Here is a 143,279-nt window from a genome sequence, read left to right on the forward strand (position 1 = left end):
CTCACTGGGTCCTCAGATCTCTTCCCTTCTCTAGCTGTACTTGCTCCCTTGGCAGTGTCACCTGGTCCCGTTGCTTGAGATATCATCTGAACACTGACAACCATCACATATAGAGAAGTCGGGCTGACTTCTGTATTGAATTCCAGACTCAATCATATTACTGCCAAGCTGGCATGCCCACGTGGGTATTTAATGGGCATCTCAAACTGGATGTGTATGGTGCATGCTCTCTCCACACTCATCCCCATCTCAATAAAGGGCAACTCTTTTCTTGCAGTTGCTCAGGGAAAGCTACTGGAACCATCATTCCCTTCTGCCTTTCTCTCACTCTTTATCTGCTCCATCAGCATATCCTTGTAGCTCTACCTTACAGTATACCCAAATTCCAGCCTCTTCTCATTACTGTCACTAAAGCCATCCTCCTTAAAGCTTCCAGTATTGCCCACTTGGCAAATCACAGGAGTCTCTAAGGGTTCTCCGCTTCTGCCTTTCCCTTGTCCCTGCCTGTTCCTGACTGCCATAGCAGATGGGGTTATCCTTCAGTGCTTCTCAGCTCTGTTCACTCCTTTGCTAAAACCCTTCCCTACTTCCCATCTCCGCTGAAATAAAAACATAATTCCTTTCTAAGTCTTCATGTGTCTGGTCTCCTCTCAGCCCTCACACTACTCTCTGTGATACTCACTGTGTCCAGATATACTGACCTCCATGCTGTTCTTCAAACATGCCAGGCATGCTCCCATTTCAAGGCCTTTTCACTTAGAGTTCCCTCCCCCTGGTTTGCTCGTCCTCCTGATACCCACAGAGCTTCTTCCCTCACTTTCTGCATGTCTCTCCTCCAGCATCACCTTATCAGACAGGACTTCTCTGACCATTGGCCTAAAATAGCACTCTACGCTAATAGCATCACTCTTGTTCCCTTTGCATGACTTCATGGCATTCCATCACACATATCACAGCCTGGCACATTGTGTAGTTTTCTGTTTATTTGTGTCAGTTTTGTAAGTTTTAAAATTTTCAAAAAAGAATAAATAATAAAATTAAAATTTCATGGGATCAGAGACTTTATCTTATTGACTACCATTTCCACAGTAATAGAACAGTTCATAGATGAAGACTCAGTAGCAGCCGAATGAATGACTGAATGAATGTGTGATTAGAGGCGGCAGCAACAAGTCTCATTTTCTGATTAAAATTAGACGTCTGTAGAAAGCATCAAGCTTGGCCAGTAAGCTGTCCTGGGCCATTTACATGCTAAAGATTGAGGTTAGTCAGAAGAGGGAGGAAGCTGGAATCCTTGACTTAGAATCCAATAAGCATGATTACTTTGAATGCCACCATGATCTTGAGGAAAACAATAAAGTCCCCATCACTATTACCCATAACTACGCCCAAGGCAGTGACTGCCACACTAGCCAGACCTTGTGCCTTAGCCCCAGAGATGTATGATTGAGTAGGGGAAATAGAATACGTTTGCAGATGGTGATATGGTAGGTCAGAATGCAATCCATGTAAAGGAAATTCAGTACGATGACTTGATACTGGCTAAATCGTATCATTGCTGAATAGCTTAGAATTAACAATACTGTCTTACATCCATCATCACATTTGATTTTAGATCATCTCAGCATTTATTTGAGCACCTGCTGTATGCCAGGTACTGCACTAGATACCATCACTTATGTGATCTAACTGAATCTCCCAGTCACGCTGTGTGGTTGAGAACCTTTGTGTGGTTATCCAGCTGATGAGGAAACCCAGGCCTGAAGTTAGTGAAGTTCCACGTCTCAGACCGATCAGCCAAAAAGTAACACTTGGGACTTGGGAACGTGGAATATGAAAGCCCCCTCAATCAGAAGAAAGGCAATAATATCCTTTATGAAAAGGCTGTTTTTCACTCTCAGAAATTTTTTCCTGGCTGGATTTGTTAGGCTTGAAGAACACAAGACCTCAAGCTTACACAGCACTCATGCTCTTAGCTCCAAGGAGAAGGGAGTTCTGACAGTGCTTAGGAAAGCTATCCTACTCTTTTCTCTTATGCTTGAGTTGTTTTGGAAAACATTTTTAGAGGTTTACATGGGTTATAAAGACAGCTAATGGGACAATAAAGTTGATTAAAAACAGTATCTGTTCTTGGAAAAACTCCAGAATAAGACTAATAGATACTTCTTCTTTAGGTGTGTTATTATATAAAATGTAAATTCTTCAATGCAGACTCTCAGTAGTTGGGGGAATTTAACATATATATATATATATATATATAATTTTATTGCAGCAGTTTTAGTTTTCCAATAGAGATTTCTGTCTGTGAGCTTTCCTTAGATTATGAAGGTCAGTTACCTCAAAGTTGAAATGCATTCTCATTTTTAAAAAGCAAAGAATTAGTCGGTACCTTTTGCTTTATTTGGCATATTTATTTTCATTTCTGTATTTTTATAGTGACCTAATTTATCCGTGGAATGGTAAAGGATGGCTTTAGGCAGACAAAGATGGCTTTGGGCAGTGGAAGACATGAGGGAGAGCAGCTTTGTCTCCTGTTCCCTGGCACTGACATTATGCCTTTTTCGTTTCTACTTTTCATGTGAAATCATCTGCAGCCAGCTTATGATTGTTAGATGACTGAAAATGCATTACTGGGAGAAATTGTAGTTTTGGAGTTTATTCCTTTTGTATGCTACATGGTTTTCTTTCCATTTCCCTGCCAACGCAAGAGTATGTCCAGAATTTGAGATTCTGAGAACATGCTCTATGAATAAAAACACATTTCTCACTCTCCAGGTACCTTGGAAACTTCACTTGACCATAAGGATGCATATATGCTCCTTGTTCTACAGAAAACAACCACTTGATGATCTTTTTCAGGCTGACTTCCTTATAGGCTCTTCACAAGAGTATCCTCAAAGGGAACCCATGTTTTCATTTTTAAAAAATGGAGGTATGCAGGAGTAGTTTCAAGAGCCTCACTGGAGATGTGACAGTTACGAACTTATTAGGGGAAGGGAAGAGTAAGGTCATTCAGTGGAAACAAGGCTATGTTCAAAAGTCCAGAGTGGAAAGTAACCACGGTATGTAGTGAGGACAGAGGTTCTTCCTGTTAGACATATCAATATGAGGAAATACTTGTTTTCAGAAGTCATGGGAGACAGTGGTTGGAAATGGACAGGAGGTTGCAATTGTCACCGTCCTTTAATGTTCCATCAAGTTTATATTTTCTGCCCTAGATAATGGGGGTAGGGTCCAGGGAGCCCTGGGGGTGAGAGGGGCAATGCGAGTTCCTGAACTCCAGGCTGGCAATAAAATCAGTCTGTGGAATCAGAGGCCTGTTGTTAGATTGGCCAGGAAGATAGATTACAGCAATGATATAGACATGAGTTTGCAAACACTTGGTCAGTCATGATTCCACCTCTGATGTTTTCTTTTTAAATATTTTAAAAAATATTTTCTACCTGAGAGGAGAGTCACCATGGCTGTGTTCTTCACAGAGTGATTCGTTACCCTCATGTATTTCATTCTGGCATAACCTCCTTACATAACCTCCTATGTAAGACTTTCATAATTTTATTGAATAACAAAAGTGGTATTGGATCTGTCTTTCCTATTCTTCCCTCCTGCACAGAATTTTAAAACTGAATGTCCAGAAGCATGGGGAATTTTATTTTTAAAGAGGCAGCCATTTGTAATCATCCTTGAAGGAAACCTGCTCTGGGTTTTGAGAAAACGTTTTGATGAGCGCATTTGCCCAAAGGAAACACCAAAATTGTACTCTGAACTTAAGTTTTTCCATAGTCCAGCGGATGTTGGCAATTTGATCTCTGGTTCCTCTGCCTTTTCTAAAACCAGCTTGAACATCAGGAAGTTCATGGTTCACATATTGCTAAAGCCTGGCTTGGAGAATTTTGAACATTACGTTACTAGCATGTGAGATGAGTGCAATTGTGCAGTAGTTTGAACATTCTTTGGCATTGCCTTTCTTAGGGATTGGAATGAAAACTGACCTTTTCCAGTCCTGTGGCCACTGCTGAATTTTCCAAATTTGCTGGCATATTGAGTGCAGCACTTCCACAGCATCATCTTTCAGGATTTGAAATAGCTCCACTAGAATGCCATCACCTCCACTAGCTTTGTTCGTAGGATGCTTTCTAAGGCCCACTTGACTTCACATTCCAGGATGTCTGGCTCTAGATGAGTGATCACACCATCGTGATAATCCGGGTGGTGAAGATCTTTTTTGTACAGTTCTTCTGTGTATTCTTGCCACCTCTTCTTAAAGACGCTTACTCCTTGGAAGAAAAGTTATCACCAACCTAGATAACATATTCAAAAGCAGAGACATTACTTTGCCGACTAAGATCCATCTAGTCAAGGCTATGGTTTTTCCAGTAGTCATGTATGGATGTGAGAGTTGGACTGTGAAGAAGGCTGAGCGCCAGAGAATTGATGCTTTTGAACTGTGGTGTTGGAGAAGACTCTTGAGAGTCCCTTGGACTGCAAGGAGATCCAACCAGTCCATTCTGAAGATCAGTCCTGGGATTTCTTTGGAAGGACTGATGCTAAAGCTGAAACTCCAGTACTTTGGCCACCTCATGCAAAGAGTTGACTCATTGGAAAATACTTTAATGCTGGGAGGGATTGGGGGCAGGAGGAGAAGAGGACGACAGAGGATGAGATGGCTGGATGGCATCACTGACTCGATGGATGTGAATCTGAGTGAACTCTGGGAGTTGGTGATGGACAGGGAGGCCTGGCATGCTGCGATTCATGGGGTCGCAAAGAGTCAGACACAACTGAATGACTGAACTGAACTGAACTGAACTTATGTTAGTAAACACAAGGTTTTTTTTTTTAATTTTTAATAGATTTTCAAAAAGTTTTGCAATCTAATATAAAACTTTATTTTGTGCAGAACTGCATCCCTATGAGGTTGATGATATCACCTGTGTCTATAAATCTTTTTTTTTCCTTCAGCTGGGCCCAGAGAAGAGAGTGGAATTTGACTTTAGGTTATGAGGACATTCCCAAAGCACTCTTACATGGACAAGAAGAGAGGTCAAGTTAGGGATATCCAAAGAGAGAATCTATCCAAGTCTCCCTGTGAGTGTTAATACTGGCTACATCAAAATTTCACTGCAATTTCCCTCCTCCTCCCTCCCTGCCAGCCCAGAGCCTGAACGCGGCTATGCTTTGCAAAGCTAAAGGAAGGGCTTCTGTCCCCACTGGCCACAGGGAGCACAGGGAGGACAACAGCCACCGAGATAAGGCAGATAAAGGATAGCAAGAAGTCACTGTCAGAATTTGCTGGGGCAGTGACTGGCTGGATCATGAGTTGCTGCCAACACAGATTATTGGAGAGTATAAGCAGGCATTTCTCAGAGTCCCCCAAACCAAATGGGCCAGAGTGCACTTAGCAGAGGCAGTCACATAAAATATAGAACACTGCACCTTGAACCTGGAGATTTCCAAAGCAAGTTACCCTATCTTCTCTTTCCTGCCCACATTAAAACTGGTCACTTCCCCCCTATAGTCTACCCTAAAGAGCTTCGGCCTTCAATGCCCAGACTGTGGAGTTTCCACGCATTTTTAAGATTCACCTGACAACTTATAAATCTGTTCATTTTTTTATCATTCTTTCAGAAGTTTATTTAAAGAGCTGTCCTAACCTTTGTTTCCTCCCTTTAACGTGGTCTTGTAAACATGAGGGTTGATTGTAAAGACAGCAACTAAAAATTTTAAAATAATCTATACAGCTTCTGTATTTGCTAAATTTTGTTGTCAAATATTGTGAAATCCTAAATAGGTTTTATTGATTGATTCTCAAGTATCTACCTGACTTTTGGTTTTTAAAGGACACCTTTAGGTTAGCTAAGCATAATTATCCTAAATCAGGATTCCCTTCTATTTCTTCAGTTTTTTAAAAAAGACTGATGCTTACTAAGTTGTATTATAGTCATCAGCATGTGCACTTAGGAAGGTTACCACTTCTGTTCTGCACTGGAGTGCCTCAGCAGAAATCCTCCACGTCTTTTTCAGAAGTCTCTAATGACAGGTTTACCTTTGGAGGTCTTCAGTTACCCAGTTTCACTCTTGTTCTCAAAGCCACTACCAACTAATAGTGTCCTTTCACAGGAATCTTGACCTTCTGGCATACAACGTCTAGAGTTTGATTACCAGCAAATCTTGTGGCCTGGAAATTTACATAACTGAAGGCTTGAATTTGGATTTTGCTCTGAAGTTTGGTTTTGTTCCACCAAAAGTAATTAGCATCAGCTTCTTGAAAGCCTAAGCCAGGTCTTACCCTTCTTTTGTTTGCTTTTTTCCCTGCTCACATAGGAGTGGGCAGTTAGAAGAGGGATTCAGCAAATGTACCATCAAAAACTGATGCTCAGAAACTTTCCCAAGGCTGAGAATACTTAACCTGTAGCAACACAGTACCTGAGAAAGGTTTCAGTTGTGCTCTGTCTAGGAACTAGCAAGGGTATCCAGTTACATTACCATCTTATTTTAGGGTTGGCTCTGGTGAAGTCATTTACTTGGTCAACATTTCTTGAGCACCTAAGGTGATCTGGGCCCTCAGAGCTGAAAAAGACATAAACCTATCACTCCATGATGGCAGAATGTAATAAGGGAAGGGATTCTTTCATCAATAATAACTACACAGTGTGGCAAGTTCATGATAGAGATCAACATTGATTTGTAAGGCTTCTGTTTCATTGGAGTCGCTGAGAAGGAAGTCACATCCTGGGCAATTAAGGATACATCAGTTGTCTTCCCTCTCACTTGTTTTTTTTTTTTTTACTAAGGGAAAAGGCTCATGAAGCAGTAGAGAATGTAGACTCTGTCATCCTTGGGCAGAATGCAGTCCAGTTCGAGGGCAAAACTCTCTGATCTCTGGTTCTTCATGGACAAGATGGAGGTCTGATAGGGTAGATGGGATGATTAAGAATTAATGTAAAATATATAGCACGGTGTCTTGCACAGAATGGGTAATGTTATGTAATACATGCTTGGTGTTGTCTTTATACACAATTGACTCCCCTCCAAAGCTCTGTTTGTTTGGACTGTCAGTCGACAATATGTTAACTTAAAAATGAAATGAGAAATGAATATAATAAGTGAAGTAGAAAAACAGATAGAAAAAAGAATAATCAATACTTCCAACTGAACTCCACTCTGAACAAGATTGCCTAGGTTGCTTCCTTTCCCCCATGCACCCAGACACAGGGTGATCAGACCTCTCTGGATCAAATGTAGCTTCCTCTAAAGCAAACTGGAAGAAACAGGTAATAGGCTCCATAAAGTCCATAAAACCTGTAGTGGTACTTTATCTGAAAACAAACATTTATTTACTTTTCATTTAAACATTTTTATTTAATGAATAAGGACGTCCCTGGTGGCTCAGATGATAAGTGTCTGTGTACAATGCGGGAGACCCGGGTTCAATCCCTGGGTTGGGAAGAACCCCTGGAGAAGGAAATGGCAACCCACTCCAGTACCCTTGCCTGGAAAATCCCATGGACAGAAGAACCTGGTAGGCTATACAGTACATGGGGTCACAAAGAGACAGACAGTATATTAATGAATATACTTCTAAAAGCAAATTAGAGGAACAAATCATATAAATAACTTTCTTAACGTAATTGTGAATGAGGTGAAAAAACAAAGATAGCAGTGTGTATACACACACATGTGCGCACACACACAGATAAGATCTTAGGTCAAGCAAAGTAGACAGAATACGGTATTCCCTGGAAAACAGAGGAAGTCAAATTTGCTGTACTAAGAAGAGATATTGATAAGAATAATCCATGAGAGAAGTGTAATTTAAATGAGTTTCATGAAATATGAAAATGGGAAAAACTAGTAAAACATTGTCTTTTCAGTAACTTTACACATGTACATATAATCAATTACTAAAATAATTTATTTCTAAACAAGAAAATCCCTCCTCCCACATTTGGACATTTGTGCAGACCGTAGAGTCCCAAACAGAGCCTGAGCAACTGTCAGCGCACACAGCGCGTTGCTCAGCTGACCTCCTTCCTGCCCAATGTATCAGGAGTTTGCTATGTTAGGACTTCTTCCTAGCAGTACTCATTTTCTGCCCCTGGTTCTTCCACTTATCTGACTGCCTCCTCTATTTGAACAGCTTCTTCTTCGGGTTCTTCGAGGTCCTCTTGTGAGCACTGTGACATATCCTTTCTAGCCCCAAAACTGGCAGCAATAACTAGAGCTAAAAATATTGCTAAGAGAAAAAGGGGGACTATGTACAGTATCTTGTCAAGGCTCTGGCTTTCATCTTTATTTTCACTGTTTCGGCCAAAATTCCCAAACTCTGTTTCGCTTTCTTCTTTACTTCGATTATTGTCGATACTGTCCCTTGGTTTACCAGAGGAGCCACTGTCTACACTACCACCGTCTCCTGGATCTTTGCAGTCAGGGGGCGCATAGCCATCCTCACAATGGCAGTGCCTAAAATTGTTGCAAACTCCTTTCCCGTTACACAATTCTGTTGTCTCACAGCTGTACCCAAGTGAGGTGTGATCAGTACACAGGTGATTCATGCAGACTTTGTGTGGGGCACAGAGAGTGCCAGTGTGTGCATCTCCATCATCAGGGATATCAGCAGTGTCATAGGCATCCATGCTCCAGCACCAGTCATCGTTGTGAGCGACCTGGATCAGTGTATGATTGGGTTTGATTTGTGGCACCTCTCTAACATTTGTACATATAAGTTTCCCACAAAATATGTTATCATCTGCACACTTCAGATATGTTAACCTCGGTGAGCTGGTGGTACCACAGTTTCCAAACCGGTCCCCTCTTGTGTTCATTGAAACGTAACACTTTTCTGGGGCGGACCTTGCAGGGGACCCGTAGATATCCATGCATTGATTGTCAGGGTTCTTACACCGACCTCCAGCACAGTAGTGAATTCTATCACACATTGTACCATCTAGCTTATAGCTGTCTCTGGGACATTCTCCCGAGGAACCATTACAATACTCTGGGAGGTCACACTCTCCCAAAGCAGCACGGCACATGAATCCCTTGTATCTCAGGCGACATTTATCACAGCAGAGTCCATCACTACATTCTGCATGCTCTCTCAGCATACATCTGGTGTCACAGCATGGGTGCATTTCACACTTAGACCCACAGTCACACTGCTCAGGTCCTTCTACAATGCCGTCGCCACAGCGGGAAGCCCTCCGTAAGCGGCCTTTGTGCCCAGGCTTGTTAAACAGGCAGGCCCCCTTGTGTTCCCAGAGGAACTGGTGGAAGAAGTCAGAGCTGCAGTTGCTGAAGCCACTTTCTTTAGTGATGTTTTCATGCATGAGGCAGAAGGGCCTGTCTTTACAAATGCAGGCCGAATGGTCGTGCCGAATACCCAAGTTGTGTCCAAGCTCGTGGACCATGAGTGCTGCAAACAGGAGGACATCCTCGTGGTGGAAAGATTCCACGGCTGCTGCAAAATCACTGGAGCAGGCACCACTGAGAAATGCCTGCCCCGTATCCTCTTTAGGATGCTGTCCCACGATCATGTGGGCAACATCATGCTTGACACGATGGAAGAGGTTCTCTTGTCTCCAGCTGTTGAAATTCCTGAGTGCAACTTGCAGGTCCACGGGGACCTCTGTGAGGTCCCCCTCAGTCCAGATCTCCATTCCGGCCAGCACCACCTCTGTGTTTATTCCCCTTGTGAAGCTGTTGGCCAGAGCGATGATGTCCATTACTCTCTGGACTGTCTGCTTGACGTCACTGCCCCACATTTGGAACCGCTGGTTGTTGACCACGACAAACATCTCCACGTACTTGATATGTGACCACAAGTCGGACGGCACCTGCCAGCTGTGAGGCTTGCCGCTCTCCGGTCGCCGGCTGGTGGACGCCACTTGGCTGTCTTTGGACGTGACGCCACAGGAGACGCGAGCTTCGTGGGCCATGGCGTACAACACGTGTTCAAACCGTTTGGAAGAGTGCACGGGCTCAACGCCATAGGACTTTTCCTCCTTAATCAGGAGGCCCCTGAGGCCTGAACAGGTGTTGACAGAAACGAAAGAACCTGGGACTCCTTCTATGTAGCCTTCATAGTGACAGTCCTGCGAGACGGGAGGCATTTCTTGCCCCAGGATGCCATTGTGGTAGCTGAAGACCGGGAAGTTATCCACAAAATAGTCTCTCTTCACCGTCAGGTGAATCAGCTGCCTCTGGCCCTGCATAAATAGCACGTAGGAGAGCTTTTCCACTTGGTCTTCCCTTCCTTCCACTGTCAGACTCTTGGGAATGACTATTTCATAGGAAGAGTGATGTAGTGAGCCCAGGTCACCGTACAGGCTTGGCAGAGAAATCAGTACCAAGAACAACAGGATCCCCAACCCGGCACATGAAAGTCCTGGCACCGGGGCCAGCCTCAAGCCCTTCGTGTGAGGAGCCCAGGTTTGAAGCGCTCTCATAGCCTCAGACATAGCCACTTGCCTTTTCCACAGAGAAGGCAGTATAGAGGCAGAGTCTCTCACAGACGCTGCCACTGACACGGCCCTAGTGAATCAGTTGATGATGCAGGGCTTGTGTCCAGCAGCAGCAGCAGCTCTCCCTGACACACAGACCCTCTGTCACAGGTACTCACTTCAGATCTATGCTGGCTGCACGAAGGATGGCTCTTGCCTGCCTCTCTGAGGTCAGCCTCTGGCTGTGTCCTTTCTAGTCTTTTGGATCTCTCTGTTATGCTTCAAATATGCTTTCTCTGTGACTTCCCTCCACAGCCTCAACTCCAGTGCTCCTTGGTTAAGGTCTTCCTGACATTAGGAAGAGCTGTAATCATGAAGAGGGACTTCAGACTCTAACATGCAAGACGGTACCTTGAGAAAGGAAACAAAACCTCCATGTCTTCTTGAGTTGGACCGCATGGAACACCCCTCCCCCACTCCTCCCATCGTCAGTTGCTCAGCTGACTCCTAATGTTCTAGACCAGCAGGCTTGGACGTCTTCAGTGGGCACACTCCATTGCCCATGTCCTCTCTCCTAAAGCTCTTGTTCTGTATCACATGAACATTGTAACTGGATATAACATGGCATTATAGATGCAGTGCACAACAGACCAGTCTGTTAGATAAAGCCCGTGTGGTGCCTGCCTTGTGCCCCCAGATGTATACACCCCAGTGTGGTGGTCACCCATAGGACAAATGACATTCCCTACTTTTAAAAAACATCATCAGAATTCAGCTTCTCAGTTCTGTTTATAACACAGTGTGTATTTATGACACTAAAAGTGTGTATGGGAGATGCCAACAGAGCATTCTCCCCTTTGTGCAGTTATCATGGGAATCTTGGTTGGTAAGTATCTCCAGACCTATTACCGTTCTTGGGCTGGACCTGGCATAGCAGTATGTTAAGACCATGCCTGTCAAAGACTGGGAGTCCTCAAGTCTCCCCTGTGTTCATACATGACTTCCATGTGTTCAGGGGCCACTTTGGTGTGTTCCTCCTTATACACTCTCCCAGGTCTAGAGAGTGCTTGTCCAAGAGGAGACGAGCAGAATCATTGAATGAATAGATAACTCCCAGGTATGGTTGCTGTGGTGTCTCATTTGCTGTATCTTCTGTGTTTCTGACTTCCCTGGTGGCTCAGACAGTAAAGCGTCTGCCTACAATGCGGGAGACTGGGTTCAGTCCCTGGGTCGGGAAGACCTCCTGGAGAAGGAAATGGCAACCCACTCCAGTATTCTTGCCTGGAAAATCCCATGGATGGAGGAGCCTGGTAGGCTACAGTTCATGGGGTCGCAAAGAGTCGGACACGACTGAGTGACTTAACTTTCTGTGTTTTACTTGGCTTTGTGCCTGCCCTGAATACCTGTAATGTCTTCAGAAAAACCCACGAAAACCATGCTGGCACAGACATGATCTCAAAATGTACTTCTTTCTACATTTTGCTGTTCAGATCACTCTCCTAATTTCTTCTGGCCTCATAATTTCACTGAGAAAAATGTTAATGGAAGCAATCAAAAGAATACCTCCACATATAAACACTGAGTCCAGCTGAGTCCACCACCTGTATCTAAATGTTCCCCCCACTATCGTGAATAAATTGTCCTTGCTCCAGTCTAAGACCAATCCTTTTACTTGTGTGTGGGGTGTCCTTCCCTTTTAATTTCTCATGGACTTCACTGTTACATTTCTCCCTTCTCTCTTTTACATCTTCGGCATCTGTTTGTCCGCTGGATCCAGTCTATCTATTTGCTGTAATTTCTCACTTTTATAGAACCATCCCTCTCAGCCCACATCACCTTCCAGTCACCATCTAGTTTCTCCTTTTCTCTGTTTTACAGAGAAATTCTTTGGAAGAGTGTAGAGACATTCTCTTCCAATTTGTATCACTCCTTTCTTTTCTCAAATTTTTAAATTTTGACTCCTAACACAGTCACAAAATATGCATAAAGCATAAATGTGCTTTTCACTGAATTAGTATTAAATAAAATGGAAAAGGCAATATCTTATGATCTCACCTATCTGAGGTTCCACAAATAGCCAAGTTCATGGAGACAGAAGGTAGAATACAGGCTACCCTGGGTAGGGAAATAGAGGAATGGGGTGTTCTTGCAGACTTTGAGTTTAGGATGATGAAAAATTCTGGAAATGGATATTGATGATGGTTGCACAACAATATGAATGAACTCAATGCCAGTGAACTATGCACTTAAAAATGGTTAAGATGGTTAATATAATATTGTGTGTATTTTACTGAAAAAGAGAGAAATAGCAAGGAAGGGAGGGAGGGTGAGAGAGAGAAACAGCTGTGTTAAGTCCATCCTGATGAGGTAATGAATACTTTTAGCTTCATAGAAGTCACCTGCGTGCCATTGCCAATCTCATGGCCTCCTCCTTCAGAGAGACCATGATCTTGTCTTTCATGATAACTGCTTCCTCATCTTCTTTATTGTTTTTGCTTCCTAAATGTGTGCATCCCCCAATTATATCATTTTACTTTAGTTGTCTTTTAATAACAGCTTTATTGAGATATAAAGTCACATACCAGCATGCTCATCCTTTAAAGTGTACAGTTCAGTGGTTTGTAGTATGATTGAGAAGTTATGCAGTCATCACCACAAGCAATTTTGGAGCATTTTCCTCATGCCAAAGTAAAACTCCCATGTCCATTAGCAGTCGCTCTCCATTCCCCGCTCGCTGCAGCCCCTGGTCACACTACTCTCCTTTCTGTCTCTATGATTTTATCTATTCTTGACAGTCCATCGCAGTGGATTCCTGTATTATAGTTGTAGTCCTCTGTGATTGGCTTATGTCACCTCACATAAAGTTTTCAAAACCGTATCATAGCAGATACCAATACTTTCTTTCCTTTTGGCAAAATAACATTTTTTTAATCTGGATATATCATAGTTTTGGATTCATCAATCAATGAACATCATCTGAATGCAGAGTTCCAAAGAATAGCAAGAAGAGATAAGAAAGGCTTCCTCAGCAATCAATGCAAAGAAATAGAAGAAAACAACAGAATGGAAAAGACTAGAAATCTCTTCAAGAAGATTAGAGATACCAAGGGAACATTTCCAGAGAAGGCGATGGCATCCCACTCCAGTACTCTTGCCTGGGAAATCCTATGGACGGAGGAGCCTGGTGGCTGTAGTCCATGGGGTCGCTAAGAGTCGGACACAACTGTGCGACTTCACTTTCACTTTTCACTTTTATGAATTGGAGAAGGAAATGGCAACCCAATCCAGTGCTCTTGCCTGAAGAATCCCAGGGGCGCGTGAGCCTGGTGGGCTGCTGTCTCTGGGGTCGCACAGAGTCGGACACGACTGAAGCGACTTAGCAGCAGCAGCAGCAAGAGAACATTTCATGCAAATATGGGCTCCATAAAGGACAGAAATGGTATAGACCTAACAGAACCAGAAGATATTAAGAAGAGGTGGCAAGAATACACGGAGGAACTGTACAAAAAAGATCTTCACGACCAAGATAATCACGATGGTGTGATCACTCACCTAGAGCCAGACATCCTGGAATGTGAAGTCCGGTGGGCCTTAGAAAGCATCACTACAAACAAAGCTACTGGAGGTGATGGAATTCCAGTTGAGCTATTTCAAATCCTAAAAGATAATGCTGTGAAAGTGCTGTGCTCAATATGCTAGCATATTTGGAAAACTCAGCAATGGCCACAGGACTGGCCAGTCGTCAGTTTTCATTCCAATCCTTAAGAAAGGCAATGGCAATGAATGCTCCAACTACCGCACAATTGCACTCATCTCACACACTAGTAAAGTAATGCTCAATATTCTCCAAGCCAGGCTTCAGCGATACGTGAATGGTGAAATTCCAGATGTTCAAGCTGGTTTCAGAAAAGGCAGAGGAACCAGAGATCAAATTGCCAACATCTGCTGGATCATGGAAAAAGCAAGAGAGTTCCAGAAAAACATCTATTTCTGCTTTACTGACTATTCCAAAGCCTTTGACTGTGTGGATCCAATAAACTGTGGAAAATTCTTCAAGAGATGGGAATACCAGACCACCTGACCTGCCCCTTGAGAAATCTGTATGCAGGTCAGGAAGCAACAGTTAGAACTGGACATGGAACAACAGACCGGTTCCAAACAGGAAAAGGAGTATGTCAAGGCTGTATATTGTCACCCTGCTTATTTAACTTACATGCAGAGTACATCATGAGAAACACTGGGCTGGAAGAAGCACAAGCTGGAATCAAGATTGCCGGGAGAAATATCAGTAACCTCAGATATGCAGGTGACACCACCATTATGGCAGAAAGTGAAGAGGAACTAAAAAAAGCCTCTTGATGAAAGTGAAAGAGGAGAGTGAAAAAGTTGGCTTAAAGCTCAACATTCAGAAAACGAAGATCATGGCATCCGGTCCCATCACTTCATGGGAAATAGATGGGGAAACAGTGGAAACAGTGTCAGACTTTATTTTGGGGGGCTCCAAAATCACTGCAGATGGTGACTGCAGCCATGAAATTAAAAGACGCTTACTCCTTGGAAGGAAAGTTATGACCAACCTAGACAGCATATTGAAAAGTGGAGACATTACTTTGCCGACTAAGGTCCGTCTCGTCAAGGCTATGGTTCTTCCAGTGGTCATGTATGGATGTGAGAGTTGGACTGTGAAGAAAACTGAGCACTGAAGAATTGATGCTTTGACTGTGGTGTTGGAGAAGGCTCTTGAGAGTCCCTTGGACTGTAAGGAGATCCAACCAGTCCGTCCTAAAGGAGATCAGTCCTGGGTGTTCTTTGGAAGGAATGATGCTAAAGCTGAAACTCCAGTACTTTGGCCACCTTATGCGAAGAGTTGACTCATTAGGAAAGGCTCTGATGCTGGGAGGGATTGGGGGCAGGAGGGGAAGGGGACGACCGAGGATGAGATGGCTGGATGGCATCACCGACTCAATGGAAGTGAGTTTGAGTGAACTCCGAGAGTTGGTGATGGACAGGGAGGCCTGGCGTGCTGCGATTCGTGGGGTCGCAAAGAGTCGGACACGACTGAGCCTCTGAACTGAACTGAACTGAACTGGTTCTTTCTACTGTTTGACTATTATGAATAGTAGTGCTACAGACATTTCAGTACAAGTTTTGCATGAAGTATGTTTTCATATCCCTTGAATGAATACTTTGGAGTGGAAATGTTTGGTTACGTGATAACAATGTTTAGCCTTTGAGGAATTGCTGAACTGTTTTGCAAAGCTGCTGGACAATTTTACACTCCTGCCAGAAATGAATGGGGATTCCAGTTTTTCCACATCATCATTGGCATTTGTTATTGCCTTTTTGATTGTAGCAATCCTAGTGGATATTAAGAGGTATCTCATTGCAGTTTTGATTTGCACTTCCCTGATAATTAGTGATGTTGCACAGCTTTTCATATGCTTGCTTGCATGCTCAGTCACTTCAGTCAGGTTCAACTCCTTATGACCGTGTGGATTGTAACCCGCCAGGCTCCTTGATCATTGGGATTCTCTAGGCAAAAATACTGAAGTGGGTTGCCATGCCCTCCTCCAGGAAATCTTCCCAACCCAGGGACTGAACACCATGTCTTCTCATCTCCTGCGTCGCAGGTGCATTCTTTACCCACTGAGCCACTGGGAAGCCCAGGTGATATTTTTATTGCTCACTTATTTCTTCTTCAGATGTATGTCTGTTCACATCCCCCTACGTGGATCACAGCCTTATCGTAGCAGAAGGGCTTGCGTAACACAATAAAGCTGTGAGCCATGCTGTGGACTACTCAAGACAGATGGGTCATAGTGAAGAGTTCTGAGAAAGTGTGGTCCACTGGAGGAGGAAATGGCAAGCCACTGCAGTATTCTTGCTAGGAGAACTCCATGAACAGTATGAAAAAGGCAAAAAGAGATAACACCAGAATATGTGCCCTCCAGGTTGGAGGTGTCCGGTATGCTACTGAGGAGGAGCAGAGGGCAATTACTAATAGCTCCAGAAAGAATGAAGAGGCTGGACCAAAGCAGAAATGACACTCAGTTGTGGATGTGTCTGGTGGTGAAAGTAAAGTCCAATGCTGTAAAGTACAATATTGCATAGGAACCTGGAATTTTAGGTCGATGAATCAAGGTAAATTGAATGTGGCCACACAGAAGATGGCAATATTGAACATCCACATCTTAGGACTCAGTGAAGTAGAATGTATGGAAATGGGTGAATGTAATTCAGATGACCATTATATCTACTACGGTGGGCAAGAATCCCTCAAAAGAAATGAAGCAGCTCATAGTCAACGAAAGAGTCCGAAATGCAGTGCTTGGGTGCAGTCTCAAAAACGACAGAATGATCTTGGTTTGTTTCCAAAGCAAACCATTCAGTATCATAGTAATCCAAGTCCGTGCCCTAACTGTTGTTGTCAAAGAAGCTGAAGTTGCCTGGTTCTGTGAAGACCTAGAAAACCTTCTAGAACTAACACCAGGAAAAGATGTCCTTTTCATCCTTGGGGACTGGAACGCAAAAGTAGGAAGTCAAGAGATACCCAGAAAAACAGGCAAGTTTTGCCTTGGAATGCAACATGAAGCAGGACAAAGGCTAACAGAGTTTTGTCAAAATTCAGGCTTAAACTGAAGAAAATAAGGAAAACCACTAGTCCATTCAGGTATAACCTAAATCAAACCCGTTAAGCTTATACAGTTGAAGTGATGAACAGATTCAAGGGCTTAAATATGGTAGACAGAGTGCCTGGATAACTGTGGACAGAGGCTTGTAACATTGTGCAGGAGGCAGTGATTAAAATCATCCCCAAGAGAAAGAAATGCAGGAAGGCAAAGTCGTCATCTGAGGAGGCTTTACAAATAGCTGAGGAAAGAAGAAAAACGAAAGGCACGTGAGAAAGGGAGCGATATACCCAACTAAATGCAGGATTGCAGAGAACAGCAGGGAGAGACAGGAAAGCCTTCTTCAGTGAACAGTGCAAAGAAATAGAGGGAAACAACAGAACAGGGAAGACTAGAGATCTCTTCAAGAAAATTGGTGATATCAAGGGAACATCTCATGCAAAGACGGGCATGATAAAGGACAGAAACGATAAAGACCTAACAGAAGCAGAAGAGGTTCAGGAGAGGTGGCAAGAATACACAGAAGAACTATATTGAAAAGGTCTTAATGACCTGGATAACCACAATGGTGTGATCACTCACCTAGAGCCAGACATGTGGAGTGCGAAATCAAGTGGGCGTTAGGAAGCATTGCTATGATTAAAGTCAATGGATATGGTTGAGTTCCAGCCGAGCTATTTAAAATCGTAAAAGATGATGCAGTTAAAGTGCTACACTCAATTTGGAAAACTCAGCCATGGACACAGGACTGGAAAAGGTCAGTTTTCATTCCAGGCCCAAAAGAAGGGCAATGCCAAAGAATGTTCAAAGTACCGTAGAGTTGCACTCATTTCACATGCAAGCAAAGTTATACTCAAAATCCTTTAAGGTAGGATTCATTCAGCAGTACATGAACTGAGAACTTCCAGGAAAAGCTTTCTGGGAAAAATATCAGCAACCTCATATATGCAGATGATACCACTGTAATCGGAGAAAGTGAAGAGCAACTAAACAGCCTCTTGATGGGGGTGAAAGAGGAGAGAAAAAGCTGGCTTGAAACTCAACATCAAATAAATTAAGATCACGGCATCCAGTCCCATGACATCATGGCAAATAGAAGGGGAAAAAGTAGGAGCAGTGACAGATTTTGTTTTCTTGGGCTCCAAACTCACTGTGGATGGTGACCGCCGCCATGAAATTAAAAGACACGTGCTCCTTGGAAGAAAAGCTATGACCAACTAGACTGCGTCCTAAATAGCAGAGACATCACTTTGTCGACAAAGGTGCATCTAGTCAAAGCTATGGTTTTTCCAGTAGTCATGTATGGATGTGAATGTGGGATCATAAAGAAAGCTGAGTGCCAAAGAATTGATGCTTTCATATTGTAGTGCTAGAGAACACTCTTTGAGAGTCTTTTGAACTGCAGAGAGATCAAACAAGTCAATCCAGAGGAAAGCAGTCCTAAATACTCATTGGAAGGACTGATGCTGTTGCTGAAGCTCCAATACTTTGGCCACCTGACGCGAAGAACCGACTCGTTGGAAAAGACCCTGATGCTGGGGAAGATTGAAGGCGGGAGAAGGGGACGACAGAGGATGAGATGGTTGGATGGCATCGTCAGCTCATTGGACATGAGTTTGAGCAAGCTCCGGGAGGTGGCTGATTGACAAGGAAGCCTGGCGTGCTGCAGTCCATGAGGTCGCAACTTAGCGACTGAGTAACAACAACTGCTCACATAATTTGCCTTTTAAAACAGGGTGTCTTGTTGAGTTGTAAGAGTTCTTAATGTGTCATGGGTACTAGCTAACCTCCGTCGGTATATAATTACAAATATTTTCTCCGATTCTGTGGGCTTTTGCACTTTTTCAGTGGTTATCTCTTAAAGTGGAAAATTATCTCATTTTTCTCTTTGGATTTTTTCATTCTGTTCAAACAAGCAGAATATAAAATTTTCCATTTTAACCAATTTTAAGTGTACACGTTAGTGGTACTAAGTAATGTCCCTGCTGTGCTACATTCAGTTCAGTTCAGTCGCTCAGTTACGTCCAACTCTGCGGCCCGATGAACCGCAGCACGCCAGGCCTCCCTGTCCATCACCAACTCCCGGAGTCCACCCAAACCTGTGTCCACTGAGTCGGTGATGCCATCCAACCGTTTCATCCTCTGTCGTCCCCTTCGCCTCCTGCCTTCAGTCTTTCCCAGCATCAGGGTCTTTTCAAATGAGTCAGCTCTTCACATCAGGTGGCCAAAGTATTGCAGTTTCAGCTTCAACATCAGTCCTACCAATGAACACCCAGGACTGACCTCCTTTAGGATGGACTGGTTGGATCTCCTTGCAGTCCAAGGGACTCTCAAGAGTCTTCTCCAACACCACAGTTCCAAAGCATCAATTCTTATCACAAATTGCGGTTATCAATCAATTGCGGTTATCAATCCATCCCCAGGACTCTTTTCTTGTGTAAACTATTCTCATTAAAGTATAAATCCCCATTATCTTCTTTCCCTTAGCCCCTAGCAGCCTCTATCCTACTTTCTGTCTGTATGATTTTACTACACACGTACATCATTCAAGTGGAATCTTCCAGTATTTGTCATCTTGCGACAAGCTTATTTCACTTAGCATAGTGCCCTCAAGATCCATCCATGTTGTGGCAGTTTGCAGACTTTCTTCTGTTTTATGGGTGAACAATATTCCATTGTATGTATAGCCCACCTTTTGCTTCTCCATTCACCCTCTGTGGGCACTCAGGTTGCTTCCACATTTTAGCTGTTGTGAATAATGCTGCTCTGAACATTACATGTATGGACATAGAAACGTCTCTTTGGGATCCTGCTTTCCATTCTTCTGGGCTTATATGTAGAAGTGCACTTGCCGGACCACATGGTCATTCTATTTTTAATATCTTTCAGGAGCTACCATGCCATTCCAGAGCAGCTATAGCATTTTACCTTCCCACCAGTAGGGAACAAGTGATCCAGTTTTCTCCACCTTCTCTCCAACACTTGTTCTTTTCTGTTTTCTTTGTAGTGGTCATGCTAGTGGATATGAGGTGGTATCTCATTGTAATTTAGATTGACGTTTCCCTAAGGATGAGTGACATTGAGCATCTTTTCATATGCGAACGGTCATTTGTGTATCTTCTTTGGAGAAATTTCCATTTGAGTCCTTTGCCTATGTTTTGAATCAGGCTGTTTGGTTTCTCGTTGTTGAGTTTTAGGAGTTTTCGCTATGTATTTTGGATAGTAGTTCCTTATCAGATAATATGATTCGCAACTGTTTTCTCTCATTCTGTGGGTGGCCTTTTCACTCTGTGAATATATAGTAATTTTGGATGCACAAAATTTAAATATTTTCCTAAAGTCCATTTTGTCTGTTTATCTTCTGTTGCCTGTGCTTTTGGTGTCATAGCTGAGAAACCTTTGCCAAATCCAACGCTGTGAAACTTTTGCCTTACACTTTCTCCTGTGAGGGTTATAGGAATACAGGTTTCCTGAATGGGGATTCTCCAGGAACCTGCCAGACACGCAAGTTAGTAGTAATGCTATGGGTAGGCTTTTGAGGGAGCTCCGGACTGTTCTGTGCATTCTGCCAGGCTGCCTGTTTTCACGGCTGTTGCGGTTGAGATGATGCACTTGAGTTGTATTTGAGCTGACTCGTGGGGACCTGAGGAGAAGGCTGTGGGAGTAGGGTAGTTTAAAAGTTCACACACCTCACTGCTGTCACCAAGATTCAGCTGTTTTGTTGTTCTATGACTTAGACAGTTTCCGCACTTGCAAAAAAGTTGATTGTGACTGTTTTTTGCCAGTGTTGCCACTGCTTTTATGGAGGAGGGGGCTTCTGTAGACCCTTATTTTGACCTTTTGGAAGTGCTTCCCATTTTCCCTCTTCACATCATATGAAGCCAGATGAATGCAGTGTGAATGTAAAGCGTCTTTAGTTCCACAGCAATATTTAAGCTTACTTATTACTTTTGTGTGCCACTGTGGTTCATTCCTTTCCGTTGCTCTACTCCTGTATTTCTCTGTGTGGATCTGCCACAATTTAACGTCCATTGTATTATCTGTGAATACAACGTGGAGTTCTTTTGGAATACTGTGAAGTGTGCTTCTGTGTCCATTATTATCTAGTAAGAGGATGCAGATGTCAGGGTAGAAAGGTCAGGGGTATTCAGTATATGCTATTTCAAGGTGGCATGCCAGTTACATTTCTAAAGCAATTGATGAGAGTTTCCACTGTTCCATAGTAATACTTGGAATTTTGCTTCTTCTGTAATCAGTCTTGTGAGTGTATAGTAATATCTCTGCAGCTAGATAACCTGCATTTCTCTGAATACTAAAGAGGTTGAACAGCTTCACAAATGGTTTTGGTACCATCTTTTGCATTTTGACTCCGCTGGAATAAGCTTTCACCCCCTTGCATCCATCCAAACTGCCAACTCCAGGATGTCAGTGGATAAACAACACTCCATTGTCAAATGAAAAGATCAACATGGGGCCCTTAGGCTATGGACCTGCCAGCGACATTTAAAGCATAATGGGTATGTTCTGACTTGTTTTTTAAAAGAATCACTCTGTCTGCTGGGTGGAAAATAGGCTATTGTGGGAGCAGAGAGATCAAGTAAATACTTCTGCAGTTGTCTAGGAGGGAGTGATGGTGGTGCAGGTTCCGCTCCTTACCAACTCTAGAGCAGAACTCTGCAGCCTCTGTTTCTTCGTATACACGATGGAGATCCCCTGTTGTGTGTGGGAGGATTAAATTGAGGATGAATGTATAGTGTTTAGCACAGGGTCATGATGTTCCATGTGCCTGGGGGTATTGCTCAGGTGTAGCGCATTTGACTGCACACAGCGTCTTGCATAGAGTTGGTGATGTTACATGTGTTTTGTGCTCTCTTTACACACACTTGACCCCCCTCCAAAGCTCTGTTTCTTTAGACGGTCAGGCAGCAATATATTAATTTAAAAATCAGGAATAAACATAAGTAGAAAAACAGAAAACAAAGGAATAATTATTAATACCAGCTGAACTCCACACTAGACAAGGTTATCTCTTGCCTCAGTGCTCTCCTTCCCTCATGCACCACCCCCCTGCATCCAAGGTGATCAGAGCACCCTGGATCAGATGTAGTCCCTTCCAAGAGAGCCACCAAATAAAGAAGCCCCAAGGACTAGGCACTATGGAGTCTGAAGTGATGCTCCTTAAAATAGCTTTTTATTTAAAATCATTTTCTATTCATGAATAGTAATTGTTGAGGCAAATTAGATTACTGAACAGATAACCTTCTTTAAATAATATGTATGAGTGGGATGAATAATCCTGTAGGTGCAAATAATAGTGTTTATCAAACAATGCACAGGGAGGATAGTATGCCGTGAAAAGTAATTTCAGATCAGAAATTGGCCCGACTAAACGATGACATTGATAAGTATGATTCATGAGAAGAACTTACATAAAGTTGTTTTGTGAAATGGGAAAAAAGCAGAAGTGTAGAATAGTTTACATACGAGTTCACATATGAATATATAACCAAATTAATAAAACGAATACTGAAAGCATTGTCATCCTGTTCCTATGTTGGTATGTTTCTGTAGACCATCCCTGTCAGAGTTAAAGGGTCCATCAATTCTCACTTCATCTTTGCTTCTGTGAGTGCCTCATTCCCACTCAGTGCTTGAGATATTTGATATTTTTGAACTCTTCCTCCAGTACACGTCTGCCTTTGGTTATCCTTGTCCTTCACCTGCTGCCTCTTATGATGCTGGCTGTCCTGGTGGTGGGGCCTCCGGTGGGGGCGCCGCCGGTGGGGGCGCCGCCGGTGGGGGCGCCTCCGGTGGGGGCGCCGCCGGTGGGGGCGCCTCCGGTGGGGGCGCCGCCGGTGGGGGCGCCTCCGGTGGGGGCGCCGCCGCTGGGGGTGCCTCCGGTGGGGGCGCTGCCGCTGGGGGTGCTTCCGGTGGGGGTGCCTCCTGTGTTGGTTCCCCTGGTAGAGGTCCTGTTGGTAGGGGGGCCTCCTCCGGAGGGGCATCCGGAGGAGGTCCCCCAGGCGGCGGTGCCTCTGGTGAGAGGCCCTGCTCTGGTAGGGGGCCCTGCCCTGATGGGGGGCCCTCTCCTGCCTCCTCTTCTATCACGACTGGGAGGAACTCCATTATGAATACCTCACTACTGCTTTCCTCTGAATTCTCCTCTGAGGAAACCCCTGGGGTCTCTACTGACTCAATTCCAGTCCTGAGGCTAATAAATAACATAACAATTATCAAAAGTAGTAAAAGTAGGGAAGGGAGTATGAAAAAAATGTTGCCAAGACCTGGAATGTCATCACTACGTTTCTTAGGAGTTTCACTTTGACCTTCACTTGAAAGTTGAATTGATGTGCTAGGAGGACCACTGTCTACACTACCACCGTCTCCTGGATCTTTGCAGTCAGGGGGCGCATAGCCTTCCTCACAATGGCAGTGCCTAAAATTGTTGCAAACTCCTTTCCCGTTACACAATTCTGTTGTCTCACAGCTGTACCCAAGTGAGGTGTGATCAGTACACAGGTGATTCATGCAGACTTTGTGTGGGGCACAGAGAGTGCCAGTGTGTGCATCTCCATCATCAGGGATATCAGCAGTGTCATAGGCATCCATGCTCCAGCACCAGTCATCGTTGTGAGCGACCTGGATCAGTGTATGATTGGGTTTGATTTGTGGCACCTCTCTAACATTTGTACATATAAGTTTCCCACAAAATATGTTATCATCTGCACACTTCAGATATGTTAACCTCGGTGAGCTGGTGGTACCACAGTTTCCAAACCGGTCCCCTCTTGTGTTCATTGAAACGTAACACTTTTCTGGGGCGGACCTTGCAGGGGACCCGTAGATATCCATGCATTGATTGTCAGGGTTCTTACACCGACCTCCAGCACAGTAGTGAATTCTATCACACATTGTACCATCTAGCTTATAGCTGTCTCTGGGACATTCTCCCGAGGAACCATTACAATACTCTGGGAGGTCACACTCTCCCAAAGCAGCACGGCACATGAATCCCTTGTATCTCAGGCGACATTTATCACAGCAGAGTCCATCACTACATTCTGCATGCTCTCTCAGCATACATCTGGTGTCACAGCATGGGTGCATTTCACACTTAGACCCACAGTCACACTGCTCAGGTCCTTCTACAATGCCGTCGCCACAGCGGGAAGCCCTCCGTAAGCGGCCTTTGTGCCCAGGCTTGTTAAACAGGCAGGCCCCCTTGTGTTCCCAGAGGAACTGGTGGAAGAAGTCAGAGCTGCAGTTGCTGAAGCCACTTTCTTTAGTGATGTTTTCATGCATGAGGCAGAAGGGCCTGTCTTTACAAATGCAGGCCGAATGGTCGTGCCGAATACCCAAGTTGTGTCCAAGCTCGTGGACCATGAGTGCTGCAAACAGGAGGACATCCTCGTGGTGGAAAGATTCCACGGCTGCTGCAAAATCACTGGAGCAGGCACCACTGAGAAATGCCTGCCCCGTATCCTCTTTAGGATGCTGTCCCACGATCATGTGGGCAACATCATGCTTGACACGATGGAAGAGGTTCTCTTGTCTCCAGCTGTTGAAATTCCTGAGTGCAACTTGCAGGTCCACGGGGACCTCTGTGAGGTCCCCCTCAGTCCAGATCTCCATTCCGGCCAGCACCACCTCTGTGTTTATTCCCCTTGTGAAGCTGTTGGCCAGAGCGATGATGTCCATTACTCTCTGGACTGTCTGCTTGACGTCACTGCCCCACATTTGGAACCGCTGGTTGTTGACCACGACAAACATCTCCACGTACTTGATATGTGACCACAAGTCGGACGGCACCTGCCAGCTGTGAGGCTTGCCGCTCTCCGGTCGCCGGCTGGTGGACGCCACTTGGCTGTCTTTGGACGTGACGCCACAGGAGACGCGAGCTTCGTGGGCCATGGCGTACAACACGTGTTCAAACCGTTTGGAAGAGTGCACGGGCTCAACGCCATAGGACTTTTCCTCCTTAATCAGGAGGCCCCTGAGGCCTGAACAGGTGTTGACAGAAACGAAAGAACCTGGGACTCCTTCTATGTAGCCTTCATAGTGACAGTCCTGCGAGACGGGAGGCATTTCTTGCCCCAGGATGCCATTGTGGTAGCTGAAGACCGGGAAGTTATCCACAAAATAGTCTCTCTTCACCGTCAGGTGAATCAGCTGCCTCTGGCCCTGCATAAATAGCACGTAGGAGAGCTTTTCCACTTGGTCTTCCCTTCCTTCCACTGTCAGACTCTTGGGAATGACTATTTCATAGGAAGAGTGATGTAGTGAGCCCAGGTCACCGTACAGGCTTGGCAGAGAAATCAGTACCAAGAACAACAGGATCCCCAACCCGGCACATGAAAGTCCTGGCACCGGGGCCAGCCTCAAGCCCTTCGTGTGAGGAGCCCAGGTTTGAAGCGCTCTCATAGCCTCAGACATAGCCACTTGCCTTTTCCACAGAGAAGGCAGTATAGAGGCAGAGTCTCTCACAGACGCTGCCACTGACACGGCCCTAGTGAATCAGTTGATGATGCAGGGCTTGTGTCCAGCAGCAGCAGCAGCTCTCCCTGACACACAGACCCTCTGTCACAGGTACTCACTTCAGATCTATGCTGGCTGCACGAAGGATGGCTCTTGCCTGCCTCTCTGAGGTCAGCCTCTGGCTGTGTCCTTTCTAGTCTTTTGGATCTCTCTGTTACGCTTCAGATAGTCTTTTCTGTGTGACTTCCCTCCACAGCCTCAACTCCCATGGTTAAGGTCTTCCTGACATTAGGAAGAGCTGTAATCATGAAGAGGGACTTCAGACTCTAACATGCAAGACGGTACCTTGAGAAAGGAAACAAAACCTCCATGTCTTCTTGAGTTGGACCGCATGGAACACCCCTCCCCCACTCCTCCCATCGTCCGTTGCTCAGCTGACTCCTAATGTTCTAGACCAGGAGGCTTGGACGTCTTCAGTTGGGGCACACTCCATTGCCCATGTCCTCTCTCCTGAAGCTCTTGTTCTGTATCACATGAACATTGTAACTGGATGTAACATGGCATTATAGATGCATTGCACATCAGACCAGTCTGTTAGATAAAGCCCGTGTGGTGCCTGCCTTGTGCCCCCAGATATGTAAGCCCCAGTGTGCTGGTCACCCGTAGGACAAATGACATTCCCTATTTTAAAAAACATCATCAGATTTCAGTTTCTCAAGTTCTGTTTATAACACAGTGTGTATTTATGACACTAAAAATGTGTATGGGAGATGCCAACAGAGCATTCTACCCTTTGTGCAGTTATCATGGGAACCTTGGTTGGTAAGTATCTCCAGACCTGTTACCGTTCTTGGGCTGGTCCTGGCATAGCAGTATGTTAAGACCATGCCTCTTGAAGACTAGGAGTCCTCAAGTCTCCCCTGTGTTCATACATGACTTCCATGTGTTCAGGGGCCACTTCGGTGTGTTCCTCCTAATACACTCTCCTAGGTCTAGAGAGTGCTTGTCCAAGAGGAAACAAACAAGAATCATTGAGTGAATAGATAACTCCCAGGTATGGTTGCTGTGGTGTCTCATTTGCTGTATCCTCTGTGTTTCTACTTGGCTTTGTGCCTGCCCTGAATGTCTATAAATATCTTCAGAAAAACCCACAAAAACCATGCTGGCACAGACATGATCTCAAAATGTACTTCTTTCTACATTTTGCTGTTCAGTTCACTCTCCTAATTTCTTCTGGCCTCATATTTCACTGAGAAAAATGTTTATGGAAGCAATCAAAACAATACCTCCACATATAAACACTAGCTGAGTCCACCACCTGTATCTAAATGGTCCCCCCACTATCGTGAATAAATTGTCCTTGCTCGAATCTAAGACCAGTCCCTTTACTTGTGTGTGGGGGTCCTTCCCTTTTAATTTCTCATGGACTTCACTGTTACATTTCTCCCTTCTCTCTTTTACATCTTCGGCATCTGTTTGTCCACTGGATCCAGTCTATCTATTTGCTGTAATTTCTCACTTTTATAGAACCATCCCTCTCAGCCCACATCACCTTCCAGTCACCATCTAGTTTCTCCTTTTCTCTGTTTTACAGAGAAATTCTTTGGAAGAGTGTAGAGACATTCTCTTCCAATTTGTATCACTCCTTTCTTTTCTCAATTTTTAAATTTTGACTACTTACACATTCACAAAATATGCATAAAGCATAAATGTGCTTTTCACTGAATTAGTATTAAATGAAAAAGGCAATACCTTATGATCTCACCTATCTGAGGTTCCACAAATAGCCAAGTTCATGGAGACAGAAGGTAGAACACAGGCTACCCTGGGTAGGGAAATAGAGGAATGGGGAGTTCTTGTAGACTTTGAGTTTAGGATGATGAAAGATTCTGGAAGTGGATATTGATGATGGTTGCACAACAATGTGAATGAACTCAATGCCAGTGAACTGTGCACTTAAAAATGGCTAAGATGGTTAATTTAATATTGTGTGTATTTTACTGAAAAAGAGAGAAATAGCAAGGAAGGGAGGGAGAGTGAGAGAGAAACAGCTGTGTTAAGTCCACCCTGATGAGGTAATGAATACTTTTAGCTTCATAGAAGTCACCTGCGTGCCATTGCCAATCTCATGGCCTCCTGCTTCAGAGACCATGATCTTGTCTTTTATGATAACTGCTTCCTCATCTTCTTTATTGTTTTTGCTTCCTAAATGTGTGCATCCCCCAATTATATCATTTTACTTTAGTTGTCTTTTAATAACAGCTTTATTGAGATATAAAGTCACATACCAGCATGCTCATCCTTTAAAGTGTACAGTTCAGTGGTTTGTAGTATGATTGAGAAGTTATGCAGTCATCACCACAAGCAATTTTGGAGCATTTTCCTCATGCCAAAGTAAAACTCCCATGTCCATTAGCAGTCGCTCTCCATTCCCCGCTCGCTGCAGCCCCTGGTCACATTACTCTCCTTTCTGTCTCTATGATTTTATCTATTCTTGACAGTCCATTGCAATGGATTCCTATATTATAGGAATTGTAGTCCTCTGTGATTGGCTTATGTCACCTCACATAAAGTTTTCAAAACCGTATCATAGCAGATACCAATACTTTCTTTCCTTTTGGCAAAATAACATTTTTTTAATCTGGATATATCATAGTTTTGGATTCATCAATCAATGAACATCATCTGAATGCAGCGTTTCAAAGAATAGCAAGAAGAGATAAGAAAGGCTTCCTCAGCAATCAATGCAAAGAAATAGAGGAAAACAACAGAATGGGAAAGACTAGAGATCTCTTCAAGAAAATTAGAGATACCAAGGGAACGTTTCATGCAAAGATGGGCTCCAAAAAGGACAGAAATGGTATGGACCTAACAGAAGCAGAAGACATTAAGAAGAGGTGGCAAGAATACACAGAAGAACTGTACAAATAAGTTCTTCACGACCAAGATAATCATGATGGTGTGATCACTCACCTAGAGCCAGACATCCTGGAATGTGAAGTCAAGTGGGCCTTAGAAAGCGTCACTACGCACAAAGCTAGTGGAGGTGATGGAATTCCAGTTGAGCTATTTCAAATCCTAAAAGATGATGCTGTGAAAGTGTTGTGCTCAGTATGCCAGCATATTTGGAAAACTCAGCAATGGCCACAGGACTGACCTGTCGTCAGTTTTCATTCCAATCCTTAAGAAAGGCAATGGCAACGAATGCTCAAACTACCGCACAATTGCGCTCATCTCACACACTAGTAAAGTAATGCTCAAAATTCTCCAAGCCAGGCTTCAGCGATATGTGAACCGGGAACTTCCAGACGTTCAAGCTGGTTTCAGAAAAGGCAGAGGAACCAGAGATCAAATTGCCAACATCTGCTGGATCATGCAAAAAGCAAGAGTTCCAGGAAAACGTGTATTTCTGCTTTATTGACTATGTTAAAGCCTTTGACTGTGTGGATCACAATAAACTCTGGAAAATTCTTCAAGAGATGGGAATACCAGACCACCTGACCTGCCTCTTGAGGAACCTATATGCAGGTCAGGAAGCAACAGTTAGAACTGGACATGGAACAACAGACAGGTTCCAAATAGGAAAAGGAGTACGTCAAGGCCGTATATTGTCACCCTGCTTTTTTAACTTACATGCAGAGTACACCATGAGAAACACTGGGCTGGAAGAAGCACAAGCTGGAATCAAGATGGCCGGGAGAAATATCAATAACCTCAGATATGCAGGTGACCCCATCCTTATGGCAGAAAGTGAAGAGGAACTAAAAAGCCTCTTGATGAAAGTGAAAGAGGAGAGTGAAAAAGTTGGCTTAAAGCTCAACATTCAGAAAACGAAGATCATGGCATCCGGTCCCATCACTTCATGGGAAATAGATGGGGAAACAGTGGAAACAGTGTCAGACTTTATTTTGGGGGGCTCCAAAATCACTGCAGATGGTGACTGCAGCCATGAAATTAAAAGACGCTTACTCCTTGGAAGGAAAGTTATGACCAACCTAGACAGCATATTGAAAAGTGGAGACATTACTTTGCCGACTAAGGTCCGTCTCGTCAAGGCTATGGTTCTTCCAGTGGTCATGTATGGATGTGAGAGTTGGACTGTGAAGAAAACTGAGCACTGAAGAATTGATGCTTTGACTGTGGTGTTGGAGAAGGCTCTTGAGAGTCCCTTGGACTGTAAGGAGATCCAACCAGTCCGTCCTAAAGGAGATCAGTCCTGGGTGTTCTTTGGAAGGAATGATGCTAAAGCTGAAACTCCAGTACTTTGGCCACCTTATGCGAAGAGTTGACTCATTAGGAAAGGCTCTGATGCTGGGAGGGATTGGGGGCAGGAGGGGAAGGGGACGACCGAGGATGAGATGGCTGGATGGCATCACCGACTCAATGGAAGTGAGTTTGAGTGAACTCCGAGAGTTGGTGATGGACAGGGAGGCCTGGCGTGCTGCGATTCGTGGGGTCGCAAAGAGTCGGACACGACTGAGCCTCTGAACTGAACTGAACTGAACTGGTTCTTTCTACTGTTTGACTATTATGAATAGTAGTGCTACAGACATTTCAGTACAAGTTTTGCATGAAGTATGTTTTCATATCCCTTGAATGAATACTTTGGAGTGGAAATGTTTGGTTACGTGATAACAATGTTTAGCCTTTGAGGAATTGCTGAACTGTTTTGCAAAGCTGCTGGACAATTTTACACTCCTGCCAGAAATGAATGGGGATTCCAGTTTTTCCACATCATCATTGGCATTTGTTATTGCCTTTTTGATTGTAGCAATCCTAGTGGATATTAAGAGGTATCTCATTGCAGTTTTGATTTGCACTTCCCTGATAATTAGTGATGTTGCACAGCTTTTCATATGCTTGCTTGCATGCTCAGTCACTTCAGTCAGGTTCAACTCCTTATGACCGTGTGGATTGTAACCCGCCAGGCTCCTTGATCATTGGGATTCTCTAGGCAAAAATACTGAAGTGGGTTGCCATGCCCTCCTCCAGGAAATCTTCCCAACCCAGGGACTGAACACCATGTCTTCTCATCTCCTGCGTCGCAGGTGCATTCTTTACCCACTGAGCCACTGGGAAGCCCAGGTGATATTTTTATTGCTCACTTATTTCTTCTTCAGATGTATGTCTGTTCACATCCCCCTACGTGGATCACAGCCTTATCGTAGCAGAAGGGCTTGCGTAACACAATAAAGCTGTGAGCCATGCTGTGGACTACTCAAGACAGATGGGTCATAGTGAAGAGTTCTGAGAAAGTGTGGTCCACTGGAGGAGGAAATGGCAAGCCACTGCAGTATTCTTGCTAGGAGAACTCCATGAACAGTATGAAAAAGGCAAAAAGAGATAACACCAGAATATGTGCCCTCCAGGTTGGAGGTGTCCGGTATGCTACTGAGGAGGAGCAGAGGGCAATTACTAATAGCTCCAGAAAGAATGAAGAGGCTGGACCAAAGCAGAAATGACACTCAGTTGTGGATGTGTCTGGTGGTGAAAGTAAAGTCCAATGCTGTAAAGTACAATATTGCATAGGAACCTGGAATTTTAGGTCGATGAATCAAGGTAAATTGAATGTGGCCACACAGAAGATGGCAATATTGAACATCCACATCTTAGGACTCAGTGAAGTAGAATGTATGGAAATGGGTGAATGTAATTCAGATGACCATTATATCTACTACGGTGGGCAAGAATCCCTCAAAAGAAATGAAGCAGCTCATAGTCAACGAAAGAGTCCGAAATGCAGTGCTTGGGTGCAGTCTCAAAAACGACAGAATGATCTTGGTTTGTTTCCAAAGCAAACCATTCAGTATCATAGTAATCCAAGTCCGTGCCCTAACTGTTGTTGTCAAAGAAGCTGAAGTTGCCTGGTTCTGTGAAGACCTAGAAAACCTTCTAGAACTAACACCAGGAAAAGATGTCCTTTTCATCCTTGGGGACTGGAACGCAAAAGTAGGAAGTCAAGAGATACCCAGAAAAACAGGCAAGTTTTGCCTTGGAATGCAACATGAAGCAGGACAAAGGCTAACAGAGTTTTGTCAAAATTCAGGCTTAAACTGAAGAAAATAAGGAAAACCACTAGTCCATTCAGGTATAACCTAAATCAAACCCGTTAAGCTTATACAGTTGAAGTGATGAACAGATTCAAGGGCTTAAATATGGTAGACAGAGTGCCTGGATAACTGTGGACAGAGGCTTGTAACATTGTGCAGGAGGCAGTGATTAAAATCATCCCCAAGAGAAAGAAATGCAGGAAGGCAAAGTCGTCATCTGAGGAGGCTTTACAAATAGCTGAGGAAAGAAGAAAAACGAAAGGCACGTGAGAAAGGGAGCGATATACCCAACTAAATGCAGGATTGCAGAGAACAGCAGGGAGAGACAGGAAAGCCTTCTTCAGTGAACAGTGCAAAGAAATAGAGGGAAACAACAGAACAGGGAAGACTAGAGATCTCTTCAAGAAAATTGGTGATATCAAGGGAACATCTCATGCAAAGACGGGCATGATAAAGGACAGAAACGATAAAGACCTAACAGAAGCAGAAGAGGTTCAGGAGAGGTGGCAAGAATACACAGAAGAACTATATTGAAAAGGTCTTAATGACCTGGATAACCACAATGGTGTGATCACTCACCTAGAGCCAGACATGTGGAGTGCGAAATCAAGTGGGCGTTAGGAAGCATTGCTATGATTAAAGTCAATGGATATGGTTGAGTTCCAGCCGAGCTATTTAAAATCGTAAAAGATGATGCAGTTAAAGTGCTACACTCAATTTGGAAAACTCAGCCATGGACACAGGACTGGAAAAGGTCAGTTTTCATTCCAGGCCCAAAAGAAGGGCAATGCCAAAGAATGTTCAAAGTACCGTAGAGTTGCACTCATTTCACATGCAAGCAAAGTTATACTCAAAATCCTTTAAGGTAGGATTCATTCAGCAGTACATGAACTGAGAACTTCCAGGAAAAGCTTTCTGGGAAAAATATCAGCAACCTCATATATGCAGATGATACCACTGTAATCGGAGAAAGTGAAGAGCAACTAAACAGCCTCTTGATGGGGGTGAAAGAGGAGAGAAAAAGCTGGCTTGAAACTCAACATCAAATAAATTAAGATCACGGCATCCAGTCCCATGACATCATGGCAAATAGAAGGGGAAAAAGTAGGAGCAGTGACAGATTTTGTTTTCTTGGGCTCCAAACTCACTGTGGATGGTGACCGCCGCCATGAAATTAAAAGACACGTGCTCCTTGGAAGAAAAGCTATGACCAACTAGACTGCGTCCTAAATAGCAGAGACATCACTTTGTCGACAAAGGTGCATCTAGTCAAAGCTATGGTTTTTCCAGTAGTCATGTATGGATGTGAATGTGGGATCATAAAGAAAGCTGAGTGCCAAAGAATTGATGCTTTCATATTGTAGTGCTAGAGAACACTCTTTGAGAGTCTTTTGAACTGCAGAGAGATCAAACAAGTCAATCCAGAGGAAAGCAGTCCTAAATACTCATTGGAAGGACTGATGCTGTTGCTGAAGCTCCAATACTTTGGCCACCTGACGCGAAGAACCGACTCGTTGGAAAAGACCCTGATGCTGGGGAAGATTGAAGGCGGGAGAAGGGGACGACAGAGGATGAGATGGTTGGATGGCATCGTCAGCTCATTGGACATGAGTTTGAGCAAGCTCCGGGAGGTGGCTGATTGACAAGGAAGCCTGGCGTGCTGCAGTCCATGAGGTCGCAACTTAGCGACTGAGTAACAACAACAACTGCTCACATAATTTGCCTTTTAAAACAGGGTGTCTTGTTGAGTTGTAAGAGTTCTTAATGTGTCATGGGTACTAGCTAACCTCTGTCAGTATATAATTTACAAATATTTTCTCCGATTCTGTGGGCTTTTGCACTTTTTCAGTGGTTATCTCTTAAAGTGGAAAATTATCTCATTTTTCTCTTTGGATTTTTTTCATTCTGTTCAAACAAGCAGAATATAAAATTTTCCATTTTAACCAATTTTAAGTGTACACGTTAGTGGTACTAAGTAATGTCCCTGCTGTGCTACATTTAGTTCAGTTCAGTTGCTCAGTCACGTCCAACTCTGCGGCCCGATGAACCGCAGCACGCCAGGCCTCCCTGTCCATCACCAACTCCCGGAGTCCACCCAAACCTGTGTCCACTGAGTCGGTGATGCCATCCAACCGTTTCATCCTCTGTCGTCCCCTTCGCCTCCTGCCTTCAGTCTTTCCCAGCATCAGGGTCTTTTCAAATGAGTCAGCTCTTCACATCAGGTGGCCAAAGTATTGCAGTTTCAGCTTCAACATCAGTCCCACCAATGAACACCCAGGACTGATCTCCTTTAGGATGGACTGGTTGGATCTCCTTGCAGTCCAGGGGACTCTCAAGAGTCTTCTCCAACACCACAGTTCCAAAGCATCAATTCTTATCACTGTCCATCCCCAGGACTCTTTTCTTGTGTAAACTATTCTCATTAAAGTATAAATCCCCATTATCTTCTTTCCCTTAGCCCCTAGCAGCCTCTATCCTACTTTCTGTCTGTATGATTTTATTACACAGGTACATCATTCAAGTGGAATCTTACAGTATTTGTCGTCTTGCGACAAGCTTATAAGCTTATATCACTTGGCATAATGCCCTCAAGATCCATCCATGTTTTGGCAGTTTGCAGACTTTCCTCTGCTTTATGGGTGAATAATATTCCATTGTATGTATAGCCCACCTTTTGCTTCTCCATTCACCCTCTGTGGGCACTCAGGTTGCTTCCACATTTTAGCTGTTGTGAATAATGCTGCTCTGAACATTACATGTATGGACATAGAAATGTCTCTTTGGGATCCTGCTTTCCATTCTTCTGGGCTTATACATAGAAGTGCACTTGCCGGACCACATGGTCATTCTATTTTTAATATCTTTCAGGAGCTACCATGCCATTCCAGAGCAGCTATAGCATTTTACCTTCCCACCAGTAGGGAACAAGTGATCCAGTTTTCTCCACCTTCTCTCCAACACTTGTTCTTTTCTGTTTTCTTTGTAGTGGTCATGCTAGTGGATATGAGGTGGTATCTGATTGTAGTTTAAATTGACATTTCCCTAAGGATGAGTGACATTGAGCATCTTTTCATATGCGAACGGTCATTTGTGTATCTTCTTTGGAGAAATTTCCATTTGAGTCCTTTGCCTATGTTTTGAATCAGGCTGTTTGGTTTTTCGTTGTTGAGTTTTAGGAGTTTTCGCTATGTATTTTGGATAGTAGTTCCTTATCAGATAATATGATTCGCTACTGTTTTCTCTCATTCTGTGGGTGGCCTTTTCACTCTGTGAATATATAGTAATTTTGGATGCACAAAATTTAAATATTTTCCTAAAGTCCATTTTGTCTGTTTATCTTCTGTTGCCTGTGCTTTTGGTGTCATAGCTGAGAAACCTTTGCCAAATCCAACGCTGTGAAACTTTTGCCTTACACTTTCTCCTGTGAGGGTTATAGGAATACAGGTTTCCTGAATGGGGATTCTCCAGGAACCTGCCAGACACGCAAGTTAGTAGTAATGCTATGGGTAGGCTTTTGAGGGAGCTCCGGACTGTTCTGTGCATTCTGCCAGGCTGCCTGTTTTCACGGCTGTTGCGGTTGAGATGATGCACTTGAGTTGTATTTGAGCTGACTCGTGGGGACCTGAGGAGAAGGCTGTGGGAGTAGGGTACTTTAAAAGTTCACACACCTCACTGCTGTCACCAAGATTCAGCTGTTTTGTTGTTCTATGACTTAGACAGTTTCCGCACTTGCAAAAAAGGTGATCGTGACTGTTTTTGCCAGTGTTGCCACTGCTTTTATGGAGGAGGGGGCTTCTGTAGACCCTTATTTTGACCTTTTGGAAGTGGTTATTTTGACCTTTGGAAGTCCCATTTTCCCTCTTCACGTCATATGAAGCCAGATGAATGCAGTGTGAATGTAAAGCGTCTTTAGTTCCACAGCAGTATTTAAGCTTACTTAGTACTTTTGTGTGCCCCTGTGGTTCATTCCTTTCCGTTGCTCTACTCCTGTATTTCTCTGTGTGGATCTGCCACAATTTAACGTCCATTGTATTATCTGTGAATACAACGTGGAGTTCTTTTGGAATACTGTGAAGTGTGCTTCTGTGTCCATTATTATCTAGTAAGAGGATGCAGATGTCAGGGTAGAAAGGTCAGGGGTATTCAGTATATGCTATTTCAAGGTGGCATGCCAGTTACATTTCTAAAGCAATTGATGAGAGTTTCCACTGTTCCATAGTAATACTTGGAATTTTGCTTCTTCTGTAATCAGTCTTGTGAGTGTATAGTAATATCTCTGCAGCTAGATAACCTGCATTTCTCTGAATACTAAAGAGGTTGAACAGCTTCACAAATGGTTTTGGTACCATCTTTTGCATTTTGACTCCGCTGGAATAAGCTTTCACCCCCTTGCATCCATCCAAACTGCCAACTCCAGGATGTCAGTGGATGAACCACTCTCCATTGTCAAATGAAAAGATCAACATGGGGCCCTCAGGCTATGGACCTGCCAGCAACATTTAAAAGATAATGGGTATGTTCTGACTTGCTTTTTAAAAGAATCACTCTGTCTGCTGGGTGGAAAATAGGCTATTGTGGGAGCAGAGAGACCAGGTAAATACTTCTGCAGTTGTCTAGGAGGGAGTGATGGTGGTGCAGGTTCCGCTCCTTACCAACTCTAGAGCAGAACTCTGCAGCCTCTGTTTCTTCGTATACATGATGGAGATCCCCTGTTGTGTGTGGGAGGATTAAATTGAGGATGAATGTATAGTGTTTAGCACAGGGTCATGATGTTCCATGTGCCTGGGGGTATTGCTCAGGTGTAGCGCATTTGACTGCACACAGCTTCTTGCATAGAGTTGGTGATGTTACATGTGTTTTGTGCTCTCTTTACACACACTTGACCCCCCTCCAAAGCTCTGTTTCTTTAGACGGTCAGGCAGCAATATATTAATTTAAAAATCAGGAATAAACATAAGTAGAAAAACAGAAAACAAAGGAATAATTATTAATACCAGCTGAACTCCACACTAGACAAGGTTGTCTCTTGCCTAAGTGCTCTCCTTCCCTCATGCACCACCCCCATGCATCCAACGTGATCAGAGCACCCTGGATCAGATGTAGTCCCTTCCAAGAGAGCCACCAAATAAAGAAGCCGCAAAGACTAGGCATTATGGAGTCTGAAGTGATGCTCCTTAAAATAGCTTTTTATTTAAAATCATTTTCTATTCATGAATAGTAATTGTTGAGGCAAATTAGATTACTGAACAGATAACCTTCTTTAAATGGTATGTATGAGTGGGATGGAAGATCCTGTAGGTGCAAATAATAGTGTTTATCAAACAATGCACAGGGAGGATAGTATGCCGTGAAAAGTGTAATTTCAGATCAGAAATTGGCCCGACTAAAAGATGACATTGATAAGTATGATCCATGAGAAGAACTTACATAAAGTTGTTTTGTGAAATGGGAAAAAAGCAGAAGTGTAGAATAGTTTACATACGAGTTCACATATGAATATATAACCAAATTAATAAAACGAATACTGAAAGCATTGTCATCCTGTTCCTATGTTGGTATGTTTCTGTAGACCATCCCTGTCAGAGTTAAAGGGTCCATCAATTCTCACTTCACCTTTGCTTCTGTGAGTGCCTCATTCCCACTCAGTGCTTGAGATATTTGATATTTTTGAACTCTTCCTCCAGTACACGTCTGCCTTTGGTTATCCTTGTCCTTCACCTGCTGCCTCTTATGATGCTGGCTGTCCTGGTGGTGGGGCCTGTGGTGGGGGTGCCGCCGGTGGGGGCGCCTCCGGTGGAGGTCCTGCTGGTGGAGGTGCCTCTGGTGTGGGTACCCCTGGGGGGGGTACCTCTGGTGGGGGTCCCTGCTCTGGTGGGGGACCCTCCTCTGCCTCCTCTATTATCCCCACTGGGAGGAGCTCCATTATGAATACCTCACTACTGCTTTCCTCTGAATCCACCTCTGAGGTATGCGGTGGGGACTCTATTGTCTCAACTCCAGTCTTGATGCTAACAAGTAATACAATTACCAAAAATATTAAAAGTAACGAAGGTAATATGAAAACAATGTTGCCCAAGTATTCAGTCTGAAAGCTACGAGTCTTAGGAGTTTCACTTTGACCTTCACTTGAAAGTTGAATTGATGTGCTAGGAGGACCACTGTCCACACTACCACCGTCTCCTGGATCTTTGCAGTCAGGGGGCGCATAGCCTTCCTCACAATGGCAGTGCCTAAAATTGTTGCAAACTCCTTTCCCGTTACACAATTCTGTTGTCTCACAGCTGTACCCAAGTGAGGTGTGATCAGTACACAGGTGATTCATGCAGACTTTGTGTGGGGCACAGAGTGCCAGTGTGTGCATCTCCATCATCAGGGATATCAGCAGTGTCATAGGCATCCATGCTCCAGCACCAGTCATCGTTGTGAGCGACCTGGATCAGTGTATGATTGGGTTTGATTTGTGGCACCTCTCTAACATTTGTACATATAAGTTTCCCACAAAATATGTTATCATCTGCACACTTCAGATATGTTAACCTCGGTGAGCTGGTGGTACCACAGTTTCCAAACCGGTCCCCTCTTGTGTTCATTGAAACGTAACACTTTTCTGGGGCGGACCTTGCAGGGGACCCGTAGATATCCATGCATTGATTGTCAGGGTTCTTACACCGACCTCCAGCACAGTAGTGAATTCTATCACACATTGTACCATCTAGCTTATAGCTGTCTCTGGGACATTCTCCCGAGGAACCATTACAATACTCTGGGAGGTCACACTCTCCCAAAGCAGCACGGCACATGAATCCCTTGTATCTCAGGCGACATTTATCACAGCAGAGTCCATCACTACATTCTGCATGCTCTCTCAGCATACATCTGGTGTCACAGCATGGGTGCATTTCACACTTAGACCCACAGTCACACTGCTCAGGTCCTTCTACAATGCCGTCGCCACAGCGGGAAGCCCTCCGTAAGCGGCCTTTGTGCCCAGGCTTGTTAAACAGGCAGGCCCCCTTGTGTTCCCAGAGGAACTGGTGGAAGAAGTCAGAGCTGCAGTTGCTGAAGCCACTTTCTTTAGTGATGTTTTCATGCATGAGGCAGAAGGGCCTGTCTTTACAAATGCAGGCCGAATGGTCGTGCCGAATACCCAAGTTGTGTCCAAGCTCGTGGACCATGAGTGCTGCAAACAGGAGGACATCCTCGTGGTGGAAAGATTCCACGGCTGCTGCAAAATCACTGGAGCAGGCACCACTGAGAAATGCCTGCCCCGTATCCTCTTTAGGATGCTGTCCCACGATCATGTGGGCAACATCATGCTTGACACGATGGAAGAGGTTCTCTTGTCTCCAGCTGTTGAAATTCCTGAGTGCAACTTGCAGGTCCACGGGGACCTCTGTGAGGTCCCCCTCAGTCCAGATCTCCATTCCGGCCAGCACCACCTCTGTGTTTATTCCCCTTGTGAAGCTGTTGGCCAGAGCGATGATGTCCATTACTCTCTGGACTGTCTGCTTGACGTCACTGCCCCACATTTGGAACCGCTGGTTGTTGACCACGACAAACATCTCCACGTACTTGATATGTGACCACAAGTCGGACGGCACCTGCCAGCTGTGAGGCTTGCCGCTCTCCGGTCGCCGGCTGGTGGACGCCACTTGGCTGTCTTTGGACGTGACGCCACAGGAGACGCGAGCTTCGTGGGCCATGGCGTACAACACGTGTTCAAACCGTTTGGAAGAGTGCACGGGCTCAACGCCATAGGACTTTTCCTCCTTAATCAGGAGGCCCCTGAGGCCTGAACAGGTGTTGACAGAAACGAAAGAACCTGGGACTCCTTCTATGTAGCCTTCATAGTGACAGTCCTGCGAGACGGGAGGCATTTCTTGCCCCAGGATGCCATTGTGGTAGCTGAAGACCGGGAAGTTATCCACAAAATAGTCTCTCTTCACCGTCAGGTGAATCAGCTGCCTCTGGCCCTGCATAAATAGCACGTAGGAGAGCTTTTCCACTTGGTCTTCCCTTCCTTCCACTGTCAGACTCTTGGGAATGACTATTTCATAGGAAGAGTGATGTAGTGAGCCCAGGTCACCGTACAGGCTTGGCAGAGAAATCAGTACCAAGAACAACAGGATCCCCAACCCGGCACATGAAAGTCCTGGCACCGGGGCCAGCCTCAAGCCCTTCGTGTGAGGAGCCCAGGTTTGAAGCGCTCTCATAGCCTCAGACATAGCCACTTGCCTTTTCCACAGAGAAGGCAGTATAGAGGCAGAGTCTCTCACAGACGCTGCCACTGACACGGCCCTAGTGAATCAGTTGATGATGCAGGGCTTGTGTCCAGCAGCAGCAGCAGCTCTCCCTGACACACAGACCCTCTGTCACAGGTACTCACTTCAGATCTATGCTGGCTCCCTTCTGGGTGGATGCTGCCCAGCTCTTGTGTCTTACAGACCTTGGGGCTGTGTTTCTGTTTTTTTTCTCTCTTGTACTTCAGTAGTTTCCTGACTATATGACCCCCTTCCCACAGCAACGGTTTTAATGGTCCATGGCTGTTTCCTCTACCCAAGTAGACGGCCTCCAATAGTTTCAAGTCAGTAATTTTACTCAAGCAAATTATCCTTGTCCTTAGCCCAGTCCATACTATTCCTGATATCCGTTAATCTGCTCATTCTCTGAAACCCAACATTCTGGCAGGAGGTCAGGGGGGAGGGGATGGGGATTCTTTGGGGATCCCAGAGCAGGATGATGTTCTTTGTTGCCCACTGTCTCTTTTCCTGGTATCTGTAGTATTGAGGATATTGTTTCTCAGTCCAATCCTCCTTTGTCAGGGTCTGCTTTTTTTGTTTAATTCAAGCAAACTTCTACATAGGTGCAGAAACTCTCCCTCATTCACTTTTGTTTATGACAGATGAGTTTTGAGATTTTATATCTACATGTAAACATAATTTTCCTCCAATAAGAATAATTCTGAATGTATAGATATACTGTTGAATGAAAGAAGTTCAGTTTCACTATGGAGACTAACAAGTGACTAGGATCAAAGTTGTTTCTCCCAACATAAAAACAAACTCTGGAGTAAGACTAAATTCTGAATAACCAGCTTATCTAGTTACCATTTCATCAAGAAAATAAAAATGCACTGTATGAGAATTTTTTTTAATATTTATTTTTTATTTATTTGGCTGCATAGAGTCTTAGTTGTGGCATGTGGGAACTAGTTCCCTGACCAGGGATCGAACCCAGCCCCCTTGTATAGGGAGCACAGAGTCTTAGCCACTGGACCACCAAGGAATTCCCTGTATAAGAATTTTTTAAAGACCTCTTTGCTTTTGTAACTAAAACTAAACCATAATGTCTATGAATGTCTTTTAACTTGATTTTCATGTTGATGTTATATTTAGTAGTATAGATTTAAAAGAAAAAAAGGGAAAAAAAGCTTCATCTATCCACATTCTTTGCCCAGTTATTCTTTTCTGCATCCTAATATCAACTAAGTAAGACTCTACATGTTTTATCTTGCATTAAAATAATTTTATATTAAGTCAAATACTTACAATATAAAACCTTCAAAATAAGGGTTAGGAATATAAGTACCGCACAAAAATGGAGAGATGTACTATATAATTTGAAAAAGAATGGTATACCAGATCTCAGGTATAAGCATGAGCACATGAAGTCATTAACCCTTTCCAGTTAATAATGTTTAATTCCTAACAGACAAGGAAATTTATGCATATCTAGCAAGAAAATTAATACCATCATATCACCCATTAAAAATTTACAGCAAAAAATGGTGAAATGATTTCTAGGTGTATTTCCTTTCTCCTTGTATTTTATATAAGAGAAAAGCCTCTTAAAATTATATAACTTGGAAACTATCACAGATTTTAGATGTTCCCCTGTTCTTGAGCAAACAGACAGGACAAATTTGATCAAGTCATTTTGTGGGACAAAAGAATCAAATCAATAATGAAAGACCACTTCTACTTTTTAAATAAATAAAAATATAATTAAAATTAAATATCCAGTTTTCCAAGTCTCAAATTGAAACACATTTTCATCAATACACACGTATGCAAGTATTCACACACAGGATCTGATTTAAATCATTTGACTTCAATAATTCCTTCAACTTGTTCTATCTCAAATGAATACAAAAACAAAATTCTTTTTAAAAAAGCATTTCCTCCTATCTGCATGTTTCAGACAGTTAACTTCTGACAAGTGTTTCCTAGCTTATAAAATACATTAGCCAGAAAAATACAAATGTTGTTCCACATCAAATAGATTAATAATTGTGGTAAAATCTAAAAGTATTTGAGTGATAAGTAATGGTTATATAGTAAGCAGAGGGTTGGCAAATCATGTAGGAAAACTGAAGACTCCTCCTGCCTATGAGAACTGTTCTTAGAATGTGAACTTTCTGCAGATACAGGCATTAGAGGGACAGGTCAAAAGAGACAAGGATGATTTTGTTTCACTTCCAGTACATGTTAGTTTTCTTTTATTAGCAAAACTGACTGGTAAAGTTAAAGCAGAATTTGCTACTGGCCTACAAACTCCCCATAAACAAAACCTCACTTTAAAGACCAAACAGTGCTGAGTCTTTTGGAAGCTCCAGTTTTGTCATGGAGCTCTGTGTCAGTTAGGACCCACTTTTAAACACCCTCTAGCGTATTCTATGGACTTCCCGAGTGGCTCAGTCGGTAAAACCGTCTGCCTATAATGCAGGAGACCTGGGTTTGATCCCTGGGTCGGGAAGATCCCCCTGGAGAAGGAAACGGCAACCCACTCCAGTACTCTTGCCTGGAAAATCCCATGGACCAACGGAGGAGCCTGGTAGGCTACAGGCCATGGAGTCGCAAAGAGTCAGACACAACTGAGCCACTTCACTTTCAGGGTATTCTAAAACTCTGAGCATGAACCTGTCTGGACACTCTACTCATTTGGGAGGCCAGTTTAATTCAGCCTAAAGAAACATGAGCAACCTCTGCTTAGAGTAAAAGGAAGCATCTTTTGGACACACTTTTAGATCATACCTAAAATTCACCGCACAGGGAAATCATCCTGAGCCTTTAGAAGACACCCAAATAACAAATTTGAGAAGTTAATGGTAGACTAGTTCCTCTGCTAGAAGGTTCTTCTGAAGAAAAAGAAGAGTAACAAAGTTAGTTACTGCCTTCCTCACCCTAGGGAATACTGAAGTGAAAGTCACTTAGTTCTGTCCAACGCTTTGCAACCCCATGGACTATACAGTCCATGGAATTCTCCAGGCCAGAATACTGGAATGGGTAGCCTTTCCCTTCTCCAGGGGCTTTTCCTAACCCAGGGATCAAACCTAAGTCTCCCACATTGCAGGCAGATTCTTTACAAGCTGAGCCATAAGAAAAGCCCACAAATACTGAACCTCTGCAATAAACTAAGAAACATAACAGGGATTCAGTTGTTCCAGAAACAAGTGCAGTTTTTCCTGACTGCAGAAAGTGATTTATAAGACTGCATTTCACTGAAAAACAGAATTCAACTTTTAATTCAACTCTCAGCTAAGTTTTTTGGTTTTTCTCTGCTGCCTGTTAGATTTTGCCATGTTTAAAAGTATTGAATTCTCCTTACAGGGTATCCATTTATAAGTTATCAGTCCCCTGAGATTAGTGAGTCTTACCTCAAAAAATGCCTTGAATTAAAAATTCTCCAAAATATGAGGGAACTGATGTATAAGGTAATTGCTAAGAGATATTATTTTTATCATGTATTACTGCACTCATTCACATACATATGGGGTATACTAACCAAATGTCATCCTGAAGACATATTAGCAAAGTGGAAGAGTTAGAAAGTAAGTGAGCTCTGTGGGGTTGATTTCAATTGAAGAGAATGTGATGGGATGAAACTGAGTAACCGATCCTACCGAGCCTTTCCTTCTCTGTGAATTGGAGTTTGCCTATTAGCTCTCCCATTTACCAACACCGAACGAACAACCAAAACTAGTAAAACAAATAAATAAAAATGGTTTGTTATGGAAGCCCATTGCACAATAGCACAGTAGAAAAGCACTGAGCCATGTATCCAAGTATCTGACCTCTGGGCCAAAACCATGCTTCCTGAAAATGAAGAGTGCTAAATAAAATACATGCAGTCCAGGGGATGCCAACATGAAACCCAGGCAGAAACGTTAGAGAAAAAAGGTAGCCTTAAGACAGAAACCTGGACCATCTTAGATGCTAACCCAGTTGTTGTTGTTCAGTCACTAAGTCATGTCCAACTCTTTGTGACCCCCATGGACTACAGCACACCAGACCTCCTTGTCCCTCACTATCCTTCAGAGTTTACCAAGTTCATGTCCATTGAGCCGGTGATACTATCCAAGCATCTCATCCTCTGCCACCTTCTTCTCCTTTTGCCTTCAGTCTTTCCCAGTATCAGGGTCTCTTCCAGTGAGTAAGCTCTTCACATCAGGTGGCCAAAGTATTAGAGCTTCAGCTTCAGCATCAGTCCTTCCAATGAATATCCATTAGTCCAGTTTTTATGACATGTAACTTTCTCAGAAAAATCATTCCATAAAAGGAGTCAGAAGAACAGGAAAAGGAGGTAAGAAGCAATGGAGCTGGTGAGGGCTTCAGGAAATGGGGAGTACAAGGTAGGACCTCGAAGGAAGTGACAGGGCTGAAGCTCTGGTTAAACATGAAAGAATGAACTCAATAGAGAATCCTATTAAAGAAACACACCAATACCTTTTAACAAATACGACAATAAAGAAATGGGACCACTTTTCCCTAGGGAAGTAGGGAGAAGAGAAACGAGGACTCAGCTCCCTGCCTCTTCCATCACAGGAGTTGGCACCCTCTGAGTTCCATGTGGCAGTTTGCAACGGATCCACAAAAAATTCTTGGCACCAGAGCTAATCCACCAACAGTGCAGAGAGGAAATACACAGGGCAACTGAAACCAGATTCCACAGTACTTGATTCAACTGTTTACTAAGCAGAGAGGTCAAAATAGTCAGTCCTTTGCCTACCACTGGCAAATGGTTTTTGTATGCTTTATTACAAATAAAACAATCTTGCTTGACAATACCGTCAGCTTTACAACAGATGACTAAACAATCCTAAAGTAATAGTATATCTCTAGGAACTGAGCTTTTCTTAAAACAAATGAACTATATATACTATTAGTAAATCCTGTATCTAAATTTATATAGCATCTTTAAGCAGTGTGGAAATGAAATTATGATTTATTAATTTACATAAAAATTATACATTAATGAATAAATCTTCAAATTTTTTAAAAAACAAAGTCTGAAGCTGTCATTATTGGGATTCGTGGGAAGTGGTTTGCTCTTCTATCACTTGCTTCACAATTTCAGCCAGTTTTAATCGATCTACTTTATCAGTGAATCCACGACCTGAAACTCAAAAAAGGAAAAGGTGAGTCTCCAAACTATTGGGTAGGTGGTTAAGATTCTTGACAGGGACCCAATAAGGTACACCTCACTAGTGTCAAATTCACCTTCACCAATGGAAGAACCATCACCAACACTGATCACAAGCAGTTCAAGTCCCCCATTTTTCAGGTAGAGTTGAGCAGCTTATTAACCTGGTCATAAAAATCCAGTGTTCAGTACAACAGCACAGAAGGAAACCACAAAGAGGGAGAAGTTCTTTGTAAGAACTCATATCCAAACTATATAAAGAACTCGTGCACGTTTATAAGAGAGGTACAAGTCAACAGAAAACTGGGCGACAGAATAGGCACTTCACAAAATCTAAGTGGCCAGTAAACATTAAAAAGTGCTTACGCTTGTAAGTCATCAGGGAAAGGCAAAGTAAAATGACACTGCAATACCAATAGTACTTACTAATTAGAATGACTAAAATGAAAAAGACAATAGCAAGTGTTGGTGTGGATACAGAATAATTAGAACCCTCAAACCCTGCCAGTGGAGGTATACATTGGTATGACAACTTTGGGAAACTGGTGGCAGTACCTTCTAAAGCCAAACAGATGAATATCCCCATGAACCAGCAACTCTAATTCTAGATACGTAAGAGAAATGAGTTCCCTGATGATCCAGTGGTTGGGTGTCTGCCTGCCAATGCAGGGGACATGGGTCTGATCCCTGGTCCAGGAAAATCCCACATGCCACCAGGCAACTAAGCCCATGAGCCATAGCTACTGAAGCTCACACACTCTGAGCCAATGCTCTGCAATAAGAGAAGTGAAGCCACCGCAATGAGAAGCCGGTGCACCTCAACTGGAGAGTAGCCCTCGGTCACTGCAACTAGAGAAAGCCTGCGTGAAGCAATGAAGACCCAGTGCAGCTAAAAATAAATAAACGGAAATAAATAAATCTTAAAAAGAAGATATATGCTAGAGTGTTCAGAGCAGTGCTTTCCTTAATTACCAAAACCTGGAAACAACCCACATATCCATTCAACAGTAGAATGGATAAATACAAAAACTATTTATATGGTATATATATATGGAGAAAAAAAACATGAATATATAGAGAGAACATATGTACATTTACATATATATATAAAAATGAGAAATGAATTGCTACTACACATAACAATATGGTTGAATCTCACAAACATTGACAAAAAGAAGCCAGATACAAAAAAACATAGACTTGTCTGATTCCATATACATAAAATATAAAATCAGGCAAAACTGATATATAGCGCTAGAAATTGGGCTCATAATTACCCTGTGGGGAAGGAGGTAGTAGAGGAGGGCACATATTCAAGTGCTGGTTATGTGAGAATGTTCACTTTGTGAAAATTTATTGGAAGTGTGCACCTCAAATGTGGTCACTTTTCTGTATAGATTATTTCAAAATCTTTAAAAAAAGAGAAAATCCTATAGAAGCTAATTTCCAAGTACAGAAACGGCTGGGCTAGCTTTTGGACTTCTCATGTCCAAAAACCAGGCTCCCTGCCTTGAGCATCTTAGACCTGAAGTCTAGCCTACTACGCTAGGAAGACAATACAAAAGCAGCTCAAAAAATACACCTCTGCCTTTGCCTGTGGGGAAAAAAATTCAACGAACAGCAGATTTGGGACACTCTGCTCTTTAGTGTAACAGGTCTTCTCTAAGCTGAGCAGATCTGCAGGGTGGACTCTGCAGTACTTTGCCCTCTTTCTCCCCTTAAGACTGAACTGCTCTTTAATGACGCGGTTAAAAGCTCAGGTATCTGGAAGGAGTTCTGAGATCTGATGCTTTGTTTTTGCCGAAGTGGTATGTGATGGGGGCTCTGGACAGCAATGAATCTGCAACACACAATTCATTTGAACTCTGGAAAACAAGCAAAAAGGCCGGATGTCCAGATATGCCTGGGTAGTTACTGCAGGATTAACTCCCTCTCCCACAATACTCCACTCACTCTCCAGCCCTACTTCACCTGAACACAGCCCCAGCTCAGCCCCCAGAGATCCTACATAATCTAAACACAAATAATTCTCTGCATTCCTGGGGAAAGGCATAATTAAGGCTCCTACCATTCCAGCTGAAGCTTTGCAGAGTATCTCTGAGGAGTTTGCATTCCCGATTATACTTCCAAGCTTCCTGCACTACTTCATTCAGCTTTTCATCTTCATTCTCTCCTATTAATAAAGGTGAAAAAGAAGTTGCATTCCTCTGCAGCATCATGGGGTTTTATTGTCAAAGATGGAAGGACAGGATGTCCACTTTATTGAGAAAGTGATCATAAAAGGTGCGAGCTTTTCCAGATTATCATTACTGCTAGTTCCTACATTACATGTAGACTACTTCTGGTTTCTGAATTCTTCCTACCCTGACCACCTGACAGACATCCCCTGAGGCCCCCAGAGTCTTAGCCCTGGGGGATGGGAAGTAGGCAGTGTTGGGCTATTGCTGATCAAAAACACCTGGTTAACCTACAAGATCATGAGAAGGAAGAACGAGGCTGAGTGGGCTACCTTCTTTCTCCTAAGCTCATTTCCTACTCTGGAAGGCTACCTGAGGTACACTATGTGAGCTCTCTTAAAACCCAAGGAATCTAGGAAGACTGGTCAGCTCAGTAGTTTTCAGGCCTACAACATGAAGTATCTCATTCATCTGCGGAGAAAAGCCCGTCCTATCCCATTAAGTGGAAAGAGAACATATTCAAAGAGAGCTCTCACTCAAAAGACATGTATATAAGTCCCAGTCTGCCTGGAATACCAGTAGCAGCCAGGGCCACTTCTGAACTTGGAAGGTCTTCTCTTTATATTCACAAGTTAATGACAGCCTTGTACTCTAGATATGGTGTTTCTCAACCTTCCTGACCTTCCCAACCTAATCCTGACCCTGTTCACATTTTCCATCCTCTATCCTGTTATCTCATTAACAAACTAAGAAAATAGAAAATTACATGTTATGTCTGAAACTGCCAATTAAACGCAAACTAGAAATTTCATAGGAAGCCAAAGGTGGGGCAGAACCTGCGCATTTCTGAGTGCCCACCGTCCCCTCTTCAGTGGGCTGAGTGTGTAAGGCACTTAGAGGCGAGACAGACACTTCAGATTGACCCACTCCCCCAGCCAGGCGCACACGCACACACAGCCACGCACAAAGCAGAAACGGTGTGACCTTTACCAGCCTGGGGGAGGATACACTGAGCAATCACGTCGCGGAGCTTCTCCAAGGCAACATTGGAATCCTCGGCTCCGTTCTCACGGTCATGGATGTAAACACCATCCTTTGGTTTGGTGCTTTAGAAGTTTGGGAAAGAGGTAAGAACAAAGTGAGACCCCAAAACCCAGCTCTTTATGGATGTTAATTCTAAACACTAAACATAAGGCAAGATTTTTCAGATAAAATTTTAAAGTATCTCCAACTTCTGATGCTATTTAAAGAACTTATCCTTTCCACCCTCTTAAGAGGCAAAAAAGGGCAAGACCCTTGGCTGACCTTTCAGAACCCTGTCCTTGGCCACACCAGCCATGAAGGGAGAATCGAAGAAGTAAGTTCAGTTACCCAAGTAATTTCCTCTTCCTTAGAATGGGGTTATTCACAGAGTGCAGGGGTTTGAGGCTGACTTTTAGTTCCTGGATCCGCATGTTGGCCAACTGTTCCGCATGGGCCTGCTGGATCCCTGCAACCACCGCCTGAATGCAAACACTGGTGTCAGTTTTTCATATTCATTTCTGGGCACCTAAAAAACCAATCTAACAGAGAAGGAGAATCTCTAAAAGAACTAAGCAGGTAATTTCAGTCTTATACTTGGAAGTATACAAATGCTGAAAAGGCAGAGGACTCTTCCCCATGGGTCAGCAGGGCCCAGGAAATACTAGGCCAGCCAAGGGCCACACAACAGCAAGCCCTTCTTCCCTGCAGGGGGACAGAAAGGCAAGTAAGAAAAACAAACAAGGCTCATGCTCATAGTCATTGGCAAGGGCAAGTGTAAAGAGAGTCATACATGTACATCAAGGGAAAGGCTGGCCGGCTGCTGCCTGAGAAGACTCCCTGACTGGCATTTATTCGCTTCCCTCAAGGTGGAAACAGTCACCTCAGCCCCAATGACTCAGAACCCCAAGTATTTCACCTGGTGAGCATGGAAGACCCTCACAGACTCTTCTGTAAAGCCAGTCAATTAATTTACAATGAAAAATAACTCATAAAGTCTAGCACTCTTCAAGTCTGTCTTTATGACCAGTGTGTTCTCTCACTATGGGCAGACCAACAAGGGAAAGCAAATAATCAGCAAAAAGCTTCGTAAGAATGAGATGATCCCACTTTTGTATTAAAAAAAAAAAAAAAAAAGGACAAACTGTGTGAATGTGTGTGTGTCTCCCCAGAAAAAGATCAGGAAGGATACATCAAGTCACAGATCACCTCACCTCTCAGGGCTGAGACTGGGACAGGGTAATTGAAAGGAACTTTTGCTTTTTATTTTATATACCTCTGTGTTATTTGAAAGAAAAAATATACTTCCTTGGTAAGCACACAATTAGATCCGGAAGAGTTCAAACTCTTTGAAGTAAACTACAGTAATTGACCCTGGCTACCCATCTCCAGACCCGTGCATCTATTTCCTTCTTATCAGAGATAGCCCAACCAAAGAGACGGGAACCCTGCAAGGTCACGAGCTCAGACTCCATCTCCTAGCCACAGCCGAGATGGACACTATTCAGCTTCTGCATGTGGCCATTTTTTCTTCACTTCCAAAGGTGACCAGCCTGCATCTTGACCACATCATTTCTTTCAAAATGGGAATACACTGTCACACTCCAGTTCCACCTTAAAGGCCTTTTTCTTCATTAAGATTATGCATATTCAAACTTGGCTTAGTTAGATACTAATCTTAAAGTAACTCCAGAAGACAATCTTCTTCATTTCCAACATCCTGAGGGAAACCACACTGTAACACTCAAGAGCTGACAATCAGAGGATATAAGTAATCCTGTATTTGGGACTGACCAAACAAACTATTTCTGGGTTATCGGATACTTTTAAACCAGGAAAACAACTGCACACAGATCAGGGATAGCAGGAAACTGTTCCTTCTAGTTCTCCTTTCTCTTCTCGTACTCCAGCTAAACGAAGGGAGGTCCTAGCATTCCTTTCTCCCATTCACTTATTCTGTCACACCTCAGCTCCATCCCTTCTAAGTGAGTAACTCGTCTGCGACACTGCCTTTACCTTTCAGCCACACTCTGAATCCACACCACACAATCTCATTCATTTGAATGTCCATCTACCGTCAAATAATAATGAAAATCTAAACCCGGCTCATTCCTGATTTCCCTGTCAGTGGTATCACCAGATATGCCACTCACTGTCCCCTTATCTCTAGTCAGTCACCAAAAATTGTTGAAATTTGTCTTCAAAAATATTGAGCCTATTCATTCATCTCTACCTCTCTGCTCCTAGTGCAGCTTTCCAGCTTCTAGATTACTGTAGTAGTATTAGGTTGGTGAGTCTGCAAGTCTGACTAACCATCCCTACCCTAAATATCTTCCCTGTAGCAGAACTCTTCTCAGAAATCTGTACGAGCCTCTCAATTAGGTCCTACTAAGACTTACACCCCTCTGTCTACTTTCAAAGCCAGGCCCTTCCCTATCACACCCATTTCACCAACTTCCCATTAATGAAATCAGGCTGTTTTTCCCACTGATGGATTTCAGCCTCTAATTTTTTGCTCATGTTGTCCATGATATGTGGGCACACGTGCTCTCTACTCCAGTTCTTCCAAGGCCAGCTCACAGCTAAACATGTAAAGGGGTTTAAAAGTGCCACACAATAGTTAATAACTATGATGGGTTTTGCCTTCTCTTTGGGAACCCTTCCCTAATTACAGCCCTTCAAAGATGTCTTCTGAATTCCCATAAGAATTCACAGAAAATTTAGCATGCAAAAGCTCTGATGTCTGAGAGTATTCCCTCTTTGTTTTGTATTTATTGGTGTTTCTAACCGGTCTTGTTTAAACCCCTTGGGCAAAAGGATGGTTGATGTCTGATACTGCTCTCTGCCTCAACCCACAGCACAAATGTGGAAGAGGATACTTTGAATGTTCCCTTAGTGTATGTCCCAGGCTTTGATCCGGTCTTTATGGAAGGAAGCTCCTTGTTTCCAATCCTGATCTTCAGGAGACCAGAGATGTTTCTCTGGGAAAGACTGTGTGCTCTGCATTGTTTTGCCTTTAACCCCCTCACTGAGTCAAGCCCCAGCATTCCTTCCCAACACCACCACTTTGGCCAACAACATAAGCATCATTCAGAACCTTATCCATCATCAGCTGAGCAGAGGGTAGCACATTATCCAGGGCCTCAGTTGAGTTGAGCCAGGGGTGGTCCAGCACTCCCTCGATGCTAAGTCTTTCCTCCGGTTTGACCTTCAAGAGCCTGTGGAGAAAAGGCCAAAAGGGCTGCCATGCACAGTTGCTTCCAGAAGGCCATAAAGTTCCCGAGCCTGGCTCTAGTCAGCTCCAGCTTCTGACTTTCTACTTTCTGCCAACTCTTACAGCCTAGGCTTCCTGCAGGACAGAGGTGAGATTCTCTTCCCTAACTGTTAGTGGTGAGGGCGCTGTGTCCTTAAGGCAGTCCTTTCTATACTAAATAAATTGAGATTAAAAATGGTAGGAAAAGGCTTAATCCAGTGATACCTCAGACTGAGTTCTAGGTTCAGTAAGGTAATCAATCTTACATATGGCTCACAGTTCCTGAGACACTGAATCCCCAGACTAATGTTTCTAGGACAGTGGGCTATAATTTCCAGAAGGGACTCAAAGTACTCTTTTGGCCAACAGTGGCTGTAAAATTAGTTAAGCGATCATACAGTTCTGAAAATCCAGATTGCTACTTGTGATAAAACTTTTAGATAGCACCATATGGCAGGACACGAACCCTGAGCCATTTCTCCAAAGACATTCTACGCTAAAAATCTAATATCTGAGAAGGGAACAGCATTTCTTTCTAAGCCTAATGTATTGTCTATACCATCAGCTTTTGACCACAGTTCTTTCCATCTTGTACATTCATACCGATGCAATTCCTAGCTTACCCCAGCATATTCCCTGGGCCTCTTACAGCACTCCTTCCAAATACATAGCCTCCCATTCCAAACATCAGTCAGGACAACGTGCCTACTTGCTCTTTCATGTTCTCTGTAACTTTCTGGATCATTGTGAACAGCTTCAGATTCTAAAGAAAGGATTATTTAGAAGAGACCCTCAATGCTGAGAGAAGATAATCAGTGTTACTCTAGTGACAGGGGAAATACACTCTATAGAACTGCAGAGAACCACGTCGAGGATATTGATGTTTTGGTTAAGGAGCTGAGAATACAGCATGGAAAGGACATGGGAAGACAGATTTCAAATTGCCTCCACCCTCCTGAACACCTTCACTTGGATACTTTAGAAATGAGTCCCTTTTTACGTACATAAATACCTAACCAACAGGACAAGTTCACTTCTGAGAGAGTAATCTGCATAGGGAAATAGCTGTACTATTAGGAGACAGTTCCCAGGTACTGCCCCTTTAATGCTTATCTTTATCACATTACAGATGAAGAAACTGAAACCAAGAGGAGCAATTACTCAGTGAAGGGCAAAGTAGTAATGTCAGAAGAGCGCATAAGTCCCAGGCAGCAGATCCCCTGGCACAGGTGGGCAGAAAAACCGAGCACACCTCCTATGTAGGCCTGACTTCTTAGTAACTCCAGCTAAGGAGCTGGAGCACGTGCCCATGTATGAGGTCATTCTTGGGGAAGATATTTTGAAAGGCACTACCATGTCTGTAGGTTTCAGGTGATTTCATGGCCTGTAGTCACAGCATGCTTATTAATAACGGACTCCTATTTTAATTAAACGCAGTTCCACCTGCCTCAGAAACTGGGTCCACAGAGGCCTCAACCCAAGCCCCTCCTGAACGGCAGGACAGAACAGTGTCCTCCTGAGGAAGGCGGCCCAGGCAGCCTGCCGCTGTGGCCACTCGCGCCTCACATCACAGCTGTGCGCTGCTCTGTAAGAAACAAAGGACTCTGAATGTCATGTGTCCCTCATCCACTCACTTAGCCCTAGTCCTTTTGAACCTTTCTATCTCTATATGTCAGAGCAACCAACTAGCAGCAGGGAGGCCAGGGTGGGATTGAGGTCCTGGACAACCAGTCACACTCCCACAGTAGCTAAGGGAGGAAAGGACAAAAGCATCGTGGCCATTCTGGCACCCTAGTTCAGCTTCCGGCATCATGTCAGTGCCAAATGACTGGCCTCCGTGCAGGAAGGATGCACCGGGGGTTACCATTTAAAGTCTGAATTAATGCTAACGGATACAGTGGCTACCAAGGGACCTGGATTCAACCCTAGGGACAAATTCTAGGAATGCAACAGGAGGGAGTACAGCTCCAATTTCACCGAGATGTGGATACTGAGAGCTCTCATTTCAGACTCCAGGACAGATTTTCTGTGATGATAAAAATGAGAAGGTACATGCCTGCAAAACAAAGAATTTTCTCTACCCAACATTGCTTTGCATTCCACCACTTTTAAGGGCCCCACCCAGTGGCTCAGAGACTCACTTTCTCACAACATCTTTGGCCATCTCTGAGATCTGGCTCCACTCTTCCTCCGGGAACTCAAAACTGCCTGTCATGATTTTTCTCCGCATATCCTTTGGGATAGTCCGGCTATGGTGTTTGGAGTAAAAAGGAGGGTATCCGCACAACATCACATAGATAATCACCCCTAGGGACCACAAGTCACAGCTCTGAAAGCAAAAAGAAAATGGTCACTCATACCAGAGGCACAGCTCTAAAATAAAGCCCCCAGAACTGACCCAAAAACAGCCCTTGATACCCACAGGCTGATATCACCAAGAATCACTTATCAGAGACTGGAAAAGTTTCAGGAAGTCTTAAGAGAATTAACCTTTCTATCATTTGTTATCTGCTATCAATGCTACATATATGCACATCATATACACAAAGCCAATCTGGGGTAAAAAGTCACTTTTATTCTCACTGACGAGGCCCAAGCTGCTATCTGACCGTTGGGTACAGATAAGACACTTTGATCCCAGCCAGAAAAGTAATTGATGTAAGCCAGCTGTTGTGAAACATGTCCTCTGGCCACCTGGGCGGGTTGAGGGTGCAGGAACAAATAGCTAGGATGCAGATGGGCTGATCCCATAAAACAGCACCAGTCATTTTATAAAGGCTCACAGCAGTTTGACACAGATGAGGGACAAGCACGGTAGGGAAGAATGGGAGGTGGAAAGCAATCCTTTGGCCAAGGACTCACTGTGCCCATGTGCAAAGCCACTCTTGGGGAAGATATTTTGAAAGGCACTACCATGTCTGTAGGTTTCAGGTGATTTAGTCACAGCATGCTTATTAATAACGGACTCCTATTTTAATTAAACGCAGTTCCACCTGCCTCAGAAACTGGGTCCACAGAGGCTTCAACCCAAGCCCCTCCTGAACGGCAGGACAGAACAGTGTCCGCCTAAGGAAGGCGGCCCAGGGAGCCTGCCGCTGTGGCCACTCGCACCTCACATCACAGCTGTGCGCTGCTCTGTAAGAAGCCTGGAAAAGGAGGTACCTCAGGTCCTCTCAGCCATGTCTTGGCATCATCCTACTAGTAGAGATTCATAAACGACATGGCCCATGATGTAAAACAATTATAAAATCATAGAGGTGAAAAGAAATCTTAAAAATTCAAATGCGGAAAATAGTTCCCATGAGAAACTGGTGCTACAGAGATCTTGTCACACCTAGGGTCATCTGTCAAGAGTGGAACTAAGCACACCGACCAACAACATGCAGCAGACGGGGGGAGTCACTGCAAGCATCCTGCCTCTTTTTTTTTTTCTTAATTAAGATTGATGTAATTAGTTTTTTAAAATTTAACTACCTCTTATTACATTATTTTTCTTTAAATTACTTGCAAATGTAGCATTCAGTGTTCACTCAGTTGCCAATGTAAAGATTATAACTAGATGAATATATATACACATTCAAAAATTATTACAAGCTTATCATTTTAATATATTACTCATCTGTGGAGTGTAAATTTTATGGATGCCAAGCAAATTCACAAACACCACTAGATTCACAAAACAAGAGTAGGAAGAGGAGAAAAAAACAGTACTGGGAAATAATGTATCACACAAGAGTCCATTGTATTCATGCTGAGAATATTGTATCAAGTAAATTCTGATCTCTGTTAGCTAAGTGTTTCTACCACTCAATTCCTGCCCACTGTGGGAAGCAGGAAGCAGTTTCTGACTGATAACTATCATCAGCCTAGCCCTCACTTCCAGCCTTCACTACATAAGGACATAGCAGCCTATAGTTTGTAGAGCAAGAAGGTGTGGAACAGTAAGTACTTACTTGGGGACTGAACAGTGTTAATCATGAAAGCAGAGTGTAGAATTCCAGTCACGTTGGGCCAGTGCCGAGTGGAGGGTGCTGAGAGCCACAGGAGCCTGTGTGCCCTCTGATACATGTGTCTGCGTGTGTCTGTGCATGTGCGTGTGGTAGGAATGTGGGGGCCCTCTAGGGTGTGTGACCAGGAGGAGCTAGCCTGCCCTTTTGCCATCCTCAGCTCCCTCCCTGTCATCTGTATCTCTCTGAGTCCCCAAGCAGCATCATTCTTTTTTGATCCACTCTGTGACTCCAGGATCTCTAGGACTTGTTTCAAGAGGCCTTAAGCCTCTTATACTTTAGAACAGAGAGGCCTGATGTGTAGGCTACAGATAACAACTGTGATAGGAACAGGTACCACTCAGGACACTTGCCTTGTGTATTAGACACTGTTCTAAGTTGGGTATTTTATGGGGTTAGAAAGAATGGCACCATAAATGGCCAAGGAATATTCTGTGAAATGGCCTCCACCTCAAAAAAGCAGGACAAACATATCTTTTAAATGTGATCAGTGGACTGTACAGCTAGTCAAATAAATAACCTCCAGGTGACCACAGCCTTTGGTTCCTGCTGCAAAACCTAAACTGGTATGAATCTTACTTCATCAGACAGAAACTTGAATTTCAAATACTCTTCTGCATAGGTAGCTTCTTTCAGCTTCTCAGGCGGCAATATAATATCAAGGAATAAAAAGAGAATCTGCCACCTTCCCAAAAGACCACAAACACCACACAGGAGAATACAGGCTTCACCCAAGGGGTAGAGATTAGTTTTTCTTCTCCTACCTTGTTATAAGTGTAGGGTGTTGGCGAGGTAGGTATGATGCCAGATTTCTCCTTCTGATGCCTTCTCTGGGCTTCCAGTACCTGTCAGAGTCACACCAAAGGGGACAATTTACTGAACCTCACATCAGTGACCTGCAGCTTGAGACAGACTGCTATGTTAGAAGGCTAAAGAGGGTAGCCACTGGCAGTTAACAATCAACAATTTTTTAAAATTCTAAATACTTTCAAAAGCCTTTTTTTCTCTCTTACTATCAGCAACTTATCAGTATTTGCCTAGGTCAAGGACGTGAAGATTCAGTCCCTGAAGGAGATTTACTTCTTCTTCCTGAGATTACTTTTCCCTAGGGGCGTCTCTTAAGGCCTTGGCAAGCAGTGAACAAGCAGACTTGCTGGTCGGTGGCTCAGGCTCAAGGTATCTGCTGCCATGAAGCACTGTGATCGTCACACAGGTCTGGGTGCTAAGTGCTGCACGGAGGTAACCGCTGCCATCCTCGGGGCCACCACCGCGGCCCAGCTCTCCACTGCCATGGGGATTAGGGCTCCTGGGGACACAAGACTAAAGAACCCCACAGAGTTCCGTGACGAAGACACGATCCTGCAGCTCCCTGCCAGTAGGTGTCATCCTTGTACCCAGACACACTGCTGCTGCCTGGGCCTTCATGGCCACAGGACCACGCTGCTGACAGCAGGCACTGAAAACTGTCACACCTTGGCCAGGGGCCACACTGCCACCTTGGGCAACCTTGCCTAGGCCACCTCTGATGCCACCTCTAAGGCCTACGGCTATCTTACACCTGACCTCTTGAAGGTGACTGTGCTCACTGAAGCTCCCTATCAGGAATTCACTGACCCACACTACTGTCTCTGTGGAGAAAGGACCCAGGCTCATGTTCTCACACAAGAATAATAAAGTGAATTAATTAAACCTAAAAAAGAAAATACCACTTATTACAGCATTAAAAATATTAAGGATAAATCTAAAAAGAGATGTGAAAGATTACACTGAAAACCAGACAGATATTGCTGAGCAAAACCAAAGACAAAAATAAATGGAATATAGCCTGCTTATGGGTCAGAAGGCTTGATGCTGTTAAATTGTCAGTACTCCCATACTGAACTATATGTTTCAAACAACACTAGTCAAAATTCCGGCACACTTTCTTGTAAAAATCAACAGCCAAGTCTAAAGTTCATATGGAAATGCAAAGAAATTTGAATAGCCAAAATAACTATGAAAAAGAACAAAGTCAGAGGGCTAAAACTACCTCATGTCAAAAGTTATTAAAAAGTGTCAATAATCAAAACAGTATATGATATTGGTATAAAGACCAATCAATGGAACAGAGTAGAACAATCCAAAAATAAACCCACACATATACATTCAACTGGTTTTTGACAAAGGCTGAGAAGCAATGCAGTGGAGAAAAGATAGCTTTTCAGCAAATATATAGGAACAACTAGATATCCAAATGCTTTTAAAAAATGAACTTGGATCTATACCTCACATCTTATACAAAAATTAAGTCAAAATGGATCACAGACCTAAATGTAAAACTTAAAATTATAAAACTTATAGTAGAAAATCTTTGTGATCTTGGGTTAGACAAAGATCTCTTAGATAGAAAACCAAAAGCAGAACCCATAAAATTTTTTAAAAAGTTAACAAATTGGTCTTCACACCAAAATGAAAGACGCTGTTATCACCTCACACCAGTCGGAACGGCCATCATCAAAAAGTTTACAAATAATAAATGCTGGGGAGGGTATGGAGAAAAGGGAACCCTCTGACACTGTTGGTGGAACATAAATTGATGCGGCCACTATGGAAAATAGTATGGAGGCTCCTTAAAAAACTAGAAGTAGACCTATCATATGACCCAGTGACCCCACTCCTGGGCATATGTCCAGAAAGGATGATATGTGTGTATGTGTATAACTGAATCACTTTGCTATATGCCTCAAACATTGTAAATCAACTATACTTCAATTTAAAGAAAAAAGAAAAAGCCACAGACTGGAAGAAAATCTTTCCAAAGCATGTATCTGATAAAGGACTTATAGCCAAAACATATTTTGTAAAAAGCTCTCAAATTCAGCAAGAAAACAAAAAATCCAATTTAAAATATGGGGAAAACATCTGAATATATACTTCAAAGAAAATACACCGACAGCAAAGAAGCACAATAGATGCTCAACATCAGTAGCTATTGGGGAAAAGCAAGTTGAAACCACAGTGAAATACCTCTACAAAGTCAGTTAAATGGCTAAAATTAAAGACTAGCCATGCCAAATGCCAGTAAGAATGTGGAGAGCCCTGAAGCTTTCTGATTCGGAATGTAAAATTGAACGACTACTTTGGAAAACAAAGTGGCAATTTCTAAATAAGTTAAACACATCTAACATATGATAGAGCTATTGCACTCTAGATATTTACCAAAGAGAAAAGTAAATAAAGTGTCCATACAGAAACTTGTGCACAAATGTTTATAAGCAAGCAGGCTTATTTTTAACAGCCAAAATTTGAAAACAACCCATCAATAGATGAGTAGATAAACAAACCATGGTATATCCACATCATGGAATACATTCCAGCAGTAAAATTAAAGAACTATTGACATATGAATAACATAGGTAAATAAACATAATTTTGCTGAGTAAAAGAAACTGCGCCCCCCCCCACCCCCCACAAAAAAAACACCATACGATGTGCTGACTGACCGACTGACTGAAGTCGCTCAGTCGTGTCTGACTCTTTGCAACCCCATAGACTGTAGCCTACCAGGCTCCTTGCCCATGGGATTCTCCAGGCAATAGTACTGGAGTGGATTGCCATTTCCTTCTCCAGGGGATCTTCCTAACCCAGGGCTCGAACCCGGGTCTCCCACATTGTAGACAGACGCTTTACCGTCTGAGCCACCAGGGAAGTCACTTCTATATATAAATCTAGAGGAAATAAAAACTAATCACAAAAGGTCAAAAGATTTGTACCATACTTCAAAACAGAATGTCGTACCCATATTTCACAACAGAATAGCCAATAGACACATGAAAAAATATTCCTCAACAGTAGCCATGAGAAAAATGCTGTAATTAAATCCATAACGAAATAACACTAAATACCTACTAGAATGACTAAGATTATAAATACTAACAAACTTGAGTTAGAGATAAGAAAGGCACAACTATTTTGAAAAAAGATTTTACCTAAAGGGGAAGGGCATGTCTCCCCAAACCTGTAAATGAACATTCCCAGGACCATCACCCTAATACCAAAACTTGACAAAGACGCCACAAAAAAAGAAAACTACAGGCCAATATCACTGATGAACATAGATGCAAAAATCCTTAACAAAATTCTAGCAATCAGAATCCAACAACACATTAAAAAGATCATACACCATGACCAAGTGGGCTTTATCCCAGGGATGCAAGGATTCTTCAATATCTGCAAATCAATCAATGTAATTCACCACATTAACAAATTGAAAAATAAAAGCCATATGATTATCTCAATAGATGCAGGGAAAGCCTTTGACAAAATTCAACATCCATTTATGATAAAAACTCTTCAGAAAGCAGGAATAGAAGGAACATACCGCAACATAATAAAAGCTATATAACACAAACCCACAGCAAACATTATCCTCAATGGTGAAAAATTGAAAGCATTTCCCCTAAAGTCAGGAACAAGACAAGGGTGCCCACTTTCACCGCTACTATTCAACATAGTTCTGGAAGTTTTGGCCACAGCAATCAGAGCAGAAAAAGAAATAAAAGGAATCCAAGTTGGAAAAGAAGAAGTAAAACTCTCACTGTTTGCAGATGACATGATCCTCTACATAGAAAACCCTAAAGACTCCACCAGAAAATTACTAGAGCTAATCAATGAATATAGTAAAGTTGCAGGATATAAAATCAACACACAGAAATCCCTTGCATTCCTATACACTAATAATGAGAAAATAGAAAGTGAAATTAAGGAAACAATTCCATTCACCATTTCAACGAAAAGAATAAAATACTTAGGAATATATCTACCTAAAGAAACAAAAGACCTATATATAGAAAACTATGAAACACTGGCAAAAGAAATCAAAGAGGGCACTAATAGATGGAGAAATATACCGTGTTCATGGATCGGAAGAATCAATATAGTGAAAATGAGTATACTACCCAAAGCAATTATAGAGTCAATGCAATCCCTATCAAGCTACCAACGGTATTTTTCACAGAGCTAGAACAAATAATTTCACAATTTGTATGAAAATACAAAAAACCTCGAATAGCCAAAGCAATCTTGAGAAAGAAGAAGGGAACTGGAGGAATCAACCTGCCTGACCTCAGGCTCTACTACAAAACCACAGTCATTAAGACAGTATGGTAGTGGCACAAAGATAGAAATATAGATCAATGGAACAAAATAGAAAGCCCAGAGATAAATCCACACACCTATGGACACCTTATCTTTGACAAAGGAGGCAAGAATATACAATGGATTAAAGACAATCTATTTAACAAGTGGTGCTGGGAAAACTGGTCAACCACTGGTCAACCACTTGTAAAAGAATGAAACTAGATCACTTTCTAACACCATACACAAAAATAAACTCAAAATGGATTAAAGATCTAAATGTAAGACCAGAAACTATAAAACTCTTAGAGGAGAACATAGGTAAAACACTCTCCGACATAAATCACAGCAGGATCCTCTATGACCTACCTCCCAGAATACTGGAAATAAAAGCAAAAATAAACAAATGGGACCGAATTAAAATTAAAAGCTTCTGCACAACAAAGGAAACTATAAGCAAGGTGAAAAAAGCCTTCGGAATGGGAGAAAATAATAGCAAATGAAGCAACTGACAAACAACTAATCTCAAAAATATACAAGCAACTCCTGCAGCTCAATTCCAGAAAAACAAACGACCCAATCAAAAAATGGGCCAAAGAACTAAATAGACATTTCTCCAAAGAAGACATACAGATGGCTAACAAACACATGAAAAGATGCTCAACATCACTCATTATCAGAGAAATGCAAATCAAAACCACAATGAGGTACCATTTCATGCCAGTCAGAATGGCTGCGATCCAAAAGTCTACAAGCAATAAATGCTAGAGAGGGCATGGAGAAAAGGGAACCCTCTTACACTGTTGGTGGGAATGCAAACTAGTACAGCCACTATGGAGAACAGTGTGGAGATTCCTTAAAAAACTGGAAACAGAACTGCCTTATGACCCAGCAATCCCACTGCTGGGCATACACACCAAGGAAACCAGAATTGAAAGAGACACATGTATCCCAATGTTCATCGCAGCACTGTTTATAACAGCCAGGACATGGAAACAACCTAGATGTCCATCAGCAGATGAATGGATAAGAAAGCTGTGGTACATATACACAATGGAGTATTACTCAGCCATTAAAAAGAATACATTTGAATCAGTTCTAATGAGGTGGATGAAACTGGAGCCGATTATACAGAGTGAAGTAAGCCAGAAAGAAAAACACCAATACAGTATACTAACGCATATATATGGAATTTAGAAAGATGGTAACGATAACCCTGTATGCGAGACAGCAAAAGAGACACAGATGTATAGAACAGTCTTTTGGACTCTGTGGGAGAGGGCGAGGGTGGGATGATTTGGGAGAATGGCATTGAAACATGTATAATATCATATAAGAAACGAATTGCCAGTCTAGGTTCGATGCAGGGTGCAGGATGCTTGGGGCTGGTGCACTGGGATGACCCAGAGGGATGGTGTTGGGGGGGAGGTGGGAGGGGGGTTCGGGATTGGGAACACGTGTACACCCGTGGTGGATTCATGATGATATGTGACAAAACCAATACAATATTGTAAAGTAAAAAAATAAGAAGAAGAAAGAAAGAAAGAAAGAAAAAAAAAAAAAACAGGAGACAACCCTAAATGGCCACCACTCAGTGAACAGATAAAACAAATGTGGCTTAGTCATATGATGGAATACTGCTCAGCCATAGAAAGGAACTAATTACTGATACACACAGCAACATGGATGAATCTCAAAAACATGCTGAGTTAGGAAACAGGCATAACTGTGAGTGGGCAGAAATCTCTCATCTGTGTTTTACTAAGAATAGCTCCTCAGTATGGATCTTTATGTCCAGACATGAGGACATGCTACTCATAGGTTCCAGTCCCAACCAGAAACTCATGAAAGCTCAAGGCGAAGAAGTGAAGAAGGTCCCAAGGTCGAAGAAGTGAAACACGAAAGGTACAGGATTTCCATTCTAATGAAATTCTGCAACAGGCAAAACTAACCAATAATGACAGAAAGTAGATCCGTGGTTTTAATTAAGGGGATTAAGTTGAGAGCAGAATGACTGCAAAGGCACACAAGACGGTTTTTGAAGTAATAGAACTGTTTTACATCTTGATTTTGGCAAGGTCCATGCAGAAGTATCCATCAGCACTCATCAAATTACACTTAGAAAATGTAGTTGCTCAGTCGTGTCCAACTCTTTGCTACCCCGTGGAGTATAGCCCACCAGGCTCCTTTGTCCATGGGATTTTCCAGGCAAGAATACTGGAGTGGGTTGCCATTTCCTTCTCCAGGGGATCTTCCCAACCCAGGGATCAAACCCAGGTCTCCCACATTGCAGGCAGATGCTTTAACCTCTGAGCCACCAGCGAAGCCCAGGGTAGAAGTATTTTTACAGTATACTAATCATACCTCAATAAGGTTGTTGTTAAAAGAATAAAATGCCTATACCAAATTAAGCAGCCTATGGGTTTCTGAAGCTGAGTTCTCCCCTTTCCATTTGTAATATATGCCCACTCATGCTGTAGAATGGAAGAAATATGAGTCTACAGGTAGCCTGGTGATACATCCTATGGAAGAAACAGCACATGCTTACCTGAGGTGCTACATAATATGGGGTAAACTGAGGCGTCATCAAGTCACCTTGGTCAATTTTGGCAAATCCAAAGTCACACAACTTCACTGGGGCATCCTGAAATCAAACAAATGGGAATCACTGCCCCAGAGTTCTCAGAAAATGTTAAAGGAAAATCCAGGTGTAAGACATGTTGCCTTGAGCTTTCATGAGTTTCTGGTTGGGACTGGAACCTATGAGTAGCATGTCCTCATGTCTGGACATAAAGATCCATATTGAGGAGCTATTCTTAGTAAAACACAGATGAGAGATTTCTGCCCACTCACAGTTATACCTGTTTCCTAACTTGTAAAGGCAGCACTCAAACCAAGATATTAGTCACAGGTACCCTGATTCTGTCTATTGTGCATCATCTCTCATCAGTCTAGAGCGCTGCTTCACCCTTAACGTCAGCTTCATGACAGCCAGTCAGTAATCTGTAATCTGGTAGGTCATAGTGCATGGGGCATGGGTTGGGGCTGGAGAGGAAAACACCTTATCGGGATTAACTGTAAACACAACCATTAAGTTTCAAGGTAACATATAACAGCATAAAGATTCCTGCCCCTTCCCAAAGTCCTTCCAAATGATATCCCAAATCTTAAGTCTATACAAACATGTATCAGTATCATCCAAAATGACTGATATCAGGAGTATGGTAAAATTTCTCTTGAGCCTCTCGCAAGGGAACAGATGGGGAAAGTAAGCTGCCAGAAGCACTCTGGCCTAAAGCTTCTTCAACATGGATTCAGAGCACTCCAAACATATACACACCAACACACCTGCGCACCACTCCTGAACTATGTTGGGAGTAGCGGCACTGAAATACAGAAAAGCAAGTAATCTCACCAAAGAGTTATCCTTGAAGAGCAGATTTTCAGGCTTGAGGTCTCTGTGGGCGATGTTTAACAAGTGACAGTGCTGTAGAGCCAAAGCTATCTGGAAAAGGACATAATGGGGCAACCGTATCTTAGAAGAGATTATTCTTGAATTCCCCTGGCTTAGAAAACTCAGGATGTTAAAAAATGACCCTTATTAAGTCAATTAAGACTGTGGTCAGATTTCAGCTTTACAGCAGAAATGAAGTAAGACTTCACATACCAAGAAATAGAAATGAAGTAAGCTTCATTTAATAGCAACCTATATTTTGTTCAACAAAAAGAAAAATACAACAGGAAAATAATTCTTTGTCAGAATAAACTGATGGTTAAATCCTATATTAAATGGGAAAAACAAAATACTTCCACTAATGTGAGATGTAACAAGCACTGCAGAGCAAACAGTGGGCCAGGCAGTCTTCAACAGGCCTGCATTTCCCCAGCGGGGCAGTGGCACTAACGCCTGGCTCAAGAGAGACCTGCAGTCTTCAAGGAGCAGGACTTGAAGTTCTGCCTTCAAGAACAACAGAAAGCAGCTGAATGGATGTTTCCACCTGATGCTCCAATCTGCTCATCACACTGGTTGAAAATGTTGTCTCTTTTGGTGGCTTTAAAGGGGTCTTGTTTTACAGATTATTAGAGCTCATCCTTTAGTCCTAATGTTTGAAAAACACAAGCTATAATTTTTAAAAATCAAATAGAACAGATTGCACCTGTTCTTTAACACTCTGTATGGAACTGTCTTGGCATTCCGAAGAGCACTTCCTCCCTACCAGAAAGGAGGCCTCAAAAAATGCTTGAGGCTCACAGAAAATTTGGAAGAATTTTTCTTTAAGAACCAACTGGGCCATATGTCATGCTTCTTTGCTTTGCTTGCTTGGCCTAAAGAGAAACCTTGAGGGTTTGGCTTTCCATCTCCTCATGAGGTTATTTCCAGTCAGATTCCTAGTATTGTTTATGAAAAGATCATACCTCTAGCAATAAAATGTGACATCAGAATAGAAAGAACATATAACCAGGAATACCCCCAGAATTACAAAAACCTTAGAATACTTGTTAAAATCTGATGAGAGAAAAGTGCCTCAGGAGCAAAAAGTATCCTAAATACAATTGTCTTAGAATGTGTTTCCATACCACACAGTCCTTCAGGTAGTATCAGCGGCATTTTATCTCAAAGTCCAATAACAGTGGCTTGGAAGCTACATGCCTAAAGATTATCTACCATCTAAAAAGGAGTAAAGTCTACCTTCCTTGCAGAGTTTATTTCAATCTTATGATAACCAAACAATTGACAGCCACTGAAGAGTACACCTCCCTCCCCAAAGCAGAAAAGGGGCTCACATTCCTCCTGTCGAGGCATCTTTTCTAATTACATAACAAAGCAGGCAATGAGAGATCAAATAGAGCTTTTCTCCAAGCTTTCTTTTATCCCCCCCACCCTCAGTGAAATTGTGCTTCTTAACCAACACTGTTGGCAGTTTGATTGGTACCCGGGGTCAACTTGCCTGCTTTGTTACTTGGCTGGCTTGCTTCTCTGTAAAGTGCCGGTGCTGGCTGATTCTGTGAAATAGCTCTCCCCCTTCCATCATCTCCATTACAATTAAGAGCCGAGCCCTGTTTGAAAGCATTTGATTTTGTTAAGTTTAAAAAAAAAAAAAAAACAACTGAAACATCAAGTAGCTAGATACTTCATCTACAAAATGTGTCCTAAGTCTAGTCCTACCAGTCCCTTTGAGCTGGATCCCCTGTCACTACCAGCTGGACACTATGAATAAGGACTATCCCTGACCTAAAGGTTTCTAAGATGCTAAAAGAAAGTAAAAGAATTAGTTTTGAAGACAATGGTCCTTTTGAAGATTCTATACGTGTATATATATTTTAGGGAAGCTATACTGAAAGCGTATTGAAAACAGAATATGACTTTGTATAGGCTGGGCTGTCTTCGTTATTTATTCGTGTGTGGGGGGGGGGCGTGGTGTGTACACGCACAATGTGTGTATGTGTGTGTGTGTTGGGGGGGGGGGGGCGTGCTGTGTGCACACACATTCTCCCCCTCCTTATCTCTACTCTCCACCCCTACTCCACTAGTTTTCCATATGACCCACAGCATGCCCAGCAAGATAGGGTTAAAGAGCTACTAGATAAAAGCAAAAATTCTTATGTTGTCAAAAAAAAAAAAAAATCTGCATTTTGGTTACCATTCTTTAATATAAATGCTTCCACCTTCCATCCAAATGCTTTCACCAACAGAGCACAATTTTAAGAATAATCACTTGATTTCCCATTTTTCTTTACAAATTCATATTTTTCCACCTGGAAAACTCCTACACATCTCCTTCAAGTCCAAGCCCCAAAACAACCACGCTAAGACACCTCACCTCCCCAGCCTACAGACAGCAGCTTTCCTCCTTTGTAAGCTCAAAATATTTTATGCATGCCTGTCCTTGGTCCCTACCACACTGCTAGAATGACAGGTTTACATCGCAGTCCCCTTGGTATTGAACTCCCTGGAAAAGAATTAGAATGACACCCAATGGTGTCACACTCAATGGGCTTCCCAAGCATTTGGAGGCTAAAGGAATGACATTGATCTCTTCCTTTAAAAGGAACACCAGACTAAGCAATAAAGGCCTTTTGCCATATCAGCTTCAAGACACTGCCTAGAATATTTGGTCCCCTTTTCTCATTTGAAATAGAATCTATTTAAACTCCACGTGACACGCTTTTTCAAAAGAGAAAGTAATCACATATAATCGGGGGTAGCGGGGACAGGAGAGTGGGTGAAGTACAGATGAAGCAAGACTGGCAAGGAGTTAATAAATGCTGAGGATAAGTGATGGGCACTTGGGGATTCAGTACATAATTCTTTTACAAATGTTTGAAAATATCCAAAATAAAAAGTAAAGGAGAGGAGAAAAAGAACGAAGGAAGGGAGGGGAGGGTAGAGAAAGAGAGCACAAAAGAGGAGATGCCACTACGCCTTGGCTTACCCATGGAGAGGTGAGCAGGTGACAGTGACCCTGTGTAGTCTTACCTGGGGCTGGACTCATGAGGAAACTGTACACTGTTAGCAAACACTTCAATAATCTGAACTATATTTGGGTGTGTGGCACACATCATGTGCAGACGTACCTTAAAGAAGAACAGAGGAAATGTTTCTGTACATAGGAGAGGCCAACATTTTCTCTCCGAACTCCCCCACCCTGCCAAAAGTGACCACACTAGGCCCGGACATGAGCCTATTATGTAAAAAAACCTGATCATCTGGAATGACATTTTTAAAAAACTGTTTTCATATACAAATTACCTCCTTAATGCTCTTTCCATGAAATAAAGAAAACCTTACCAACAGATGTATTTTCTCTGTCCTATTACCAAATGGAAAATTCATCTTATTTCAGAAATTATTCATATATCTCTAAGCAAAAGCATAAGTCCTTCATTGCATATAATTAACATGTCATCACCACATCCAAATAATTTTAAACAAATGTCTATTATTGAAAAACTAGAAACATAACTTCAGAGTTCTGCAGCATCTTTTCAATATATCATTCAATAGAACCTTCCACATACTATTCTATCTCCACCCTTTTAGGACCTTTTCCAATAAGTAAAAGCTAAAGTAAACCTGACTACTTCAGAGTACAAGAATCACATTAATTGAAAAAGAACAAGAAAGAAGTGGTTTGAAAGGAAGCAAGACTCTACTCATAGCTTTTGGTATTGATGGATGAAGGATTGCTTTATAATAACAACATGAATAGGGAAAAGTAAGTACGAACATAAAAAGAGTCAGTATGAACATAAAATTCTTTGTGCATCTCTGTATTCTCTCTAGGAAGCTGCCTTACTTGTAAAAAGAATAAATTCTTAGGCACTTCGAATATTTAGGCAAGTCAAGGCAATAAAGGCTCATACCTCATTTCTAGCTTTTGGACGATCAAAAAGAATTTTCAGTGCAAACCGTTCTTGGGTTGATTTCTTCACACAGACTCTAGATTTGAAAGAAAAAAATTCAATCAGAAATCATCTATGTTACCGTAAAAACTAATCTAACAAGCTGTTCTTTGAGAACTGTACTTCTAATCAAAAATATATCCAGGCACATCAGAACAAACTTGCCCCTAGGGCTAGCAGATAGAAAGGCAGAAAGAGGCATCTCACCCAACCTCCACAGGCCTCAGACACAGGAAATCAACTTGAGGGTGGTCAAGAAAGAAAAAATGGCCTCTGCTGGTGACAAGTGACTCACACAGTGGCTCCCTGGTATCAACATCTTAAATGATCCTGTCACAGACCATGTCACTTAAATATATTTCTCCGTGGATGAGAAAAAGCCTATCATAAATACCTCCACTTGTTAAATTAAGGCTAGTTCACAAATCTGGAACATGTAATGCTTCTAACTTAATGTGTATTTATGAACGGCCCTTTTTAGAACAGTTTTGTCATGGTCTGCAACCCACTCCAGTGTTCTTGCCTGGAGAATCCCAGGGATGGCGGAGCCTGGTGGGGCTGCCGTCTATGGGGTCTCACAGAGTTGGACACAACTGAAGTGACTAAGCAGCAGCACATGGGTCTCTTACCTAACTGGACCACTAATTCCAGCTCCCAGCTTCTGAGTCCAATTGATATTGTATTCTTCTAAAATGGAGCTTTCCTGTTAAAATAAAAAGGGAGGAGGCAGAGAATGATTCTCCAATTAAAAAGTTGAACAGTTAAGCAGAGGTGGAACAGCGGAAGACCTTAACAGCTCAATATCTTATTGATACCTTCTGAAAGAAGCTGATAAGTAAAGCTTTGTTGAAGAGCTATGTTATTAGACATTTCACCTAAGTGACTAGGCTAGGCCTTGTTTTCCAACAAGAGAAGGCAAAAAACTTGGGGATGAAAAGAAATTCTTCAGCTCTTCTTCAAGATCCATGTGAGTCAATCCTCGTTGCTGGTTTTGGGGTGTTTTTGTTGTCATTTTTTCTTCTTGAGTGTGGAAGATACCCTTTCAAAACTACTAAGGACTTATTTCCTCAAATGGTCAAGTGGATTTTCTGAGATTCTAGAAAGACTGGTCTTATAAATGCTGCTATGCCACAGAGGCCTATATCCTTAACAAATTGATCAAATTGGAATAACTGAATAAACTGAAACTTATTAAGTTCAAATAAAATAACAGTAAGTATCATAGTATATTTATCTCGTTTTCAAGTGTTATTTTGAACACAAAGACATACATTCATTGTGTAACTATATTCTTTATAGTTTTTTAAAAATAGATTCCAGTAGCTTTCCATAGTTCCATATAGAGCCTCTACAGCTTAAAGTTTTTATGGAATTACTGTGTAGTCACTATATACTGGGATTTCCCAGGTGGCTCAGTGGGTAAAGAATCTGCCTGCAATGCAGGAGACGCAGGCAGACACGACTTCAACCCCTGGGTTGGGAAAACTCCATGGAGGAAGTCATTGCAACCCACTCCAGTATTCTTGCCTAGAGAATCCCATGGACAGAGGAGCATGGCGGGCCATAGTCTACAGGGTCGCAGAATCAGACACGACTGAAGCAGTTGAGCGAGCATGCCCGCACACTATACTGAGCTTCTGTTGCTATGTTTTTAGGCAAGGAAGTCATACATTTAAACTGTGGTAGAGTAAAATTCATTTTTCAGGGTTCCATGGGCAGTACTGGAAACTAACCTTGAGAAATTAGGCCAAAACTCATGAGACTTTCAAACTGTTTTGTTGCAATGAAAATCTGATAGACTACAGTTAGCAACAGAATCCTGACTCCCAGGGATAGCAACAGGACATCTGTCCATGTAACACAAACTCACTGAGCAATTAGGAAGTGCCAGACACCAGGCTAAGTTCAGAGATGAAAACAGAGCTTCTATCCAGTGAATATATAAATGTGTAAAACAAGCTGAGAATAGTCTTCATCTCCACACCTTTCTGCTGCCAGTTTTTTTAACACTTATTTAGTTGCAGTGGATCTTAGCTGCAGCACACACAATCTTTGATTTTCACTGCTGCATGTGGGATTCACGGAATCCCTGTTAAAATCCCAACACACATTTTTTTTTTGGTAGAAACTGACAAGCTGATTCTAAAATTTATTTGGAAATACAAAGAACTTAAATAGCCAACTTAATTTTGAAATAGTAAAACCAAGATGGTTCTCATGCTACTCAATTTGAAAACTTACTCTAAAGCTTCAGTAATCACATCAGTGTGGCACTGGCCCAGATAGTCATGTGGATCAATGAAACAGAAAAGGGAATTAAAAAAAAAAAAAAAAAACCGAAAGAATGAAAAAAAGAGAATCCAAAAAATAAACTCATACACTTATGATCAACTGATTATCAACAAAGGTTCTTCAACAAGGAAAAGAAAATATTTTGAACAAATGATCCTAGAACAATTCCATTTTGGAAAAGTTCTACAGCTTCTTAAAAAGTTACTATACTATCCAGTAATTCTACACCTAGTTATTTCCCCAGAAGAAATGAAACATTATGTTCACACAAACATTTGTATGGATAAGTTTTATTTATCATTTTATTTATAATAGCTAAAAACTGGAAACAATCCAAGTGCCCATAAAGAGATTCCTCAAGAATAGAAAGGAGTGGACTACTAATGCATACACTAACATGAATGAAAAGTATAAAGAAGTCAAATACATAAGACTACAGGTATATAATTTCAATTATTTGGAATTTCTAGAGAAGACAAAATAATAGTGACAGAAAGCAGATCAGTAAAGTTGTCTGGGGTCGGGAGTCAGTGTACAGGCTGATCACAGCGAGGCAGAATGAGCTCTCAAGGGAAGTGGGGAGCGTATAGAAAAATCCTAAAGCTGGGCAGTGAGGACAGACGCACAACTCTAAGGTTACTAAAAATGACTGAATTAGATGCTTATCTTGGGTGACTTTATCATACGTGAATTATAACAGAAATTTTTTATGTTTTCTAAAACTACAGAAATGAATTTTTATTAAGTTCATCAAATATTAAAACCTGCCATATACAACAGAAAACAAATATGTAAGGCAATCTCTAATCCCATAATCCCCAAACGCTCATTATCCAGGTTTACCTAAGTGACCTGGGAGTAGTGAAGTCATGGGCTATGGCAGGAAAGACAGAACTCAGAAGACAGAGCCTATGGTTGTAGCCAGCTGGCCTTATCCTGATATATTTAAGAGTAATAGGATAAGATCTGAAAGTCCAATCAGCCCATTCTCAGGTCACGAGGCAGCAGAAGTTTAAATGTTGCAGTGAAAACCCAGGAAAATAGCTTTTCCAGCTGAACTCTAGAGGTTTCAGTTCTCACCAAATGAAGGACAGCCTCAAAAAAGCAGAACAATGAATATAAGACAACACCACAGACCAAAAGTTTTAATTGCTGTGATGCTGGCTTGCTTCCAAGGAGTGTATCCTATTCAGTACTGGTTGTTACGTATTTTCGAATTCACTAATCTGTATTGGTTGAATACATACAATTGGAAGATTCACCAGTGATCTAATAAGTACAAGAAGAAAAGCTAAAAAAAAAAGTAAGAAAATCAGGTTAGACAACAGTGACCAACTGAGGAAAACTACATACAGTTCTTTCTGAACCATTCTTAAGTTGCTATGAGCTAATATCCATTGGGTTCTTACTAAATGTTAGGTATTACAAGCACATTTTAATTAAATGCTCAAAAAAAAAAACACCAAACCCTGAGCTGGGGAGATTTTTTATCTTCTTCCTATGGATGAAAACACTAAGTGACAGAGAAGTAAAGTGACTTATTCAAGAACACAGCTAAATGAATGGCCAGGCTGAGATTTCAACTCATGAGTCAACCTGGAGAAACCACTATAACCACTAAGTAACACTGCTTCCCCGTTTATATATTTGCCCACTAGAACTATGTACCTCTCCTACTGAAAACTCTCTCAGATTTCCCCTTCTACTCAGGGTCAAGCCAAAGTTCTTGCAGTGACCTCCTAGAGGCCCTATGTACTCTGGCTTCCAGCTACCTGGCTCCAACATAGTCTATACTGACCCATTGCATTCCAGTCACCCTGTTGTTCCTGGGTCACAGGAGACCTGCACCTACCTCAGGGCCTTTGCATCTTCTGTTCCCACTGCCTGTAATATTTTTCCCCAAGACAGTGGAGGTTTGCTCCCTCATTCCCTTCAAAGCTTGATATAAATGTCACCTCCTCAGGAAGGCCTTCCCTGCCCACCCTTCCTAAAATAGCACTCTCCACCTTTTTTAATGTGTGCTCGGTCACTAAGTTGTGTCCAACTCTTTCACGACCCCATGAACTGTAGTCCATTAGGCTCCTCCGTCAATGGGATTTCCCAGGCAAGAATACTGCAGCGGCTTGCCATTTCCTCCTCCAGATCTTCCCAACCCAGGGATCGAACTGTGTCTTTTAATCATAATCATCTGACAATGTTTATTAACGAACTCCACTATCTAGATAGAAGATCTACAAAAGAGGGACATCTAGTGCCCAAGACAGCACCTTGCACAAAGCAAATAATACTAGCTGAATTTAAAAACCTGCCAAATGTCTTTTGATTCACAACCCAATCGTATAACTTTAGGCAATTCATGATGCTGTACCAATGAAATCCAAACCAAAAGAAAAAATATATATATCTATCAAAGCAGTCTTTTGGATCTTTTAATTCTATCATTTAAAATCTGATCTTTCTTAATGTGTATGTTGTCTTGATGCCTCCTTTTAAAAGGTGAATTTTCTTTGAAATGACCGATGATTTCTATAAATTTGTGACCCCCAAAATTGTTAGAAGTGGAAGTTCTTAATTAGTTATTGGTAGTAGTGATTGTGTCTTGATGGGGAAAATAACCCCGAGTTGCCTATCCCTCAAGGGAAAATGAAATTCCTAAATGCACAGATTTGACTTAATACTGTAAAATAAGTAAGTAATACATATCAAACTTTAAGCTTCAGTGTTCAATTTACATAAGAAACTTAATTTCCTCAATACAGCTGAATGGTAACTTTCTGACTCCTAGTGACTTACTGCCTCAATGTTTGCCTGTTTAAAAAATAAAAGTAAAAAGCGGGTTTTTTTTTTCAAAATGTGTCATTTTATTTGGGCCACTATGGAACACACATTTGCTGTTGGTTTTTTTTTTGGTTAACAGAGCAGTATGTTACAGGACACCATTAGCTCTTCCTAAGTAAACTCAACGCCCCCCAGGAGAAGAAGGAAAAGGAAACAGGAAAAGGGGAGGAACCACACGGAAAAGTGAAAACAACCTATTTGCCAAAGGGCAGGTTTTGTAAGGTGAAGCACCTCCTGCTGAAACTGCAGATTTCAAACAAATCTGGAGCGAGGGGTAAGATCCAACTCTCCAAGTGTCGTTGCAGCAGATCACCTGAAAACAAATTCTGATGGTACTCGGAGAGTGATCGAATAGAGTAGCAGGGCGCCCTACGTGCTGCTCGCACCAAGTATATCCACGCCACCCACCCTCCATCCTAGGGAAGTACAAATCACATCCCCGCTTTAAGCAGGTTAAGTCGGAGGGAGTCGGACTTCCCTCCCCTGCCCATTCCACAAACCCTTTGCCCTCAGCGCTGTAAAACGCAGTCCACGGAACCCAGAAGTTGGAACCCACGGAACTGAAAGCCACAGTTGCTGGAATCTCTAAGTTCTCTCTGCTTTCTGAGGCTGAAGCCGAGAGGAATGCCAAAGAGACAAAGCGGGGAGGCATCTCCCCCAACTTACCTTGATGGCTTTCTCCATATCGCTCTCCTCCGACATGCTCCGCGGGGCCCGCAAGGCCGGGAGCAGCGGAGGCTGCGCAGCTGCCCGATCCCACCGCAGCCGGGGGAACAAGGGGCTCAGCGCTCGGGGCCCTGGGTCTCGGGGAGACGGGCAGCAGCCGCCCCCAGGGATCTGAGGGGACGAGGGCCCCGGCGCCGGCTCGGCTTCAGCAGGCGGCTCTAGGCTGGCGGCGGCAGCAGCAGCGGCCCCCGGGAACAAGTCTTTGCGCTGGGCCCCGCGCGGCCGCCTCCCGGCCTCATCCCCGGCCGGGGAGGCAGGCTCCCGGGGCAGGGCGAGGCGGGGAAGGCCCCGATCAGGGGCGCTGTGTCGGGGCCTCGCGGGGCCGCCGCTTAGGCCCGGGTTCGCCAGGTCCTGATGAGGAGCCTGCGCCTCCGCCTCCGCCGCCGGCACCGCCGCGAAGCCGAGGCCGAGCCCGCTGCCGCTGCTGCTGCTCCCGCTGCCGCTTCAGCACCACACATCGCCGGGACACCAGCGCCGGGCAGCCCGGCCGGCCGCCCGCCTGCCGGCGCTGTGCCCCGCCTGAGCTCCGGGCCGCCCCTCCTGTCGCCCGACTTCGTGTCCCCACGGCTCCACGCGCCCGTCGGCGCGGTCCGCTGGGGTTTCCGAGCCGCCCCCGAACCAAGCAGTCGACTTGCAGGCATCCGCCAAGGCCTCCCCAAGGTGGCGCCACACCCAGGACAGGCCCCGGGGCCCTCCGCAGCGCTGGCGCCGAGCTGATGACGTAAAGGGGTCAGCGGCCGGCGGGGCGGGGCTACGGGCCCTCACCGGCTGACTCTAGGGCCTGCGGGTGGCACTACAAACTAGTTTGTCTCTGCGCCGCGGGCAGGGCTTCTGGCGCAGGAACTACCCTACGGAAAGATCCGGAGATAAACGACTAGTGATAGAGGCGCGGAAACTGAGGCTCCGGGCGGGTCAGGCGGTAACAAGAGTTCTATATATAATAATAGCAACAATAGTTGTATATATACGGTGCGTTTACTTTACGTGCGGCTCTTTTCTTCCATTAGTTTCTCTCCTCTTTATAAAGTAGGCATTTGGCCCTTTGAGCTAAGTGTGTTCTTGTTCCCTGTTAACAGGTGAGTTAACTGAGGCAGTCGGAGAGCAAAACTCATTTGCGCACAGCTGCGGACAGCTGAGAAGTGGTCAAGTCGGAAGTGGAACGCAGGTTTGTGCTCCTTACTCTACCAACACAGATGACTTTTTTTTTTTTTTAATGCCTGGCTCGAGAAAACAAGTAATCAACGAAAGCCGGACGCTAAAGCCTTTGCCTGTCAGCATCCCATCTGCGGACCAAATGCTGAACTGGGTGCAGGCCCTCCCTCCCTGCAGCCCCTAGGCCCCGGCAGCGGGGAGCAGCCTACAGCTCAGGGGGTCGGCCTGGGGGCTCTGGAACCAACTGTGCCGCAGGGGCCCCCTAGATCTCTGACCCCCAAGGCTCGTTCCGCTCCGCTCTTCCTCGTTGTGTCGGCATTTAGGCTGGGTATCTTTCCCTTTCGGAAAGTGGAGTAGCCAGTAAGTTCAGGCTCCCATAGCTCCGTGGGAGAGAGGAGGGCCTCACCAGATGCGGCTGCTCTTCTGCCATACCTCTCCTGGGCAAGGGGACGGGGGGCTAGGGGTGGGGAAGAAGGGTGGAGAGGCCAGGCTGTACCAACAGCCTATCAGAACCTTGCAGGAGCATTTGGTTAATCACCTCTTGATGGTTCTTCATTTGTTCACTTATTTACTGAGCACCACTGTGTGCCAGGCCTACTCGACCCTGGGGAAAAAGTAGAAAAAAAGACACAGTACCTGCACATGGATCTTTTTTTTTTTTTTTTTTTTGAGAGAGCGAGAAGCAGAAAGTAAAGAAAGAAAAGCATAGTTTGTGGATACTAAGAAAGTAAACAGAATGCTGAGTAAGAGAATTTAACTGGGTGTGGGAACTTTTCAAATAGAGGATCAGAAGAGGTCTCCCAGGTGGCAACCCTGATGCTGAGACCTCTGATAAATGAGAAGGAACTGTCTACTGGAGACCCAGGTCGCTTTCTGGGCAGATGGAACAGCAGTTGTAAAAGTCTTAAAGTAGAAGCTAGGTAAATGTGGTCAGGCAGCAGCACAATCATTGTAGCTGGAGCAGGGAGAGTAGGAGAGAATGGTAAAGGATGAGGTTGGAAAGGTGAAGAGGGTTGTATCATCTACACCAGCGGTCCCCAACCTCTGGAATCTGATGTCTGATCTGAGATGGAGCTGATATAATAATAGAAACAAAGTGCACAGTAAATGTAATGTGCTTGAATCATCCCGAAACCATCCCCTCTCCCCTACCCTGGTCCGTAGAAAAAATTTTTTCCTAGAAAGTGGTTCCTGGTGCCAAAAAGGTTGGGGACCGCTGATATACACCTTTAGGGGTCATGGTGAGAACTTTGGATTTTATTCTAAGCCACTAGAAGGTTTTAAACTAAAGAGGGGTCTGATCAAATTTATGTTTTTAAAGATAAGACTCTGCTGTATGGAGAATTAAATATGGACAAGTGAGTGGAGACGTGGACAGTTATTAAGAGGCTGTTGGAATAGCCCAAATTATTATGATGCTTGAACTAAGACAGTGGCCATAAAGTAGATTGGTTTATGATGTTTTGGAGGTGGAGTTGAAAGGACTTCCTGAAGAACTCCGTGAGGAAGATGAGAATAAGAAACAAATCAAGAATAGTTTTCAGGACTTCCCTAGTGGTCCAGTAGCTAAGACTCTGAACTCCCAATACCGTGGGCCCGAGTTCAGTCCCTGGCCAGAGAACTAGATCCCACATGTGGCAACTAAGACCCAGGGTAGCCAAATAAAACCAATAAAAATAAATACTTTAAAAAAAGAATAACTTTTAGGAGACCACCTTACGCAACTTGCATAGATAGTGGTGCCATTTGGTGAATGAAAGACTTGATGAGAGTGAGAAATCTAGAGTTCTTTTTTATCTGGTTAACTTGAGGTTCTTGAGGAATGTACCAGAGAATTAGACACATAATGGGATATATTTTGCGGTGCAGACATAGTTGTCCTCTTTGTTGGCCATACACCTACAGGACATTCCCCACCCCCCATAAAGTCGGTGTGGCCATGTGTCTGTGCTCTCCCCCAAAGGAAAGTGAGCAGAAGAAGACGTGCACATATCCAGGCCTGGCCTGGAAAATCTGCCAACAGATGCTCTCACTTACTCTGCCAGCTGGAAGATGATGACCAGGTTCTGGAGAAGGCAAGACTTTAAGATGGAGGATATCTGGGTGGAAGAGAACTCTGCCCTGTTGACCTCAGCATCCTCGCAGGATTGTTATATAAAAGAAGAAGAAGAAAAAAAATCCCTTATGTTGAGCTTTCATGTATTTACAGCTTTTCGTTACAGCAGCTTTGCCTGTTCTCTCTAACACAAATAAGAAAGTGATTCTGCAGTGAACTGTGGGAGAAAATTTTGAAATGACTTGGATTAACATTATCTATGACAGTTAGGAAATAGAAGGTGCCTTGGTTTCTTTGGTTCTTTCAGTAAGAATTTGCCAGCTGCCTCTCTGTGCCAGGCACCATGCTACATAGTAGAGATGCGGAGAGGAGGCCCAGGCCTTAGGCACTCTGAGTCTCACAGCTAAGCTCATCATCTGTCATCTGCACACACTGTCCCTCTATCCAGAAGCTTACTCTCCTTACTGAGCACACAGAGGCCAATTCCTACACGTTCTTCAACCACATTCTAAATATTAATTCATCGGAAAGACTGGGCCTAACCCTCGTGTGTTTGTGTGCTTAGTCACTGAGATGTGCCCGATTCTTTGTGACTACTTGGACTGTAGCCCACCAGGCTCCTCTGTCCGTGGGATTTCTCAGGCAAGACTACTGGAATGGGTTTTCTTTCCCTTCTCCAGGGGATCTTCCCAACCCAGGGACTGAACCCGCATCTCCTACACTGGCTGGCAGATTCTTTACCACTGAGCCACCTGGGAAGCCCCAGGCCTGACCCTTCAGTTCAGTTCAGTTCAGTCAGTCAGTCGTGTCCGACTCTGTGACCCCATGGTCGCACACCAGGCTTTTCTGTCCATCACCAGCTCCCAGAGCTTGCTCAAACTCATGTCCATCATGTCGGTGATGCCATCTAACCATCTCAACCAAGGCCTGACCCTTGGTTCAGTCTAAATCAATTATCTGTATTACCTCATAATTCACTTCCTTGTACGTATCACAATTTTAATTTATATATCCACTTTTTTTTTCTTTAGGGTCCTCTCCTCCATTAGATTAAATATTCTCAAAAAGGGAAAGAATCTTATCTGCATTATTAGTTCCATCCTCAACACCTAGCCCACAGTAGGTGTTTAATAAATATTTGTTGAAGAAATCAAGGAATGTGGTAGACAGCCTAAGATAACCCTCAGAGATGCCTGCCTCTTGGTATTCATGGTCTTGTGTAATCCCCTCACTGTGCTCATGGGCTGACCTAGGGACTCACTTCAAATGATGGGCTGTCATGTCTGAGATTAGATTACAAAAAGATTGTGGCTTCCCTCCTGGGTACCCCTGTCTTGCTCTCCCATTCTCTTGCCCATTCGCTCTGAGGAAAGTCAGCTCAAATGTGAGCAGCTTTATTAGTTTCCTGGGGCTGCCATAGCAAATTACCGTAAACTAAGTGACTACAAGAAGATCAGTCCTGGGTGTTCTTTGGAAGGAATGATGCTAAAGCTGAAACTCCAGTACTTTGGCCACCTCATGCGAAGAGTTAACTCCTTGGAAAAGACTCTGATGCTGGGAGAGATTGGGGGAAGGAGGAAATGGGGATGACAGAGGATGAGATGGCTGGTTGGCATCACTGACTCGATGGACATGAGTTTGAGTGAACTCCGGGAGTTGGTGATGGACAGGGAGGCCTGGCATGCTGCAGTTCATGGGGTCACAAAGAGTCGGACACGACTGAGCGACTGAACTGAACTGAGGTGACTTAAAACAATGGAAATTTATCCTCTACAGTCCTGCAGGCCCAAAGTCTGAAATCCAGGTGTCAGAAGGGCCCTGCTCCCTCTGAAGACTAGGAAGGGTCCTTTCTGTCTCCGCCAGCTGCTGGTGGCTCCCAGCAGTCCTTTGGCCTTCCTTGGCCTACAAGTGTATCCCTCTAATCTCTGCCTTGATCTTCACATGACCTTCTCTGTGTGCCTCTGTGCTCTTTCCCCTTCCAAGGACACCAGTCATTGGATTTAGGGGTCACCCTAACCTAGTATGACCTCATCTTAACCAGTTGCATCTGCAGAGACCTTCTTTCCACATTCTGAGGTTCCATGTGACCAGGAATAGGGGAGAGGATGCTAGTCAGCCCACTACTGTTGCCCATAGCGGGGCCCACATGTCGAGGAACCCATGTCTCACCGGCTGTCAGTGAGAACTTGAGGCCTGGAAAGTCACGTAAATGAGCTTAGCATGGATCCTCACGGAGTTGAACCCTGAGATGATTGCATCCATGGCCAACAACTTGATCGCATCCCTCTGTACCAGAGGCACCCAGTTAAGGTATGTCCAAATTCCTGCCCCACAGAAACTGTGAGAGAATAGATGTTTTTAAAGTGCTAAAGTTAGGGGCAGTTTGTCATGCAGCATAGATAACTAACACAGATGTTGGTGCCTGAAAGAGAGGTGCTATCATAACAGCTCCCTAAAATGTGGGAGTGGTTGGGAACCAGGCAGTGGGCAGAGGTTCTAACGAGTTGGACGAGTGGGTTATAGAAAGCCTGAATTACCTTGAACAAACTTAGCAGATAGAGGTCTGGGTTTTGGTTCTCTAAGTGTGGCTGCCAGACCAGTAGTATGGGGCACTTAGTAGATGTACAGTAAATATTTCTTCTTGGGGCCATAAGATTGGAAACCAGGAGTATATATCACTGAAAAAAAAAATTTTCATTTTCGGAAAAAGTTTAATAAAAACAATGACTATCAGTTACCTTTTATTCTTCATGAAGTAGCTGAATGAGAGCAGGACATGACTGGAGGGACTGTGAGGAAATGGAGGCCCAGAGGTAAGGCAGTTTATTTTTTTTTTAATTCATGTAACATAAAACTGACCATTTAAAAGCGAACAGTTCAGGGGCATTTAGTACTCAATGTTGTGCAAGTATCATCTCTATCTAGTTGAAAGACATTTTCATCATCCCCAAGGGAAACCCTTATCTATTATCCATCAACTTCCCTTCTCTCCCTAGCTCCTAGCAGTGACCAATCTGCTTTGTCTGTTCGGATTTACCTATTCTGAACATTTCATAAACATAGAATCAGACAGTATGTGGCCTTTTATGTCCAGCTTCTTTCACATAGCATCGTGTTTTTGAGGTTCATGTATATAATAGCATGTATCAGTGCTTCATGAGTTTTTTACGGTTAAATACTAATTTCATTATATGAATGGGCCCCATTTCATTTATTCATTCATCTGTTAATAGACATTCAGAATATTTCCACTTTGGGGCTGTTGTGAATAGTACTTCTGTGAGCATTCGTGGAGAAGTCTTTGTTGGAGTCCCTGTTTTCCATTATTTTGGGTGTGTGACCGTCGCCTCCTGACTCATTGCCCTTGACCACTGGGTGTTGCCCATATACACTCATGTGGCACGTAACGCCATCTTATGTTTTGTTTCAACCATTTTTAAAACTGAAGTATTGCTCAGTGGTAAACAATCTGCCTGCCAGTGCAAGACATGTGGGTTCAATCCCTGGTCCAGGAAGATCTCCTGGAGTAGGAAATGGCAACCCACTCGAGTACTCTTGCCTGGAAAACCCCATGGACAGAGGAGCCTGGCGGGCTACAGTCCATTAGGTTGCAAAGAGTCAGACACGACTTAGTAAATGAACAGCAACAATAGTTAATTTACAATGTTGTGTTAGTTTCAGGTATACAGAAAAGTGATTCAGTTATATAGATATCCTTTTTCAGATTCTCTTCCATTATAGTTTATGGCATGATATTGAATGCAATTCTCTGTGCTACACGGTAGGTCCTTGTTACCCTTTAGTAACCATAAGTTTGCTGTGAGTCTTTTCTGTTTTGTAAATAAGCTCATTCGTGTAACACTCTTTGAAAGACACCAGCCTGATCATTTGGTCTATCCTGTCAGATCTCAGAGAGGATAGCGCTGTAGTTGTACTTAGAAACACAAGGGGGCACCTAGACTTAGAAAACCCCACATCAGCCCCCTTCTCAGGGCCGCAGGAAGCTCCTTGTGTCCTTTATTCAGCCGTTTCCTCTTGGCCGCTGGGCAAGGCCAAAGGCAGAAACACCATCTTTACACCCAATACTCCTGTGACTGACCCACATCTAAAAACCCAGAGAGATTAGGTTGTTCATAACCTGAGAACTTTGTTTTTGCTTCCAGACAGCTACCTAGTGTTCTAATTAGGTTTCTGTCACTGAAAGCACAAGGAGATTAATGGGTCTAGGATGTCAGAATCAACTTTATAGACGTTTTCTTAATAGCTGGCATTTCTTTTGTTACTTGTCAGTTTAAGAAGCAGATTCTTTTACCATGACTCTGATTCACAGGGATGGGGGCAAGAAACATCACATTTCTCTGTTTTCTCCAATTCACCCCAACAGGGTTTTCAGCAGCACTGGAGTATTAAAAGGTTGGCATTTCCAATGTCTTATGTCCTCTCCTTCAGATAAGAGCACCACTTTTCTTTGGGGATCCATCCCTCATTCTCAGCCTCAAATGGACTAGAAGGGCCTCCAGGGCTACAAGGGTGGACCATTACAACTCAGGTCGAAGTGAATCGCCACATCTTTATCACTCTGGCCACTGGTCGAGGGAAGGGCAGGATGTCACATCCACTGGACCAGTTAGCATGAACCTGAGTCTTTGCTGGGGCTAGCAAACACGGACCTTCTCCTAGCCAGTGGACTTGAGCCTTGCCCGGTATGAGATGAGAGCTCTTGAAGTCAGTTGGTTCTTCTAAGAATCCAGACCCACCAGAACCAAAATGGGTATGGTTTAAACATGGAGCCCACCTGGCGGAGGTGGAGCCAAGAGACGGAAACTTTTCGAACTTCTGGATCAAGCCATGGTCAGAGCTGAGCTCTCGGGGTTTTGGAATATGGGGACCATGTTTTTTTCACACTGACTTGAACTTGGTTTTCTGATACTTGCAACTAAAATTTTCTTGAGTAATACACTGTGTATAGAAAATCTTCCCAGAAGTACTCTCACCTATAACATGAGATTTGAATTAAGTTGGTGGTAAGGTTAGGCATAGGAAAGTCATCACCCTAAATTTTGAGGGTGCTGTTTCGCATCATGATAGGGATTGCTGTTTGCCTTCCCAAATCCGTTTTCCTTTTATTCTTAAGAACTTTAAGAATTAAGAACTTTAGTTTTAGATAGGCACACTGACTCCCAGCTAAAAAGACAAAGTTCCTTATCCTTCTTTGCAGCTAGATGTGGCCATGTATCTTAACTTTGTCCAGTTCAGTTCAGTTGCTCAGTCGTGTCCGACTCTTTGTGACCCCCATGGACTGCAGCACGTCAGGCCTCCCTGTCCATCACCAACTCCCAGAATTTACCCAAATTCATGTCCATTGAGTTGGTGATGCCATCCAACCATCTCTTCCTCTGTCGTCCCTTTCTCCTCCTGCCTTCAATCTTTCCCAGCATCAGGGTCTTTTCAAATGAGTCAGCTCTTCGCATCAGGTAGACAAAGTATTGGGAGTTTCAGCTTCAACATCAGTCCTTCCAGTGAACACCAAAGACTGATCTTTAGGATGGACTGGTTGGATCTCCTTGCAGTCCAAGGGATTCTCAAGAGTCTTCTCCAACACCACAGTTCAAAAGCATCAATTCTTCAGCGCTCAGCTTTCTTTATAGTCCAACTCTCACATCCATACATGACCACTGGAAAAACTATAGCCTTGACTAGATGGACTGTTGTTGGCAAAGTACTGTCTCTGCTTTTTAATATGCTGTCTAGGTTGGTCATAACTTTCCTGCCAAGGAGTAAGCATCTCTTAATTTCATGGTTGCAGTCACCATCTGCAGTGATTTTGGAACCCCCAAAAATAAAGTCAGCCACTGTTTCCCCATCTATCTGCCATGAAGTGATGGGGCCGGATGCCATGATCTTAGTTTTCTCAATGTTGAGAACTTTAAGCCAACTTTTTCACTCTCCTCTTTCACTTTCATCAAGAGGCTCTTTAGTTTTTCTTCACTTTCTGCCATAAGGGTGGTGTCATCTGCATATCTGAGGTTATTGATTTTTCTCCTGGCACTCTTGATTCCAGCTTGTGTTTCTTCCAGTCCAGCGTTTCTCACGATATACTCTGCATATAAGATAAATAAGCAGGGTGACAATATACAGCCTTGACGCACTCCTTCTCTTATTTGGAACCAGTCTGTTGTTCCATGGCCGGTCCTAACTGTTGCTTCCTGACCTGCATACAAATTTCTCACGAGGCAGGTCTCTTTAAATGTCCAAAGACATATAAATAGAAGTTTTGTGGGCAGCCCCTGGGAAGTTGCCTTAATAGGGAAAAGTGTCCCACCTTTCTTTGTCCTTTAACCATCTTGCTTCTTGAATGTTATTGTGATGGCTGGAATGTTAGAAGTCATATTAAACCTCAAGGATGAGGGTCATGGAACATTGAAATAGTAGGAATTACTTATTTAAAGACTCTGTGGAATCACTTTAATAGCCCTTCACTGCTCACCTTTGGGCTTCTTTTACCTGAGAGAGTACATTCTAGGGAGCCTTCTTCCCTGCCTGCAGTCAGCAGGGGCCCTTCTTGTCCTTCCATGATGTTATTACTGTATTCCTCTCATTGTATCTGGCACTTACATCGCACTATAATCATCTCTTTTGAGTCTGTCTCTCCTCACCATTTCCTGAGCTTCTAGAGACAGTGAGTCTCACAGGTCTTACTCGTCTTTGCATCACCACTCCCTAGCACTCAGTACCCTTCCAGTAATTGTTTATGATGGACGTATGTAAGTGTGAAGAGCGTGACCTTTTCTTCCATCAGGCCCAGGTTAGGCCAGGCATCCCCCTTGGCACTGTCAGAACACCCTCTTCCTGTTAAGTCCCTGTGTTTAATCCCTCTCTCCCTGCATGGACCCAGGTGCTGTGAGAACAGGGACAGAGGTTTCAGCTGACCTCATGCCTAGGAGACTGCCAAGGTGGAAGAACAGGGGGCGGAGGGTGGCGTGAGCTCAAAACTTTGCCTTTTGCCACTCATTTGTCATGGGACAGTTGCTGCTGCAGCTCCTCATCAAAGCTAAAATACAGAATCATTTTATTGGCAGTGAACCTCATTTCACCTTGAAGCAACATGAACTGGAACATCTTGTTTCAGCTGGTCGTAAAATTGTCATCTCAGTGAGATGTACCTATTTCAGCTATAGAATGATTACGTTTTTGAATACATATATAAATATGTGTTGTCCTAAGTCACTTCACTTGTGTCTGACTCTTTGTGACCCTATGGACTGTAGCCTGCCAGGCTTCTCTGTCCATGGAATTCTCCAGGCAAGAATACTGGAGTGGGTTGCCTTCCTTCCTCCAGGGGAACTTCCCAACCCAGGGATTGAACCTGCGTCTCTTACGTCTCCTGCATTGGCAGATGGGTTCTTTACCACTAGCACCATGCGGGAAGCCCATGTGTAAATATATATAATCTAAAAGGTTAAATACAAGTAAACCTAATAATCTAAAAGACACTTGTATTTCATTGTTTAAAACTTAGTAATATTGTTCTGCTTTCATTTTTCACATCTTCTATTTATGACAGTTAAATGCTGTTCTTTTTAATGTACTGCAATGTAAATAAAAGTCAATTTAAAGAAAAAAATAATCGTACAAGTATATGCATATATGACAAAAATTGTGAAGTGCTACTCAGAGAAATCAAATGAGTCTTTAGTGGAATAGGGGTTGCTTATCAAGACGTGGCTTAGCCTCAGTGAAATAAAGGCAGGGGTCAACCGGAATTCCACCACTCCCCTGACACTGTCTGCAAAAGTTATACAGGTGTGTTTCTCAAGAAAGGATCAAACCTTTCCCCCAGATTCTTAAAGGAGCTGTGACCCAGTCGTGATCACTCACAAACTACTACTTTGATTCAATTCTTTTTGTTCCATTTTCATTGCTCACTAAGGAATGTTCAGATTCCTAATTTACTAACAGTACTAATTACTAACTTTCCAGGTCCCCTGACTAAAGGCAGGCAGTGTTCTGAATACGAGATTCAAAAAGTCTGAAAATACAGACCTCACTTTAAATGAGTAAATGGACATCTGGTTTTCAAGTTAATCTCTTATGAAACTGGTCTGGCAGGAATCTGTTTTGTTCTGACCAAGTCTTCGAACTTCCAGCACTGAGAACCAGCCTCGAGTGTCAAGTGCACATTTTCCCCGGTTTACCTCCCCATCTCTCAGGGCAGGGGCTGGGGGTGCTGTTGAGGTGTCTGGACTCAGTGTGTCGCACAGGGCCCGCCACACGTGGGCAGGCCGGAGACACCCGTTAATTACGTGCAGGATACAAAGGCCATCTGCCCCCAAGAGGGGAGGGGTGGTAGCTGTTTACAGCGTGACACACGCACAGAGGGGACACCATGTCTATGTGACAGCATCTCCTTGGGTTGAGATGGAGAAAGAGTTACTTAGAAAGTGAAGAGCACCAGTGTCTTTATTGAGTTTTTAGTCCAGAATACAAAGCAAGGTGCTAGCTGTTGCCTCAATGATAGTACAGGGGTCAACAATGGCTTTTTCTTCCCCTGTTAAGGCAAGTTACAGAAAGAAGTGTGTCAGATTGACAGAAGGAAATATTTGAATCTTTGGAAAGTCACTCTGAAAGCCAGTAGCAGTATTGCAGTGTAAAAGGCTTTCCATATATGCTTTGCCCCACACTCAGCCTATGTATTGGAAGGAACTTTCTTGATCCAAGAGATTGTTCTGGCAGTTTCTCTTTCGAGACCTTTAGCATGCAAGGGTCATTTTTCTTGGTCTTGTGGCTGATCTCCTCTGACCGTTCCGTTACTGGATGAGTGAGAAAGCCAGCGTGGTTTAGGAGTTCTTCTGAGGAACTCTGACCGTGACCTGTGAGAGGGATGCAGAGGAGCTGTTAAATCTGTGTGCTTCCCTGTGGACCACAGGCCCCCGCAGCTGGGTGCTGCCAGAGCGATAAGCGGAAGGGCTCTCCTGATTTTCCAACATCTCGACAACCAAACAGTCGATCCGAGCAACCTGCTAGGGCTCTGTTCTGCGTTAGGATCACACTCAGCCTCCCTTTGACCCAGTCTTTCTCCACTGGGGGTTTTTCCCTCTTCTCAGGCTCTACAGAACTCAGTGTATGACGAAGCCCAGCAAAGGACTGTGCAAGCACAGTGGTGGTCAAGTCCCTACTTACTCTTCACAAGGCATAGAAGAGACTGGGTCTTTACCCTCGTTGGTAGCTTCCATGGCTTAAAACAAGAAACCTGCAGTCAACACTGGGGGAGCCCGGCACAGGAAGAGGGCGGAGAAGGCACCCATACTCACGGTCTTCACTTCGGTGTACGCCTGCAGCCCGTATTCCCCCAGCTCCCGGCCACTCCCAGACAGCTTGTAGCCACCAAACGGCGACTGGGCCCCAAACACGTCATAGCAGTTGACCCTACAATTTAAGATGAGATTTCAGGAGTAACTCACTGGGGCAGGGATGAAGTATCATGCCCCCTCAAACCTCCTGTATTGCTCTAAAATTTAACTTTAGAGCAAATTTGACTTTAGAAAAAGGGAGGTGGAGAACCCTACTAAAATCTAGCCATGCTGCTGCTGCTGCTGCTGCTGCGTCGCTTCAGTCGTGTCCGACTGTGTGCCACCCCGGAGACGGCAGCCCACCAGGCTCCCCCGTCCCCGGGATTCTCCAGGCAAGAACACTGGAGCGGGCTGCCATTTCCTTCTCCAATGCATGAAAGTGAAAAGTGAAAGTGAAGTCACTCAGTCGTGTCCGACTCTTCACGACCCCATGGACTGCAGCCCACCAGGCTCCTCCACCCATGGGATTTGCCAGGCAAGAATACTGGAGTGGGGTGCCATTGCCTTCTCCAAAATCTAGCCATACAGGGGTTCAAAAGCAGGCCGTGTGAAACAAAGCCATAAGCTGTCTGGTCCTTCATGACATGGATGTCAATACCAGGGTGCACCAAATGCTAGCTTCCCGTTTTAATGAGTTGTTTTTGCTAATTAGGTGCTGAACTTTTCGGGGTAATTTTTTTTTTAACTATTAAATTTTGACTGAATTTAAAAACGTACCACCTTAAAGGTGTACAATTCAGTGCTTTATAGCATAGTCACAATATTATATCCTCTCCATTTAATTCCAGAACATTTCTATCCCCCTAGAAAGAAAGCCTATGCCCAGTCAGCAGTTACTCCCCTGTTCCCTCCTCCTCCGGCCCCTCGCAGCCCCTAATCTACTTTCTGTCTGTATGGCTCTGTTCTGGATATTCCATATAAATGGAATCACACGACATGTGGCCTTCTGTGTCTGGCTTCTTTCATTTAGTATTACATTATCCACGTTGAAATAGGCATCAGCGCTTCATTCCTTTTTATGGCTGAACATTCCATCACGTGAATAAACTACAGTTTGTGTGTCCATTCATCAGCTGATGGGCCTTTAGGCTGTTTCCACTTTTTGACTATTGCGAATAGTCTGAATATTCAGATACACTTTTTTGTGTGGATGTGTTTTTTTTTTCCCCCTCCTGGGTATACACCCAAGAGTGGAATTACTGGGTCCTGGGATAGTTCTATGTTGAACTGACTGGGGAGCTTATGCCAGACTTGTCTGTAATGGCTGCAGCATTTTACAGTACCACCAGCAGCGTGTGAGGGTTCCTGTCTCCACACCCTAACCAACACTTGGTATTTTCTGTTTCTTACATTACAGCTGGCCTAGAGGGTGTGACGTAGGTGCTAAGCTTTGAAAACTAGGGCGACACAGGTGTGGGCCCTCAGCGCTGGTCTCCTCACAGCTTGGTGAGGAGCCCAGTCACCCAGCTGCTTGTCCAAGAAGAGCGTCACAGACATACGCACCACAGGGAAGTTTAATCCCCTGGAGAAGGGCATGGGAAACCTCTACCCGCTACCCCACACCCAGACCCAGGAGGCACTGAGCCTGGCATCCCAACTCTGGGATGTGAGCAGGGGATTACCAAAGACCCTGGCTTGGGCTCTCTGCCTGGGTTGTGAAGGGCTGCGGGAGGCCCTTACCACACAGTGCCGGCCTGGAGGGCCTGGGACAGGTAATTGGCCTTGTCCAAGTCCTTCGTGAAGACAGCTGCAGCCAGCCCGTACTTGGAATTGTTGGCTCTCCCAACGACTTCCTCCATGCTCTTAAACTTCAGAATCTGCATCACTGGCCCAAAGATCTGGGATGAGACAGCATGAAGGGTGGGTGTGGCAGACGCACACCCACATGTTAGCCAGCTCTCGCCAGCACTGAGCAGGTGGTTCCAGCAGCCCCCAGACACACTGAGGGTGCTGACAGTCCCCGAGGGAGATGGCAGCTCCCATACTCGCTGGAGCACGAGGGAAGGAAGCCAGCTGGTGGCCTTCTATTATGTGCTACGGGCCTTACATACCGTAGCTTATTTCTAAACAGTCCTGTGAGGTAGGGGTTTGCACTGACAAGTTACATGTAGATTTAGTTTCAAAGAACTTAAGTCAGTCATTCAGCCAGACACGCATCAGATACTGAAGAAACAGCTATGAAGAAGTTAACTAAGCACAAACAGGATCTCTGATCTCAAGATGTTCCAGGTTTATCTTACACCTTCCCTGTCTTATATCTGAGCCATTTCTTCCAGGAATCCTGCTTCCTTTTAAGTGGGCAACGGGATTTAGAAACCACAACATGGGAATCAGATGTGCTTCTTGTTGTTGCAGCGTGGCTGCTCTCAGCCCTGTCAGGGGAGAGCCCCAGGGAACGGATCCTGATGTGATCCAGTGACTGGCCTATGACCAGGACATGTGCGGAGGGGGAGCCCAGAGGAGCTACCTGGCCCGAATGAGTGGTGGGAGGCGGGAGGTCAGGAAAGGCCCCGAGAGGTGACAATCAAGTTGGGACACCACAGAAGCAGAAACTGGCCAAGCCAGAGTCGGGGGGAGGAGCAGGGAGGAGGAAAATGGAGTTCCAGGCACCAGCGCCCATTCTTTTTTTTGGCGCCCATTCTTAAAAAATCTATTTGCCACTAAAAGGAAGTAGGACTTTGTGAAGAAACAGCTGATGCCAGGACTGGGTAGAGAGTGTCAAGAGGGAAGTGAGAAGACTGCCAGGAGCCCATATCATAGCTGGAGCAAGAGATGGGGCATCGTGCACTTAGGGCACTAGCAAAGCAAAGGAGCCCCTGCCCTCCTTAGAAAATGAATATTTTCCCTTTCCGTTGAGAATGAAAAAAAAAGATCAAAGTAGTCATGATGGCGAAAAGAGGCAGAACTTTGTTGTATTTTCCTATCCTGATTTTTGCTCTCTTTTTTTGAGTTATCAATGGAAGAGGGTGGCAGTGTAATATTTTCCCTGTGTAAGGCCACTAAAGGGCTTCATCCTCCCGGCTCTCCAGTGTCTGTAGAGCACCTGGCACATAGTAGGCACTCAGAATGATTTGTGAAGCAAACGAATGAGACAGTTGCTGCCCTACGTTCATAATCAGTACCAAGGAGGAGAAGATCAAGGGACTCTAGCCATGCGGGGAAGCCTGGCTTCTGACCTAGTCCAGAGTCCTGCTGGCATGAAGGCCATGAGAAGTGCCGGGAAGAATCCTGCCTTGAGTCCCACTCACAGGGACCAGAACACACGCAGGACCTGCAGGCTTGGCCAGGGAATTCAGAGACTGCCCCCAACCACTGGCCGCCACAAGAGGCTGAAGAGAAGCACAAGGTCAGCAGTGAGCTGCAAATGGTTGGTCTTAACGCACTGAGCCCGGATTTGACCCAAGGTCAGCAGATGGGTCATGGGTCAAGATGCTGGGCTGAACTGTCCACGTCTTCTCCTAAGAACATTCCCTTAAGTGCTGGACCCATACTGACCTCCTCCTTTGCGATGGTCATGCCATCTTGCACGTCTCCAAACACGGTGGGCTGGATGAAGTAGCCACGGTCAGCAGCCGCCCCTCCACCACACAGCAGCTTCGCCCCCTCCTCCTTCCCAGATTTGATATAGCCAAGGACCTTTTTAAACTGCGTTTCATCCACCTGAGGGAGAAGAAGCCCAGAGTTATATGGATGCTACAGCCAGACGTCTCCTAGCTCTAGTCTTAGAACCACACAGGCATGGAGACACCTGGGAAATGGGCCAGATCATGAATGCTCCACACTCAGTCACTCCGTCGTGTCCAACTCTGCAACGCCATGAATTGTAGCCCACAAGGCTCCTCTGTCCATGTGATTTTCCAGGCAAGAATACTGGAGTGGGCTGCATTGCCCTCCTCTAGGGGATCTTCCCGACCCAGGGATCAAACCCACATCTCATGGCTCCTGCATTGGCAGGTGGGTTCTTTACCATTAGTGCCACCTGGGAAGCCCAGATCATGAATGCTGCTGCTGCTGCTGCTGCTGCTGCTGCTGCTAAGTCGCTTCAGTCGTGCCCGACTCTGTGCGACCCCATAGACGGCAGCCCACCAGGCTCCCCCGTCCCTGGGATTCTCCAGGCAAGAACACTGGAGTGGGTTGCCATTTCCTTCTCCAATGCATGAAAGTGAAAGTGAAGTTGCTTAGTCGTGTCTGACTCTTAGCGACCCCAAGGACTGCAGCCTACCAGGCTCCTCCATCCATGGGATTTTCCAGACGAGAGTACTGGAGAGGGTTGCCATTGCCTTCTCCGATATTAAGCCCACCATTTTTGTTTTTCAAGTATGAGATTACTAAAAATTTTAACTAGTACAAAAATACATTGATGGTAAAGTATGTTATATACTCTGTAATATTCATATACTATTAGAAGAACTGATAAAACAGGTCAATTATACCTCAATTTAGAAAGGAAAAAAAAGGACCGTAAGCTGGTACAGATCTTTGGGCAAGTGTCTTAAAAATTAGGCAAAAAATTAGAGGTTCATATCCTTTGACCCAGCTACTTAACTTCTAGGAATTTATGCTACGTGTGACAAAGGGACCTGAACAAGAATAGTCACTGGGGAATATCTTATAAAAGCAAAACGCAGAAACAATCCTAAGTATACATCAGTAGAGGAGCTGGTTAATATAATTATGGTATATCCATATATTGTATCATCAATAACAGATAAGTCAACTAACACAGAAAGATAGCCTAAGATATTTCTTAAAGGGGAGAAAGCTTGTAGAATGAAATATATTCCAACTTTTGTTAAAACAAACATACCAAAATGTAATTCTGTGTGTGAGTGTGGTTGGTTACCTATGGGAAATGGACATGGAGGGGAAAAGGGGAATCTTACTTTTTACTGTAAACTCTTTTTTATGAAGTTTTTAATACAAATCTGTATTACCTTAATAATTAAATAGCCACAAACCACAAAGAAAAGTGAGAGAAAAAGAGATGCTGTAATGGTAGATACATGTCTTGATTCATTTGTCGAAACCCACAGAATGTACACCACCAAGGGTGAACTCTAATGCAAGCTATGGACTTTAGTTAATAATACAACAGATATATCAAACCAAGGCAAGATGTTAAAACCAGGAGAAACCAGGGAGTGGAAAGGTTCGGGGTTTATGGGAACTCTGTACTTCCTGCTCATTTTTCTGAAAAAACAGAATCTGTTAAAAAAAAAAAAAAAGGCTGCCTGGGCTGGCCCCAGATTCTGGGGAGTGGACACCAGCAACACAGGTGCTCCCAGGACAGTGGAGCCCACAGAGAAGCCCCCATGGGCCCTCAAAGTGGGCTCAGGGCTGCACACAAGGGGCCTGTGGGGGCAAGCACCCCTGATTCCTGACCCTATGGTTCCTCCTCCCTGGAAGGAGGTGGCCAGCACGGGGCCCTGTGGAGAGTGAGCCCAGGACAGGCTGGGTCTAAGGACAATGCTGGGAAAAGGACCAGGATACGAGAGGAGGTGGTGGGGAGAGGTACTGCTGTGTTTCTTACTGTAATTATTATTGACTATTAATTAAAATGAATACATGTTCATGGTAAAAAAGCAAATTTTTTTTTTAATTTTCAATAAAACAGCTCAGAAGAGTATAAAGTGAAACGAAGTCCCTCTGCTACCCATACATGGCCTTCTGCTCACCTCCCAGAAGCAGCTGCAGCAAACAGGTATGCATGCATGTGTCGTTCTGGTCAAGGCATTTTTAAGATGGCCAAGGTCCAGGAAACACGTGTTCCCTTTCCCATAGACACTCCTCGTATTTATTATGTGTGTGTAACTTACAAAGGGTAAGTGTAAGTGTAACTTTCTACTGTTACTTTCCACTTCACGGCCACTCTGGGAGTTAGGAAGGGTAGGCATTACAGGTGAGAGACTGGTGGCTCCGAGACAGCAGGTGGCTTTCCACGGGCACGCAGCTGGTGCCTGGCAGGGCTGAGCCTTGGAGTCGGGCCTGCCTGACTCAGGGAGTCCAAGGCCCTTTCTGCTTCTCCGTGGCGGCTCTGGACACTTGAGACCTGAGTGTAACCACCGAGCTTACCTGCGGCCCCTGCTCAGTCCGGCTGTCAAAGGGGTTCCCAACCACACGAGACTTGGCCCGGGCAACACTCCGTTCCACAAACTCGGCGTAAATGTCCTCCTGCACAAAGGTCCGCGAGCCTGCACAGCAGCACTGGCCCTGGTTGAAGAACAGGGCGAAGTGGGCCTGCTCCACAGCCCAGTCCACTGGGGAGACAGAAGGCAACCACGATCAGAGGAGAAGGAAAGGCCTGGCCCCTGTGGTGGCTGCTACCTATTAACACTGCCAACAGCACTCATGCCCTCTGGGTGCCAGACCCCGTGTGGGAACAAGACAGGCCTGACCTCTCCCTCCTCCAAGCATGGAGACCAAGGGGCAGACAGACACGAAGAGCAGCGGTCCTAACCCGCTACGGTCATGAAGCCAAGGGCGGCTGGAGGACGAGCCAGCTGCCCTGTGACCATCAGGGAAGACTCCCTCAAGGCAGACAAATCTAGGAGCATCTCAACAGGACCAGGAAAGAGGACGTGATGGGGGCAAAGTAGCCTGATCTGACAGACAGCAAGCTGCACAGCTCGGCCAGTCAGTAGCTCAGCCCGGCTGGATTACAGACAGCAGAGAGGAGAAAGGCGGGGGACAGGCCACGGCCACACAGGCCGGAGGGCCACGCTGAGGAGTCTCACTTTCATCCTGAGGGCAGAAACCAATCCAGTGATGATAAGGATGGCAGAGCCAAGTGGGACCACAGGAGACATAGCTAGTGGCAGGTTGATATCAGACCTCTGCCTCCTCCCTCCCCAAGCCCCCCAAAAAAACCTTACTATCAGCATCTGACATGATGATATTGGGACTCTTTCCTCCTAGCTCCAGGGTCACTCTCTTGAGGTTACTCTTCCCCGCAGCAACCTGGATTAGGTGGCCAACCTACAGGGAGGCATAAACAGGGACAAAGTCTTAGTGGAGAAGAGAAGAGCCAAACGTTCTCACAGGCACAGAACAGAAGCCCCCACAGCTTGAGGGAGCAGCTGGATTAGAAGAGACCTGGGGAATTTCACTACATCTGGCCACTCACTCACACAGCAGCCCCACCCTCTGAGCTCCCAGGGTGACAGCAACGTAACGACAACAAGCAGTCAGAGTCACTGCCGTGTGGCTGCCACCTCCTGAGCACCATCTACACACCAGACACAGAGCTAAGTGCTTTGTGAGCATTGAGGTCAACCCTCTAAACAACCTCAGAGGGAGGGCCGACTCTCCTCCTCCACTCAGAAATGTGGGAGTGGCAGCTCAGAGTGGTCAAGTCGCTTGCCCACAGTAAACCTGGAACCAGAATTCACACTGGGCAAACTGCGTCCAGCACCAGTTCAGACTCGCCATCCCGCCGCCTCCTCACAGTGATCTAAATGGTATCCCCCGCACACAGCAAGGATGGGGTGCTTTTCACCTCCATATTCCAAAAGCCTGCCACAAAGACACCCCTGTGCTTATCTGTTGGGTGAACACACATTATCTCGGTCGGGAAACCATCCCCGCTGCCAGATTCCCAATATCCCCTTGAGGCGTTGATTTAGGTGGTGACTAACCCCAGAAAGAGTGGACCGTGTCACCTCAGCCACCATTCTGCCCTCCCGCAACCGCCATCTCTACGTACAGACTGAACGTTTGAAGGTATCTTCATCTCAGGGGAATCATTTTGAAGATCCCCTTTATTATGCTGTTCAGTGTGCCTTCTCTAAAGTCATGGGATAAAGCCTTCCAAGAATTCAAGTTACCTCTTTAGAATGAATTTTGTCCCTGCTTCCAAGGTAATTATGTTTAAGGAATCCCCAGACATCTTATACATCTTTGCCTCTCCAGGGCCTGGCCCAGAGCGGCACTCACTCATTCATTCACTCACCAAGTACTTACTCTGGGTTAGACCTTTGTTGAATAAGCTTTATCTCACTCACGCCAACCCTGGGAGGTGGGCAGAGTTATTATCCCTATTTTACAGATGGGGAAATGGAGGCTTCAGGAGGCTGACTTGCCTAAGGTCACATAGCTAAGTAAGTGCTGCTGAAACACTTAGTTTGACTCCAATCATCTCCGCCACTACACCACACCTACATCTCTACTGCATAGACACTACCATCCTCAGTCTAAACACGAATGAATGGAGCCCCCAAAGACATGCAGTGAATCACCCCAAGTCATAATGTCAAGGCTGGGATTTGAACTCATGTCTCCCGGAAGCCCACTCTCTTTAATCACCAGGACAGAACCAGTCAAAGAGTCTGACACAGCCCAGGTGCTTTGACCTTGGGCAGGCCGGCACCTCTGGGCTTTAGAAGTCTAGCCAGCCTTGGCTTCTTTATCCCACATGGTATGTCAACCCACCCCCTGTCCCCACAGCAGCTGGCGTGTCAACCATTCTACAGAGGGCTCCACCCTGATGGTCTCTGCTGGCACACCTGGGCCCCTCACACAAGCCACTCAAAGACAGTCCTGGGGCAGACCCCCATGCAGTGCCCAGAGGCTAATCTTATTATTAGTTTTTGTTTTGACCGCACCACTTTCAGGATCTTAGTTCCCTAACCAGGAACTGAACCCTGGCCCACAGCAGTGAAAGCGCCAGGTCCTAACCACCAGGAAACTCCCCCCAGAGGCTGATCTTGAACTCACCATCCTCTGAGGACCAAGGCGCTTGAGCCACATGCACCACAAGCCTGAGGTGCTGGGATGCCTTACCTCAGTGGAGCCGGTGAATGCCACTTTGTCCACGTCCTCATGGGAGGCGATGGCAGCTCCAGCCGTGGGGCCAAATCCAGGAATAATATTGACCACACCTGGAGGAAAGCCAGCCTGTGAAAAAAACACCAGGGACACTGGAGTCATTCTCCTGCTCCACGGAGTCCAGACAGAGGAATACACATCCCTTCCCAGAGAGGCTGAGGCAGTCGGCCCAGCACCCAGGTAAGCAGTCTTACTGGGTGCTGCTCAGGAGTTCTGGATGGTACAGTGAGGAACCTGTTTTGTGGGATTCCCTGTGGCTGCTGCCCCGACCCCTATGGCACTCAGAATGATAATCTGCACAGGGCTGTTGTTCAGTCACTCAGTCATGTGACTCTGTGAGCCCATGGACTGCAGTACACCAGGCTTCCCTGTCCTTCACCATCTCCTAGAGGTTGCCCAAATTCATGTCCATTGAGTCGGTGATGCTATGGAATCATTTCATCCTCTGCTGCCCTCTTCTCCTATCTGCCTTCAATCCCTCCCAGCGTTGGAGTCTTTTCCAATGAAAAGGGGTCTGGCAATGAAACCCAACATAGAAAAGAGGTGATAGGGGGGTCACCTAGGCTGAAGTGTGTTGAGCAGAGGTGAAGGGGGTCAGGCCCTGAGCTACAAATACCCGGCCCCACTAGGGTGCCCCTCATCCGAACTCCTATAGAACAAGCCTTTAAAAAGGCGTTTAGAGGTCAAGACAGACACAGCCACGCACCTCCTTAATCAGGTTGGCCACATAGAGGGCAGTGAGTGGAGTCTGCTCAGCCACCTTCATCACAACCACGTTTCCCGTCGCCAAGGCTGGGCCCAGTTTCCAAGCTTGCATCAAGAGCGGGAAGTTCCACTGCAATCAACAACAGCCACTGCCAAAATCTCAGCCAAGAGCTACAGCAGCTGCAGAAAGTGGCAGCCAGAGAGCGGAGATTCTCTGAACCTCTCCTGTTTCCCTCAGAACTCCATTACAGATGAAGACAGGCGAGCAGGCAGGGGGCCGGGGACAGTACCAGTGACTCGTGCTCACTGATGCTTTTACCATTGTGGCGGCACCACACTGCATTCACGCCTCCCTCCCAGCCTCAGACAGCTACTCTCACTTCCACTTTTCAGATAAGGAAACCAGTTCCTAGGGGCATCAGTGACTTGCCCAAGGTCACAGAGTTCACACACGGCAGTACTGGTTGGTTTTGTTAAAACCCATGTTCTCAACCACTGCCCATGCCACCATCCAACATCAACCCACAGACCTTTCCACCTTGGCAATGAACCTGCCCGAGACTGCTGCCTCCCACAGCGCTCCTGATAAACCTTCACGTGTTTGTTTTGAGTCTAAGACTCACTGGGATGATCTGCCCACACACTCCCACAGGTTCATGGCGGGTGTAGCTGAAGTAGTCCCCGTCGATGGGAATGGTTTTCCCGTGGTACTTGTCAGCCCAGCCGGCATAGTAACTTAAAAAAAGAAAAATAACAACTCAATCAGTGACTGTTGGGGACCCTGTAAACCCTGGCAGAAAGCAAAGGCTCAGACTGGTCCAGCTGGGTCTTTCTGATAACTGCCCTTGCTCTTGGCTTTATTTCCAAAGAGTTAGCTAACCACTAGGGTCTCAGTAATTCATTCTAGATAACTAACCTCGAAGCCTCAGACTCACTTGGGGTGCTCGTAAAAAAGCACCAAATTCTAGGTACCCACTTCGGACTTATTCAGCTGACTCACTGGGGCCTATGCCCAGGAGTCAGTATTTTTAATAAACAGATATATTAAACTGTGACTGTCTTACCAGTGCAGCACCGTAGGTTATTATCTGAGAACCATGGCTCCACTCTAGTGGGAAAGTGCACACTCATCTAACAGCTGGCACTTGTGTGCACAACACCATACTACCACCAAGGCAGCAGTGGCCAGAGACCAATCAGTGACTGAGTTCCCATCCAGACACACGGGACACCAGGGGTGAAAAAGCACTGCAGGCTAGTCGAGGCGAAGAGCCATGTGCGTACAGTATGTAATGATTTTCAGGGAAGCAGGACAACAAAAGACGGGGGAGAGATGCAACACGCAGGGTGAAAGAGCTTTCAGAAATGAACGTGTCTGCTGAAGTTAGTCCAAGACCAGAGTTGACCTGGGTGTGAACATGGGTGTGTGACCCTGGGGAAAAAAATAGCCAGGGAGTTATTTTGCCAGTCTGTACAAAGTAAGGTATTGCTGCTCCCTTCCTCTTAGGCCTATGTGGTGTGGGTCTGCATGCCTCAGGACAGGTGTTGAATCAGCACATTAGTATACTGCTCAGACTCAGGAGGGCCTGGCGATTTGCATGGGGTTCACCCAGCCACTCCCTCTTGGGTGTTCTTGCAGAGCACTCTCGATCTTGGCACGCCTGTCATTTGGGGCTGGAAAATTCTTCACTGTGGGAGCTCTCCTGTACCCACTAGGATTTTTAAAGCATCCCTGGCCTCTATGCACGAGATGCCAAGTAGCACCACTCCCTCCCAGTTGTGATAACCAAAAATGCCTCCAGACATTACCCACCGTCCCCTGGGAGACACAGCAGCCCTGGCTGAGAACCCCTGTCACGAGAGAGAACCACTATTTTGTTCTCCAGCCCATATGTCTCCGACTCTGCTTCTTCCCCTCCACCCCTGTCCACATGGGCACAGGGCAGCAGCCATTATTGGTATAATGACCTGTCCACCCGAACCACAGCCGGTCAGACTGAATCAGGGCCGCTCCTCCAGGAATCTGGCACGAGGACTAAGGGGCTGAGGTCAGTCTGGCTGGAATCAAGCCCTGAGAAGAAAGCCCAGGAGTGGGCAGCCAGGTTCCAGCATGCAGACAGGCCCTAAAGAGGCTGGGGTAGTCAATCAAGAGAAGAACGCAGCAAGGAGGCAGCCGTGAGAATCAATGGCCTTGGTGGTTTAAGACCCCTCACTCTCTGTAGCTACCCAAGTTAGCCTGAAACCTCTTATTCCTCATCTTGTATTTCTCGGTTATTAAAATGTTTACGGTTAAACCCAAAGCTAGCAAGAGGAAGCAAATAATGGAGAACAGAGACAGATGAATTGAAAAACAGAAAAACAACAGAATCAACAAATTCAAAAGCTGGTTCTTCGAAACGCTCGCTAAACTGACAGGCCTTTAGCTGGACTACGGAAAAAGGGGAGGGATTTCTCTGGTGGCCCAGTGGCTAAGACTCCGCATGCCAAATGCAGGAGGCCCAGGTTTGTTCCCGGGTCGGGGAACTAGATCCCGCATGCCACAACTAAGACGTAGCACAGCCCACTGAATAACGTTTAAAAAGAAAAAAGAACGCCAGTCTATGTCTGATGCAGGATACAGCATGCTTGGGGCTGGTGCATGGGGATGACCCACAGAGATGTTATGGGGAGGGAGGTGGGAGGGGGGTTCATGTTTGGGAACACATGTAAGAATTAAAGATTTTAAAATTAAAAAAAATAAAATTAAAAAAAAAGGAAAAAAAAAAAAAAGAAACCATACTACAATATATAAATATATCAAAGTAACACTATATACCTAAAAAAATAAAAAGAAAAAAGAAGCACCAATAACTAAAATCAGAACTGGAAGTAGGGACATTATGATTATAAAAAATGAGATCTAAATGATCATGAGAGAATGTGATGTGCCACTATAGCCAAAAATCAGATAACCTCAAAGAAAGGGACAAATTTCAGCTAACCCATGAATTACCAAAACTGAAAGAGAAGACGCGTAAGACTCAATTACAGTTTTGGTACGGAGGGACGGTTCCCCCTGAGATGGAGTCTCACTACGTTCCCCCAGCTCCGGTGATCCTTTCACAGCCCTCCAGCAACACTCCCCACCCACTCACCCACCCCCACCTCCCCCTCCCCCTCACTGGCACAGCCACAACAAAGAGCAGGAAGCCTGAGCCCATACCGCAGGCACTTGAGGACCATGTCCAAATCCACCAGGTAGGAGATGACATAGGGCTTGCCATTGTCCAGGGTCTCCAAGGCCTGAGTGGAAAAACAAACAAACAAACAAACAAACACAAGATCAGCACAGACGGGTGGGCACAGGAATGAATCAGAGCAAATCAGGTGATGAGCAGCATGGAGGCTCAGCATGGTACGAGGAGGGCTGGTGGCCCCTTTGTGCTGAATTTTAAGGCACCTCTGGCCCTCTTCAATGGAGGGAGCATGGGGGTGGATGGGAGGAAGGAGGCACCAACTTCTCATTCAGTCATTTCATAAACATTTGTTTCAAGCTTCTGCTCTATGGCAGATCGATGTTAGGAGTACAGAGATGACCACTGGGAGCTTATAGAACAAAAAGCCAGCAAGTAAGGACACAAATCATTAGTCACAGTGTCAGGACCAGGCAGGGTCTAGTAGACCATGTTGAGGGAACAGGGCTTTATCCTAAGACCACGGGATGCCATGGAGGGCTTAAGAGCAGAGCACCATGGTATAATTCGTCTTCTGGAAGGTTCACTGTGGTTGCTATGTGCAGGATGGATTGGGAGAGGTGAGGGTATTGCCCCCTGGTTTCTTCTGCCTCTTGCAGCCAGGGAGGAGCCCCAGCACATAGCAGGCTGTCCATCTTCTGGGCTGTCTCCAGGAAGGCCTCCCCATCACAGCCCCCTCCCCACCCATCTCCTTTCTTAGACCCATCACATCAAAGGAAACACTCAAGAGGCTCCCAGGGTTGATACAGGGGCAAACCCCAAAGGTGTCCCACCTACACCATTCTGGTCAGTTACTTGTCAGCAATGCAACCCCTTCCTGACTATCTGTGGGATCTCCATTCTCCGTGCAGGTTGAGAAGGGAAGAGGTTGAGAACTCACTGCCAGGTAGGTCCGGTCTCGCTCAATCAGATCAGCCAGGCGGTTCAGTAGCCGGCCCCTCTCGGACGCGTCCATGCGGCGCCAGGGCGAGCCCAGCTGGAATGCGGCCCGGGCTGCCTTCACTGCCCTGTCCACGTCTGCCTGGAAAACACCCACCCAGGCACCTCAGGCCTTCTCAGCAGTAACCTCCAAATACCTCCTGACCCACTGCCAAACGCACCCACAGGGGCTCCAGTCGATACCAGTGGAGACACTGCCCCCAAGCAGTTCCTCCCAGCCTCGAAGAGCTCTGCCGACCAGGTTTAAGATGAGCAGCTTCTCAGGAGTCAGAGTGGGAATGAGGATGCTGATGGTTTCCCATTTCCGAATCCCCCAAAGAGTTATGTAGAGAGCAGCAACACGGGGATCAGCACTTAGAAACTGGCCATTTCTGCCCCCGCTTCCTTCCCAAACAAGTCCAGTAAAATTAACCATTCCTTCTGAAATGCCTGGCAGTCTACAACACATGCAGGTTTAACCAGCTTCTCTTTCCTTGGGGAAGCATTAAATTCAACACAGCTAGCATTTTTCATAGAGGCAGATGTGTATCAAGAGGTGGGGAGCATGGTTGTAATTAATATTAAATACATTTACCATTAGACTATGAGTCAGAAAAGTATCCACACTTTCTTTTAGCACAGGAAGCTAGGCTTTAAATGTGCGTACAGAAGACTGTCTTAAAGCAGAGGACAGGAAGCATTCTTGAATCATTTGTTAAAGCTTTTTCTGTTTTAAAAAACGAAGTGTTTTTTAACTGAATGTTTAATTTTTTAACTTTAATATTACTGTTTTTTTAATTATCATGGGTATATGTAAATCAAAAATATACCACAGACACCATAGCGAGATCTCAGAAGACCCAAATTGTGCTCAACAAGATTTCCAACCAGTTGTGCACTTCCCTTCTCTGACCTTCAGCTTCCAGGTCTGGGATGGAGAGACTGGATTAGACGTTCTCAAATTAAATTCCAAGTTGGCAGTTCTACAGCTGTATGAATTCTTGAACCAGGGTACAATCTAGCACTTTTATCTACAAGGAAGAGTTTCTGTGGCTTCACTTACTCAAAAATCTTAAAGGGCATTGTAGTTATGAAAGTAATACACGATAGTTTCAGCCACACGAAAACCAGTGTTAAAGAGTGAAACTACCCTTGCCCATCCCCAACCTGCTCAGCCCTGCCCTGAGGTTAAGTCACCAGTTCTCACCTTGTCCCCTTCAGCCACGTGACAGATGACGTCCCCAGTGGATGGATTGACCGTGGGGAAGGTTTTCTTGCTAACGGCATCATGCCACTCATTGTTTATAAAGATCTGCAATGAAAAGGAAGAAAGTCTTGAGGAGCAGCTCTCAACCTGATACTGACCACCAGCAATGTTCAAAAAAAAACAAAAAAATCAGACAGAACAAATAGGAATTAACTTCAGAGGTATGTGGCCTAGAAGTTAAAAGCACAGGCCTTGGAGACAGTCCTAGCTGGAGCACCCACTCTGCTAAAAGTACTGAGGTAATGCATTAATCCTTTCGATGCCCTGGTTTCTTTGGCCCGAAAATGAAGACTACATACCTTCCTTATCAGTTATCTGCATCTACCACTGTGTGCTGCTGCTGCTGCTAAGTCGCTTCAGTCGTGCCCAACTCTGTGTGACCCCATAGACGGCAGCCCACCAGGCTCTGCCGTCCCTGGGATTCTCCAGGCAAGAACACTGGAGTGGGTTGCCATTTCCTTCTCCAATGCATGAAGGTGAAAAGTGAAAGTGAAGTCGCTCAGTCGTGCCTGACTCTTAGCGACCCCATGGACTGCAGCCTACCAGGCTCCTCTGTCCATGGGATTTTCCAGGCAAGAGTACTGGAGTGGGTACCACTGTGTGACATGACCTCAAAATCTGGTAGCTTAAAATGATTTATTACCATCTCTCACAGTTGGGTCCATTGATTGGGCTCAGCTGGGCAGGGCTTGGTCATGTGGTTGCAGAGCGAGGGCACCTGGGGCTGAAGATGCAAGATGCCTGCTCACTCGTGTGTCTGTGGCCACACAGGTGCTTGGGCTTCCTGACTCCATGGCAGACTCAGGCTAGGCAGACCTCTCACATGACAGCTGGCTTCCCGGAGTGTTCAGCAACACCAGGCTGAAGCTAGAAGGCTTCTTCCTTTTTTTTTTTTTTTTTAAGTCTTCTTTGTTTAATTTACTGACCTTTATTTTCTGGCTGCGCAGGCTGTTCACTGTGGTGTGAGGGCTCTTTGCTGCGGCACATGGGCTTCTCTGGTTGGAGCACAGGTTCTCCAGTTAACGGCACACAGGCTTAGCTGTCTCATGGCATGTGGGATCTTTGTTTTCCCCAACCAGGGATCGAACCCACATGCCCTGCATCAGAAGGCAGATTCTTAACCACTGGGCCAACCAGGGAAGTCCCTGAAAGGCTGCCTAAGATCTAGCTTCAGAAGTCATACAGCCTTATTTCTGCTACCAAATTCCATCAGTCACGTTATGTCCTAGAAACCACCATTCCTCTACCACACTACTGCCAGGGTCATTATGAGAACTGAGTTATATTCGTCTTTTCACCCCTTCAGTACGTATTTAGTGAACATCTGCAGCAGGGCGCTGTTCTAGGGCTGAGGACACAGAGTGGGATCCAGACTCAGGAAGGACCTTTCTTTCGTGGAGCTGGCATTCTGGTAGGCACAGAAAGTAAAGACACAATCGAATATACAACGCAGCCTCAGACTGCAGTCTTAAGTGCAAAAGAGAAAAGCAAGATGCAGAGAGAGTCCTGAAGTGGGGAAAGATAGAGAACTCTAGCTGGGATGGTCAAGGAGGGCTTCTCTGAAGACCAGACATTTGACTTGAGCCCTGACTGATGAAAGGAGCCAACCGCAGGAAGGGGCGGGTGGAGGAGGAGCAGTGCAGGCCACAGGGACAGCAAGTGCAAAGGCCCTGGGGCAGAAGTAAGTCTGGTGTGTTAGAGAAAAAACAAAGGTGGCCGGAGTTACTGGTGAACAAAGAAGAGAGTGCTAGGAGGTGGGGACAGAGAGGAGGGTGGGTCCTGTGAAGCAAGCTGTCCCCTGAGGCTGGGGAAATTGGTCTCAGGAAGCGGGCTGAGGTGTTTCAGTCCCTTTAACCAAGGCTGGGGCGAAGGTCACAGGTAGGGTGAAGTCAAGGCCATCAGTCCAAGGCCTCTCTGCCTTCCTTTCCCAGGGGCTCTCCTGGGCCCCAGCATCCTACGCAGCGGTGGGGTGGGCCTGGCCCTGGCTGAGGACCCAGGCAGTTGTGTACAGTCACTCAGCCAGGTTCTCTGGAAATGTATGTGGGTTTCACTTCAGTTGGCTGATCCTCAATCTAAAGGGAAAAAAGACACCTCTGTTTCTTCCTACAGGAGGGCTGGGAAGTGAGCAACAGGTCACTTCCAGTGGAGGGTACAGGTGTGGCAGAAAGAGTTCAGCCAGGTGGACCCAAGTTCAGGCTGGACTGGGCCACACCCTGCCTGCGTGCTCCCCTCCGAGAAATCAGCTTTACCTCCTGGTGAACTTGGAGGAGAGGGAGGCCCAGGGGGAGGGGCAGAGATAACATCCATGGAGGAAGGAGGAGGGCCTGGCACACAGTCTGTGACCACTCTGAGCATCTGTTCCCATCGCCACCTGAGTGCAGGCTCAGGTTTCCAGCCTCACACCCACTGCTTCACGGATGCACTTGAAGCCAGAGATGAGTACCTACAGAGAGAGGCAGGCCGCAGCGGTGGGGTGACACAGGCTGGCCTTGAACTGTACCCTCCTCTTGACTGAGATGTCAGCGCCTGGTCCCATGAGGATGTTCCCCCCTCACACCTACATGTCATGGAAATGGCTAATGACCGTTATTTAGCTACTCGTTATACGGCAGCCCCTGTATTGGAAGCTTTCCAAAACTGGATCATTCCCATTTAAACTTCATAGCAAACCTAGGTGAGTTTCATCCTCTCTACAGTGGGGGATGGGGGTGGGGGACACTAAGGCACAGAGAGGCCAAGCCACCTGCTCAAGGTCACACAGCAGTGAAGGCAGAACCCAGATCTGAACTCAGGTCTTTGGAACTCTGAGACCTGTGCTCTTTGCCCAGTTCTTCTCAACTCCAGTCCAGAGCCCATGTCTGCCTTCCAGAAGGTCAGAACTCTTTTTTCTTAATCTCCACCTTTTTGGTTTACTTACTGCCCTACTGCAAGTTTGATTTTGAGTTTTTATTATGGGTGCTGTAAAAAAGCACAGCCTCTAAGCCACACAGACATGGGCTGGAATCCTGGCTCTACCTCTCTCAAGCTGTAACCCTGGCCCAATCCCTTCACCTCCGGATGCTTCATCAGTCTCTGGAAATAATATATCTGGGGGCTTAAATGTGAGGGTGAAATTCCACAAGGGGTGTAAAGCTCCTGGGCCAGGACCCCACGCACACCGTGTCTCACCACCACAGTCCCTGCGTTCCTCCAGATCCCTGCATGGTAGCACGCAGAATTAGTCTATCCTGAGAAAGTCTCCACTGTTATTTCACAAACATCAGGAGGTATGAAGTGGACAACAGGCCAGTCTGGTGAAACTCCCCAGGTCCTACACCCTTCCTCCCTGGGCAAGGCCCACACTGTCCCCTAATCTTAGTCCAGGATCCTGGCAAGACCGTTCCCTGGCACTGGCCTGCCTCTCAGGGGCCTGAATTTGCTGAGTCACTCTCCATTGTTGAGTTTTCAACAGTCCATCCTCCCTTCTAACTATCAGGATAAGCTGGAGTTTGCAGAAACCTGGAATCTTCCGTTTATAGAGTTCCCACTTCCCCTCTCCTAGAACCAGGCTTTAATGGTCTCCTCCTTGGGGAGGTGGGGCAATGGGGGGGCCAGGGTGAGAAGCGTTCCCAGACTGAGGCACTGCCAAAGTTCTGCTTGAATAAACACAAGAGCAGACTCCAGGCCAAACGCTTCCTGACCTCTTGAAACCCAAAGCCAAACTTACATAACATGTTAACCCAGTCACCCTGGGAGGCGGTCCTACCAGGCCCTCACTTCCCCCTTCTAGCCTCTAGAGCAGTACAGACCACAGGGTGCCTGCAGGAGGGGCCGGGGACAGGAGGAACCAGAAGGGCCCCGGAGCTGCAGGGTGAGCAGGAAGAGAGCAGAGGGTGCTCTGGGTGCGTACCAGGACCTGCACTGCTGCTGGGGTTCTCAGGGGCATGGGACAGACACGGGGAGCATCCACTCTCAGTGGCGATCATGGACTTTTATTTTGTAAATTGCTTTTTTTAATGAGTGAGTTTATCTTGGACATTATTCCACAGGCATATCTGTCTCACTATTTTAAGCAACACAGCAATCTTCAAAACTTAACAGATGGCAATTTGTTGAATCATGTCCTACAAATGCACTTTAGGACAAGTTTTCACTACAAGCAGACCTCAGAGAGAGATTTTATTTTCAGTCCAGACCACTGCAATAAAGTACTGTAATAAAGGGAACCACATGAATCTTTAGGTTTCCCAGTGCATATGAAAGGTTTGTTTACACTATACCAGTCTTTTAAGGGTGCAATATCATGATATCTAAAACAAAAAGAAAAAAAAACAATGTGCCTACTTTGAACTGAAAAAAACCTTACTGCTAAAAAGTGCCAGTCATCTTCCGTGCCTTCAGCAAGCCGTAATTTTTTTTGCTGCTGGAGGATTTGAAATATGGTGAAAATTACCAACACATGACAGAAAGACAGGAAGGGAGCAAACGCTGTTGGGAAAAAAGCACTGACAGACTTGCTCCATGCAGAGTTGCTACAAACCAGTTTGTAAAAAAAGAACAAAAACACCACAGTATCTTCAAAGTGCAGTAAAGCACAGCGCAACTAAATGAGCTCTGCCTATACTCCTGACGGTGCTGCTGCAGCGAACATCCTCTGACTTGACGTGCATCTTTGCAAAGCTGGGGCAGGTTACTGTATAAAAATTAGAACTGCTGAGTTGCAGGATAACACTCAGATATCTTGTATTCCAGGTCCCCGCATATTAGGAAATGTGAACAGAAACTTGGGGGGAGGGGAGAAGCTGGGGCAGGGACAGTAGAGCTGAGAGCAAGGACTGCAGGACCCCGCAGAGGAGTCTTAACCAAAGTGAGGACACAGGGATAGTCCAGTGCAGCCTCCATCCCATGGCAATGGACAGTCATCATCTGCCCATGGTCTTCAAGAAAAGGTTAAATGCCCTTCAGTAGCTCCAATTTACAGACACAGGACACATTATAGAAAGACCTCATTTCCAAGCTCGGATGCATGAAAGAATTCGGGATCCATTACCTAGGAAATCTACATCCCTGGAATATGTTCTTTTCCCTAAGAGTAACCAAATGCTTGGCTTTCTATCCTGGATGGCTTCTGCCAGCATCTGATTTTTCAGTGGCAGTTGAGTACTTTATGTCAAAGAGAAAACATATTATCTTTGGTATTGCAAGATCCTAAGGAGAAACATTCAGGATCTGAACCTTAGAATGCCACACGCATTCAGACTTTTCCATACAATCATCTAGATATCTCCTGGTTAGTTTGGGGTTAACGGCCGTTCCCTGGCACCGCCCCCAAGCCCTCCTCTGTCTCCTCCACATCCCCCAGGGTCTTTGATCTCACATTCCTGGATTTTCACCACTTTCAAGATGGAAGGGCTGACTCCACTGTGGACTGTTTGGCAGATAGGCAATTTCAATTTGTTGACATGTCTGTGGGATTATGGTTGGGCAATCTCTATCTCACTGCAATCCCTTCTCTGGCCAATTTCAACACTCCCAATATGTCCCCACAATCTTGTTCACATTAACTCCACAATTCTTTGCAAAAAGGCCCTTCTGAGTAGAACTCTTAGGTTCCCATGCCCTGCTACTAGAACACAAGATTGTAAACAGTTTCATAAATGTCAACCTTCAATATTTACTGAGCAGTAATTACATATTTGCCTACCAGTGCAGGAGATGCAGGTTTGATCCCTGGGTTGGGAAGATCCCCTGAAGTAAGAAATGGCAACCTACCCCAGCATTCTTGCCTGGGAGATCCCACAGATTAGAGGAGCCTGGTGGACTACAATCCATGGCGTCGAAAAGAGTTGGACATGACTGAGTACACACACACAAATTATGTTCCAGTCTTGGTGTGGGAATATAAATGTGAACACAAACTTGGCTCCTCCTTTCCAATTTAAAACATTCAGTTCAACTATCTCGTAAATATTTACATCCTTTTTTGACAAGGCCTGGTCATGAGGCATCATGGCATGAGGTCTTGTGTGTTCAGAGCTAACAGAGCTAATCTTGAACCCTGGTTTCACACAAATGTGAACTTGACCTCCCTGAGCCTCAGTTTCCTCATCTATGCGATATGGTTCCTACAGTTGTTGGGAGGATGAAACGTGAAAATGTAGGTTCAAGTCATCAGGCACAGTGCCTGACAGATCATAAGTAATCAATCAACATGGTTATTGGGTCACAGAATTCACATGTATGTCCACAACACACATGACTAGCCTCAACATTGTCCTAACCCAGGCACCTCTAACTCAGCCAGTTCCCACCATGCTCTGGGCATACTAAACAGCATTTCTGTTTATAATAGAAGCAGAAGAAAACCAAGGTGGGGCCAGTGAAATCCTCTGATTCCCTGGGTTGCCCAAATCTATTGTTTCTACAAAGTCTCGAAAATCCTCAACAAGCAGTAAAAGCAGTGCGATCAACATGGGGATATTTTACTTGACTCATTCAGCCTGCAGCCAACTCCGAACCACAGCCTAGCCCAACAGAGGTTTTGGTTCATTCCATAAGACTCTGCAAGGAAAACAAGGTAATTCAAAACTCCTATTCTATATATATCACCTGTTGGCAGTGGTAATAGGAATCCATCCAGGACAAGTTGAGGCAAGAGGACCCCAAGAAAGTCGACCAAAGCACCCCACTGTACCTCTTCTAGTTAGGAAACACAAGTGGGAGGAAAAAGATCCACTGCCTATGCCACCCCCTCTTCAAGGAGAGACCCAACAAACTTGAAATGCAGCATTCTGCACCCCCAGTCACCACCACCATGTCCTTGGATGAGAAAACCCAGCGCCTACAGAAGCAACTTCAAAGCCTAGGTCACAGCTCCTTTGGGGCAAGCTCCAGGATCCAGAAGAGTTCACTGAACATCAAGGAGTCAATAATCCCCAGGGAAATGTTGGAGCATATGATCTAGTTTGTACCTAGAGTCCCTGGTAAGAAACTTAAAATATTCAGGGATTATAAGAACTCAACACTGAAAACCACCCAAGGAGCTTTAAAATGTGCCTGTGCAGCAGAATGTCATCCTCATGTGAACTGCTTTGCAACCTTGGGAAACGTAAGATTGGAATCTACTGATTTAGGAAGATAACCCAGATGCATTGTTCAATGAGACAGAGTTTCAAAACAGCAAGCACAAGGATCTCATTTAAATAGGAAAAAAAAAAAAACCCACCTAGTGCAAGCTCACTTGCCCAATGCTCTTATATACACACGTGTGCACACGTGCCCACAAATTTACCTTAAAATTGTTCTTGGAGGGAGTGCGATGGAATACGCTGGAAGTTTTACTTCTGCATTTGTAAACAGTGAGCAACGGTTACTTTTATGATCTCAAAGAAATGTGATAAAAGCAACTGCAGAAAGATTTCACTCAGCATTTCAAACTAACTCTAGAGAAAACTCTAGAGTCAGGACCTGTCCTATCTACCACGGCTATGCGCGCACACATCTGGACCCTGCTTCCTCACCTCCACGTGAGCACAAAGGAGGAGGATCCTTAGACTCTGTGGCCACAAAAGCTTGGGGTGCTGCTGTCTTTCCGTTGATATTTCTGCGTGATGTGCAAGTCTTTCAAGCATGAACTCCTTCCTCCTTAAGCGGCCTACTGAGGAAGCAGCAGCTGCTGCTTTTTTCGGCTTGTGTTATGCAAACGACATCTTATTTTATCCTTTGTTTTTATTCCCTTGCTAATGACGATTTTTAACACACTTCAAGGGGCTTCCCTGGTGGCTCAGTGGTAAAGAATCCGCCTGCCAATGCAGGAGAAGAGGGTCCAATCCCTGGGTGGGGAAGATCTCCCGGAAAAGGAAATGGCAACCCACTCCAGTATTCTTGCCTGGAAAATCCCATGGACAGAGGAACCTGGACACCGCCACCCTTTAAATCACACAGATGTGCCCTTACCCGCTGCCAGGGTGTAGATTTGCAGTGAAGCTCCAGACTAGACAATCAAGTCCCCTGTTGAAAGCAGCCAGCCAGAGGCTGGCTCCCCAGCATCTTAGTTCAGCAGTGACCCCTATATTCCCACCTAGAGTTGCAACAAAAATACCACAGAAGTTTCTGGTTATTGGCTTACTCTTGGGAGCCCAGATGTGAACCCCAGCCTGACCACTGATTTGAGTCTTTGGGTAACTCACTGCATCTCTTTGAAAACTCAGTTTTTTCATCTGTAAAATGGAGATAACCACAGTACCTGCCTCACTGGGCTGCTTAAGGATTAAATGGCCAATCAGGTAAATGCTTAGACTGGTGCGAAGGAGGTGCAGAGAGAATAGGAGCTGTGACTCCTCCAAGTGCCCATGCGGTGCGCGAGCCCCTGTACTCATTCTCCGGCCCCTCCCCAGGCTACAGAAGAAGGGGAAGCTCAGAGAAGGGCAGCAGCTACACTTGTGAAAACAAAACAAACTCTTTCATAACCAGTCTCCTTCTTGGTGAATTCTCCAACACTTTACCCAAACTCAAAAGTCAAGAGAGAAAATGTGCCAAAGTCCTGGTTGACCAAGAAGTCAGCCACTGGGAATCGAGGTTATACTGGAAAATCCTTGCTTTGATCAAAGAAAGAAACTTTGGAAGGTGCAGACACCACCGCAGGATGGCACTGAGATGGCGAGGGTCCCCGCCCTTTTCCAGTTCCCAGCAGTGGAAGCAGCCAGGACGTCAGGTGGCCATGGCCGTGGCCTTGGCCTCTGCATTGGGGAACTGGTGAACTTTTAGTTGAAAAGGACCCCTTTTTCCTGTTTTCCCATTTGGTCGAGGGCATGAGTCAAGAGATAAAAGATGACGAAAAGACAAAACGGCTCCTGCAAAGAGGGTCTTAAACGGACATGTCCTCTGGATGAGTGATGTCGGATGAAAGAGCAACTGTGAGCAAACCCGTGAGACCCAACGGGATAAACTGAGGCCCGAACAGATCCAGTCCCTTCCCACCCGGCAGAGAACAAAGCACGCGGGCGGCCTCACCTGGTTGTAGAAGACCTCAGGCTGCTGGTTGGGGGTCGGCACGGCCTGGGTGGCGGCGGACAGCAGGCGGCGGCCCTGGCGGGGTCCGAGGCGGGCCGCGGCAAGCGCAACGGCGCGCAACATGCCGAGGCTGGAGCTGGGACGCGGGGGCTCGCGAGGCCGGCTGGAGGCTGACTGCCTGCGGGGCGCGTCTCCGCGCGGGGCTCCCTCTCCCCGCCCCCTGCGCGGCCGCCAATGGGCAGCCGTGGGGCGGGGCCCCGCGCCTCCCCCACGCCTGGGGCGGAGAGCCCTTCCGCAGCTCGTCTCCAGCGCCGAGGGGGCAGGAGTGAACCTCGGCGCTGGCCTTCCGCGGGGCCTCTCACTGCCCCACGCAGGGCGCGCCGCCGATGTGGAGTAAGAGGCTCTCCCGAATTCAGCGCACTTTGACTGAAGCCCTAATCTATACAGGCCTGAGCTGGAGCGCCCCTGGCCCTGACTTCCGGGGGCTTACGCTCCAGGGCATTACTCCCCAACCTTTGGGCAGCAGGCACCAGTTTTGTGGAAGCGGGTGTCGAATGGTTTCAGGATGATTCAAGCCCATTACATTTATTGTGTATTTTATTTCCAGTCTAATGCCCCCCACTGATCTGCCCGGAGGTACCAGTCGGTGGCCCAGAGGTTGGGGACGTCTGCTCTAGTGGGAGAGGCCAACCTTAAACCAAACACGAGATAATTTCAGATAGTGAGAAGGGATGTGAAGGAAATGAAGGAACCAGGTGAAGAGGGACTTGGGGCTGAGGGCACCCGCGGTCAGGAATTGACCCTGAAACCTCAATGGTAAAGATCGTGGGACTAAGGAAGTGTGGCAGGAGGAGCGGGGAGAAGGGCAGGGCCCTGCGATGGGGCTACCTGACTTATGCTGCGGAAAAGACTGGAGGCCAGGGAACAAGGCAGAGTGAATTGAGAGGTGAGGTGAGAGAAGTGGGCAGGGCAAGAGCTGGAAGGATCTTAGAGGCAGTGGGGAGGGGTTTGGAAGGGAAGGATTCATCTAGGAGAGACAGTGAGTGATCCTGTAGAAGGATCTCAGTTCCCTGCTCAGGAATTGAACCTGGGGAGCCTGGATAGAAACCAGGGATACTAGTCAGGGAACTAGATCCCACAGGGTGGCAACTAAAGATTCCGAATGCTGCAACAAAGATCAAAAATCTTGCATGCCCCAACTAAGACACCGCACAGCCAAACAAATAAACATTAAAATATAAAAATTTAAAAATAAACAGACTTTTCTGGGTCAAGCCTGTTTCATTGGCTAGAAGGCAGTCATGTGGCCACTCCACCGCATAAAGGAGTCTAGGAAACAGGCTGTGCCATATGTTTAGTTTCTCAGTCATGTCCGAACCCTTGCGACCCCATAGACTATAGCCCACCAGGCTCCTCTGTCTATGGAATTCACCAGGCAAGAGTGCTGGAGTGGGTTGCCATGTCCTCCCTCCTTAATGGGAGGAAACAGAGTTCTGTGCCCAGAAAGAAGCGGCAATAAGTTTGGGGATCAGCTGTAGAGATAAACTGCAAAGTGAGTCTCCCTCTCTTCTCTGAATGCAGCACCCACCCACACTTCCAGGTTCCCCTTCCCCAAGACGGCTTGCTTTTTCACTTCCTAATCTGTGTAGGTGTTTGCTATGGCCAGCTCATTCTCTTGACAAAACTCTATTAGCCTTTGCCCTGCATCATTCTGTACCCCAAGGCCAAATTTGCCTGTTACTCCAGGGGTTTCTTGACTTCCTACTTTTGCCTTCCGGTCCCCTATAATGAAAAAGACATCTTTTTTGGGTATTAGTTCTAAAAGGCCTTGTAGGTCTTCATAGCACCGTTCAACTTCACCTTCTTCTGCATTACTGTTCAGGGCATAGTCTTGGATTACCTTGATATTGAATGATTTGCCTTGGAAATGAACAGAGATCATTCTGTCATCTTTGAGATTGCATCCAAGTACTGCAAAACCAGGTTGATTATATTCTTTGCAGTCAAAGATAGAGAAGCTCTATACAGTCAGCAAAAACAAGACCGGGAGCTGACTGTGGCTCAGATCATGAACCCCTCTATTGCCAAATTCAGACTTAAATTGAAGAAAGTGAGTAGGGAAAACCACTAGACCATTCAGGTATGACCTAAATCAAATCCCTTACAATTATATAGTGGAAGTGAGAAAAAGATTTAAGGGACTAGATCTGATAGACAGAGTAGCTGATGAACTGTAGACAGAGGTTTGCGACATTGTATAGGAGACAGGGATCAAGACCATCCCCATGGAAAAGAAATGCAAAAAAGCAAAATGGCTGTCTGGGGAGGCTTTACAAATAGCTGCGAAAAGAAGAGAAGTGAAAAGCAAAGGAGAAAAGGAAAGATATACCCATTTGAATGCAGAGTTCCAAAGAATAGCAAGGAGAGATAAGAAAGCCTTCCTCAGTGATCAGTGCAAAGAAAAAGAGGAAAACAATAGAATAGGAAAGACTAGAGATCTCTTCAAGAAAATTAGAGTTACCAAGGGAATATTTCATGCAAAGATGGGCTCAATAAAGGACAGAAATGGTATGGACCTAACAGAAGCAGAAGATATTAAGAAGAGGTGGCAAGAATACACAGAAGAACTGTACAAAAAAGATCCTCATGACCCAGATAATCACCGTGGTGTGATCACTCACCTAGAGCCAGACATCCTGGAATGTGAATTCAAGCGGGCCTTAGGAAGCATCGCTACAAACAAAGCTAGTGAAGGTGATGGAATTGCAACTGAGCTATTTCAAATCATAAAAGATGCTGTGAAAGTGCTGCACTCGCTATGCCAGCAAATTTGGAAAACTCAGCACTGGTCACAGGACTGGAAAAGGTCAGTTTTCATTCCAATCCCAAAGAAAGGCAATGCCAAAGAATGTTCAAACTACTGCACAATTGCACTCATCTCACATGCTAGCAAAGTAATTCTCAATATTCTCCAAGTGAGGCTTCAACAGTACATGACTGAGAATTTCCAGATGTTCAAGCTGGTTTTAGAAAAGGCAGAGGAACCAGAGATCAAATTGCCAACATCGTCTGGTGCCAGGGTCCAGCCTCAGCAGAGTCCAGGGATATCCTCAGGATGGACGATGTCGGCAAATGAAGAAAAATAGAGAAAGAGATAAGGAAAGACACGGGGTGACCAAGCTTCTTTGGTGAGCGAGGCCCATTTACTTTATTTTCCTCGGGGCTTTTATACCCTGAGTTATACATACAGCAAGGTGAAAAATGCAGTCAACTCAACATTCCATCAGTAATAACTTTTATCGATATCAGGTTTCTTCCTGCAAGAGCCTTATTTTTTGTACATCATCTTCTATCCCGGAGGCCTGTTGATATTCCATGACCTCTTTTTGATAAATGTTCGTCAGCCAGAACAATAATCTTCCCTTAAAGTGTTTCTTCTTAAACTCCTAGCCTGTATCACCCTTAAAGTACAGAGTTACATTTCTATGGAGCAAGGATTCAGCGGGTTAAAGCAAAGAAAGAACTTATTAACACAAAGTCTAATGTTGCTAATGCTAAGGCTATTACTTGTTTCTACTACATCCTGACTATATGCACTCCCAGGAACACAATGGATAAGGGATGTGAGAACTTGGCAGCAAGCATAGGCTCAACAATGTTGCAAGAGTCTTGATAAACCTGCCAAGTAAGCTAGAATGCTAACAGGGGGTTTGAACTGAAACACTCTTATCTTGCCCAGGAGACTTATTAACTAAAGCCCTAAGTTAACTCTTTCCAGCAAAAGGTGGTCGGCCCCCTGTTAATGTCAGGGGAGTTGATGAAAGGCATAAAATAGTAAGACAGACAGATTCTGGTTTGGGGGTAGATGCTCGAGCAAGTCCAGGTGGGTTCCTTGAGTCCCGATCTCGCCTTTGCCCATCAGGCCTCTTCCTCATGACCTTTGCCAAGGGCGGGATTCTCCACGCTGGCTCCTGGCAGTCTGGATCATGGAAAAAGCAGGAGAGTTCCAGAAAAACATCTATTTCTGCTTTATTGACTATGCCAAAGCCTTTGACTGTGGATCATGATAAACTGAAAAATTCTGAAAGAGATGGGAATACCAGACCACCTGACCTTCCTCTTGAGAAATCTGACCTGTACATAGTTCAGGAAGCAACAGTTAGAACTGGACATGGAACAACAGACTGGTTCCAAATAGGAAAAGGAGTATGTCAAGGCTGTATATTGTCACCCTGCTTATTTAACTTATATGCAGAGTACATCATGAGAAATGCTGGGCTGGATGAAGCACAAGCTGGAATCAAGATTGCTAGGAGAAACATCAATAAACTCAGATACGCAGATGACACCACCCTTATGGAAGAAAGTGAAGAAGAACTAAAGGGCCTCTTCATGAAAGTAAAAGAGGAGAATGAAAAAGTTGACTTAAAGCTCAACATTCAGAAAACTAAGATCATGGCATTCGGCCCCATCACTTCATGGCAAATAGATGGGGAAACAGTGGAAACAGTGTCAGACTTTATTTTTTCATCTCCAAAGTCACTGCAGATGGTGACTGCAACCATGAAATTAAAAGATGCTTATTCCTTGGAAATAAAGTTACGACCAACCTAGACAGCATATTAAAAAGCAGAGATATTACTTTGCCAACAAAGGTCCGTGTAGTCAAGGCTATGGTTTTTCCAGTAGTCATGTATGGATGTGAGATTTAGACTATAAAGAAAGATGAGCACTGAAGAATTGATGCTTTTGAACTGTGGTGTTGGAGAAGACTCTTGAGAGTCCCTTGGACTGCAGGGAGATCCAACCAATCCATCCTAAAGGAGATCAGTCTTGAGCATTCATTGGAAGGACTGATGTTGAAGCTGAAACTCCAATACTTTGTCCACCTGATGCAAAGAGCTGACTCATTGGAAAAGACCCTGATGCTGGGAAAGATTGAAGGCAGGAGGAGAAGGGGACGGCAGAGGATGAGATGGTTGGATGGCATCACTGACTCAATGGACATGAGTCTGGGTAAAGTCTGGCAGCTGGTGGTGGACAGGGAGGCCTGGCATGCTGCAGTCCATGGGGTCACAAAGAGTCAGACATGAGCTACTGAACAAAAACATGAACCATCATATCATATAATTTTCATTTCTTTTTTGTGGTGAGAACATTTAAGATCTACTCTCTTAACAACTTTCAAGTATATAATACTGTACCGTTAACTATAATTCCGTGCTATACATTAGATCTCAAGATTTATTCATCTTATAACTGAAAGTTTGTACCCTTTAACCAATATTTACTCATTTCCCCCAATCCCAAGCCCCTCATAACCACCATCCTGCTCTGTTTCTATGGGTTTACCTTTTGCAGATTCCATATACAACTATGGTCATACGTTGTCATTTTGCCTCTGACTTATCTCTGTTAGCATAAAGTCTCCAAGTTTCCTCCTTGTTGTTGCAAATGGCAGGATTTTTTTCTCATGGTTGAAGAATAGTCCATCTTCCTTATCCATTCTTCTGTTGATGGTTGTTTCTGCTGCTGCTAAGTCGCTTCAGTCGTGTCCGACTCTGTGCGACCCCATACACAGCAGCCCACCAGGCTCCCTCATCCCTGGGATTCTCCAGGCAAGAACACTGGAGTAGGTTGCCATTGCCTTCTCCAATGCATTAAAGTGAAGTCACTCAGTCGTGGCTGAATCATAGTGACCCCATGGACTGCAGCCTACCAGGCTCCTCCGTCCATGGGATTTTCCAGGCGAGAGTACTGGAGTGGGTTGCCATTGCCTTCTCTGGATGGTTGTTTTTGTATCTTGGCTATTAGGAATAATGCTGCAATGAGCACGAGAGCACAGATAGCTCTTTAGGATGGTTATTTTAGTTTCTTTGAATTTTCTTTGGACTCAGAAGTCAGATGGATGGATCATAAGCTAGTCCTCCATACTGTTTTCTGTAATGTGTATGCCTAGTTGCTCAGTCATGTCCAACTCTTTGAGACCCCATGGACTGTAGCCTGCCAGGCTCCTCTGTCCATGGGATAGTTCCCATAGTAGCTGTACCAATTTATATTCCTACCGGTCATGTATAAGAGTTCCCGTTTCTTCACATTCTCACCAGCCCTTGTTATCTTTGACTTTTTGTTCATAGTCCTTGTCACAGATGTGAGTTGATAGCTCATTATTTTTTTTCCTTCAATATTTATTTTCATTTTATTTATTTATGTGGCTGTGCCAGGTCTTAGTTGCCACATGCAGAATCTTTAGCTGTGGCTTGTGAACTCCTATTTGCAGCATGTGGGATCTAGTTCCGTGACCAGGGATGGAGCCCGGGCCCCTTGCGTTGGGAGCCTGGAGTCTTAGTCATTGGACCACCAGTGAATTCCCTCTCATTGTGGTTTTGATTTGCGTTACTCTGATGATTAGTGCTGCAACTCTCTTTTCATGGGCCTGTTGGCCATTTGTATGCCTTCTTTGGAAAGATGTCTATTGGTTCCTCTGCCCATTTTTTAGTCAAGTTATTTGTTTTTCTGATACTGAGTTGTGTGTTCTTTGTACATTTTGGATATTAACTCTTTATCAGACATATGCTTCACGAATACTTTTCTCCTTCCAAAGGTTACCTTTGCATTTTGTTGTTACTTTTGTTGTGCAGAAGCTTCTTAGTTTGATGCAGGCCCACTAATTAATTTTTGCCTTTGTTGCTTGTGCTTTTGGTGTCATATCCAGACAACGAGATCAAACATAGTCAGGGTGGAATGGCCGCAGACTGGTGTCACATCCAAAACAAGTTGTGACCAAAACCAATGTCAAAGAGCTTTTTCCTTGTTTGTTTGTTTTTTTTTTCCCGTAAGTGTCATGGTTAAGTGTTCATGCCAGTTAATTTGAGTCAATTTTTGTGAGTCGTGTAAGATAAGGGTCCAGTTTCATTCTTCTGCACATCTGATTATCCAGCTTTCCCAACACCACTTATTGAATACTCTTTATTTTCTAGTACTTTGATTGCTCATATTTTACATTCTAAAGTTTGATTCTTTTATTAATTTTGGTACAAAGAAAGATTTAGAGATCCAGTTTTCCTTTTTTTTTTTCTTTTTTTAGATGTTACTCAGAGCTCCTGATCCTGTTTATTCAATAATTAATCTTTTCCCCACCATGTAAAAAGTCCTCTTTTTGTTTATTAAATGCCCTTCGGTAGTTGAATATTTCTGAACTGTGCTCTGTTCATGCACCTGCCTGTTCATATGCCAGGATGATGCTGTTGTGACCACTGTAGCGCTCTTGTGAGTCTTGATCCCTCACACCATCCTTTCTTTTAGCCAAGAGTTTTAAGTCTGGAAGTGATGAGTTTACATATGTGTTTTGGATGGGTCCCTCTAGCAATAGTATGGAAAATCAGTTGTAAAGAAGAGACAGGGTGGAAGCAGAGAGCTGACATGGAAGACGATGAAGCCCTGGTTAAACGCAGCGGGTATGGAGAACTTCCCCGGTGGTCCAGTGGCTAAGACTTCATGCTTCCAATGAAGAGGGCCTGGGTTTGATCCCCAGTCAGGTGACTAGATCCCACCTGCTTCAACTAAGAGTTCATATGCTGCAACTAAAGATCCCACATGCCACAACTAAGACTGGGTGCAGCCAAATAAATAATTAAAATAAACATTTTTAAAAAAGAAGAAGCAATAAGGATTGCTGGGGTCCAGCCCCGGTGGATCCAGGGTAATTCAAAGGGGAGACGGAATCAGCGTCCTAGGAAAAAACTTATTTAATTACAGATATAAAGATAGATTAGAAAAGAATAGTGTAGTAGGAAAATTAGTGGAGAAAAACAGGCTGAATAACTTGGTTTACATGGAATACCAATAAAACTCCAAGACAAGGAGTTTACCAAGTGTCCTCGCTCCAGATGGGAATTCAGCCAGAAGGGGAAAGAAAGAACGACACGGGGGAATCAGTCTTTCCAGAAACTGATCCGTTTTCTTTATTTTTCAGGTTTGCTTATATACTTTTTGTTATACATAAGGATGAATACAGAGTCACGCAGGGGTCAGCAGACCTGACCCTTGTCACAATCAGGTGCTTCATATAAAATTATACAAAGGTCTTAGGGGTTTTACATCATCTTCTGGCCATGAAGCCTGCTGACATTTTATGGCCCTTTCTGATAATGGTCAGTCAACCAGAAAACTTATTTTTTCCAGGAGTGATTTTTTCTTAAACCAAGCGCCACCCTCCAAATAAAGTTGCATTCCTATAGGGTGAGGGTGTAGTGGGTTACAGTTAAGAAAGGAACTTACTTAGCCTAAGGTTTAACATGATTGATCTTAAAGGTTAATACTTATTTCTCCTATATGCTAGTGATATTCAGTATAAGGGCAGGGAATATGGAGATTTAGCAACAAATATTGGCTCAACAAATGAAAACCCTTCACCAATATAATTTCTAATCAACCCACTATACTATACCAATAATTTTCTAACTTCTCAAAAGAGTCTGTATTTAGAAAGTTTTAAAGCATCTCATACCTCTCATGGTTGGGAGGCTGTAAACAGTCACATGTGGCCGGATAAACCTGCTCAGGCAGGCTAGAGAACCTTCAGAGGAGTTTGTAAGTTGAAACACTCTTGTCACGCCCAGGAATTTTTATTAACTGGAGCTGCAAGTTAGCTCCTTCTCCGAGAGAAATGGTGATGGGGGAGAGCCCCCCGTAAAGTCAGAGGTGTAGGTGAGAGCATAAAACAGTAAAGTAGGCAGACTCTGGTTTTGGGGGTAGATGCTCGGGAACAGGGGGTTTCCTGAGGCTCGATTCCGCCTTTGCGTATGCCAAAGCCTCCTTCCTCATGACCTTTGCCGTGGGCTGAGTTCCTCACACTGGCTCCCGGCAAAGGATGGTTAGGAAGGCGACCATGGAGACAGAAATGACAGGTCACTCACTAGGCAGAGATACGGATGAGGAAGGAGAGGAACGTGGTGCTGAGATTCTACCTTGTGTTGTTCACTAAGAAGTGGAAGCCAGAAAAAAACAAACAACAACAAAAAAAAAACCCAGTAAATTTGGTTGTGGGGATGGGAAGGAGAAAATGCATTAACATGCAGACATTCGTTTCTGCTGAGATGGCCTGTGGCGACACGCTCAGGTCCCCAGCAGTATGCAAGGCTGTGTGTGTCAGTTTAGCACATGTGTTAGTTCACAGAGGCATTTATTCTGGTTGGTCCATCGGTGGTATTCACCGTACCCACCAGCAGCTTTCTGTCCCCTAGTCCCCTAGTTTTGGGGGCCCAACTTCCTCATGCCCATCCTACCCTCTCTGCTTAAGGAAATCTTACCTTCCAAGATTCAGCTCAGATCCTCGTCTTCTGGGGAAGGCTTCTGGAACCACACTAACCTTTAGCTACTTTCACACTATTTTCTGTTCAAGGTCCACCAAACACTGAAGCCCAAGATGAAGTGCTTGTGCTGAAACCCTAATATACCTGTGCCTCCATTTGGCTCAGTCTGTCCAAAGCACTAAATACAGTTTAGCTCTCAACCTAGACTTCTCCCTGAGCATCTGTGTTCTCCCTGAGCATCTGTGTTCTCCCTGAGCATCTGTATTGACTCATTCTGTCTTCCATCTTTCTTTCAATCTGTTTTCTGTGCTCTTATGTAAGTCTTTAGTCTGATTTCTTTAAAAAAATTTTTATTTTACTTGTTTGTTTGGCTGCCCCGTGTGTTAGCTTCAGCATGTGGTGTCTAGTTCCCTGACCAGGGATCGAACCCAGGCCCCCTGCATTTGGAGTGTGGAGTCTTAGCCATTGGACCACCAGGGAAGTCCCTTCGATTTTTTTTTTTTCCATCTCTTTTTCTCTCTGGGTCTAACTTTGTTCCTTGTTCTCCGGTGTTGTCTGTGGACTCACTGTCAGGAATGGAACTGGCAAAAGCAAAATATCCAGAGAGGGAAAAGGAATGAAGCCAGGGGAAGAGCTAAGCAAGCAAAATGTGACTTCTTTTCAGGTGCCTCAGAGGGGAGAGGTGTGAACACCTTGACATGAATAAATGTTGTCCTCCCGCCCTGCGGAGATCATTGAGAGAAGCACCCAGTTGGGTAAGAAACAGTCCTTCTGTTCCTCTAAGAAGATACGCCAAGCCTTGGCTTTGAAATATTCCAACGTGTTTCATTGTTAAGGCCCAAGAGCGTGTTTTCAAGTTAAAAAGAATCTAGTTCCCCTCTGTTCTCTAAAAACAGTGGTGACTGAGGTGTCCATCTAAAATGGTGAGATTTCAGATATTTGGATATTTACTCCCAGTGCTGGGACACTGACACTATCAAATGGAAGGTGTGTTACGTTTTGTTTTGTTTTATTTTGCAAAACATTGGTGGGAATTAATTCAAAGCAATATTTTAAAAAACATTTATTTATTATTTACTGGACTGCGCCAGGGCTTAGTTGTGGCGCACAGTATCTTTTTTAAATTGCAGCATGCCAACTCCTCTTAGTTGCAGCATGTGGGATCTAGTTCCCTGACCAGGGATCAAACCGGGGCCTCGTGCAGTGGAAACGCAGAGACTTCCACCAGGCAAGTCCTTCAAAGCAACATTTAAACTGGAAGACATTCTCTTTCAGAACTAAGAGGAGAAAATGTGGTCCAAACTGTGTGCAGGCTGCCTTCCTTCCTTGCGAGCGCACACACACAGAGGACAGGCTGCCAGCACAGCACACCCCACCTGCAGCCTGGCGCTTGGTGCAGATGCCCCAGACGCGCCCACATGGGCTGCCCCCTAAGCCAGTGAGGAGGTACCCCCAAGATTCCCCGGCTTCATAAACAGCCTCATACATTTTCTTCATGGCAGGACATGTCTCCTTGGCTGGGTGGGGCTTCTTTTTCCTCCTTCTCCTTCTCCAGTGAGGCAGCCAGCATCTCTCAAGAAGCCCCCTGGAGATGGTAAAAACCCATGCCTCCGAGGAGAAAGAGCTCTGCAATCTCAGAGATTAGGTCTGAATTCACTGATGGGCTGTGTGATCTTAGGCAAGCTGTGTAACCTCTTTGAACCTCAGTCTGCTCACCTCCTGCTGCTGCTGCTGCTGCTAAACTGCTTCAGTCGTGTCCAACTTTGTGCGACCCCATAGACGGTAGCCCACCAGGCTCCCCCGTCCCTGGGACCTCCTAAGTGGGTGTAAAAAATGTACCTGCCAGTTATTGCAAGTGTTCAAAGTAACACATGTGCAGTTCTTGGCGCCTGGTAGGTACTAGACATGTAGCAGCTATTACTCCATCTAGGTGATGAAGTGAGGGGAATCCTGCCATTCTCCTCACCCTGCCTTCCCAGATGGGGTCCCCAAACAAGCAAGCAGTAACTGTGAGTGCATTAGGGAGGCAGACCTGCTGAGTCACACGGCACTGTAACCAGATCACAGGTTCACTACCTGCATGTCCGCCCGTGAGAGCTGCAGCCGTGGCTGGTCCAGCTGTGCCCGGCCTGGTGAGGCCCCCCGCAGGCCCACATCCCAGCTTGAGCACAGCCTCCTCTTTAGTCCCTTCCAGACTCCAGCCACATTGACACACAGGCATGTACTGTGGGTCAACTCATTTAATCTTCAAACAGTCCTGGGAGGGAATTCTCTCTCCATTTTTCCAAATGAGAAAACCAACCCCATGAGATGAAAAATCTCTTCCCTGTCATCACCCAGCCCATCTGTTACAGAGGCAGGATCAAAACCCAGGCTGTTTGAATCCAGAAGCATAGCTGACAAAGAGCCTCTCCTTGACTGATCTCTGGACAGCCTTCTCTCAGCCTGCTTTGCTTTTTGCGGTGCCAAGTGGCTTGCAGGAGCACTTGTGAATAGTTCCCCTGACCAGGGATCAAACCCAGGCCTCCGCAGTGAAAGCGCCAAGTCCTAACCTCTGGACCACCAGGGAATTCTGTAAGCTGTCTTCCTGACTGGGCTTCAATGTCAGCCTATAAAAACCGCAGACTCTCTGCACCGAAGATTTAGTCCACCCTCAGCAGCAGCACATCCGAAGACCTGAATAAACACTAACATTGTTTCTAGTAGCTCAAGGCCACAACCCTACGTTGGCCCAGCAAATGTGCTTGCCTGAGAAAACTCAAGGCTGCCACAAGTTACTGTTTATTCCAGCCAATGTCTCAAGATATGGCCCCTTATCCAGTCTCCGGGAGGCTACGAGCCTAATTTCATTAAGCGCCAGTTAGCAAACCCACATAAGCTTCAAGTGGACCAGTGCCATCCTCCTGCCCGCTTTCTGTACATTTCGCAGGAATTTCCCTGTGTAAACCTCGCCATTGCCCCTGCCTGCTCTCTCATTCTTCTCTTCTCATTCTTCCATTTGCCCCCGTACAAATGGAAGTTGAAGTGAGTTCATGCCAGGCCCTTGTTCCTACTCCAATTGTTGTTGTTTAGTCAATTAGAGTTTGCTCAAACTCATGCCCACTGAGTCAGTGATGCCATGCAGCCACCTCCTCCTCTGTCGTCTCCTTCTCCTCCTGCCTTTACTCTTTCCCAGTATCAGGGTCTTTTCCAATGAGTCAGCTCTTTGCATCAGGTAGCCAAAGTATTGAAGTTTCAGCTTTAGCATCAGTCCTTCCAATAAATATTCAGGGTTGATTTCCTTTATGCTATTGATACTGTGATAGCATATTATTAATATGTGTCCTTAACACTTTAATGTCTGTCTCTGTTTATCTGTGTCAAATAGCTCTTTACCACTACCAGGTAATCTAACTAATGCTGGAAAGATAGAGAATTCCCTGAAATCATTTCTCTATTCGGCCAACTTTTTTTTTTTTTTAATAGGATCTTAGTTTCCCAACCAGGGATCTAACCTGCACCCCCTACATTGAAGTGCAGAGTCTTAACTACTGGACAGCTAAGGAAATCCCTCAGCCATCTCTCCTGGGAGAATGGTGCCTGCAGAGTACTTGTCCAATAGATGGTCACAGGTCTGGACCCCAGGTTTCTGAAGTCTGGGACTCCCCCGTCTTTCTGCTGTGACTCTCACACACATTGGCAGGATGGATGGAGGGGAGAGGGCTATAGCCACGTGGCACCTTGGAGGAAAGTGTAAATACTGAGCCAGATGTCGAGCACCTCTGGGATATCTGTGGGAAGAAAATAATTAGCATATGTTATAATCACATTTTGTTTCCTTTCCCAAGACACACTAATAAGAAGGCAGGCCCGGCCATGTAGGGACAGTGGCAAGCTGTTAATTGCACCACAGATAAAACTGGTCAGGCACGCTCATCACCACGCCAAGCTCGTTCACATCCAAGCATGCACTCACAGCCACACGCTGCCTCCCACTCCAGAGGGCGCTATGCTGGAGCAGCACCACATTTGCTACGTCGTTTGCCCCTGGTCACTGACAGGTGGGAGGGGGCTGGGGAAGCCAGACAAGGACCAGGTTGGCGGTGGTTCTTTCCCTCAGTCGTGTCCGACTCTTGCGACCCTATAGACTCTAGCCCACCAGACTCCTGTGTCCTTGGGGAGTCTCCAGGCAAGAATACTGGAGTGGGTTCCATTTCCTTCTCCAGGGGATCTTCCTGGCCCAGGAATCACACCTGGGTCTCCTGCATTGTAGGCGGATTCTTTACCAGCTGAGCTACGAGGGAGGCCCAAGGACCAGGTTAAATGTCCTTTATTCTTTAGATTCTTTACTCATATCTTGTTGAGGCCCTGCCCCCATCCCCCTGCCTATCCTTGTCTTTTTTCCATTTTATGTTAAATTAAATTTAAACTTTTTTTTTTTTTTTTTTTTTGCGCTGGGTCATCACTGCGTCACACAGGCTTCCTCTAGCTGCGGCAAGCAGGGACTGCTCTCTAGTTGTGGAACACAGGCTCCAGGGCTTGCGGGCTTCAGTTGTTGTGGCTCAGGGACTCCAGAGCCGGAGGCTCAGTAGTCATGGCACACAGGCTTAGTTGCCCTGTGCCGTGTGGGATCTTCTCAGACTAGGGATTGAATCCTGTCCCCTGCATTGGCAGGCAGATTCTTAAACACTGGACCACAAGGGAAGTCCCTTTCTTTTTTGATTTTAATTTTGAAAGTGGTTCTTTTGGGAGACCTATGCAGCATTGAGAAACTAGGTCTAATCCTTCTTCATCCTGGTGAACTTTGGAGAGCAGAAGGATCTTTTCAAAATTCATATCATAAAAAAATTCATATTCATACCCTGACAGTCCAGTGGTTAAGACCCTGCGCTCCCAATGCAGGGGATTTGATCCCTGGCCGGGTAAGTAAGATTCTGAATGCTGCATGGTGCGACCAAAAAAACCCCAAAAGCAAAAACTCAAGTCAGTGCATGTCACACCACTACCTAAACTCACATTTGTCATGATTAGGACCAATAGCAGACTCCTAACCAAGGCCTCTGAGGCCTCACATGACCCAGCACCTCCCACTGCCTTTGTTCTGCACCCAGACACACTGGGCTGCCCCCCGGGGCCTCTGCCTCTGCTGCTGCTGCCTCTGAAGCAGCTTTGCCTGTTGGCATCCTGCAGGTCCGGCCCAACTGCCTCTTCTGGAACCAGTCCTCCCTTCTGAGCCCCCAGATCCCCATCCCCAGCAGTGCCTATCATGTCACCTACCTCAGCACCTGCAACGTCACCCGCCACGGTCTCAGGCACTCGCCACCATCCCCCACTCGAGATGTGGGCCCCTTGATAATGGCAACTGAACCAGTTGTTTTCCCGCACATTCCCCAAGGCCTACACCAGCCCCCGGCCAAGAGGCGGGGTACAGTTCACAGTGATGAATGGAATTATTTCACGGAATAGGAGACTCTGGATGAGGGGCTGCAGGAGGCCGCATCTCTGTGACTCGCATCCATCAGGCACTGGTCATTGTCCCTCACCACCCCCTCCACTTTGCAGCACAGTATCTGATGGAGACTCTGGGTTGCCCCACAGCACGGCTTCTATTTCCATCCCTGCAGTGCATGACTTAACAAGCAAGGGGAACCTCAGAGGCCACAAGAGAAATTCTAGAGCTATGTGATAAACCAGGCCACTAGCCAAGGCATTTACTTTTTCAGAACCTCCTCTTCCTTTCTAAGGCTGGAGGCAAGAATACAGGCTGCTAGAACCTTGTCAGAGTTTGCAAAACGTTGTTTGCCAGTGTGGCTGATGTTGTGACAGCAGTTCATTTGGGGGCTTGAATTAAACTTTACCTTCCATGAGCAGCAGGTAGTAGAGGAGAGCCTGGACCTGCCTCCCCAGACCACGGGGGCAGGAGTATCTGGGGAGCCCTTTACAAGCCCCCCATGACTCCCCAGTACCCTGAAGGCCCATAGCCCTGGCTGCAGCAGGCGGGCATTCTCTCCAGTAAAGTGGTTCCCTCAAGGGGGTCAGGTCTGTAATATCAGGTAAGCAACTTAGCATGCACGCATACACAGGTCATTCTTAGGGGCTTCCCTGGTGGCTCAGACGGTGAAAAACCTGTCTGCCATGCAGGATGCCCTGGTTTCATCCCTCAGTCAGGAAGATCCCCTGGAGAAAAGAATGGCTACCGAATGGAACCCCGTGGGAGGACGGCCCCTGCCCACATGGTCTGACCTGAAACGGGCAACTGTTGGCCACATCATCCCAAATCATGAGATTAGCAGACCAGGTCAACAGCCAGTGGCTTATCTCTGCCCACCACCTGGGCTCACAGGCACCCACTCCTTGAAGAGCTCAGATCTCAAGTGAATGAGCGTGTCCACCTTTCTCCACGAGTACTGCTCTCAGAACTGTAGTGGCATACTGCCCCCACCTCCCCCTCCCCCAGCAACCATTCTGACTACAGAGCAGATGGACATTGGCCCTCACACACCAGAACACCATGGTCCTTTGCTGACCTTACCATAAGCAGGAGTGAGACGGCTGATTCAGGAGTAGGGAGGTCACTGTGTCTGTGCCCTCCTTGTACACGGGTCGGCCAATGCACTGGGCAGAATCTTGTGTGTGTGTGCTCAGTCGTGTCTGACTCTTTGCAACCCCACAGGCAGGATCTTGTGTAAACTCAAATATGGGGAGGCAACTGACATACTGAGACAGGGGCCAAGGGACTGAGACTTGGAGAGGAGGCATGGCATGGTTAGGCATGGCTGGGCCTGGTGTAAGAAGGACCTGAAAGTAAAGTGAAAGTGTCAGTCGCTCAGTGGTGTCCAACTCTTTGTGATCCCATGGATTGTAGCCCACCAGGCTCCTCCATCCATGGGATTCTCCAGGCAGGAATACTGGAGTCAGTAGCCATTCTCTTCTCCAGGGGATCTTCCCGACCGAGGGATCAAACCAGGGCATCCTGCATGGCAGACAGGTTCTTCACTGTCTGAGCCACCAGGGAAGCCCCTAAAAATGACCTGTGCATGCGTGCATGCTAAGTTGCTCCAGATGTGTCCGACTCTGCGACCCTATGGATAGTAGCCCTTCAGGCTCCTCTGTCTATGGGATTCTTCAGGCAAGAATACTGGAGTGGGTTGCCACGCTCTCCTCCAGGGGATCTTCCCAAGCCAGGGAAAGAAGGACCTAGGTTCCCCCAAATCTGAGCTGAGCTCCTTGCAAACTGAGTGACCTTAACAAGTCACTTCACTTTCTTGTACTTCTGTTTCTCATATTCAAAATGGAGGAGGGACTAGGACCCCTCCTAGGGTTGTTCTGAGGAGGAAGAGGAAAGTCACGTGTGGTGAGTGTACAACAAAGAGAGGCTGTTAGTCTACAGGAGGTTGGGCAGGTTGAAGGAGAGGGAGTCTTGCATCTGTTGTAAATGATTCAGAAGAACCAGCGATCTTAACTGTGCTCACCTGAATGCACTATCAGCCACTCCAGAGGCCATGGACAGGGATACCACTTGAATCATGGCAATATCCAGAGCTGCAAACTTTAAGGACAAGGAGCCGTGGTGAGGAGGGCAGACCCCAGGGCGGAATGCTTGGAAGAACCATCTGTTTCACAGGGAGGAGTAGAAACCATGGCTCAGAACCGAGACCCGAGGTCCCGCTGGAACGTGAGGCAGCCCTGCCTGGTGTACGGTGTGTGTCCAGCACCAAGGGAGGGTGGAGGGGGTGGCGGTGGTGACCAGGACAGTGACTCAGCTTGTGGTATGGTATGAGCAGGTGTCTGGTCAAGGACAGACTCCAGGCATCTTCCCAGGTGACTGGCAGTGTCCCCAGAGTTGGAATGGCTTGTGCTTCATTTGGGGTTGCAGCCAGCTCTGTTTCCAACTGAACAGTGGACCAAGGCCAGCCAGGACTCGGGGGAATTGAGCTGCGAGGATCTACCCTGAGTGTGGCACGCATTTGATCCCCTTACAGCCCTCATACCTGGCACTAGAGTGCTGCAAAACTGGGAACTTGAGCCTGGGTCACTCCCACCCCTCCACCCCTTCACCCTCCCAACACTGCCCCCCCAACCAAGGCCCCTCAGCTAAGGGGTGGAGGCCCCATGGAGAGCTGGAGCAGGCAGGTGTCAGCACAGCACCATGCCTGGTGTTAGAAGCACTCAGAAAGAGCCATTTAAGGAATAATGTCACATCTGAAAGTAAAGCTTCTCCTCTGGCTAATTCCTTTGCTTACTCTTAGTGTGCCTGATGTGTGGGCAGTCCAGGGAGGACGTAGCTGAGGCTGGGGGCCATGTGGCCCTGTCAAGCCTGTTGTCTAGGACCCGGAAATTCATCAGGTTGATAAAACAGAAAGTTCAGTCCTCTTTTATTGTATCTTTTCTTTTTTCTCTTTTCATAGCTTTTTCAGTTTTGAAGAGCTGCCCAAGCAGTTCCAAGAAGAGTTGATCACATTTATGTCAAGGAGCCAAGCGCTTTCTCTGAGGTGTGCAGAACCGGGAGGGAAGAGTCGGCATGCTCACATCGAGTCCCTCACCACGACCTCAGGACCTGTCCTCTGTGAGGCTCCTGCCCCCCCAAGGCCTCCTGCCTCCTCCCCACCACGTCCGGGGGGTGGGCTGCTTCATCTCTACGAGGGACTGGGAGACTTCTGCCAGGACCGTGCCCTGCTCTACCAGGGACTTCGGCTGTGGACACAGGAGACAGGACCGGAGGTGCGAGGCTGCGCCCTTCAGAGGAGGTGGGTGGAAGCAGACTGTGCAGTTCATCTGCCACTTGGCCAGCTCTCCAGCCCCCAGAAACTTCCAGGGGGAAGAACCAGACACAGACAATGTTTGAGGGCACCGTAGGGCTAGTCAAATTTGTGCCTGCATAAATTACCTCTGGGAACCCCTTTACTCCAGCCCTTCTGCCCTTTTGGAGCAGGCCCAGCCACCAGCCAGGACAGAGCTTGCTCTGCGCTGCCTCAGGCCCAGGGCTCCCCAGGGTGTTGGGAGCCACATTAGGCATTATTGACAAAATGGAGGCACGGCCCCAACCCCCTCTCCTCATCCCACAGGCACAGTCCCGGGATGAAGGAGTTAGGTCTTGTGATTCTGACTTGTTCTCTCCTTTCTTCAGTTGAGTTGGCTGGAAAGAATGTTAAGGTGCTTATTGTTCTTGAGAGAAGCATGAGAAAGCACAAAGCCTTCTGCAGTTGTGCCCAGAAAATAATCAGTAAAGTAACCATTGACATTTGTTCAAGGATCTTTACAAAGAATGTTCCAGGATGAGCACGTAGGCTGCAGCTTGAGGCCATGGGAAAGATTGTTATCTGAGACCTGTTTGTGAGGGGAATGTTTATGGCAAAGGAAGTTTGCTGAGCTTAGGGATTAGGAATAATTAAGAATAGCCAGAAGCCTTTTTAGGAGATAGTGAGCTTAAGATACTAGGGGCAAGCAGGATTTAGAAAGATGAGAAATAAACTGAGGAATGTGGTATGTAGTCCAGACATCAGCATGAACTACAATGTAATCACAAGTCAACACAATTCTGAGAGAATGGCTGAAGCAGGAATGCTGTTTGAAGGGCAACAAGGAGACAATAAATCTGGGTGAGGGGGAGCTGAAAAGGTAAAACTTCTGATCTAATGCTTTTGTCGAAGTATAAAAGAAGACCTGCTGCTTGAAATAAACATGCAGTCCTGCACCTTGAGTCAGAGGCTGCATCACTTTCTGCCGACACCACTCATCTCTTCAGGCTGATTCCTTGGCTGCTGGAGCTGGACTCTGGCACCAGGGAATCAGGCAGAGATGGTGGGCACCTCACACAGGCCAGGAGGACGCCCTCTGCTGGCAGCAGGACCTGCTTCACGTCCTGCGGGGCCCTCGGGAGCAAAGTCTGGGTGCCAAACCCCACTTGTGAACAACTCCTGTTGCAACAGGGATCCAAGTGTCTTTGAGAGCCACAGGCAATCAGGAAAGGTTATATGGGGTCCTTCCCCTTATGTTTTTTTTTTCTTTTTTGACTCTGTCAGGTCCCAGCTGCACGCGGGATCATTAGTTGCAGGATGTGAGATCTAGTTCCTTGACCAGGGATTGAACCCGGGCCCCCTGCATTGGAAACTCAATCTTAGCTACTGGACCATCAGGGGAGTCTCCCAACTTTTTTTTTTAAGCTAAATACAGTTGTGACACAAATAATATACCTCATGACAGAAATAGCATGCATTTGCAGACAAAAAAAAAAAGAAGAAAATACAGACACCTGGTATCCAATCATCTGTCACTTACACCTAATATTTGGTGGATACCCTTTTGCACTTTTTGTACATGCATATTACATACATAGGCTACCCCGGTGGCTCAGTGGTAAAGAACCCACCTGCCAATGCAAGAGACTCAGGTTCAGTCCCTGGGTTGGGAAGATCCCCTAGAGGAGGAAATGGCAACCCACTCTAGTATTCTTGCCTGGAAAATTCCATGGACAAAGAAGCCTGGCAGGTTACAGTCCATGGGGTCACAAAGAGTCAGACACAACTGAGCACACACAGACACATACATACATCTGCATTTCTTACCGAAAAATGGAGTCACATTCTATATAATGCTTTATAGCCTGATTTTTTAAATTTGGGAGCATCTCTCTATATATTAAGGAATAATTTTATTTTGGAATTTCCTGCATGCCCATACCACAGTTATCTGACCAGGCTTCAGTTGTTAGCCTTATAAGGTGTTTTCAGCATTTTATAATCACCACTATGATGAACCTCCTAGTATCAAATATCAAATCTAATTACTCCTTGTGACCACATCTTCTAGTGGAATGGCCACATCAATACTACGGCACCTTCTAGGACTTCTTTTTAAATTTTTTATAATTGGTTTTTTTTTTTTCTCATCAAACTTTTTTTAATGGGTCTCAAATTCTGTGACAGATTTTTGGTCAAGTTGTTTTCATTAAAAAGTAATGATTTTAAAAACTAATAACTTAAACTGCCACACGTTAAACATATGGCGCACAAAAAGAATTTCTTTCTTTTTTTTTTTTATTTACTTGGCTGCACTGGATCTTATTTGTGTCATACGAGATCTTCCATCTTTGTTGCAGCAGGTGGGGCATAGTTCCGTGACCAGGGATAGAACCTGGGTCCCTTGCATTGGGAGTACAGAGTCTTAGCCACTGCATCACCAGGGAGGTCCTACCTTCTAAGATTTCTAACACATACAGTCAAACTGCTCTGCAGAATGGGACAGGAGTACTATACATAAGCCCTTAGAGAGAGGCATTTTTAAAAAATTTTGTATGTTTATGCATCTATTTTTGGCTGCACTGGGTCTTCGTTGTTGTGAGCAGGCTTTCTCTAGTTGCGACAAGAGGGCGCTACTCTTCACTGCAGCGCACAGGCTTCTCATTGCAGTGGTTTCTCTCGCTTTGGAGCACAGGCTCTGGGTGCATCAGCTTTGATAGTTGCAATGCATGGGCTCAGTAGTTGTGGTGCATGAGCTTAGTTGCTCCAAAAAGTGTGGGATCTTACTGGACCAGGGATGAAACTTGTGTCCCCTGCATTGAAAGGCAGATTCTTAACTACTGGACCACTAGAGAAGTTCCAAGAAAGGCATTTTCAAAGATAAAAAAAACGAAACTGGTCACCCTGAAAAGGGTGTAAGTCTCAGGTTTGCTCAGTAATCCAAACTCAATGGATTCTCCATTCTTTGTACAGAGTATCTTGTGAAATATTTGTTTGTTTCTTCTCTGTGAAATTGATACGAATGATTTGAATTACCGATCCCAGTTAGAATTTCCTTTTGTGTGGCCTTCCAACCTTTGAGGAGGTCACAGCAGAACAAAGTTTTTAGGACACGTAGCGGGAGAAGGGTGGTGCAGGGCTGGATGCTGGAACCCCAGGTTCTCCCTGGTAACTGATTTTTAAAGACAGTCTGGTAACAGGGGTAGCCATCAGCAGGCCATCACCCTGTGGACCTTGAAACCTTGCTGCCACATGACCTAGACTTTTCCCCTTCTGGCCACTTCAGCAGAATGAGGCCTATTCCCTACCTTTCAGACTTCAGCAAAGTAGCAGATACAAAGCAAAGACAGGGACACAGCTCCTTGAAAGACCAACATCTTGCTTCACTAGCCAAGTCTGCTGTCAGAAAACAGGATCTGACATCTGATAGGAAAACAGACGGGCCTTCCCGTGCGCCAGTGCCCTCTCCAAGTACCTGATCAGCCGCATGCAGTGATGGATCCTGTTGGAACCCACTCGGCCCTGGAGGATCACGAAGCCCGGGCCAGACTCAGGACCATGTTCTCCTTGGGCACACGCGCCTACTGGAACACGACTTCGCTGTGGCCACCTGAAAGACCCAGAGGGTTCCCCTGAGTGATCTGCCTCCCCATTTTCCTCCGATGTATTTATCTCTTGCCTCAGGTCAGCTACAGCAATATTCCTGCCTTTTGGTAGCCTTCTAACTGTGACATGGTTGAAGGGGGAGGGAGGGCAGGAAGGAGCCTATTAAAGATGGAAAATAAATCACTGATTTACAGTATCATAAATGAATAGTTTGACCTTCCTATTATAAAACATGACTCTGCCTTAAGCTGCAACTCCCTGGTGGTATGTGACTCTAACAATATAGTGCCCCTACCGAAACAGTGAAGGCAAAATGTGAATGTCATCAGCAGAGAGAAAGACTCCCTGTGAGAGAAACTTCAGGCCAGGAGGCTGGCTGTCCACGCTGGGGTCCAGAAGGGGGGTCTGGAGGGCACTTCCTGCCTCCTGCTCCATCCTCTGTGGCCCTGTCTGAAATTTACCAACATGGATGATACTCATGGATGAAGGGAAAATGCAGGAGCGTGTGGCCTCCCAAATCTCATCACACCCTTACAGGTGTTGCTTCCTACCCTGGAGCAAGGGCTGCCCAAAGCCTTTTCCCAGGCTCAGACCCAGACCCACACAGAGACGGGGGGACGACCTGGAGCTTCCTTCAGCCCCCACACCGTCAACGGCCAGGTGAATTTTATCCTGAGTATCCAAGAAGCAAGAGCACGGACTGCTGCTGGTAGCATGGGGCAGCTGGGCCTGTTTTTCCCACAAACGCAGAGCTGCCAGCGGGGACCCAGGGTGCCTGTCAGGAAGGGAGAGAGACAGACTCCCATCCTCTGAGGCCAGCGCCACCAGGTCTCCTTGTACACGTAGCCCTGGGCCAGGGAAGCTGAAGCCCGTGAGCAGACGGGGCCCCTTTAAGACTTCCCGTGGGTTTCCTTGGTGGCTCAGTGGTAAATAATCCACCTGCGAATGCAGGAGACGCAAATTCAATCCCTGATCGGGGAAGATCTCACATGCCTCAGGGCAACTAAGCCTGTGCCCCACAACTACTGAGCCTGTGCTCTGGAGCCTGGGAGCCGCGACTACCGAGCCCCTGAGCCACAACTCCTGGAGCCTGCATGCCGCCTGAACAATGAGAAGCCCGGGCACTGCAGCTAGAGAGCAGCCCCTGCTCGCTGCAACTAGAGAAAAGCCCGTGCAGCAGCAAAGACCCAGCACCGCCAAAATAATAAGACTAATCAAAAATAAAAAGACTTTCCGTGATCAGATGAGGATGTGCAGGCCCTTGATCAGCTATAAGAGCAATTGATTTTTGTGCCAGTAAGGAAGAAATCCAACATCATGAGAGCCATTTTTTAAAAAAGCACTACGTCGAGTTGAAAATGTAACAAGGAGACAAGAGGCTGAAAATTGCTACCTTCTTGCTGGCAGCCTGTCAGTGGAAACATGATGGCTTTGGTATAGTCTTCAGAATCAGACCAGTCCTGGACTCTGGGTTCTCTGCTTGCTGTGGGGGACTAGTACCTTAGGCAAGTGACTCAAGTCACTTCTCCATTCTAGTTTCCTTCTCTGTAAAACGGAGATAATAAGACGGACCTCCTGGGGAGTGGTGGGGACTCAGTGAGATGAGGTCTGCACAGCCCGTATGGAGCACCCTGCAAAGTTAGTGCCTGGCAAATGAAAGGATTACCACCAGCCCTTCTGCTGTAGCACAGCAGACCTCGCAGCAGTCAAGAATGGCAAGCCCCATGGTCTTTTCTGGATGGTATAGCAGGTTGTTTAATCTTAATGGAGACAGCTCTAAGAAAACTGACCACTAGGGTGTATTCCATGCTGGGCATCTTGTGTTGGCCCCTTAAGAAGCATGCCCTGCCCCACCACTTCTGTGCCCCAGGTGCCCAGGAGCCTGCATGGGCTGCGTCCAACAGCTCCCTTGTCCGGCTTTGATGGGCTCAGCCAATGCGGACACCAGCAGGCAATGGGAAGAGGCCTGCATGTTAATTCCCCACCTCCCTTCAGCAGAAGGCCAAGGAACAGCTGTTTTCCTCTCTCAAGGGCCAGAGTTTTGGTCAGGCAGCCCTCGCCATATAGCAGTGACTGTGTCTAGGTTCTTGCAATTACTCCTCGCCTGAGATGGTTTTAAAACAGGCCTGGAATTTTTTTTTTTTTTAATTTTCTTGTATTTGTTCAAATTAGATGACTAATATTAAAACATACAAGTGACTTAAGACTTTAGAACTTTTCAATGAGCACTTACTGTGGAGCTGGATATTTGAATGGGAGCCTCAAAGAAGAGATAGTTGATGGGGAAAAAAAGAGTAAATGAGAATAACAAGTGAGATTTTGCTGAAAGAAGTTCACCTTTCGATTTCAAGGAAATGGTTGAACGTACAAAAGAAAGATGAAAACTGACATCCTTTTAATACTATGTGCCGAGGACTTAGCATTATTATTTTTCATAACCATGCTTTTGGGTGGATATGGTTGTTTCAATTATAGAGATGAGGAAATTAAGGGTTAGAGAGGTTAACTCACTAAGCTAAAGGCTATGCAGACACTTCAGATCTGGACAGGTCTGCCTGATCCAGAATGTCTGACTGTAGCGTGCCAGCTCTTTCTTGCATATCACGTTTCCAGAAGAGTGAGAGAGTCAGAATTATAGATGGAGACTCCGAGTGGCACAGGTCCATTGTGACGATCTGGAAAGACATGCTGGATATAATGGCTGATAGAAGGCAATGAAGGATAACCTTTAAGGGAACCACTATTGGCATGACGAGGTTCTAAAGGGATCTGATGGTAAAGAAAATGTAGAGCCAGTGGGTGTAGGTTTCCTGATGGAAAACTTTATTGTAGGAGCTGAAGCCTTGGCAGGCAGAGATACCAAGAAAGCAGGCTGAGCCAGACCACAGACTGGAGGCGCCATATCTTTGCTCTAAATACTAGCAGGGAGAAGGATTCATCATTGCATGACCTTCCAAGATCTTGCCTGGCTTCCAGAGTGTAGCTCGTGAACTTGTCCTCTTCAGCGTTAAACCCATCTATTTAATGAGGCCTACAAAAAATAACTCCTCAACCGGGAAGAGGTTCTCTCAAATGCCGCCCCTAGGTGGAGGGCTGGGCTAGATGGACGAGGACCAGGCCGATAGGCTGAGGGCGCTGCTCGCCCATTGGCTGGCATCAGAGAATGTTTCAGAGAGAGAGGGAAGGTAGCAGCCCAGGAGAACCAGGAGGCTGGGATGGCCGCCAACCCAGTGGGATGGGACCAGCAAGACCTACTGAGAAGGGAGCTGCCCGGCCAAGAGGGCCTGGAGGCAGCAGTGGGCCCAGAGGGGGAACGGGAGGTGGAGGAGCCGGGGTGAGTGAGGCAGGGGGCAGAGCAGGTGGGTAGCCTACAGCCCGGTGGGCTGAGGGGCAGGGAGGTGGCCCAGGTCTGCAATTTTTTAAACTCTTTTTAAAAATTCGGTTTATTTATTGTATTTTTTGGCTCTGCTGGGACTTCCGTGTTGCCCAGACTTTGTCTAGCTGGGGCGAGCAGGGGCTACTCTCTAGATGCGATGCGTGGACTTCTCATTGCGGTGGCTTCTCTTGTGGCCCAACGTGGGCTCTAGGCGCATGGGCTCCAGGAGTTGCGCTCCTAGGCTCTAGCGCACAGGCTCTGTTTTGTGACCCACAGGCTTCGTTGCTCCACAGCATGCGGGATCTTCCTGGACTACGGATCAAATCTGTGTCTCCTACACTGGCAGGTGGATCCTTTACCACTGAGCCACCGGGGAAGCCCTGCGATTTGTTAACACTCCCTGGTGGCTCAGAGGGTAAAGCGTCTGCCTGCAATGCGGGAGACCTGGGTTCAATCCCTGGGTCGGGAAGATCCCCTGGAGAAGGAAATGGCAACCCACTCCAGTATTCTTGCCTGGAGAATCCCACAGAGGAAGGAGCCTGGTAGGCTACAGTCCACGGGTTGCAAAGAGTCAGACACGACTGAGCGACCTCACTTTCACTTTCCTACCACAAAAAAAAAAGTCTAATCTTTCACCTCTGGAAGTATCTCACTTCTAACAATTATAAGGCAGGTGGAAGTGGTGCTGAGTGACTCCAGAGACGAGGACAGAAAAGGTGATCAGCTTGTGCCCAGACCTCTCCCCTCAGAACACACACCTCTGCAGCCCTGAGCCACCAGGTATGAAATTCAACTACCCAGAAGCTGCCATACTGGAGAGACCAGGTGTAAAACCACTGAGACACAGAGAGAGGTTCAGCTCTCCTTTGCCCCCATGCAGGTGTGTGAGCAAGGCTTCAGGTGACCCCAGCCCTCGGCCTGCAAGCCACCCCAGGGGTGGCATTCTGTCAAACAAGCATTCTGTCCCTAGACTTCAGATCTGTGAGTAAAATCATTGCTGTTGCTGTTGACAGGCACACAATTTTGGAGTTATATGTTGTGCAGTAGTTACGACTGGAGCCCGTGCTTGCACCTTCGGACCTGGAGGTGGTACCAGCTCCTGCTGTTGCACAGGCTGCCCTCGCATCATAGAGAATTATTAATAACTGGCCCAAATGTCAATAGTGCCAATGCTGAGAAACCCTGCCTTAATGGCCTCACACAGGCAGCATCTCATCTAGCGACTAGAAGGGCACTCCTAGGGGTTGTGCAAAATGGAACTTTTTTATAGGAAGAAGGGTGGGACAAGGGAGCTATTAGCAGAAGTAAATAAAGGATTGTTTTTGGCCAGGCTATCTTTTTGGAGAGAGGGAACAGACAAAGATATTGTTGTGTCGGTTGCCTCCTCATCCACTGGGCCGGGCGGGAAATGGAGACGGTCCACGTGACAGATTATTTCAGTGGTGCTGACCAGAAAATTCCAAACTGGTTAATTAAGATTGCATTTCTATGTAGGTCAAAACTGCAATTAGAGGACTTCCCTGGCACTCCAGTATTTAGGACTCCACACTTCCACTGCAAGGGGTACAGGTTCAATCCCTAGTCGGGGGACTAAGACCCTGAATGCCATGTGCTGTGGCCAAAAAATTAAAAAGCAAAACAAAAATGTAAAAAAATCTGCAATTAGGTTATATATTAAACCTAGGTTTGGTGTCATGGGCATTAGCACAAGTGATGCCACTTAAGGCCAGTGATTTTTCTCTTTAATAGTATATGTTATGTATATCATTATATAGTGATATATATCACTCTTTATATATCACTATATAGAGACATCTTTTATTTTCTTGACATCAAAAATTCTCTTCCACCCTGACCCCAACCCCTGGCACTGCCTTCCACAGAACAAGACCTGATTTCGTTTGGTAAGAATTTTATATGTATCTTGTGGAGTGAGTCCAGTTGTGAGCTGATAAATGTTTAAGAAGAGCTTCTGAGGGTGGGAGGGAGGATGATTTACAGAACTAGCCAACTTCTGTGGGTGAAATACTACAACCAGAGCCCATTTCAGGCTACCACCATGATTTCACTGAATTGGCAACCAGGAAGAAAAATACTCAGATCTTTCAAGCCTGAGAAAGCCAGTTCCAGTGCCAATTCCCAGCCATTCTCGACAAATAATTGGATAATGAACTGCTTTCTTTAAAAAAAAAAAAAAGTTGAAGTACAATTAGCCTACTGAGCTTTTCTCTTTTTGAGTGGGATAGGCAAGTTGAGAGCCAGAACTGAGTTCTTCCAGACCATGGAGGGGAATTTATGTTGAGATGGGGAACCAGACAAAGACAGAGAAGCGGGAGGAGGAAAGGGGAAAGGAAGCTGATATTTAGAGAAGAAATTCGGGCAGAACTAAGATGTTTAAAGGGAATTGCTTTGGCATTTGCCACGAGGTATGCAATGTCTCTGTGAGGTGGGCACAGTGGTAAAGAATCCGCCTGCCAATGCAGGAGATGCAAGAAACGTGTGTTCGATCCCTGGGACAAGAAGATCTCCTGGAGGAAGAAATGGCAACCCACTCCATTATGCTTGCCCGGGAAATCCCATGGACAGAGAATCCTGGTGGGCTACAGTCCATGGGTTTACAAAGAGTCAGACACAGCTGAGCACACACACACACCAGTATAGGCACACATGCAATGTCACCCTTCTGCCACACCTTCTCCAGAAAATCTTCAGTAAAACTTTATCGCTCCATCACCGATAGAGCTGGTTTCCCGGCATTGCATTTAAATTCTGAATGCAGCCTCAGAGTGGACCAAGGGTGAGAGCTGTGATTACCGTTAGGGACCTTGCTGCATCTAGGTTATGCATTTTCCGGTCACATTTGATTATTTTTAATCATCAGCATGCATTATTCAAGTTGTCAGCAAAAATATTTTTTTAAGTTACTTTCACCGAAGAATGTGGAGTTATTTTCTTACCCAGCTCAGTTGAACATGACATAGAAACGTTTGCCCTTGCAGGAGGGAATCAAGTCCTGTAATGAAATATAAAATCTCCCTAAAACTTCTTGTGTGCTTCCGTTGTATTTTTATTACAAACCTTTGGCATAGCCTCAGACATGCTAATAAGCCTCTCAAATAGCTTTATAAAGAGTAGACAGCTGTGCAAACTTGCTCTGTGATTCAAGTTCCTGAGATCATGCTGATCCTGTGTGCTAGAAACTTGGATGGAAGGCATTCAAGTCTCTGACATGTTCCTGCAATGAGGTGCAAATATGGGTTCTTATTATTGCTAAGGTCCAAGACTATAACTAAGAAACTGACATAGAGACAGAGAAAGACAGGAAAACAAAACAAAAACCACATCTTCACATCTCGCCATAGGTACACGTTTCTTGGCTTTGGGTAGTTGCTTGCTTTATTTCAGTGATCTCATGGACAGAGTCTGCCGGGCTACAGTCTATGGGGGTCACAAGAGAGGTGGACACGGCTTAGTAACTAAAACAACAATAAAAACAACCTCTCAAATTCACCCTCTTAGCTGTTCTCAATGATGGGTACTCCTGAGGCTGGCACCCACCATACCAGTCTGGAAGACAGGATACCCAAGTTTGCCGCAAAGGCACCCAGACTTGATGCTGTCTGCCTCTATCAGTGCATTTTCCAGTTTCCAGCCACTCAGTCTTGACCACGTCCCTTCTTTTTGCCTTCTAAAGTTTCTCCCTTTCCAGTCTCTGCATGCCTTGAGTGACACACAGCCTTGCCTGGGTTCCCAGCTGCAGAGTCCATGTAATGCTTGCTATCTGATCCCCACTACCTGCCTAAGCTTCCTCCTTATGGAGGACTTCCAAGACTGCAGATCCTGAGCACAGCCATGATGGCTAACGTCGCGCTATTTTATATCCTCCATCTGTCAAAGGTTCTGTTGACCTAAAATTAGTGCACCCAGAAGGGGCGGTTGGAGTCAGTACAGAAAAATGAGTAACAAAGCACAGGGTTGGACGGCAGGTACACATAGAAGACAATGTGAATTGCGCCCCCTGGAGGACCATCCCAGCTCTGCAGTCCATAGGAACAATTTTCCCTCCCTTTCCCCAAAGTTGAGCAACAGGGTCAGCAAAGGTCCGTCTAGCCAAAGCAATGGTTTTTCCAGTAGTCATGTATGGATGTGAGAGTTGGACCATAAAGAAAGCTGAGCGCCGAAGAATTGATGCTTTTGAACTGTGGTTGGAGAAGACTTTTGAGAGTCCCTTGGACTGCAAGGAAATCAAACCAGTCCATCCTAAAGGAAATCAGTCCTGAATATTCATTGAAAGGACTGATGCTGAAGCTGAAGCTCCAATCCTTTGGCCACCTGATGCGAAGAACTAACTCATTGGAAAAGACCCTGATGCTGGGAAAGATTGAAGGCGGGAGGAGAAGGGGACAACAGAGGATGAGATGGTTGGATGGCATCACTGACTCGATGGACATGAGTTTGAATAAGCTCTGGGAGTTGGCGATGGACAGGGAAGCCTGGTGTGCTCCAGTCCATGGAATTGCTAAGAGTCGGACATGACTGAGTGACTTGACTGGACTGAAATGAGCAACAGGGTGCTCTTAAAAGCTGTGTGACTGTAAACAAGCCAGTTGATCTCTCAGCGCCTCGGTTTCACCATCTATAAAAAAGAGCTAAAATTCAGTGCTTATGTCACAGGACTGTTGTGAAGGGAAATGCTATGTAAAGGCAGCGTTGTGCCTGGTACATTAAAAATGTTCTATATGCCTTGATAGTTGTTATTTTCCAAGTATAAACTCAATGGCCAACCTTCTTTAAGTTGGATCAGAGATGCTGTCTTTCTACATATTGGTGGGACCAGCAGTAATACTCCTGGGTTGCTAGGAGTTTGGCTAGGCTGAACTAGACGATCCAAGATGGTCTCGCTCAACATTTGGGCGGGTGCTGATTGTCACCTGCGGACCCTCAGTTCTCCTCCACGTGACCTCTCGTCCTCCAGTTAGCCAGCCCTACTCCAGCACTCATCAAGGAGAGACCAGAAGATATATTTTTTCCTTCCCTAAATGGTGGGACATGAAGATAGGAGATGCACTCAAAATAGCAGAACCCAGAGCAGCCGCAGGACCAACCCTGTGTCACAGGGTGGTTGTAATGGTTAAATGAAATAGCATGTGTAAAATGCCTAGAACAGTACTTGCACATAGTAGGTACACAATATGTATGTATAAGTAATTGTACTCATGTTGGTTTTTAACTTAGATTAAAATCCAACCTCTTTATTGATCAACTACAAGACCCTGCTCGAACTCTGTCCACCTTCTCCAGCTCATCCACTCCACTACTCCTCACTGACTTACCTCTCGAAAACCACACTGGCCTTTTTCTTTCCTAAATATGCCAAGTTTGTCCCTGCCTCAGGGCCCTTGCGCTTGCCATTCCCTCAGTCTGGGCTCTGCCAGCAGCTCCACAGACAGCTAGCTCCTCTTGTAGCTTACCTTGTGGTTCAAATATGCCCTCCTGTGTGGGCATCACACAACCCAAAATTAGCCACCCCTACTGACTTAGTTTTTCTCTCCCACCACCCTGGCATTTCTGCTGTCTGTAACCATCTTGCTTATCTGCTTAGCAACTATGTGATGACATCTTCTTAAGAGCAGGGACCTTAAATATCTCCTTTACCCCTGGAATCCAAACTCCTAAAGTAATGCCCAGGGTGTAAGTCAGCACCCTATAAATGTGTGTTGACTGAAGGACTCGGGCGGGGCTTGCTTCCCTTTGGATATATCAGCACTCCACTCTGTGAGAAAAACAATCTCCTCTATAAACTTGAGATGACAATGAATTTCTGCAGCAGAAATATTTTTCACATTAAACAATTGGATCCAAAAATGAAGTGGCTTTCAGGAGCCATGTGTGGAGCAAGTGCCGTTTTTAACAGAGGGCTGACAGAGTTGCCGTGCCAGCTGATCCACTTGGCAGCCTCACTGCAGATGCTTGGCAAAGTACTGTACCTAAGGGCAAATTTTTCTGCACATTACTACCCTAGAGATAGCTATGTACGATGTCCTAACAGTTGTATGTACACATAATTTTGGGAGAAAGATAATACTGTAGGTTTTAAAATTTTCTAATTTCAGAAGAATCACAGGCGCCGTGTAGAAATTTTGGAAAGTGAAAACAAAAAACACAAAGAAAGCACTAGTCTTCCGAACAGTGAGACATTCCAATCTGTGTTTTTCAGTTTTTGGTTTTTTTCTCTTTGAATGTTTTACAAACGAGCCTGTGTCATATAAACCACTTTGGAATTGTGTTTGCAGAGGTGGTGTTTGCAGGATTTGGTGACTGATTGCCTGTGAAAGATGAAGGAGAAGGAGGAGTCACAGACGACCCTGAGGTTTCTCCATTCGTGACTTTTTGGATGGTGGTGCAAACAAGGACATAGCAGCAAAAGCAACTTTGGTGAGAAAAGCAATGTGTTCAGTTTTGGATCTGATGCATTTGAGATGCCTCTGGGACAGCCAGTGTGGATATTCGGTGAGTGACTAGATGGTCAGCTATGCAGTCAGGAAAGATGATGGACTGGTGAAGAAGGTCTGAGTGTCACTGGAAAAAGGCAATAGTCAAAGAAATGGAAATGCGTGGATTCAGTTACTGCAGACTTCTCCGTCCGCCCCAGCAGGTCCAGTGCTTAGTACCCGCAAAAACGTGAGCAGAAAGTGAGTGAAGGGGTAGACAGAAACTGGGGAGAAACGTCAGCTACTTTGCTGCCATTTCATCAGCCGCTAAGTTGTGTCTGATTCTTTCACGACCTCATGGACTGTCTCCTGCATTGCAGACAGATTCTTTTACCACTGAGCCACCAGGGAAGCCTGCAGTTACTTTGTTGGTTGAAAGTGTGTTAGTCGCTCCATTGTGTCTGACTCTTTGCAAACCCATAGACTGGGGGCCTCTGTCCATGGCATTCTCCAGGCAAGAATCCTGGAGGGGGTGGCCATTCCATTCCCTTCTCCAGAGGATCTTCCCTTCCCAGGGGTCGAACCATTATCTCCTGCTTCTTTGCCATCTGAGCTTGTGGTGGTTTAGTTGCTCGGTCATGTCCGACTCTTGAGACCCCATGGGCTGTAGCCCGCCAGGCTCCTCTTTCCATGGGATTCTCCAGGCAAGAATACTGATGGGTTGCCATTTCCTTCTCCGGAATCTTCCTGACCCAGGAATCAGGAAACTGATGAGAGGGAGCCTCTGAGGGGGAACTTGCTTTTTGCTGCCATCTAGTGGCTGTTTCTGGTAGCTCGTGCTTCTCTGGTAGCTCAGACGGTAAAGTGTCCGCCTACAATGCGCGAGACCGGGGCTCAATCTCTGGGTCGGGAAGATCCCCTGGAGAAGGAAATGGCAACCCAGTCCAGTATTCTTGCCTGGAAAATCCCAAGGACTGAGGATCCTGGTAGGCTACAGTCCATGGTGTCGCAAAGAGTCGGACACGACGGAGCGACATCACTTCACTTCACTTCAGTGGCTGTTACTGGAGCAATTCCTGGGAAACTGAGACCTAGCGTGCCCAGGCCATTGCAGCTGGGCAAGAGCAGCGTTTTAATGAGGCTGGAACCCACGTTTTCTGACTCCTAGTTCACTGACTACGACCAAACCAATATTGCTTCTTCTTTTAATTCTTTTTATTTATTTATTTGGCGGCATCTAGTGGCACCCCACTCCAGTACTCTTGCCTGGAGAATCCCATGGACGGAGGAGCCTGGTAGGCTGCAGCAGTCCATGGGGTCGCGAAGAGTCGGACACGACTGAGCGACTTCACTTTCACTTTTCATTTTCACCCGTTGGAGAAGAAAAATGGCAACCCACTCCAGTGTTCTTGCCTGGAGAATCCCAGGGACGGGGGAGCCTAGTGGGCTGCCGTCTCTGGGGTCGCGCAGAGTCGGACATGACTGAAGCGACT

At 45.3% G+C, this 143,279-nt stretch overlaps 5 protein-coding genes and 2 long non-coding RNA genes across 8 annotated transcripts; 2 read left to right on the forward strand and 5 right to left on the reverse strand.

Moving 5' to 3' along the window:
• Positions 1–8,111: 8,111 nt before the first annotated feature.
• Positions 8,112–12,903, reverse strand: LOC128062107 (disintegrin and metalloproteinase domain-containing protein 1a-like). Its single transcript, XM_052654463.1, has 2 exons — positions 12,842–12,903; positions 8,112–10,533 (listed from the first exon to the last, which is right to left on the reverse strand). The coding sequence occupies exons 1-2, from the start codon at positions 12,901–12,903 to the stop codon at positions 8,112–8,114; spliced, it is 2,484 nt and encodes an 827-aa protein (XP_052510423.1).
• A 9,898-nt stretch (positions 12,904–22,801) lies between these two features.
• Positions 22,802–25,914, reverse strand: LOC128062108 (disintegrin and metalloproteinase domain-containing protein 1a-like). The gene is made up of 3 exons (XM_052654464.1): positions 25,889–25,914; positions 23,115–25,574; positions 22,802–22,919 (listed from the first exon to the last, which is right to left on the reverse strand). The coding sequence occupies exons 1-3, from the start codon at positions 25,912–25,914 to the stop codon at positions 22,802–22,804; spliced, it is 2,604 nt and encodes an 867-aa protein (XP_052510424.1).
• An 11,407-nt stretch (positions 25,915–37,321) lies between these two features.
• On the reverse strand, positions 37,322–43,683 carry LOC128062109 (disintegrin and metalloproteinase domain-containing protein 1a-like). Its single transcript, XM_052654465.1, is given in 4 exon segments — positions 37,322–37,395; positions 37,750–37,940; positions 37,942–39,891; positions 43,667–43,683. Coding segments are annotated over 4 exon segments (2,232 nt in total).
• A 658-nt stretch (positions 43,684–44,341) lies between these two features.
• MAPKAPK5 (MAPK activated protein kinase 5) lies at positions 44,342–74,211 on the reverse strand. 2 transcript variants are annotated; one of them, XM_052654563.1, is made up of 14 exons: positions 73,788–74,211; positions 68,621–68,694; positions 67,953–68,028; positions 67,066–67,163; positions 65,537–65,645; positions 64,003–64,092; positions 63,136–63,231; positions 56,237–56,317; positions 53,607–53,794; positions 51,310–51,430; positions 48,564–48,694; positions 48,183–48,298; positions 47,084–47,188; positions 44,342–44,988 (listed from the first exon to the last, which is right to left on the reverse strand). In XM_052654563.1, exons 1-14 carry the CDS (start codon positions 73,821–73,823, stop codon positions 44,894–44,896), a joined length of 1,416 nt encoding a protein of 471 aa, XP_052510523.1. In that variant the 5' UTR covers positions 73,824–74,211; the 3' UTR covers positions 44,342–44,893. The 2 variants fall into 2 exon arrangements, with proteins under 2 accessions (XP_052510523.1, XP_052510521.1); XM_052654561.1 differs by having other exon boundaries at positions 48,177–48,298.
• Positions 74,212–74,702: 491 nt separating this feature from the next.
• Positions 74,703–92,096, forward strand: LOC128062044 (uncharacterized). Its single transcript, XR_008200793.1, has 3 exons — positions 74,703–74,816; positions 74,924–75,012; positions 92,020–92,096. It is a non-coding gene; the product is annotated as an uncharacterized LOC128062044 (long non-coding RNA).
• On the reverse strand, positions 85,498–110,526 carry ALDH2 (aldehyde dehydrogenase 2 family member). The gene is made up of 13 exons (XM_052654381.1): positions 110,343–110,526; positions 101,292–101,396; positions 100,047–100,187; positions 99,136–99,215; positions 96,557–96,668; positions 95,935–96,063; positions 95,184–95,297; positions 93,278–93,380; positions 92,478–92,662; positions 89,901–90,065; positions 88,086–88,243; positions 86,367–86,481; positions 85,498–85,925 (listed from the first exon to the last, which is right to left on the reverse strand). The coding sequence occupies exons 1-13, from the start codon at positions 110,463–110,465 to the stop codon at positions 85,893–85,895; spliced, it is 1,563 nt and encodes a 520-aa protein (XP_052510341.1). The 5' UTR covers positions 110,466–110,526; the 3' UTR covers positions 85,498–85,892.
• Positions 110,527–120,342: 9,816 nt separating this feature from the next.
• LOC128062045 (uncharacterized) lies at positions 120,343–141,783 on the forward strand. Its single transcript, XR_008200794.1, has 3 exons — positions 120,343–120,411; positions 128,044–128,382; positions 141,649–141,783. It is a non-coding gene; the product is annotated as an uncharacterized LOC128062045 (long non-coding RNA).
• Positions 141,784–143,279: the final 1,496 nt, after the last annotated feature.

This window comes from Budorcas taxicolor, chromosome 17 (assembly GCF_023091745.1).
Source record: "Budorcas taxicolor isolate Tak-1 chromosome 17, Takin1.1, whole genome shotgun sequence".
NCBI lineage: Eukaryota > Metazoa > Chordata > Mammalia > Artiodactyla > Bovidae > Budorcas > Budorcas taxicolor.

Coding starts and splice junctions, on each gene's coding strand:
- LOC128062108 (XM_052654464.1), bottom strand. CDS start 25,914: ATGGAGGTTTTGTTTCCTTTCTCAAG. Junction 25,575..25,888: donor GTTTTGTTTCCTTTCTCAAG/GTACCGTCTTGC, acceptor CTGATTCACTAG/GGCCGTGTCAGTGGCAGCGT. Junction 22,920..23,114: donor GGCCCCCTACCAGAGCAGGG/CCTCTCACCAGA, acceptor CCCACCGGCGGC/GCCCCCACCGGAGGCGCCCC.
- ALDH2 (XM_052654381.1), bottom strand. CDS start 110,465: ATGTTGCGCGCCGTTGCGCTTGCCGCGGCCCGCCTCGGACCCCGCCAG. Junction 99,216..100,046: donor GAGACCGGACCTACCTGGCA/GTGAGTTCTCAA, acceptor TTTTCCACTCAG/GCCTTGGAGACCCTGGACAA. Junction 85,926..86,366: donor CGTACACCGAAGTGAAGACC/GTGAGTATGGGT, acceptor TCCCTCTCACAG/GTCACGGTCAGAGTTCCTCA.
- LOC128062107 (XM_052654463.1), bottom strand. CDS start 12,903: ATGAAAGACAAGATCATGGTCTCTCTGAAGGAGGAGGCCATGAGATTG. Junction 10,534..12,841: donor AGATTGGCAATGGCACGCAG/GTGACTTCTATG, acceptor CTGATTCACTAG/GGCCGTGTCAGTGGCAGCGT.
- MAPKAPK5 (XM_052654561.1), bottom strand. CDS start 73,823: ATGTCGGAGGAGAGCGATATGGAGAAAGCCATCAAG. Junction 68,029..68,620: donor GGAATTAGTGGTCCAGTTAG/GTAAGAGACCCA, acceptor TTTCAAATCTAG/AGTCTGTGTGAAGAAATCAA. Junction 56,318..63,135: donor CATATTATGTAGCACCTCAG/GTAAGCATGTGC, acceptor TGACTCTGACAG/GTACTGGAAGCCCAGAGAAG.